We start from the raw sequence: 144,179 nt of genomic DNA, 5'->3' as shown, positions 1-144,179 counted from the left end.
TTCTCATGTTATATGGGTCATGGTTCTTGTGTGATATGGGTCGTGGTTTTCATGTGATATGGGTCATAGTTTACAGGTTACATGGGCCTTGGCCCTAAAATGAGAACCATGACCCATATAACATGGCAACCATGACACATATAACATGACAACCACGACCCATATAACATGACAACCACGACCCATATATGACAACCACGACCCATTTGGGATCCATATGACAACCACGACCCATATAACATGACAACCACAACCCATATAGCCTGCAATTCCTGCTCCTGCAGTCCATCAATAGTCATCTCATATTTGAAAAATGTCAGGCTAGCTTTGGTACAGATGGGCACGTTACATTTCTAACTTCGATGGACGGTAAGGATCTTATGTGCAAGTCACGTCATAGTCGTGCGGATGGGCACGTCACCAAGTTAATGTAATGAGGTAAGGGTCATGGTTGGATGTGGTAAGGGTGTAGTTGTCATGGGTCGTAATTGTCATGGGTCGTGGTTGTCATGAGGTAAGGGTCGTGGTTGTCATCCAATATGGGTCGTAGTCTTCATTTTATAGGCCTTGGACCTAAAATGAGAACCACGACCCATATAACATGACAACTACGACATATATAACATGACAACCACGACCCAGGTAACATGACAACCACCCATATCACATGGCAACCACGACCCATATAACATGACAACCACGACCCTTATAACATGACAACCACGACACATATAACATGACAACCACGACCCATTTGGGATCCATATGACAACCATGACCCATATAACATGACAACCACGACCCATATAGCCTACAATTCCTGCTCCTGCAGTCTATCAATTGTCATCTCATATTTGAAAAATGTTAGGCTAGCTTCGGTACAGACGGGCACGTTACATTTCTAACTTCGATGGACGGTAAGGATCTTATGTGTAAGTCACGCCATAGTCGTGCGGATGGGCACGTCACCAAGTTAGTGTAATGCGGTAAGGGTTGTGGTTATAATGTGGTAAGGGTCGTAGTTGTCATGGGTCGTAATTGTCATGGGTCGTGGTTGTCATAAGGTAAGGGTTGTGGTTGTCATCCGATATGGATCATAGTCTTCATTTTATAGGCCATGACCCTAAAATGAGAACCATAACACATATAACATGACAACCATGATACATATAACATGACAACCATGACCCAGCAACATGACAACCACGACCCATATCACATGGCAACCACGACCCATATAACATGACAACCACGACACATATAGCATGACAACCACGACCCTTATAACATGACAACCATGACACATATAACATGACAACTACGACTCATATAATATGACAACCATGACCCATTTGGGACCTATATAACAACCACGATCCATATAACATGACAACCATGACCATTCCCTTCAGAATCAGCGTAACCCTTCGGAATCAGCGCCACACTCACTCTTTTTTAGAAAATTGCATTGATGTCGCTACTTCCCCATAATCCCTTTAGAATCAGCGTGACCCTTCGGAACGTTTGACCAACCTATAAAAGTGGTACTTGGGTTTTAAATTACTTTCACAATCCAATCCGAACCAGAATCCTATTGTGACACATTAAGCATTCATGGACTTCTTTGTTCTTTCAATCAAAATAATGGAAGAGATATTCAAAGAAGCCATCGAGTCCTTCTCGCGTTCTTCCTTTATATGTGATCTATTCCCTTTCCTTAGGGATGTTGATTATCTTCCTGACGATCAACGACCTCCACAGGAAATTCTGAAGATACCTTCTCAGCAGAGTTTTTCAGCTCATTGGGTGCTACGAGGAGGATTTTTTACATCGTTTGATTCGTAATAAGCATAACCAAAGGCATAATCCACGAACAACAACCAAAAACTCCATCACATTTTCACTATGATCAAAACTTTACAAGTACAATGAGCATAAAGGGAAATACAATGAAGATGAACAAAAACTCTAAAATGATCTCGCCATGCGCCCAAGCCTCGGCGTTGCGGCGATCCAACGTCACCGCACGCAACGGTCGTGCATAAGCTTATAGAAAGCTTAGAGGGTGGTAAAAGTGTATACTCAAGGTGGTAATGCAGTTATGCAATATCAGAGTAATGTGGAACATGCCGATGAATGCCAAGAATACCATTAGCCGTACTAAGGCCATGCGGTGCAAAGAATGATGTCGGCCATCATGTAATCCGAAATGCAACTCAAGCATACAAATCCTCATCTAAATCCACATATCGATACAGCTCAAAATCTGGAATATCACCGGGGTTTAGTACACTCCAAGCCAGATTGCCGCCCCATCGCGCGCAATAAGGTGAGTAAAAAAGACCTCACTATCCGCCTGCCAATATCGGGCTCGGCTCGTCGATAGCGGACCCATTCCTCGAGCTGGTCAGACTCAACCTAGCTTTGCCCCCTCCTCTCGGGCGGGTAAGGCCGCACCCCCTTCCAACCCACTACGACACAGTGAAAAGTGCAACCGTCTGGTAATTGGCACTCGGCGCTCATGCACCCACTCGATCTAGATGTTGGAGCAACCTCTTGGTACCATAAGGGTTTAGGGACTTTCACCCAGGGATATCTATAGCACCCCATGTAGAACAGTATTTCCGGTATCCAATCCTGCCAACCACGATACGTCTGTGGAGGCTACGGCCCTGATGTCGCTAGGGCGTACAGTAACCATATCACACAATGCGAATGCATGATTCACACGATCCAGTCATACAGCAATCCTGCGCGTATCGTGCTCTCATGTAGGGCAACACCCCCTGTACGGGAGCCCCTAAACAATATGCCCGAAGGCATATGCTATGATCAGTCATTTCTCATATCAAGCATACGTATGATGCATATGATCATGAATCATGGAACTAAACATATTATATGGGATGGATAATGTTCATAATGAAGATGGGCTTAGACGGCCTACACATTACACGTATGGGCCCTAGGGGAAGTCATAATGCAAACATTTAACCAACACTATACTTGCAATGGGGACGTCAAACTGCCATTGCTCCCAAGGTATAGCCCGTCGTAAACATCATTACATAAATCATGTTGGGATTGCACATTGCAATGGACCTTAGGTGTATCCCATTGGGCCTTCAATACATCAAATGGGCCGTATCATATGGGCCTCATATTCATCAAGTGAGCCACATCAATGGGCAGCACCAATGGGCCTTATGTGCATTGCAATGAGCCATAACCCGTGGGCCTTAAAATGCATCAAATGGGCCTAATCTTATGGGCCTTATGTGTATCAAATGGGCCTCGCCAATTGGGCCCCATATGTACATCAAATGGGCCTCAACCCATAGGTCTCAATACATCTTAATGGGCCTTAACTCATGGGCTCCTAATACATCAAATGGGCCTCGACTCATGGGCCTTACATATAAATCAAAGTGGGCCTCAACCATGGGCCACAAGTAAACTGAGATGGGCCTCCCACCACCAGTATATTATATATAATATAATATAATATATATATATAGTACATACAATATTAATATAATATAATATTATATATATATACACACACACACACACACCCACACACGCACGCACAGGAACACACCCACCGTCCAGGATAGTGTGGTTAAAAATACAAACCTCACAGTGGGCTCCACCGTCCAGGCGGACAGTGGAAATAAAACCCATATGTCACTGTGGGCTCCATGTGGGGCCAACCATAATGTTTATACTCCATCCAACCGTTGATAAGGTCAAGTAGACCTAGATGAAGGGTGAAAATAAATTTCACCCTGATCCAAAACTTTCGTGGACCCAAAAAGGGTTTCAAGGGTAGAGTTCAATTCACACTGTTTCCTATGATGTGGGCCACCTGAGTCTTGGATGGACTTGAAATTTGGAGGGGGCCCACTGCTGGGAGTGGCCCACCATATGAATGGATTGGATGACAAATAAACATCAAGGTGGGGCCTATAAGAGTGGGCCACCCCAAATGCTTGTTAACAAGCTAAAATTTGTGTTTTCCCTTTTTGTCCAACGTCCTTGGCAGTCCACATGCATTGGGGTGGGCCCTGCTTAGGTGGGCCACCAAATGATGGATGGTGTGGGTACTACACATATAAGGTGGGCCCCATTTATAAATGGTTTGGATAAAATACCTACCTCATGGTGGGGTCCAACCTAAGAAGAGAAAAAAAAGAAAAAAAGAGGGAAAGAGAGAGTGGGGCACACGTGATGGGGGGACCCCAACACTATGGGCCCTCCCTTGCAACCAAAATACATCAAGTTGGGCATTACATGTGGGCCCATTAAATCGAAATCCAACGGTGGAGATCCATTCTCCACTAAAATAGACGGTCTAGATGACCCTAGGTATGCAAGGAAAATAAACATCATGATGGGGTCCATGGAGAATGGCCCCATCATGGAATGATCATGATGATCCAAGTGGGCCATCGGCCGCATCTTAGGGTCCAAAGTGAGATCCAAACCATTGATCGGTTGGCCTCACTTGGCCCATCTTAAAAATATTAAAAACTACCCTATCAAAGCACCCACCGCTTGATCTTCTTGCTCCCTTGGCTTCCTTAGCTCCTTGTGCTTCTCTTTGATGGAGGAAGATGAGAAATGGATGGCTAGGATGGGAGATCTAGGGATGGAAAGGTGGGCCTCACATATGCATTTTTCTCACCATGGGAGGGCTTGGACGTGAGGCTCTCTTGCTTGGGAATGAGTTTGAAAATGAATAAGAGAGAGAGAGACTTGAAAAGGGAGAGGGAGGGATGGGTGATGGATGTGTTGATGTGGTGAGTGATGGGTGTAAGATGCTTTTTGACTTTTGTGGCTAATGGTGTAAGAGAAGTATGGCTTATGTAAGAACTTTTTGACTTTAGGGATTGCTTGGGAAAGGGTGAAAGGTGATGTGTACTTGACATGATGGGATTGATGGGTTGATGTGACATCTTGTAGAGATTCTCTCGGGATTCGTACGCGCGGCGTTTTCCTCGCACCGAACACTGGCCCCACATCTCCCAACCAGGGTATCGCCTTGGCGCGCGAGTCGCTGCATCGGAACAGCGGCGACGAAGCAGTCGCTAAGGTATAAGTCCTGGGTTGAGTCGATTCAGGTTGACGGCATGAGAATTAAGGTCGCGCGCAAATACCGGTTAAGGGTCGAAGGTTGCCGGAATTCGACCGGAAAGACCGCGGAAGTCTATGGAACGGTAAGGTCTAGGAAATGGGGCTCATAACATCCAACGGTCTTAAAAGAAGGAGAATACCACTCCTACATTGCCAGCAAGGAAGCGAAGTTTTTATTTTTGGAATGGTATTGTAATCATGGTCGTGTTTGTCAGCAGGTTTATCTTCTCTTCTGGCAGCGACAGAAGTTAGAGTGCAGCTTTAGCTTCTCTTCTGGCAGCGACAGAAGTGAGACTATAGCTTCAACTTCTCTTCTGGCAGTGATTATGTTATATGGGTCGTTGTTTCCCCTGGAGTCGTGGTTGTTAAACAAGACATTCTCAACAGAGTTTTTCAGCTCGCTGGGTGCCGGTTGCAAAGAACTGTTATTCATATTGTATTATAATTATGGTCATGGAGAACAACGCTGTAACTCAATGACAGAAATGGTACGCCCCTGGTCATAAATGGAAAATCGCATGGGTCGTGGTTGTCATGGATCGTTGTTGTCATGTAATATGGGGTCGTGGTTCTCATGTGATATGGGTCGTGATTGTAACGGTTCGTGGTTTTCATGGGTCGTGGTTGTCATTATATATGGGTTATGGTTGTCATGTTAGATGGGTCGTAGTTCTCATATTAAATGGGCTGTGGATTGACACCTTTCCCTATAATGTGATACAAATGACTATTATATTTAAATGAAATTTATGATACATGGTGAAGATATGATTCCTTATCAGATGAATGGAATGGATCTCATATAAACATTGATCGTAGTTGTCAGTTGATATGGGTTAGTGGTTGTCATGTCATATGGGTCGTGGTTGTCGTGATGCATGGGTCGTGGTTGTCATTTTGCATGGGTCGTGGCTATCATGTTGGTAATGGATCGTTGTTGACAACCACAGCACTGAGTGAAAGCACGACCCATAGAACATGACAACTACGATCCATGTCTCACGAAAACCGTGACCTATTGTTATGTACACTATTTCCATCTATGTGTCATGGTTCAAATGCAAAAAGGTTCGTGATTATCATCCACGTTGCATCATGATTGATATGATACATGGGCCTTGACAACCACAACCCATTGTTAAGTTCACAATTTCCTCTGTGGGAGTTGTTCAAATACACAACGGATCATGGTTATCATCCACATTGGATCGTGGTTAACATGCACTAAGGTTCATGAATCAATAAGTATATTACAGTTCACATTACATTATCACAAACAATAAAATATTAAAAAAAATCAAAATAAGAAGTCATCATTAGCCTCAGGCTCAGCCTGGAAGGACGAAAGTGCATCGACACCGATTGTGACCTATTCATTTGCATCTCGAGCATCTGGGTGCTGCCCTATCTTCCCCCTGGGATGTAATTCAAACTTTTTTCAGTCTTCCAGCAAATCTACTCGTTTCGGGAGGCTTCATATTCTCACATAAAACCTTCAATTCGTCTACAATGTTCCATTGTATCTTGTTAAGCACTGGGTAAGCTGACTCTTGGTATATTTTACGATATGTTTTATTGAATTAGAATGGAGAGCAGTATTTGTACATATTAAGCTGATACTTATTACAAGCCGCTAACACATGAACATAAGGCAACAACATTTTTCCAAACTCACCGCACGTGCACTTCATTTCTTTTAGCTTCACTACATCGGTCATTCCCCATGCGGTCACTTGGAACTCATTTGCTGAAATCGCGATACACTGTCTTTCGCACTTCTGAGTGATAAAGTTCGGACAATCTTTTTTTAACCTAAGGAGTCAAAATTTCCTTGCAAGACAAGCTTCGTCTCGTCGGTGGAGGAAGAAGTTTTGATTTTACTCCTTATTGATTCAAAAAGTTTCGTGATGGGGTACTCTCGTGCATATACGAACAGCTCATTCATGCTTTCAATGATGTTGGTGGTTACGATGTTATATCGCATCCCAGGAAAGAAAATGGACGCCCATCTTTCTTTTTTTATACCATTAAGGAACGGATACACTATGGGATTTAACATTTGAATGCATCGCATCATCTCCCAAAACATGAATGTCTGGTATGTCTTAATAGTACCCTAAAAGTATTCCCTCATAGAATCATCCGAACATGCCTTCTTCATGTTTCCAAGTATATGATGAGCACAATATACATGGATCGCATGTGGGAACATGTTAGAGACTTCACTGACCAACCTTTGTGACGATCTGACACTATCACTAGTCTTGGAAGATTCCCGATTGACTTGGATAAAATCCTAAGGAACCACCTCCAACTACTATTGCCCTCAGATTCTCCAATCCCATAGGAGGATGTGATTATTTCCATCCAATGCAATAGCCATGAAAAGAACACCCTTGTACCTTCCTGTCAAATGTGTCGCATCAACACACAACACCCTCTGAACAATCAAATTTATGCTTCTAATGCACTGTCCAATCACAATAAAGCATTATTCAAAGCTATTTGTTTCATTGTTCGCATGTAACTCTGTCACAGTCCCTAAATTGACCTTTCTCAACTCATGACGATAGGTCGGAAGCTCATTATAAGAACCCTCGTAAGATCCTAAGATTTGTTCCATTGCAATCCCTTTACCCTTCCACGCTTTCTTGTATCTGATCTCAACCCTGTACATCTCACTCATACGATATTAAATTTCTTTTAGCGTGTAAGTCAGTCCCGAACTATACGACTGACGCCAAATTCACTACTTATCAAACTGGTGGCTTGGCGATGATCTCTTCCCTTCCTCCTCGAGGTTACTATATCAGGACCATCATCCGCGATCGTTGTCTCAAAGTGGCGTACCACCTCAAACGACATGATACATGTATGCTTTGAGTTGTAAGTCTTTATCTTGAACATCCATGTGTTGTCCAGCTTTGAAGCATGCATCCTCCAACTATAATTTTCTATAATGCATCCAATCGTATATATCAGCTTGTTAGACTTCAAGACCTTATACTGGAACTTGCAGCGCATCGTATATTTACATAGACAATATTATAATCGACCTTTGTCCTTGAACACTTGCCCGACAGATATTTCGTTTAGATCTTTTACAAATTTCGGATATCCTTGATGATCTGAATTGACAAAAGCTTCATCAAATGGAGTAAAAACACTATGCAATGATCTAGGAATATCTCCATGTTCATCATGCATCGGTATGGGTAAATTTAAGTTTATCGGCTACGGATTGACCTGTACGGATGGATCAACAGACGGATCATTGACGGATGGAGATTGGAGATCGCACTGGTCAACCGTTCCTTGAAATTGATCATTACTTGAAGGGCCGCCTATATCGCAATCATCGATTCCTCGGTCATGATATCTTCACTACTTGATGGGCCAGGTATATTGTAGTCATCATTCCCTAGATCATGACATGTATCGTTACTTGAAGGGTAGCATATATCGCAATCGTTGAGTCCTTGATCATAATATCTATCATTACTTGATGGGCCAGGTATATCACAGTCATCATTCCCTAGATCATTATATGTATCGTTACAAGAAGGGCCGCGTGTATCACAATCGTCGAGTCCTCGATCGTAATATCTATTATTACTTGAAGGGCCAAGTATATCGGAATCATCGACTATCTGATCATTGCTTGAAGGCTACAAATCAAAAGACGATATGTTCGAATGTAAAATATAATCTATGTTATTATCTTCAACGAGAGGACAACTCCTCACTTTCTCTAAATACAATGGTAATTGTGTTGGAGTCTGCCCACAAAATATTATATATGCTTCGAGATCTTCATCGTCTTTTATTATATGTGGGCGGAAGAATCCATGTAGTACATCACTATACATAACTTTAATTATCAAATCGAATTCATCCGATGCAGTCTTTGTAATCTAATTCATTTTATTTAGGAGCTGTCTATATGTAATATCATCACTCACAACAAATCCCTTTAAGTCTCCACTATCATCGGTGAACACTTCCTTGTCATATACACTCTCTCCATCATAATAGCATAGTATAGGCCTACGACCCATACTCTTCCAATATTGGTTAACTTGCGAAAAAAATTGAATGTACAACTTGTTAGGAATGCAGGATACTGGTTGTCATCTTAAATGGATCGTGGTTATCATTCACGTTAGTTCGTGGTTGTCATCCACATTAGGTCGTGGTTGAAGACCCTGACACACTATGGACGACAACCACGAACCACTCGAAGGGCCATGATTTTCAACCAAAATGGGTCATGGTTGTAATATAATAAGGATCATGACTTTCACTGCCCTGTGCAAGGCTCAACTTGTTTGGGTCATGGTTGTCATGTTATATGGGTCATGGTTTTTATGTAGAACAGGTCGTGGTTGTCAGCTGATATGGGTCGTGGTTATCACAGAATATAGATCGTGGTTGGTAACCACGTTCTACGACCCATATACAACAACGATCCATTGTTTATCAAAACCACGATCCAAGTGGAATACAACCACGATCCAATGTACATGTGAACCATGATCACACGACAAGATCGTGGTTGTCATATACACTGGGTGTTGGTTCCCAACCACGACCTATTGTGAATGACAACAATGACTCATTGTTCATCATATCCATGACCCATTTAGTAATAGCGTCACATTATTTTTCAGGAAATCGCATTCATTTTGCTATTTTCCCATAATCCCGAAAATGGTAGTCCTAACATCGAAAAACCAATAGTTGCATGACATCCTAATCACATTAACCACTCGTTCACCGGCCTATAAAAGTGGTACTTGGGTTTCAAATTACTTTCACAAGCCAATCCGAACCAGAATCCTTATTGCAACATCTTCAACATTCATGGATTTCTTTGCTCTTTCAATCAAAATAATGGAGAAGATATTCGCAGAAGGCATCAAGTCCTTCTCGCGTTCTTATAGCTCCCATCCAGTCACTCTTCTTCTTCCTTGTCCTGTTCTTCTTATAATTAAACGAAAGTTCACTTGTTGATTTTATAGTCATCTTGTGGAGTTCACGTATAATATAATTTTTGGATGCAATAGAATTCATATATGGTCGTGGTGAAGGTCATGATTGTTATGTGGTAAGGGTCGTGTTTGTAAGGGCCACGTTAAAGTCCTAACTCATTGGCCACGCTATGTTGCATCGTGGTTGACATGTTATATGGGTCGTAGTTCATAGTTATATAAGTGTCGCGATTGACAACCACAAATCACTCGAAGGTCGTGGTTTTCAACCAAAATGGGTTGTGGTTCACAGGGCAGTGAAAGGCATGATCCTTATAACATGACGACACGACCCATCTGGCATGACAACCATGACCCATAACATCTGCCAACCATGACTCATGTGCATGTTAAAAGCACGATCCTTATAAAATGACAACCAAGAACCAATGTGCATGGGAACCACGATCCTTCGTCTGAGTCATGGTTGTCACTGTCGGTGGTCGAGGTTTGATTTCTTGGAGGGTGGAAGGTTTTAAAATGTCAAGTCATGATTTTTTTACTATTAATGGTGGAGGTTTGATAGAGGTGTGCCCTACAGTAAGCTCCCTTCACGTGGCAAGAACCTTCTCGACTCTGATCTTCATTTACTTTATCAAAATGACTACAATAAAATAAAATATAGACCTCGTAGTTGAAGAGAATTTCAAACAAGGACAAACAATGTCCCTCTCTGGCAGTTGGTCTCTGGATATTCACTTTTCTATGAAAATGAAAGAAGAAGAAAAAAGTCTGTAAAAGGTGCATGTGAAAGGTAACATTCGGCCCTTCCCAAGCTCATATGTTCTTCCGTATTTTCTGGGGGAGAACGGATTGGATACTCCCCCTGTCACCAAACAATGGGCCCAACCATGACGTATGTGTTTCATTCATTCCGTTCATCTGTTTTTAAAGTGAAAGGCACGATCGTTCATCTGCTTTAACAGATCATTTTAATGCTTGATCCCAAAAATGAGAGGGATCATTTTAATGGTCTACGACACTCATTCAACACTGTTTCCTGCAATGTGGTCCACTTGTGATTGGGATATAGCTCATTTTTGGTCTCATACCATAAAATGATCTGGAAAAATATATGGACGACATGGATGAAACACATACATGGTAGTGGTTCCTAATAACCACCGAGAACCAGCCACTGGCTGGCGGCAAGGGGAGTAGCCGATCCGTTGCTTTCTCGGGGGTTGGAGCAACAGTGACTTCTACTTCACTCAAAGACCGTACAAGTCCTGAACCAAGGATAATGGCATTTTCATCTGAAACAATCTTCAAAAGTTGTCAGAAGGTCACTCTTAAGATATATGGAATGTCACACCCCCCGAGGTAATTTGCCCAAACTTTGCGGTCAGTACGGTCAATTTCCCAAGAAAAATCTCTCTTTTTTAGTATTTGTCGGGTCAGCCCTGGTTGATCGGTCTAGTAGTTACGATACATAGTAGGTGCACTACACATTCGTGCACACCCACCATAAATGTGGGCCCCACAATAATTTGTGAAATCCGCCCTGATCACAAGGTGCAACGGGTTTAGTTAGGGCTCATGTCCAGAGATCGGGCAGATTCAAAACTTGGGTGGGCCACACCTAATGAATTTCATCGTATTTATTGATCTTCACTGATCCAATGATTGGATCGATCCCGTTTTGAACATCAAGGGTGCGTGTTCAGGCCTACTTTCTCTATATTAATGAATCCATTATTGTTGTTAAAATCACTTTAATAATATTATTCATATTATTATGCTATTATCACTTGTTTTATATATTATCTTAGCGTATACATACTAGTAATGGTCTCCTGCACACAGTACCACAAGGAGGTTACATGCGAGCGTTCATATAAGCTATGATATGATGATAACGGTTGGGATTCAGCCGCATTGAGAGAGAGTCTAAAAAAAATTAACTCTCTCCTACACTAACGTCGAGGGAGGAAGATTAGCTGCTGCCAAGTTGAGTAGCGAGACTTGAAGTGATGTCACTAAGTTCTGTGGGCCCACCTTGATGTATTTGTTGTATCTACACCGTCCATCCATTGTTAAAGATCATTATAGGACATGAAAAAAAAGGATGAGCAGATCAAAAGCTAGGGTGGACCCCACCACAAAAAATAGTAAGGAGAGAGATGCCCAACATTGAAACCTTCCTATGGTTCACTTTGATGTTTATTTAAGATCTAACCTATTCATAAGTTAACATAGACATTAAAGAAGAGAAAACACTAATATCAGCTATCAAAAACATTTGTGGCCATTAAAAGTTTTTAATGGTGAGTGTCACTCTCTCATTGTTTCATGTGGTGAAGTCCACTTAAGCTTTGGATTTGATTCATTCTATGGCTCATGTCATAAAATGATCTCTACAAATGGATGGACGGTGTGGATACAACACATACATCATAGTGAGGCCCACATAATTATGTGACGTCACTTCGAGTCTCCCTACTCAACTAGTCAGTAGCGAGACTCCCATCTTTTCAAGCCGAATTTGGACACTGCGCCCTACCCCCGGACGGGCAGGGCTATGTGGGGTCGACAGTAATGTTTACATGCCATCCGCACCGTTCATAACATTATTTCTACTTAGATGAACTAAAAATAAAAATATTATCTTGATTCAATACTTCTATGACCCCTTGAATATTTAAATCGTGGACATTCAATACTCACGTTTTTGGCACACTTAAGTATTGGATCCAGCTCACTTTTTACCCCATGTCCTAACATAATCTAAAAAATGGATGAATGGGGTGGATTTCTCACAGACATCACGGTGGACCCCACCTAGATTCTAGCGCAGGAACTTCATGCGTAAGGCTTTGGCATGGAAACCGACAAACGGATTGGTCGGTGACCCTCTAGCCAATGGCTATTGGTGGGTGCTCCGTGAGCCCCGCCATGATATATGTGTTTCATCGATTCAGTCCACCCATTCTTTTATATCATTTTATGGTATGAGACTAAAAATGAGGTTGATCCAAATCTCGAGTGGACCGCAAAGTGTTGATTGAACGCCCACCATTAAAAACTTCTTGGGGCCACAAAAGTTTTGGATCAAGCTGATATATCTTTTTTCACTTCTTCCAAGTTTGTATGACCTAATCAATTGGTTAGATGTATAAAAAAAAAAAAAAAAAAACCATTACAGAGGCCCTAGGAGGTTTTTACTTTTTAATGGTGGACGTTCAATCAAATTTTTTTTCCATGGTGTGGTCCAGCTGAAATTTAGATTACCTCATTTTTGGTATCAAGACATAAAATTATCTTTCGAAATGGATGGACAGCGTGAATAAAACACATACATCATGGTGAGGTCCACATAGCACCCACCACTAGCCACCTGGCTAGTGGCAGCATAACTAGCCAAACACAATCCAGGAGTCTAGATTGGAAGTGCATTGCGTACTAAGTAACTCAGTACCCTAAGTGTACTAAGTCAAGCCTGCGGGGCCCACCATGATTTATTTATTTTATCCACTTCATCCATTTTGGCATATAATTTTATTGCATGAGCTCAAAAATGAAGCCTATAGAAATCTTAAGTGGTACATCATAGGAAACAGTATGAATTGAACATCTACCATTGAAAAATTCTGGGACGCCGAATAAGTTTTGGATCAAGTTGATATTTTAGTTTTCCCCTTTTCCATGTATTTGATCTTATGAATAGCTTGGATGACAAATAAGCATCACTGTGGGCCATAGGAAGATTTCAACGGTGGAAACCATTATTCCCACTGTTTCCTGTGGTATGGTCAGCTTTGGATATGCTTTAATTTTGGGCTCAACCACTGTAATGATCTAGAAAAATGGATTGACAGTGTGGATAAACTAAATACATTCATTGTGGGCCCAACTGAGCTTACGCAGTAAGATAAGAGCGCACTGAGTAACTCAGTAAATTTGATTTCGTCTGGATTAGACGTTGTACCACACATGAGGGAATTGGCTACTCCCCATCCACTAGCTATGTGGACCCACTATGAAGTATGTCTTTTATCCATACCGTTCATCCATTTTTATGTATCATTTTAGGACTTAATACCAAAAATGGGATGGATATCAATCTCGGCTGGACCACACAACAGGAAAATAATAGTGATTGGATATCCACCATTATAATCGTACTAAGGCCCACTATACTGTTTATTTGACATCCAATCTGTTGATTAGGTCATAAGACCTAGATGAAGGGAAAAAACAAAGATCAACTTGACCCAAAACTTTTATGGCCCCCAAAAAGTTTTTAATGGTCGACGTTCAATCAACATTGTTTCAATCTCTCCCTATTGTTTTCTATGGTGGGGTCTACTCCAGCTTTAGATCTGCTCATTCTTTTTTCTTATGTCCTAAAATGTTCTCTAAAAATGGATGAACGGTGTGGATACAACAAATACATCAAGGTGGGCCCACAGAACTTGGTGATGTCACTTCAAGTCTCTCTACTTAACTTGGCGATAGCTAATCTGCCTCACTCATTGTGAGTGTAGGAGAGTCAATTTTTTTTTTGAAGACTCTCTCTCTCTCTCTCTCTCTCTCTCTCGCAATGCGACTAAATCCCAACCGTTCTCATCATCTCATGGCTTATATGAAATCTCGCATATAACCGATCCTTGCAGTCCGATGCGCAGGAGACCACTACTCTAGTTATTTATTTACTTGTAAGACCTCCCTTTGATAACAGTCATAAATGATATTGTCATATTGAGCCATGTGTCCAAATCTTAAGCACATATACTACTGAGGGGTTTATGGTTGATTTTATAATTTGATGGTCAAACTAGGGAGACCAATCGTTATATCGATCAAAGGGACGTTGTTAGGTCAGATGTTGATAATGAATAGCTTGATTTGTCTTTAACAAGGTTAGTTGACCATCCAAGTATTGATGAACTGCATTTCGACTCGATTTATGGATGAAGATTACTCATATCGGTCTGATTTAGACTATAATGTAGGTGAACATTCAGTTAAGTTAGATTCATGTTTATACTAATCTAGGTCTTCATGGTAATACCCGAGTACTGAAAAGTATGGGGTGCTACAATTAATACTTCTCTTTTTGAAATCCCTAAAGGGCGATGCCTTCAATTGGTATACATCGCTCGATGGCCATCAAATTAGAACATGGGAACAACTTTACCAGGCTTTCATTGATCGATTTTCCTACAATTTGAATATGTCCCCAAGGAGAGGAGATTTGGCTACCTTGAGACAAAAAAATGACGAATCATTGTCTGCATATGTCGGACATTGGCAGGCCATGGCCACCAGGATAAGAAACCCCATTGACGATGAAGAGAAGATTTCTATGATTGTCCACTCGACAAATCCAAATATCTCCGAATACTTGATCTCATATCCATATGCAAAATTTTCCCAGCTTATTCGTGCTGGGGAATAAGTAGAAGCCGGGATAAGGGTCGGGACCATCTCACTGTGGCCTCGTCAAGCCACACCAATTAAACGAAACAAAATCGAAGGGAAACCCATTGAATATGAGAATGAGAACAATAATGTCCCCGTAGAACGCACAACAGAAGTAAACAATATCGTGGCATCTATCCAAGGCAATCAATATGCTCCCCAACAAGAGCATCAACAAAACTAGCAATGCCTTCCACGGCAACCCCAACAGGGATATCAGCCACGACCACCCCAACAACATTAGCAACAACTAAAGGGGAATGCACAATACTCATACCAAAATAAACAGGCGATGTTGGCCAGGAAGTTTAATCCACTAACACAAACATATAGCCAGATCATGGCAACGCTAGTGCAAAAAAAAAAAAAAAAAACCTTCTCATGCCACTCTAACCCAGGCCTCCGCCAAATTCCCTACCACTCAACTACAATGAGAATGAGTATTGTGCATATCATCAATCTCGAGGCCACCCTACAGACTGTTGCTTCGCTTTGAAACATGCGGTCCAAGATCTGATTGACAGTCAAAAGATTATGATCACCCCTCAAACCAGTGCCATGGCTCAGGCTAACATTCTCCAAAATCCCCTGCCACCGCATCAAACAGGGCCTAACTCGTTGGGCACCTCTACCATCAAAAACATCGAGGAATGACATCCTTCAGACTCCTCTCCTCATCAGTCTATCCATGTGATCGCATCTGACCCGGTGAGTTGGCCATGAGGTTACGAACGAGCACCCTCACTCGGACCTCAGGTATTCTTGGAAGCAGCACCGGCAACAGAGCCTCTCATTCTCCAAGGGGCACCCCTAGCACCAAATTCTACATTTCAACAAAGAGAAAATTCCACCAGGTCAAACTCTGAACCTCTCATCCTACAAGGGGGACTTCCAAACCTTGCTCCGCTGGTCCTGTAGGGGGCACCTCCTATCTAGTCACAATCTCCTAGCCCTTTCTTCTTACCCCATCAATTGGCACATGCTGGAAGAATTTCTCTCTCACAAAACACACCCCAAGATTGGTAGGTGAGCCCTACCACTAAGCAACCAACCCCCCAAGGAAGCTTAGTTCCTACAGGTCAAACGGTTGTGCTCCAAGGAAGGCCCCCATATCCACCACAGAATACGCCAAAACTATAACGCCACCGCTATTTCAAACTCCTCAAGATCAGGTAATCTTGGAAGGAAAGATGGTCCCTTCTTATGATGAAAAAGCAGTCCCATGGCTTTATCCCGAGTTTGCCAAAGTCGGTAACATGAATCTCAATGGGAGGTGTTCCGGAAAGACAATCGAAACAGAAACGAAGCCCAAGGAGCTTTGATAGGAGCCTCTAATAAGATTGAAACCGCCTATGATGTAGTAGCTCAACTTAAATCCATTCTCGCACAAATCTCCATTTGGGAATTATTATGCACATCAAGGTCACACCGAGAAATATTTGCAAAGACCTTAAATGATGCACACATCTCTTCGGATGTACCACCTAAAATGATCGCACACATGATAGGGCAACTCCTGCCTCCATAGGCAATCACATTTACTAATAATGAGCTACCACCAGAAGGCTGCAAGCATGTGCACTCACTCAACATAGTTGTCCGATATAGGGATCTTAAGGTCCCTCTAGTCCTCATTGATAATGGATCGAGCCTAAACGTCTTCCCCATGAGGACTGCTGGATGCGGATGATTTTTAGGCCCTAACCTAACATGGGGTGATGAATCTGGTGCTGGTCGAGGTGGATTTCAAATAAACATCATGTTTGGGCTGACTAGCAACTGGAGTATTAAATAATCCCACAGGGTATAAAGAAACTTATAGGCCTTGGAGTTACTAAATATGATCACTCGGATTGCTTAGCCTACCAAGAGGCAATGACTTTGTACTTGACAAACACTCTCAGCCCGTTGTAATGTATGTGTTTTATCCACGAAGTCCATCCCGCTCCTTTTAAGGGCATGAGCTCATAAATGAGGTTGATGCAAATCTCAAGTGGACCACACCAAAAGATATACTAGTGATTGAATGGTCACCATTAAAAGCTTCTTATGGCTCTTATAATATTTATTTGCCATTGGACAAGTTGATTAGATCATATAGATCTGGATAGATGAAGGGAAAACACATATTAACTTGTTCCAAAACTTCTACCATCAAGGGTAACATGTTTCTAGATAGAGTAGGTTTGGGCTACCTTAGGGAGGTATAATCCTCTCAGGTTGTATTTTCTTTCGTTTGCTGATAGGATAGGTGGGCCTTCTCCTTTTGTTGAGGGCCTAGCCCAAATTAGTTCTAGCTCTATATAGCCTTGGGCTTTTGTTGTTTTGCAATACAAGCTCTCCTTTTTGGAAAAAAAAAAAAACTAACTTATCACCCTAGCACCTTAGATTTGGTGGTAAATAGGTGTATTTCAAATCCAAACAATTACTTTTTGCATTTGGCCTTGAATTTGGAGGTAAATGAAATCGAGGCATTTCAAATCAACTATTTTAGTGTCTTTAAAAATGCTACGACTATGATGTAATTTTTTTTTAAAAAATGCATTTTTTGCCTCCTTTTTAAGGACAAGAGAGTGTAACAAAAGTGTCTCTTGGCTATTAATTCATTAGACACACGGCACGTTGATGATACCCAAAATAATCCAATTATCGTTTGCAATACTAAAATCACATCAATAGATTAATTTGAAGTATCTAAACATTGGACGTATAAATGGATGGTTAAAAAATGTCAATAAATCGCCTGTTGTAATCCTAGCATTTGTGATGGTAGACACCACACCCAATGCCGACAAGCCAATTGGACCCAGTCAATTCACCCTGTCAACCCAAACCGTGTCAACCTAGTAGCCCAGTCGACTCAAATATCTATCCAATTAAACTAGTAAAACCAGCCCCCATTTCAACCTAAAATCAAACCCAAAATAAGCCCAAAACCTAGCCCATTAACCATTAGGACCACCACAAAGAAACCTTGGGAGGACCATGGGACTGCAGATCATTTCGGAGGAGAGGGTGTAAATCATGTGGGGTTACTCCGAACCCAATTATAAGTGTGTGGAAAGAGAAAATGACTTTATTGTTCTCCCCTTTTTGCCCAAATTACAATCTTACCAACCAATATTCCAACCATTGAGATCATGCCATGTGGCAATCTCAAATCTCATATATTTACCCCCTTTTAACCCTTCATATTAATTATTGAAAAATCGGTCCCAAGGACTATAAATAGCCATCTCATCTTCTCTTCAAAGACACTTGGAAAATTCTATATATTTTGAGCCCTTCAAAATCGTCTCCTCCCATCTTATCCCTCCACCAAGGAGAAGAAAGAGTAGAAGGAGAGGAATACATCCCAAGTCAGTCTATTATAATATAACATTAAAGATTTCGATTCAAGCCACTCGAACCCAACCCTGGCGATAAAATCACTCACCTTTCTGTCCAAGTCTCGACCAGCTTCATCCAAACCATATTAACATTAGGCAATATCCACTCCCATCTGAACTCCCATACTTATCACATCTATCGGTATAGCATTTGCACCTAGTTAATTCCAGCGTATGTCACGTGGCTTGTTGAGTTATCAGATCCTGCCCATCAAAATCTTGGATTGATCAATTATTTTACCGCTTCCACAAATAGGTAAGTCATGATAGATTTACCTAACTCGAGCTACTACTACAATGTTAAACACTCATATATCTCAATGTTAAAAACTCATATATCTCATTGTCACCTAGTCAATTTAATTAAGTGTATGTTATGTGGCTTGCCGAGTTATCAAATCCTGCTCATTAAAAGCTCGGGTTGACCAATAATTTACCACTTCAACAAGTAGGTAAGTCGAAGCAAATTTATCTTACCCAAGCTACCATTAGATGGCGAGAGTGCATTAACACAACATTACATACACTTTTGCATCACCTATATACAAGAACTAATCTAAATTCCTAATACCTGGTATAATCCCGTGAAATAGAGACTGCAAATTTGTGTGGGTAGAGTGAGTGCCTAACACATTCCCTCTCTGTAACTGTGGTCCCTTACTCCAAATTTTCGGCCGCAGATTAATGAGTTATTTTATGATTTTAAAAAAACTGTTGGATTCTCTTTTCTAATGTTTCTAACCGGTCTAAACGGCTGTGGAAGCGTGATAATCGGCTAATGGCGACTCCAATCAAGTATAATATTCTCCACATCTTCAACAGATCATATACACTCCTAAAAAGGCACACATGAGCACGATCTGCCCGCAACCCAATGTCCACAGTGGCCCACCTATGGCTCGATTTTTATTTATTTTTTTGCTTCGTTTTTTTTTTTTTTTTTGGCGAAAGTATATGTTTTATTCAGTTTATTACAATCATTTTATCAAATATGATACACACTATTTTGAAATATAAAAGCTGATTTAGTTAATCAATTCTAAGTCCTGAAGGTGCTAAAGAATTTCCAAGCTCTCCAATGGACGGATGGACGCATGCATAATAAAGGTGGGCCGGTGAGTTATTCAATATGCAGTCCGCTTCCTGTTACACGTATGCAGATTTAACGCCAAAGCATTTTACATAGGAAGTACGCTGGAATGTTATGTGGGGCCCAAAGTGATGTTCTTGATAAATCCACCCCGTCTATCCATTTTTCGAGCACATTTAAGCATAACCAATGAAAACCGAGGCTAATTCAAAACTCAAGTAGGCAACATGAGAGGAAACAGTGAGGATTCAGTGACCACCGTTGAAACGTTCGGATAGCCACAAAAGTTCTGTATCAGGCTAAGTTTATAGTGTTTTAACTTCATCCCAGTGGGAATATCCTTAGAAACGGTTTGGATGGCGTATAAACATCAAGGTGGAACCTAGGAAGGTTTCAACGGTAGGCATTCTTTCCCTAATTTTCCCTCTCATGTGGCCCACATGAGTTTTGGATCTGCACTAAATTTTATTGAATGTCCTAAAATGAACTCACAAAAACGGATGGATGGGGTGGATATCACACAAACCTCACAGTGGGCCCCACTTGTATCCCAGCGCAGAAACTTCCTGCAAAAGGCTTTCGAAAGGAAATCCGCTTCGGAGTCTATTTCAGAGGTATATAAAGGCCACTTGCATGAAGTCGTGCAGAGAGAGAGAGAGAGAGAGAGAGAGAGAGAGAGAGAGAGAGAGAGATTTCAACTTTTAATTTTAATTTATTTATTTTTTGTGAGAAAATGCTCTCGCATATTATCCCTATTGACATAGAAGCATAATCTAATTTCGTTAGAATTAATACTTGTTCAGAATCCCACATTGTTTTATCTTCTACCAATCAAGAAAATTACATTATCCGTGGAGATCAAGAAACTCTAATTTGATCAACTCACCATGTATTAGCATCACAATGCGGCTGCTACATGTTAGAGTTTATTTTTGAATTTTGTTGTAGGTGAGGTTACTTTGGATGTGGGTCGTTCATCATGCAGGGCCCAACTTTGAAGTTGGTCGTCCATCTTGCAGGGCCCAACTTTGAAGTGGGTCGTCCATCAAACAGGATGCGCCTTGGATGTGGATCGTTCATCATTAGTGGCCGACGTTAGGTGTGAATTGTACTCATGTCTGGCCCACCTTAAATGGGTCATCTATCATGTGGGACCCACCATCAATGTTATTGTCCATCATGTGGGGCCTGCCTTTAATATCGACTGCTCATTATGTGGAGCCCACCTTGGATGTGGACCTCCATCATGTGGGCCCCGCCTTTGTTGTGAATCATCTATCGTTTGGGGCCCACCTTGGATGTGGGCCATTCATCATCAGTACCTTTGATGTGAACTGTCCATTATGTGGGGTCCAAACTTGATGTGGGTCACTCATCATGTGCGGGCCCCCTTCAATGTCCACCACCCATCACATGGAGCCCACCTTCCATCTGAGTCATCTATCATGCAAGCCCACCTTGGATGTGGGTCATTCATCATTAGAGGTAACCTTTGATGTGGACTACCAATTATGTGGGGCCTACCTTGATGTGTGTCATCCATCATGTGGGGCCACCTTCAATATCCACTGCCCCTCATGTGGATCCCACCTTTGAACGTGGGCTCACCTTGATGTGGGACCCACCTTAATGTCAACCGTCTATCGTGTGGGGTCCCACCTTTGATGCGGACCATCCATCATGTGGGGCCTTCTTTGATATGGACCATCTAAGAGAGAGAGAGAGAGAGAGAGAGGCAAAAAAGAAAAACTTGTGGGGATAAGTAACTTTCATCATATATGTTACTTTTACAATGGTGTTTACCAAACTAAAGTTAAAAAGTAACTTATTAACTTACCTAAGTTAAATTACTTGTCGTGTAGTATACAAACAGGCCCTTAGTGTTTGCTCACACACGGTTGCTTTGATGTGTTTTACTCCCGTCTTCTATCAAGTCTCACATTGGAAATTAGAGGAGAATGTCTACTTTGTTACTTATCTTCATAAAGAGAGCGAAGTCCTATTGCATGTTAAACAGACCATCTCCAATAACTTCTGTTAGAGGATTGGCTAACATTTCTTTATTTCTTTGGTAGTTGACCAACTACAATGTCTTCATGCCTCATGACATCTTTCACATGGTTGATACTTAACTCGATATGCTTCCATCCAGCATATTATATGTGGCTTTTCATAGCCTTCCGGAGACTGTAAACTTCTACCCTTTTGAGCACCCTTCTCACATTGGTGAATAAAACAAAATGCAAATGCTTACATTTTCGAAGACCGATGGATTTTTGGAAGAACATTGTTGCAGTTCCAATGGCTAAAATTGAGATAAAAGCAGTGGAAATGCCGTCTTTCATCCATCTTTCTCCATCCTTTCTTAAAAGTTGACAGCCATCCTCGAGATAAAGAATGAACTCCCACTTTATGTGGTTGATGCAGGAAGGATGGCCTAGCTTAGTGAAGAAATAAAGAGAGAGAGAGAGAGATTGTCGTAGAATTTCTGTATTTCAATGTGTGTATAAACTATACAAAGAGAGCTTATTTATATGTGAATGAGGCCAAACAATTATAGAAAGACAATAAATACAAAGAATAATATCGTAATATGCTAGAGAATATTATTGTAATATTCTGGCACATGTATGGTAATATGATCACATAAATATTCTAATATCCCTCCTTAAACTTGAGATGATGAAGTCAACTTGAGTTTGAAAACAAGATCACGTAGTCGACCAGGTGGATGAGACTTTGTGAAAATATCGGCAAGTTGATCCTCGAAGGAGATGGATCGAAGATGTAGTGTACCCTGCTGGAGGTGGTGCCGAATGAAGTGGCAGTCAATCTCGATATGCTTGGTCCGCTCATGAAAAACATCATTGTGAGCAATCTGAATGGCGCCCCGATTATCACAATAAAGAGGGGAACTAGTCGGCTGAGAAACACCCATGTTTGTCAAAAGCCATCGTAGCCACAAAAGTTCAACTGTAGTATCAGCAAGTGCACGGTACTCAGCCTCAGTACTGGATCGGGCAACAACAGTCTGTTTCTTGTTGCGCTAAGAAATGAGAGAAGTACCAAGTAAAAAATAATAACCTATAGTGGAGCGACGATCGGTAGGATCACTGGCTCAGTCAGCATCAGAATAAGAGTGGAGCTCCAGAGATGAGTGCGATGAAAAGTGAAGACCATGAAACAAAGTCCCCTTGACATAGCGTAAGATACGAAGAACGGCAGCATAGTGAGTAGAGCGTGGTGCACTCATAAACTGACTAACTAAGTAAACAGCATAGGAAATGTCTGGGCGAGTAACTGTGAGATAGATGAGACTACTGACCAATTGTTTATACAGAGTAGCATCTGGAAGAGATTCACCGTCAGTAGCAAGAAGCTTAACATTATATTCAAGAGGAGAAGTGCACGTTTTGCTGTCACTCAAGCCTGCTTTGGAAAGCAAGTCAGAAGCATACTTAGCCTGAGATAGATAATAACCATCTGAACCTAAAGTCACCTCAAGACCAAGGAAGTAGTTAAGCTGCCCTAAGTCCTTCATCTCAAAATTCTGACTCAGAAAACGCTGAAGATCTCGAATACTAGAGAGATCATCCCCTGTAATGATCATGTCATCAACATAAAGAAGGATAAGAATAGTACCAACACCAGTAGTCCGAAGAAACAGTGCAGAGTCATATGCACTAGGGACAAAGCCCTGTTGAGCAACAACAGAACTAAATTTGGCAAACCAGGCTCGAGGGGCCTATTTGAGACCATAAAGAGCACGACGAAGACGACAGACTTTGTGAGGAGGATGGTCATAGCCAGGTGGTGGATGCATATAAACTTCCTCAGCAAAATCACCATTCAAGAAGGCATTTTTGACATCCATCTGAAAAAGTTACCAATGACGTACAACAGCTATTGCAAGCAAAGATCTAACAGAGGTAAGTCGAGTAATAGGAGTAAAGGTCTCCTCATAGTCAATACTATACTCCAAGAGAAACCCTTCACAACAAGGTGAGCTTTGTATTGTTCCACTAATCTATCTGCGCGAGTCTTTATTTTATAAACTCACTTACAACCAACTGTAGACTTTCTGGAAGGCAAATCTACTAGGTTCCAAGTATGAGTTTTGGTAAGAGCATTTAGTTCATCAGACATAGCTTTCTACCAAAGAGGGTCAGTACTAGCCTCACGATAAGTGTGAGGTTCGTGAAGAGTAGTAAAGGCATAAAAACAATGATAGTCTTAAAGATGAGAAGAAGGGGCTCTTACTTTAGTGGAGTGACGAAGTGCAGGTACCTGGACAGGCTCAGGGGCAGTTGATGTAGCAGGAGGATCAGTAGATGTATCAGTTGGATCAGGAGTAGCCGTAGAAGGAACGTCTGAGGAGCTTAGCATTTCTACAGAGGAGTTATGTATTAGAGCAATAGATGAATTAGTAAAAATAGGAGCATAACTGGAAGATGAGTGTGGAAAAGGAGAAAGACCAGTAAACATCTTATGCTCTCAAAACTCCACATGACGAGAAATACGAAGATGTTTCGCTATGGGATCATAGCAACGATAACCTTTCTGAGTGAGACCATAACCAAGAAGGCAACAGAGTCTGGATCGTAGTTCAAGTTTGGTGCATTCATGTGTAGGAAGAGTGACAAAACAGACACAACCAAAAACTCGAAGCAAGGAATAGTTAGGGACTATACCATGAAGAAGTTCAAAAGGAGTTTTATTGTGGATGGTAGGTGAGGGAACATGATTGATAGTGTAGACAGCAGTGAGAGCAACTTCACCCCAAAAGCGTTCTGGAAGAGAAGCAGAAATGAGAAGTGCTCTTACCGTATCTAGAATATGACGATATTTACATTCTGCTCGACCATTTTGTTGAGAGGTGTAGGGACAAGAATGATGAGAGACTGTTCCATTTTGTTGTAAAAGGGTAAGAAAAGATTTATCTTTGTATTCCATAGCATTATCTGAACGAAAAATTTTAAGGGTACAAGATAATTGAGTGTGTACCATTTTGTGAAAATTATGGTAAACATTTGTGAGTTCAGACTGATGCCATAAAAGATAAATCCAAATATAACGACTGTAATCATCTACAAAGATAACAAAATACCGAGATCCTTCCTCAGTCGGAATCGGGGCAGGACCCTAAATATCAGAATGGATTAAATCAAAAGGTACAGAAGAAAAAGATTCACTTTTATTGAAGGATAAATGTGTCTGTTTTCTAAGAAGACATGAAACGCAATCAAATGACTGAAAATTAACCGATCCTAAATGACCCTGAGAGGCCAAGAACTGGACATGTGAAAGCGAGGCATGACCCAATCGGGAGTGCCATAAACTAGAAGTGACAGTGACAGCAGCCATGGAAGTGATTGTTGAAGAAGGAAGCTACAGGTATGAGAGCTCGAAAAGACGTCCAACTTTACAGCCTGTCCTAAGTAGTTGACCCGTCTGTGAATCCTGTACATCAACACCCTTGTTAGAAAATTTCAGTTTAAGACCTAACTCACATAGTTGTCCAACGAAAAGAATGTTTAACGATAACTGAGGAACAAGGTAAGTATTACCAATAGATAAATTAGAGGTAGAAATAAACCCTATATGACTAACAGACATATGGGAACCATCGGCAGTGTATATGACACGATTGGGAGAGAGAGTAGTTTTATGGGAGAAGATGGTGGAATCAGATGTCATGTGATTACAACAAGCAGAGTCTATAAACCACTGGGATTTACCTGGGGTGACGGACATGGCAGTTGAGGATTGGGACAAAACCTGGTGAATTAAGTCCTTCATGTCAGCTGCAGTAAGAGAAGTGGACTGAGGTGGAGTCTCAAGTATAGGAGGATCAGATGAAGCGACCGCAGCTGTCTATTGGGAAGCTCTTTTCTGCTTAGAATACTGGAACTTGTGGCATTCATCGATGGTATGACCAGTTCGTTTACACCACTTGCAAAAACCAGGCTTAGAGATGGATTGAGAGGAAGAACATCCAGCAGAAGACTAAGAAGCACCATGAGAAGCGGTGGCCATAACCATGTCAGAAGATTGCATCTTCATAGTGGAACATCGAGTTTCTTCAGAGATGAGTTCACCAACTGCAGCATCTAATGTTGAAAGTGGTTGACGGTGAAGAAGAGAAGCTCGAGTAGATTCAAAATCATCTTGAAGAGCCATCATAAAGTGCATAAACTTCCGTCGATCAAGCCAAGTGGCAAACGTTTGAATGTCTTTGGAACATTCCAACTTAGGGTCTACGGCAGATAATTGTTCCCAAAGATGATTAGTTTGAGAATAAAAATCAGCAATAGACTGACCTCGGTCTTGACACATCTGATAGAGTTTAGCTTCCAGTTGAAACTCCAATGAAGCATCATAGGTACAGTTGTATCTTTTTGCCAGAAAGTCCTAAGCAACTTTAGCATTCCCAAGTCATGGAAGAAAACTATTGATGGATGGAACGGAAGTGTTGATGAACCAAGACAGAATTTTGTAGTGAATACTTTCCCACTCTTCCTGACGAGATGCAAAGGCATCATCTTTCTCACCATCTCTCGGCGTAGGTTGAGGAACTGCTCTAGTCATATAACGCCATAATCGATGTCCTTTTAAAAAGACTTTCATATTCTGAGCCCACAAACTATAATTGGATCCATCCAATATAAGATCAATAGGACGGACAATTGAATCAAGACTCGAGGCAGATGGAGACATATTGAAGGTGGCGTAAGCTAGCAGATGAAGGAGGAGGAGATAAGCGGAGATCTTTTACGGGAGGAAAGTTCCGTACCTTGCGAATCTATTTCTGGACGTAAAGTTCCAGATCAGACTGCAAAAAAGGCGAAAAGAACTCTAAACAACCGTTACCTTCACAAAGAGAGAGCACCGAAAATTCGCTGAAGAAAAAAAAATTTATAGGCCACAAGAATGTGGCTTCGATACCATGAAGAAATAAAGAGAGAGAGAGATTGTTGTAGAAATTTTGTATTTCTATGTGTGTATAAACTATACAAAGATGACCTATTTATATGTGAATGAGGCCAAACAATTATAAAAGGACAATAAATACAAAGAATAATATCGTAATATTCCAAAGAATATTATTGTAATATTCTGGCACATGTATGGTAACAAGATCACACGATATTCTAACAAGGACATATTTCATTTCCTCTTCCTTTCTTTAAAAAATTTAAGTACTAATCATTAACGATAAGAATTGGGCTTTTGGCATGGCTTTATCATTATGCAGATGTTCTAAGCTTATTTAGATGGATATATGACCAAACTGAAGAGTATGTCAATAGTCAGCTGAAAAATAAACATGGTGGCACTTTCATCCAAGGGAATAATGGTAACATAGGTCCATTTTTATTACTAAATGTGATTTTTTACTTTTGATTGATGACGGATGGGGACAAAGGATTGATGACACACCCAAGTCACATGCAATTCATTAGTCTCAACTAAATCTAAACCAAATGTGTTAGTTGGAGTTGCCGAGTTAAAACACAATGATGCGGGCATTTGTTTTTTTGTTGATGTAGTTCTTTAGTACATTTTTTTTTACACCCACACCACAGTGTGCACTCGCATATGGCCAGGTGCATCCTTCATCCACCATAGATAGAAAATGGATTTGAGTATCAGTAGTCCACCTGCACATCTGACAGCTATACCGATAACTTCTCCTGCGCATCTTCTGTAATTATTCAAGGGCGAACTACCACTAGATGACTCTACAACATAAAAACAAAGAATCAGTCAATTGAAGAAGGATGAAAACTAAATGCAAGGAAAACATAAAATTCCCTTGATGTAAACTGAATTAATGCTCCAAATAGCTTTCCCACAAACAAATTTTCAGAAAAGACATCATCCAAACATGCTATGAAATAAATTTTCAGACAAAAAATGCAACTAACACAGTTGAATAGTGTTTTCAGGTGTTATCGAATCTCACCCTGAGGTTTAAATTGCTGCTCATTTTGAAATCAATAGAATTTGAATCATTAATTTAAAAACACTGAGCATCTGATTAGGGTTGTCAATGGGCCAGACCCAGGGCTAGCTTCAGCCTGGACTCTAAACTGGTAGGGCCGAGCTGTCAGGATGGTCCTATTCAAAATTTGTTTTTTGTTTGGCTTGGGCCTGGCTCATTGACAGAGTACCAAAAGCTCAAGCTTATAATGAGATCAACATATTAGCATTCGATACTAAATTTGGGATAGCAGTTGGCATATATCAATGGAAATGGTTTTCTTGACTCGGGAGAAACACAATCCATAATATATAGAAATAGAAGCCAAGCAATCACCAAACGTGTAGGAGTAGTATTATGACCATTTCTAAGTGTCCAGTTCCTGCATGATGATATATCAACAATGGAACAACTTAGTGAGTCAGTTCAATATTAGATACATATGAGAGAACTTACATATGTAGATATCAAATAAGCGAACAGTTAGAGCAACAACATTATGCCCTTGATCATGGGCTGAAATATATGACTAATCCTTATATTAAAATGATAAGAACTAGCACCATGAAAAGCTAACATCTCAATGGGGCTAAAGGACTTGTACATGCATACCTGTGCATTAGAACAAGTCACTTATTATGAATGAAGTCCATGGCTTTGTAAATATCCACAAATGAAGGAGCAAAGAGGTAGGCTTGTGTAGAAATGACTAGGTTGTCAATCACATAAGCCTACAAACACAACAAATAGCTTAGGGTAATGCTTGCAGAAACTTCTCTTCATATGATACATTCATTCATATAGCTTAGGGTGATACTTGCAGAAACTTCACTTCAAGAAAAACAGTACTACCAGCATCTAATAATGCAAAAAGAATGAATGTCGAATATTGAACAAAAATTATTAGGCCAGCTAAAAAATAAGGCCGATTAAAACGAAAGAGCCCACACCAACCCTGGCCATTAGAAGCTTTCCAGATTGCATGTGGAGTCCACAAGTTTTGTTATATTTTAGAGGATGCACCAACAAGATGAATGGACACCCCAAACATCAGGCCATTTCAAAGCTAAGGTGGGCCACACCATGTGATTTTTTGTTTTGTTTTGAGCATGATTTTTCACAGTATGGTCCACTTGACTTTTGGATCAACCTATTTTTGAGAGCCAAGGAGAACATGAAGGGGCACACATGATGCATTGATGGATGTCATGCACACATCAGAATGGAGCTCCACACATTGCATAGTAGGTTAAGTTTAACCTACAGTGCTTTGTAGTAAATTGGCCTCATGACAAAATCATACAGACTGGTCTGAACTTAAAAAATCCATGTGAGAATGTGAGTTGTTCAATTCAAGGCACATAAATCAAAACTTAATAGTAGATACTTCCATTATTATAACAAAGTATTTTCAATATGAAATAATTTTGTATATGCAAGTGAAAGATCAGGAACATACGCAATAAGTTCTCTAGTCATCACTTGTGTAAGGTCCAGCCCTTCAAGTGTCTTGGGATCATTTTCTACATAATTTTGGACATAGATGAAAAACTTATGAGTACGACGCTTTTCAAATAAGCCCATCAATGGAGATTTTAGGGCCTCCATGTCTGTTGCTGGAACCTTGTGAACCTGTTGCAACGATCAGTAAGTGTAGGCATAAGAACTGCTAAAAGCCGAAGTGATGGCAGAACAGATCATCAACACATTGAAGTTTAATGAACAGAAATGGGGTTACCTTTCCTTTATTAAAGACATAGCCCCAGTCCACAGCTTTGAAGCTTAGGTACTTTGTAACATCCATATGAATAAGAACCCGAACTAGAGTACCATTCACCATCATGAATTGGATCAACAAATATTACTCAGACAATCTTCATCATATAGAAAATCAATATTCAAGCACTTTCAACCCAAGGTGACCAACTGGAATCCTCTATGCTTGACCCAACCTGAATTCTAACCCAAGGTACCCAACCGGAATCCTCTATGCTTGACACAACCCAATCGAACACAACCCTACCCAACCCAAATACATGTGATCATTCCCAACCCTACTTAGCCCGACCCAAATTTGCTCAACCTGAACCCAACCAAAATTCAAATCAGGTTGGCATTTTCCAGCCTGAGGAACTTGACAGACCCAAACTTAGGTTGGGTCTTTGGATTTGGGTCAAGAAAGAGCCTTCGTAGCAATGTAATAGTTAGATTTAATTTAAACAATGGAAGCTTAGAAAACATGTGAAACGTTACATATGTTCAATGATTAGAGTTGTTAAAGTTGATTTAGTAATTAAATTCAAACCACAGTAACTATACTATGGATTCTGAATCCAGGGTGCCGAACACAACATGAGGATTTCAAATCCAGGGTGCCTAACACAACAGGAGGATTTCAAATCCAGGGTAGAATTTTTAATCATACATGAAACTTTATGAATTAAATCAAAGCTATGTAGATGTAGTAAACTCAAAAGTATAACAGCTTTAGAAAATGGAAAAATAAACCATAATGCATTAGATCACTACAATTTAGAATGAGGGGATGAAGACTTACCGAGAGGCGAGAATCATTCCACACCAACTGAGGATTCATGTATTCAAAACTAGCAGCTTGGTTCATATGACGACTTCCGTACACAAGCCTTGCTCTAAGAGCTCTCTCAATAAGACTCCGGTACCTGCATTACTAACATCAGCTACCTGAGAGACTCTAAGGAAAAAAAATTATACAATGCAATCAATTAAATGAGTTCTGTGAAGGAATACTTGTAATATTACACTAGGAACTATGCCGTATGTCAAACTTAGGCTTAAGAGATTTTTCTGCATCAATTGACAATAATTCATATGCATGCTATATTGATGAACAAACAAGGCAAAACTGCATAAAAAGTTCTTTTTTATTTTTTATTATTTTTATTTTTTTAATAATTCGAATTTTAAGGATGAAAAGGAAAACAAGGGAAACAACCAGGAATTTATTGGTCATAGAAAATTTAAAGCAGAGGACAAACATACACAAGGAGAAAGGCATAGATTAATCCAGCAATCAACTAATATATAACTACAATTACACTAGAATAGGTGAGGGAATATTGTGCCTATGTAAGCACCATCCATATCTGAACAAAATATCAAGAACAAACAGAAGTAGAGCAGATATTTTGAACTTCAAGTTTTCATTGCCCAGCTTGTAGTCTGTCCAATCTTGACATCGTTCCCAGTCTGCCATATACCTAGAGATATCCTAAATCAATTAATTAGCTCATTGAAACACAAAGTACCGCTAGAACGAACAAATCTGTGCACAAAGATGTATGCATGGAATCATGTCAGGTTGGTCAATTTACCATGTTCTGCAATAAAATCCATATCCTAAACCAGGTAGGTCATTTGGTACCAAGAAAAATGATACTTTAGTAAAAAAATGTAATTAGGAACTAGGATTCGTGCACCTAGAGAAAAGGTGCACGAATACACCTGACATATTCTCCTTCCGATAGCATAATACCCAATTCGTTCAATACGCGCCGGCACATTTGGCCAAAGTACAATGGCCTAATATATATATATATATATATATATATATATATATATACATACATACATATAAACAGAAATCATTTTATTTTTTAAGGACAAATCTTGCCCTCTCTCGGGAAATTCAACAAACATTTAATGTACAAACAAGAACCAAAAAAAAAAGACTGCTTTACCTAATGGCCTGATAAAAAACACAATCATAAAACAATCAAATGCCAAATCCTAATACAACAACAAATAAATATTTTACACTCTTAACATCATTTTCCAACAAGAATGGAGAATAATTGAACAAGAGAATCAGTAATCAGATTACCTATAATCCGGTTACAACTTAAGGAGTTTACATGCATCCAAATGACCCCTTACAGATGAACGTTTTACAAAAGGATGAGAAACCCCAGGACGATCGTCCGCACCCCCACTCGATTCCGGCGTCTCTAAACCCACCACGCCGCGCCAGTCGAGAAATTGAGAGAGAGCGGAGAGAGATGGGGGTAGCACAGCAATGAACGGAGAGAGAAAGAGAGCACTCGTGAGAGATTGGGGCTTTTAGGGGGAGAGAGAGAGAGAGCACGCCTGAGGGTAAGACGCAATCCGCATCTTAAGACGCAATCCGCGTCTGGTCGAGTAGCGAGACTAGCGACTGAAGGGACCTCACCAAGTCTTGTGGTCCCCACCATTAGTTGGATCATGCCCTAAAATGATCTCTCTAAATGGATGGACGGAGTGGATACAACACATACATCATAGTGGGCCCAAAAAACTTGGTGACGTCACTTCAGTAGCAATTCCCGCTACGCAACCTGTTGGCAGCTAATCTGCTCCTCAAAACTTTTAGAGACGGACGGTCCTGCTAGGGGATCCGTGGGGCCACTGTGATGGATGTAGTTTATCCACACCGTTCATTCATTTTTACAGCTAGGTTTAGTGTAAGAAACAAAAAAATGAGGCAGATTGAAGGCCCATGCGAACCACACCACCCCTAAAAATATTTCAATGGTGAGCACTTAATTTCCAATGATTCATATGGTGTGGTCCACTTGAGCCTTCAATCACCTCCCTCTTTTAGGTTCCTGCCTTAAAATAAGCTGTCAAAATATATGTACTGCTTAGATAAAACACATACATTATAATGGGTCCTATAGAGGCCCTCGTGCAATCGCAATCTCTAATTGAAAGGCAGTGGCCGTAGCTTTAGAATAATTTAAAGCACAAAGTAAAGCTAATCTATCACAAGTTATTATTATTATTATTATTATTATTTTCAATCAACATTGTAACATGTTCGAATTTAAGCCATACTATAATCCCACAATGTAGATCCAAAAAAATACCAAATAATCAGGATCTATGGAAGGTAGAGCTTTCATCTAAGCATATGGGTAGTTCTCAATTCAAAGGGGTTCACTTGGTTTGTGAGGGTTTGCATAGATCAGGGTTAGGACTTTTGGTTTTGGGAATTAGATTTTTGAAATTAGGGTTTAGAATTAGAGTTATGGGAAATTAGGGTTATGAGGGTTAGGTTTTTAGGGAATTAGGTTATTAGGAATTAGGATATTGAGAATTAGGGTTTGAGACAGGTTTTAGGAAACTAGGGTTGAAAATTGGAGTTTTAGGGATTAGGGTTAAGGGTGTAAGGGGATGGAGGAAGGAAGAAAAGGAATAGAGGTAGGCTTGTTTGTAGATGGAGAAAGAAAGAAAAAGAAAAAATTAGAAAAGATGATAAGTATTGTTTCATAATGTCAGTCATGCTAACCACTTTAAGGTGGACAGATCAACACATGTATTGATTCCAAACCTATCCCATTTTCACTTCTTTTTCTAGCTTTTGGATTTTATATCGACGACCTTTTTCATATTATTTACAGTCTTTTCCTTATTTTTCAATGAAATCTCATTGAAATATATGGCCTTTTTTTCGATCTAGCTATTTTCTAAATGGTTTTTTCCTTCTTTTCCATTATTTTTAAGGTGGATAAGGATTTTCAGAGTTTTTGTTTCCTAACACTTTTCAGTACTAGACATGTTGAAATCAGAAATTCTAGCATTCCTCATAGAATATGAGTCAAGTGTGAATGGTGAACTAGATTCGATTGATGTTTAAACTTTCTTTTAATTAAATAATTGGGAGACCTTAGCCAATAGTTTATTCAGTTGATTAAACTCTAAATTTTCAAAAACTCAATTTTATATCTTATCGTAGTACTCAAATCATGCTCAATTACACAAATTTTTACTTTCCAAACTAGTTTTAAAATTGAAATTTTGAAAATTTTCAGAGATAATTGCATGAAAACTTGGAAAACACGGACTAGTCAGATTGGTCTACCTAATCTCACACCACCGAACCTAAATTCTACATATCCTCAATGTAAAAGATTTCTACAATCAATTCATCACGAGATAACGAAAATAAAATAGGAGTGATAAGAAGATAATACATGAAGAAGGAGAATAGAAGCAGTTCCAAAGTTTTCACATGTAAAGAGAGTTAGCACGGAAACTATACAAAATTAAATAACTACCCAAATCTTAAATCCTAGGAAAGAAATAAACCTAACTGCACCTCCATCAGACTAGGAGGTCAATCCTGGTACACATGATTAATTAGAGGGATGGACGTATTTTCTGAATCAAACTTCTTAATGAATGGCTTTAGATGATGTCCGTTTACTTTAAAAACATGACCATTAATTGGATTCTCAATCTCAACAGCCCCATGAGGATAAACCGTTTTGACAACAAAGGGACCGGTCCAACGAGATCTTAGTTTTTTCAAAAATAAATGGTGCCTATAATTGTACAAAAGAACTTTTTGATGTGGCACGAATATTTTTCGAAGAATGTTTTGGTCATAGAACTTCTTAATCCTGTCCTTGTAAATTCTACAACTCTCATATGCATCATTCCGGATCTCTTCAAGTTCATTGATTTGCAATTTGGGAAGTAAGCCGGCATTGTCCAAGTTAAAATTTTTTATTGCCCAATAGGCTTTACGCTACAGTTCCATAGGCAAGTGGCAAGCCTTCCCATAGATGTGTCTAAAGGGAGACATTCTTATAGGGGTCTTATATGAAGTACGGTGTGCCCATAAAGCATCAGTCAATCGAATTTACCAATCTTTATGATCAAGGATAACCGTCTTTTTCAGAATTTGTTTGATTTCTCTGTTGGAGATTTCATCATTATAATCTCCCACAACATAGTACTAATCGTGAGAAATTGCATGACAATGGACATCTCGCGCCTTTGGTACAAGATCCTTTAATTGTTCATTAGCCCATGGTATCAACGGTCCTACAAATGATGATGTAGATTCTCTTCTTTTGTAGAACATTTCTTGAATCTTAAATATGACCGTATTTATCAATATAGTCACGGGGTATTCTCGTACTTCTTTAAATAGAACATTAACGCAATCAGATATATTTGTAATGACCAAGTTGAATCTTTTTCATGGAAAGTGAGAAGATGTCTATCTTTTGTACCTATTTCTCTCAAGCATGCATGTACTGGAGGGTTAGCCAATTCAATATCATGCATTAACTTTTTGAATGCAACATTCCTGCAGGTCTTTACAACCTGCTAAGGTTTTCAACGACTTGTCTTTAAATGTATCCACTAAGTTTCTATATATATGGTAAGTGCAGTAGCCATGGATTGCATTTTAGAAGACTTGGGGAACTTATTGTATCAAACCTTTATGTCGGTCAAATATAATCACAAGACCCAGAAGAACCCCTAACGTATAGTTGAGGTGGGTAAGGAATCAATTCCAATTAATGTTGATCTCTGATTCTCCAATGCCAAAAGCGACTAGAAAAATATGATTGTCGTCATCCAAGGCCGTAACAATGAATAAAATACCAATGTATTTACCTTTTAGGTGCTTCCCGTCGATGGCCAAAACCCTTCACAGAGAATTTTAAAAACTTTTAATGTATTGTCTGAGCACAATAAAACATCTTTCAAACCTGCTTGTCTGTGGATTAACAAGCACGGCGGTCACCGTCCCTAGGTTCGCCCTCCTCAACTCATGCAAATACATCGGGAGTTCATTGTAAGAGTCTTCATAAGACCCCATTACACAATTGATTACGATCACCTTAGCACGTCATACCTTCTTATAACTGATAAGAATATTATATTTCTCTTGCATGGCGAAGATAATGTCACTCGACCTTAATCATAGGCGCTGCTCAATACGACTAATAACCAGCTCACTGGATAACTTACTGCTTGCTTGTCGGTGATCGCTCTTCATCCGTAACATGTCATATATGTGTATGGACGTGTAAATCCTTATCTTAAATATCCCTGCATCATTCACCCTAGATGCATGAACCCTCTATTCAAATTTATCTTCGAAACACACCATGGTGAATCTCTTGAATGACGAGTACAAGACCCTGTATTGGAAGTTTTTGTGAATTGCAAATTGACTCAAAACATACTAGCACTAGATCTTGTCCTTAAATGTTTAGCCAACGGCTATATCAATTGGCCTTCTTTAAGGGGGGTAGATTGTAACGACCCTAGTTCTGATAGATAGTGATATGTGTTTGTACACACAAACAACCTTTATAAGAAAATAATGGATGCTTAAAATCACCATAAATTATGTTGGCATTGTCCCTAATCATATTTAGGACACTTAAAATCAAAGGGAATTGATTTTAAGACAATTTTATATTAAGACAACAAGATCCGGTCATCAAATTATCAATCGATCAAGGGGTTTGAGATTGGTTGTTAGAATTAGACCTCACATCATTCGATAAAGGGTCTAACCATTAAAACAACAATTAGGTTCATCTAGATTGTTTAAAGGACCCCTGTACCATAGAGGATCAATTCTAAAATAATCTAGTCATTTAAACTAGTGATTGCCATTTAATCAAGTTATAGGGTTGCCAAATCTACTCTAAATTAGACTATGAACCTTGATGACAGTTAACTATCAAATTCAATGAAATCTAGCCGTTAGATCGATGAGAATCTACAATTTGAAGGCCAAAATTCAAACTTATGGCCCACCTAAACTATGGATCTACCTTAGAATTGGGCAGATGCCCTATTAGTAAAAAATCTGTTTTGAAACAATCTAATTGTAAGTTATGTAAATTGAGTGGCAATCTAAGGGTCTACCCATGCATTTACATCAAGGCCAATCTGACCGTAGATCTAGGAGTCTAACGTTACAATTATACCTCGAAATCCTGAAGAACCTATTGATCATTGATTTTGATGTTGTTATGTATGAACGATTTAGAATCCAACCAAACGCCGCCAAAACACTCTAATTCAATAATGGACTCGGAGATGATTTTAGGAAAATTTAAAATATACTATAATAGGACTACTAGCACCCTTAATGTACCAATTAGAACCAATCCAACCGTTGAATTGACGATAATGGCCAATTAACGGCCGACATTGCAGTTAATATGGTCCATCAAAGCTAGGATCTGCCTCATCATCAATCCCCTGTCCTATCACAATCTTACAAAAGGGTCTGATGGACCGGATTCATCAAAGCCCTCACAGGGGCCCCACATTAGTGGGGCGTGTGCATTGAGGACACGTGCACTCATAGAACACGGGATTTGCCAGCTCGGTCAAACTGGGTTTGACCCGAGCTCTCCCGAAAAAGAGAAAAACTCCTCTCTTTCTCCTGCACTTCCCGCGCGACTGAAGTTTAAACGGGTGACTACCGTTTAGGTTCGATCGTGGCCCACCATCATGACCATTGTACCGATCTGAACCGTCTATCACGATCACGGCACCGATATGACCAAGATCCCGTGAGTCCCACACGTATTGTCAGCCCACATGCGTCGAAAACGGCCACGAAAACTCTCTTGTGCTCGTGAGTGAACTTGAAACGGAAAGATCCCATTCTCCATCGCACAGTTGGATCAATCCGTGTAGAGGGTTCCTTTCATCTTAGCCGTCCAGACCGAGGCACTGCTCGTACAGATTAGGGTTGAGTGTGGAAACAAGCCGCATATATAAATTGGATGCTTACGATTCCTTTCTCCGAGGGCGTTCGAAAATAGAAAACCCTAGAGAAGATCTTAACCACCCATTTGAATCGCATTTCACGACAAAGATTGAGAGAGAGAGAGAGAACTTTTCAACTGCTACCTTCGTCCTTGTGGTTGTGGATGACAACGTTTAAGCTTCAAACCCACCGTGAAAATGTTGCTGGAGCTTCGTTCTCTCGCTTCTACAAGCATCACGTGAAAGACCCTGATGCTCTAGCATCATCATTTCGAAGCAAGAGGCCTTCGTCAAAAGACTGCCATTAGAGCCTGTCATTTTCTCTGCTGCATCAGTCGGGTGGACAACGAGCTGTAGTACTGCGTCTGAATCAAGTCCAAACTCATTTTCCCATCATCTTAAAAGGAGGGAAAGAGGGAAAGAAGAAGAGGCAAAGAAGTAAAAGAAAGAGGAAGAAGCAGATGGAAGAAGAAGAAAGAGAGAGTAGGCGAGTTGTTGCCGCACCAACTCGCTATCGAGTCTGGACTGAGTTCAGTCCTTGGATCGAGGTTCGGGTTGGCCGGGTACGGGTCTGGCTTGTGTTCAGGCCTTGCTAAAGACCAGAGAAAAGAGAGAGGGAGTGGAGTGGCTGTTGCACCGATGCCAAATCAGCTTGACTCGCCAAAGTTGTTGTCAAGTCAAGCCCATGACTCGTTGGTTCGAGTCACTGCCAAGTTGGGGCTTGAATCCAGGCTTGGGTCTGGTTTTTGTGATGCAAAAATCCCTGTAGAGAAAAGAAAGAGAAAGAAGCAAAGAAAAGAGATAGAGAGGGAGAGGGAGGGAGTCAAGCTGAGTTGACTCAGTGAGTCGACCCACCGTTTCAACGTCGAATCGGGCCTAGCATGGGTCGAGTCTAGTTCAGTTTAACATGTGTCATTGCAGCAAGAGCATGGAAGTAAGTCATGGCAGAAGCGATACCAACGCCCCTTGGGTTTTGCCAAACTCACCAAATCAAACCGAAGAGAATTCGAGTCATTTGGGTAAGCCATCTTATATCATTTTAAGCATGGAATTAATTTATTGGTCTAAGTTTCTATGTTTATGTTGAATGTGAGAGTCAAAATCCCTAAGAGTCAAACCTAGGACAAACGTAGAAGGAATATCCTAATTCCACTTGATTGAAGCATTAAGATTGATCTTAACTAATTGTAGGGTGTAATGTCGTGGTCTAACCACACAATTCTTGTAATTTATGATAGGATTCAGCACCAAAACGAGAATGAGGAAATCTAACAACAACGAAAGAGGGATTCGACCCTAAGGTGAGGAATATCCCCCATAGCTTCTTTCATTCATTCATTTTCATGTTAGCGTAGCTCATTTATTTTATCTATTGCGTAATATAATACTCAATGCGATTGATCTTGTTGACTTTGGTCCTTTATAGGTGATTGATGCATTGGATTTAAATTTAAACATTCGAAAGTGTGATGAAATTTAATTACCTCTATTCTAGGTTAAGATGAACACTTTACATGTGTAAGTGTCATTGAGATCATACATGACGCATTTTACCACTTGCGATTACTTAATGGTAACTTTGGAAGTCCTTGAACTAGTAGTCACTTTATCTAATAAATTAAATGGAACATCTATTGTGGAATTACCATTTGTGCCTATGTGGCTTTTGGGGATAATCCCATTTTTATCACATCCTTAGGACTGATTATTTTCCCTTATGTAGCTTTGACGAACCATTTATGTATGATCTTACGATGGTAAGTTCCATTTTTTGGACAATGATTGGCCACTAGTTGGAGAGATTCCTTTTGAAACATCATACTTGTTAGATTCCACTAAGTTGTTAGCCTACTGGATGTCAAGCTCTTATAGTGGCCTTAAGTTTACATAAATTAGCTGGTTGCAACTGGAATAATAATGGCTGGGTTAATCATACATTTCATGGCATGCGGACTTTACCGGGTAGTTGATAAAAGACGTGGGGTTTTCTTAGGTCACTACGGGCTGTACTATAGAGTATTTTACCTAGTGATCCTAAGTTTTCGTTATGTACATTCGACTACCTTGGGCTGTCCTTTTCGCACGGACTTTTCCGGGTGTCTAGTTTTCCTTGGACGTACATGGTGTACTCTTCCAAGAAGCTAGGCCACCTTGGGTGTCCTTTTCGCATGGTCTTTTCCGGGTGGCTAGTCCTCCCTAGAGCATACCTTTGAGTACTTTTTCAAGGCTAGTTCTCCTTGGGTAACTTTTTGCCAGCTGGATGTCATCCCCAAGTCTGTGAGCATGTGCATGCATCCATGCATTTAATCTAGATTATCTTTGTGGAATTTATCTGATAAATGCGTATTTGATGAACCTTATCTGATTTATATGATAATCATTGTGAAATATTTATCATACACTGTTCCTGATAACTATGCTTAATTATCTTGATGATACGATAAATCTTGGGGGTTATACCTCACTGCGATAGCCATTGACGCTATCAAACCATAATTAGTGTACAGGAAACACAGAGACATGCATGTTGGTGTTTATGTGGAATAAAAGGAACCAGATGATCTTGCGACTCTCTATTCTAGATTTCAATTGAAATTAAGTTGTAATGTCATGTATTATTTGAACATAAGACATTGGTTTGTATAAGTTCTTGGGTAGCCATTTGATTATTTAGTTAAGTATATTTGGACTCCCTCTTATACTTGATTTGCTCATATTTTGCTAGTTTATTAACTCTGATAAGAAAAAAATGTACGTGAAACTTGGGATGTTTTAAAGGTTAACACTTGGGTTTTTGAAAAACAAGTAGTGTACTCAGGTTTCGGGACCCGAGATGTTACATCTGATAAGTCTGCATTGGTGAATGTAGTACCCTCAAAAGGCACGTTAACTTGACCAGTGATAAAGTTTGGTGATCAAGTCAACTCAGGCAATGGAATGTCGCTTACACATACAGATGTGGTGTTGGATGTGAAGACAAATCTACTCTTCTAGGTAAAGGTGATGCCACGTATTCACTTTTGAGGTTAAGATCACCTACCCAGCTCACTTAACTAGTCATGAAGTTTAATGTTTGAAGTGGCTCGAGCAGTACAATGTTGCTTAGAGGCACTTGTAAAGGTGATGTCATATATTCAAATTTCATGCCATGTTCCTCACCCACATTTCCAACTACAAGGATATCGTGTTCAACACCACTATAACCCACAGGGTCTTCGTTTATTGTCTCATTAATGTGTTGCATTGTCTTGATGATTAAAGGGATGTATTTATCTGAATGCTCTAAATGTTCTGCCAAGAATACTCTCACATCTTCATCGTCTTCAATATCAGTTGGAGGGATTGATTGGTTTGAGCAAAGGTACGATACTTTCATCCTAATATCATAATCCTTTGGTGTACTCTTAATAATCATGTACATTTTAGATAGAAGCTCCTCATATTTAGTCTCGACACCCACATCAATCATTTTTGACTTTTCACCTTGTATGTGTATCCATTGTTTTCACATAGTAACTCCCCACCATAAGAGCATACAATAATTGTAACATCTCATTTTTTTAAAACGGTAGGTATTCCAAACCCCATTGTTCCCTTTGGTGTGTCCCACTATAACTTTAGATTGCCTTCATTTTTGAACCCATGCCCTAGCATGACTAGGCAAAATAAATGAACGAAATGGATTCTCTCCAACGCTACTATACGTCCTATTGTATAAAAATAAATAAATAAATAAAATATATTATGAGAGACGTGTGTTAACCAATCTTCCCAAGTTTTTCTCTCCTCTTTCGTTTTCTCCGCTCACAACAAAAGGCTCCTAAACCCATCTATTACCTCCAAACCACTGGGAAAGTAGGCACGGGGTCCTGATCTAAACCGTTTGTTCGGTGGATCTTGTCATTTTAACCCATATTTTTTATATAAAAAAAAATAAGAAGAAGAAATGAAAAACACATACACATAATTTAAAACATGTGTCATTACCAAACCAATATCCCAAACCTCTCTCCCACTTCTCATATTTTTCCGGTCGACAACAGAACGAATCCGTACCTAAAGCCATCTGAACCATTCATCTTATGAAAAGGAAAATAAAAAAATAATGTTGTTAATAATGATATTAATCAACGACGTGCGTTGTGCACACACGTCGCCTCAACCACAAAGCCACGAACCTCCGAAACCACTAATAAATCTCCATTAAATCCTTAATCCCTCGCCTCCTAAACTTCCGACATAAAACTCCATTATCCTGAAGAAGTGAAATCATTAGAAAACTATCGATCAACAAGTCACCATTAGAGAAGGTGTCATCTTCCTCGATAAGACCATCAACTGTTGAGTTATGTGATGGCCATCTCTTGACACAGGTCACGCATCAGGTAGGTGATCTAACCCATACCCCACACCGAGATTTATACGTAAATATCATAGGCATGGAATCCTTTTGTGTTGATGTGTTGAATAATGTACACATTATATTGATGACTACTTGTGCATAAAAATCTAGAATATATTATGTTTGTTCTTCACTCCTATTATATGCCTTTTTGAATTACCATCAAATATTTATTAATTTTATTTATAAATTCATGAATTCTTTTTGTGTTATTAAATAAGGTACACATCGAATTAATGATTACTTATACGCAAATATATTGTCTATTTTTCCCTTATAGTGTATGCCTTCTTTAAATTACCATCAATGGGTTATTATTTTATTCAAAATTTCATGATATTATTGTTATAGTTGGTTCTTCATAAAAAAATCTAAATTGTTATATATATGGTGTGTCAATTTTTTAGAGAATACATTGTTGATATAATATAGCTGTAATTAGTTATATTTGGTATACATAAATTGTGAAATTATAGTGTATAGCTAAAATATCGCTATACGGGTGCTCTGTCCAGGGTCATTCCCGAAAGATCGGCACGGGTGCTCTGCCCGAGGTCACTCCTGAAAGATCGGCATAGGAGCTCTGTTCTGGGTAATTCCTTAAAAGATACACACACGCGTGCTTTGCCCGGGATCACAACTGAAAGATCGGCACAAGTGTTCTGTTTTTTTTAATTTTAAAATCTTTTTGCTAATAATTATTGTCTCCTTAAATGTTGTTTTTCAATTATTTATTATTATGAAGCTGTGTTATGGTACTAACGTACAAATATCGGTTGAGATGGAAATAATCCTATTGAGTTGTCGCACTTAGGGTGTTTAAACTATTTCAGGTACAAGATATAAATATTTTGAGGAGGCATGTTATTATTGATGAGCCAAAAACATACTCAATTTTAGTGATTGCTTTTGTTTTAGTTTTAATATAGACTTAATGGATTATGTATTTCATTTTACTCAGTTTTGTTTTTTTGAAAGAATGATACATTAAAGTCGAGTTAATTTTGTTTAGTGGAGCGTACAGCCGAGCTTCTGGAGTTTTTGTTACTTTCATTACCTTATATTTTCCTTTTTTACGCATTGTACTCAAAGTTTTTGATCATAGTGGATTTTGTGATGCTATTCTTGTGATTATTGTTCGTGGATTTTGCTTATGGTTATGCTTATACTGAATCAAAATCATGTTTGAAATCCTCCTTATATGATCCCAGGATCAGAACCTGGTGTATGAATACTAGGAGCCGAGAATGGGGTACTACGGAGGTCGCGCCGGATTCGGCGATCGGGAATTTTGTGAACCCGGTTTCCGAGTTTGGGGCGTGACAATGGATTTAATTTTGTTTAGTTATTTTGATATTTATTTGTGCTTAGTTGATGTAAATGATGTCATGAGAAATCTTAGTATATTAGGAATGAAAATAGTTATATAGACTTAAATAAAAGTGAAACGTGCACCTCACGGGCTTGGAATTTGGGTCCGGGTTATTCTGCTCGGATAACTGAATTTCAGGGCATGACAGAATGGTATCAGAGCCAAGTTTTAGATTTTATCTGAGGATTTAGGATAATGATTAAATTAGTGACCCTAACTTAGGACCCATTGGTTTTGGAATGATTTAAATTAGAAATATGAACTTAGATTCCCTTTCATCTATGTTGAAAGGGAATTAAAAAGATTTCATGTGTTCTCTCTCTCTCTCTCTTTCTCTTTCTCTTTCTTGGACATTGGGAGATTGGGCGTATGAGTGGAGAGGTGAACGCACACCCCTTTTATAAAAGGAGTGGGCGTGTGAGAGGGGTGTGTTTCACATCCCACTTGGATTGGGTTTCTCCAATTTTACTCATTTCATTATCTTTCTTTAAATCAAATTCATCCAATATGTCGGGGTCATCGAATAGGGCCAGGGTATATGATTTTCTTGGTGATTTGAAATTGAGATTAGCCTATCTTGAAAATTCTCCTAACGGGTGCCAAAATGAACTTGATCTCAATTAATGGTCCACACTTACTGATCAGGGCCCAATTTTGGAAAAAATGTGTACTTAAGATAGAGAAACGGTTAAAAAAAAATTTGGTGGTTGATCAATGGTGAAAAAAGCCTAAATCTAAAATTTCACCTTTTTTACTAAAATGAATTGTAGTTAAGGTGGTCATCATACAACGGTGTCGGCTCATATATCGAGGTCTAAATTTTGTATGATATTGTAATCATATGAAGCCAAATTGTAGTCCGAATTTAAGTTGTAATTGACGGTGTAATATGGGTCAATCGGAAGCTCTAGATTTAGGAAGAGTTGGTAAGCCTAAAACGGCTTACTTCATGCCTAAAGAAAAGCTTACCAAGTGGGGTCCTCATATTTTACACTGGGTCCATATGATGGGCAATCCAAGTCGTTCATATGGAGGCTGAAATTCAACGTGTATGGTTAATTTATGATAAATAAGCTTAATATAAAATTTCATATGAAACAGATTATGAGACCTATGTGATCTAGAATTTAGGGGTATATTTTAATGGCATTGAGTATTTACGATTTTGTCATCTTTTATCTCTCCAACCTCCACCATCTGTAACGTCAGACTAAACCATCCATATGCATTGAAATTTGACAAACATTCTTTATTTTTCATTCTCTTTCCATTGCCCCATTTTGGGTCTTGATCGCTTATAGATTACTAAAATGCATTTTTAATAGGTCATACTACCCCAGATCTAAATCAATGCTTTCATATATCTAACAGAGAAGTCAGCTAGTAGTAGTGTCATATACCTTACGATCTTCGAATTGAGCAGTTCAGTCTGATATTTAGGTGGCCCGTTTGGTGGATCCAAATATAATGGACGGTCAGATGACATGTTAAAAATAGGAAAACTTGATGGTTAGTACTCTGATCATATATGTAGGTGGTTGTATGGTCAGTTTTGTAAACAGATGAACACAAGTAGGTTTTTGGAGTGATCAAGAGGTAAAACATATATACCATTAGATTCAAGTGACTTGTTCACATGTGTAAGTTCATCAAATTATAATCCTAGTGGTGGTTTAAGCATATTCATATGTGGTGAACAAGATGAACAGATCAGCATCTCGATTAGATGTGTGTACAAGCAGATGTAAAGATCGGGTAGTTAGTTTACTATGATCAGGTGGTCCAAACTCAAAGTGGACGGTCAGATATATTTACCTAGCAGTGAATAGTTGACTGAATGGTTGGTTATGATGGACAAGTGGGGATACTTGGACATATGATGATATTATTTTAAAATCAACAGTCGGATGACTTGATCTATGGATGAAGATTATTCCTAGCGATCATTTAGATGTAAGGTTAGGATTGGCTAAATCGGTATGGTATACATGTATATGCTAAGTTAAATTTCATGATAACAATCGAGAACTTTCAATACTCAGATATTGAAAAGTTCGGGGTATTACAATCTTACTCGGGGTGCAAAAATTTTAAATGTTAATAAAGTAATAATTGGATACTTTAAAATCGTATTTTTTTTCATTTAGATCACATCCAGTTACCTCCACGAAGGTACACATTCACATGAATAAAATCATCCGTGCTTATTATTTCATCAAGACATAAAATCCAGCTAACAGTTTAATGCCTTCTCAAATGAGAGCTTATTACATTATTCAAATTGTGCAGCGAAAAATAAACAAAACTAAACACAAAGCTCTCCCCTCCTTTATATAGAAAAATCTTCCTTAGGGAAATCGTCATCCGTATCTTCAATCTTTACATCACTAGCATCATTTGTATGGTTGGAGAGGGTTAATGCCCTACTCATAGTGATGGTTCATTTAAGATTAACAATAATTCAAGTAATTCATAAGAATAATGTGAGGGTTCTGATACGTCTTGTATTTCACCATTACAAGTCGTATTGGTATGAACCAATATATATATATATATATATATATATATATATATATATATATATATATATATATATATATATATATATATATAAATGCATGCCTAGTAAAGTGTGTGCGGTCCATCATACGTAATGATCATAACAATGTGGAATATAATTTATAGAAAACCCGGCTCGCCCAACATTCTCATATTATGGAGATTCGTCGGCATGTCTAACGCTACCGTGGATTTATGCAAACACCTCGAGGTGATACAACACATGAATCAGATGAATTACGGACACAATTTGTTCATAGAGTGACTATTTGTGACATCCAATCTTATAAGTGATGTAACACGCATTGTGGATTACTTACATCGATTTATGCACCACTTCTTAAAATCCATGGAATTACAAGTCAATCAAGAGACCTCTAACGCATCACTTGCATCAATGAGAAAATAAATTGAACCATAAGAGTTTTGAAATTTCAAGACACATGCCAAAGCCAAAAAATGAGGTAGCACAAGACTAACTTAATAAAGGAGAAGAGTACCAATAAGCTAACTCAATAAAAGAGAAGAATAATAATAAGCTAACTCAATTAAAGAGAAGAGTAGCAAATATGCTAACTTAACAAAATAAGGGGAGATGAGCAAAAGGCCAGCTCAATATAGAGTGAAAACATGCATCGCTCTCAAAATTGGCGAAGAGCAAGGCTTGTATCCATCACCCCACATAAATTCATAAACATGACACATAATTAAAATCATATCTTAACTATAATTCTCAAAAGGATAAATAATTGATAATGGTAAATTAATCAATTGCATAGAAAATCACAGTAATATGAAAGTATGCAAAAATAAGATAAATCATATCAACTCAAATTAGTGTAAGATTTAAATATATCTCGATGTAGAAAAGCTTCTACATGAATCATGACATTGCTTGAGTAAGAGAGAGACACTACACGTGTGAAGAAGGAAGAGAATGGATGGGCATCTAGGCTTCTCTCTCTCTCTCTTCCTTGGGTGTTGGAAGATTGGGCATGTGAGTGGAGAGGGGAACGGGGTGTGTTTCACATCCCACTTGGATTGAATTTCTCTAATTTGATATTTTCTAGCGATCTTTCTTTAAATCTAATTCATTTAATGTATTGGGGTCGTTGAATAGAGTCAGGATATATGATTTTCTTGGTGATCCGAAATTTAGATTTACCTATCTTTAAAATTCTCCTAACAGGTGCCAGAACGAACTTGATCTTAATTAACGATCCACACTTAATGATCAGGGCCCAATTTTGAGAGAAATGTTGGTAGCGATGAGGAGCAAGAAAGTTACGATTGACGGTCCATAATGCGGCAGAAGGTGTAAGGATAATCACAATGTTTTCCTCAAACCCTCATGATATGTAAAAGTTATTTATTTCTAAGTAACCAGCTAACACAAACACAAAGTCAGGAAATAAATCAAGACCGTAATTTATGATTGACTGGTAAAGGAGGGATGTCCACTCGCTTTATGTAACACCCCGTACTTTCCAGTACTCGAGTGTTACAAGTACAAATTTGACCCAGCACGTGTGTGTGAGAGTACAAGTAACTTATACGATATATGTACTCTCATATAAACAAAACTTGAAAAATTTTAGAAGTTGTTATGACATGCCCTATTTTTATAAACCCAACCTAGGTGAAAACCTACAATTGCCAATAGGTGATCCATCACTTAGGCATACCACTGAGCCATCGGAGTTTAAAAATCATTTAAATCGTGTTGGTTTAAATAAAACATCAGCCAACACGTTCTAGTGACCTACTTAAGCCCAAAACCAAGCCCGAAATCAAGACCAATCAGAGTGCAATATGTAACAAAAATACCATGTCCTTCACAGCAAAGCCTCCACACGAGTGAGAGAGGTTGCCTGCTGAAGTAAGGAATCCAAGTGGGGACTAGTGGAAACCAGCTTGCCGCCGGCCACATGGCATTGCTCATCTTTAGGCTAGCTTCCCTCAAGCATATGGAGCCCCCATTTTCCAAACTCTAAGTGTGCATTTGAGTGTATTTACTCCGATGTCCATCTCCATACCCAAATTTACCCTTTTTACTAACTAATCAAACTTATGAGATAACGCCATTTGGCAATCTCCAATCCTAACCCTTCAACCACCTTTTGCCCCTAGATTTTGTAAGAATTACAAGAAAACCGGGGTTAGAAGCTATAAATAGCCCCCACCCCTTCCCATTTAAAAGGCATCAAGTAAAACTAACAAATTAAGAGAACACTCTCATCTAAAAGTCCAAAGAAAACTTATCTACCTAACCATCATTCCACCAAGAAGAGTGAGAGAGAGAGAGAGAGAGAGAGAGAGAGAGAGTCAACCCTGATCAACCCTGATCTAGCCTATCTACTTAGCCAGAATCTGGATCTCTTGAGCCACCCAAGTCTTAATCCGAGTCACTCGATCTAGCCTTTGCGACAATATTCATCCATCCAGTTGTTCAAGTTTCAATCAGTTGCATCCAATTAAGAACATTAGCATTGCATAACACCCATTCCTTTCTCAACTCCCTTGCTCTTCAAATACATCAGCATTATATTAAATTCCATTGTTTTCTCATATCTAACTGATGAGTGTATGCTCTGTGGCTTGCTGAGATAATCAGAGTTGGCCCACAAAAATGTAGCTAGTTACTCATCGATTTGTCATATACATCGGCATTATATTTGTATCTAACTGATGGGCATATGCTCTATGGCTTTCCAATATAATCAAAGCCAACACACAAGAAACTTAGCCAGTTAGCTATCGTTTTGTCATAAACATCAGCATTACATTATATTCCATCATTTTCTAGTATCTAGCTAGCGGGTATATACTTTATGGCTTGCTGATATAATCAGAACCAGAAACTTAACCAGTTAGCCGTCGATTTATCATAAGCATCGAGTATCCCATACATCACACTTCTACCTACCTTGCACATTGCATTCAATCATTTGGAGCGCGTTCTTGGCGGCTTGCCGACGTAATTGGATCCTATCCATTAAAAATTCATATCTCAACTAACATTATCATTGTATTACATTATATCTTTTCTGCATAAAAACTAATCTTATTTCTAAAAAATACCATAAAGACGAACAAGATATAAGTCCAATACAGCACAACATCTCATTATTAAGAGGGAAGCAGATTGGCTGGTGTACCACACACTAGTTATATAGCTGGCATGGGTACGTGCTGTGTCGTGCGAAGACAAGCGTTGGCGGTCCTGAGCTCAAGTTGTATGAACGGTTCAAAGGAGATCAAAGTTAAATGACCCCAAAATGATGTATTTATTATATCCACACCGTTCATCTATTTTTCAAGATCATTTTATAGCACAAGACAAAAAATGAATCATATTCAAAACTTAACTGGACCACACCACAAATAACAGAAGGATAACAATTTTTGTCATTAAAACATTTGCAGGGCACACCATAACGTTTATTTTCCATCAAATCTATTCATAAGGTCATAAAAGACCTAGATTAAGAGGGAAAACAAAACTTCTATGACCCCCAAAAGGTTTTCAATGATAGACGTTCAATACTCCACTGCTTTTTGTAGTGTGGTCCACTTGATCTTTAGATCTGTCTTATTTTTTGAATCAAGCCTTGGGACGAGCTCTCCAAATGAATGGACGGTTTTGATATAACAGATACCTCGTGATGGGACCCACAGAACTTACTGATGTCAATACACCAGCTATATAGCTTTGTGTGTCACACCAGCTACTCTGTTTCCTATTAAGAGGAACGCAGCTTCGGCAGATCCGTAATTGTGGGGCCCACCGTAATATATGTTCCTTAAATCCACACCATCCATCCATTTTGAAAGATCGTTGCAGGGCTTTATCACAAACATGAAGCATATCTAAATATCAAGTTGACCACACCACTGGAAACAGGAGTGATGGACTCTTAAAAGCTACTCATTGGCCAAAAAGTATTGGATCAAGTTGATATTTTTGTAATCTCTACATCAAAGCCTTTTTGGGGAAAAAAAAATAGCACTGTAGACGAGCCCGTACAATGCCCTTTTTTTTCGCCGCCGGAAAGTTATTTCACCAAAGCCAATTTTTAAGGTACGGACATTGGTTTTTTGACGAAAATACTCCTGCCTGTTAGGGTAAGCAGTTGAAAAAAGTAGGAGTATTTTCATCTTTCTAGGTCCGTCAATACGAATAGTAGTCTACTTTGGTAATTAAGGTTTTTTTAAGGTTAAATCAAATAATGTGGGAAGTCCGCTGAGTCTATACTAAAAACGTACCCGCCTTTTTGGCCTTATCAACATGTTGGATGGACAATTGAAAGTGGATTGGATGGTGTACCACACACCTGGTGTAGATACGTGTCGTGCGAAGACGAGCGCCAACGCTCCTCAAGCTACGAGTTGTACAAACGGTTTAAAGGAGATCAAAGTTACATGGCCCACAATGATGTATTTCATATATCCACACTGTTCATCCATTTTTTGAGATCATTTTAGAGCATTAGAAAAAAAAAAATAAAAATGAATCATTTCCAATTCTCAAATGGACCACACCAAAAATAGCAGCGAGGATAATGATTTTCACCGTTAAAAAATTTGAAGGGCCCAACATAACGTTTATTTTCCATTTAATCTGTTAATAAAATCTGTTAAGAAGGTCAAAAATACATGGATGATGAGGAAAAAGAAATTTCATATTGATCCGAAAATTTCATATTGATCCGAAACTTCTGTTACCCCAAAAGGGTTCAATGGTAGACTTCAATCCCCCACTGGTGTGGTCCAATTGACCTTTAGATCGGTCTTTTTTTTTTTTGGTTCGCTGGCCAAATGGATGGACGGTTTGGATATAACACGTACCTCATGATGGGACCCACAGAACTTGCTGACGTCAATACATCAGTTATATAGCTGATGTGTGGTACACCAGCCAATCCGCTTCCTGGAAAATAAACATTCCGGTGGCTTCAAGAAGTTGTTAATGGTGAGCGTTCGATCACCATTTTTGTGGTTTACGTGAGATTTGGATCTGCTGAACTTTTCGGATCATGCCTTAATAAATGAGATGGAAAAATGGATGGACGGAGTGGATAAAAGACACACACATCAAGTGGGTCCCACACAGAGAGGGTTCCACCGATGTCCGAAGAATTCGGATGGTTGGCTCCTGGCTCACTGGAAGGAAAAACAGAAGAGGTGCTAGGAAGAAGGGTGACAATAGTGTAGGAGACTGGAGTTGAGGTATGAGGCTGGCGGTATCTTCCGGCAAAATGCTAAACAGGTAATCCTTTTATCTTTTATAACTGATGATGATAACTCCCCTGCTTAGCTTAATGTAATCCTCTTTATTCCTCCAACAATAAATTGATGACCCACAAAACAGTTTGGGAGGTTTTATTGGTGGGGCGTCCCTTCCCAATCGTTCAATGTGGCATGCCCCACTTGGTTTTCCAATCCCTCGTGGCCTAACATCCAATGGCTCGCCTCATGTGTGGTGGTGCATCTGATGCACACATCCCTCATGGTCATCTCTGTTACGAGAAAGTCGATACTCTATGTGGGGCCCACCGTGGTGTATGAATGGGGCGCGGCTTCGTTGGGCCCCCATCCACCGAGTTGGGTGGATCCCCGACTGTGGGACCCACCGTGATGTATGTGCCTTACATCCACACCGTCCATCCGTATTGACAGCTCATTTTAGGTTTAAAAACTGATGCAGATCCAAATCTCAGGTGGACGACACTATAGGAAACGGTGGTGATTGAATACCCACCGTTAAAAACTTCCTGGGGGTGCCGAAATGTTTATTTTCCATCCAACCTTTTGATAAGGTCACAAAGAACTGGATGAAGGGTCCACACAAATATCAGCTTGATCCGAAACTTTGTGTCTCATGAGAAGTTTTTAATGGTCAATCACCATTGCTTCCTGTGGTGTGATCCACCTGAGATTTGGATCTACTTCACTTATGGACCATGCCCTAAAATGAGCTGTAAAAATGGATGGACAGTGTGGATTTAAGGAATATACTTCACAGTGGGCCCACAATCAGGAATCCACCAAAGTTGTGCTGGCGAGCATGGCATCAGACCTGTTTATCATGCCAAGCCAACCATGAAGAAGGATACCATGTGAATTTGGAAGTCTTTTTAATAGTTATTCATTATTTTTTATTGGTGTGGAGGTAGTGACAAAAGACTTGGGGGCCATTTGGATCATAAGTTACTTTAGATAATCTACTTATATCACAAGTAGCTTACGTTGGTTTGTTCTTATTCAATAGATAATATGTTTGGTAAACAAGATGCTTATCAACCAAAAAGTAATAAAGCATGTTTGGTATCCAAAGTGTATTTATCCCTCAAGTCTGTCTGGTCTTCACATCCACCGTCCATCATGTCGGATCAACCTTTGATGTGGGTTGTCCATCATGTAGGGCTAACCTTGGATGTCGGTCATTCATCATTTGAGGCTGACCTTTAATGTGCACCATCCATTATCTAGGGCCCACCTTTTATATTGGTTATCCATTATGTGGGGCCCATCATCAATGTCATTGTCCATCATGTGAGGCCCACCTTTAATACCCATCGCCCATCATATAGAGCCCACCAATGGCCCAGATGGATGTTGGGCATGTCATGTTGAAGCTTAACAAGGGTTTTAAAGCCAAAAAAAAAAGTTACAGAACAAGGAAATCAGGGCCCACTTAAATGCCCTGTAAAGAAGAATTGATTCCACATTCTTGGCCAATCCAATCTGCCAGGCTTTGGCCAAAACAACAACTCTGCTTGTTTCAACTATCAGTCAACACAAGTTGAATATCAATTTGTGGAAATTGATCCTTGCTGCCACTGATTTCCGAGGGACTTCTATTCTCTCTCTCTCTCTCTCTCTCTCTCTCTCTCTCTCTCTCTCTCTCTCTCTCTCTCTGCCATGATCAGGTTTCAAGCTTTCTTGGTGGTATAAACTGGGCATTGCTTGTTGCTCACATATGTCATCTCCATTGTAATGTTCAAGTCAGCTATCATATACAGATATTGCAATATCTGATCCATATCCAACCCGTTTACAGCCCTAATTAGGAAACAATGCAGCATCTAACCTAATCCAAACTAAGATTTATGTAATCTATCCTAATGGTGCATAAGATGGATGAGTAATGACATTAGGCGACAGTGACAGGTTCAATGCCCTCGTGCTGGCAGCAAAGCAAGCATCCTGGAAAGTGGTCCACTGCAGGCCCTATCAAGGTATTCAACAACAGTAATGTTATTTTGGGCGGTATGGCCATAATGGTCATTATCACCCTGAAACGGTTAAATATTTTTTAGAGGAAAAGGCTTCGGCTTTAAATAATAATAAAAAAAGAGTTTCGGCCCTGCATTGAACAGTTATGGGATGAAATGGTTAACTATAATCCTCAGAAGGCTTTCAGTTTTAGTCCATAACTTCAACTCGACTGCATATCCAGCTTGTAAGATAATGTGTTTCAAGAGAAAACTAAGTGGTTTCTGGTATTCCTTTGCAGAGTCTCATTGACACATGCACTGAGACTGCAGGAGAACTGCTTCGATCGAATTTCGGCAAAGAAGTTGTATATGAGGTGATTCATTTGTTTTCCGGTGCGTGGTTGATGCATTTCCTATACTCATGATTCTACTTTTGTCCCTGAATTTTGGCGTATTGTGGTTTTACAATTGTTTTTAATTTCTCTCAATTTTGCTTTTGCTTTTTGTATTATCTTTGAATTTTCTCCATTCATTTTTTAATTTATCTACAGCTATTGAAAGAAGCATCTGGTTAACCAGGGTACTGCAACTGATGTATCTTTGTTAATCACAATCATTGCATTTTACTCATGCAATTTGTCAGCACACCCTCATGCTTCCTTAACTTTCCAAGTTGCCTTTTAGTCAGTTTATTTATTAATTCTATAAATTAAAAACAGTGCCATGAAACCACTACCTATCACTGATTTTTGGATTTATTAAATGGGCAGAACTAAGCACAAGTTACTTATAATTAATTATAAACTAAACTTATCTTAAACAAGTCACTTACCTACTAGAAAAAGTAACTTATTTGGTGGTATCCAAATGGGCCCTTAATGACTTAACATAAGTTAAAAAGTAACTTATTTGGTGGTCTCCAAAACAGGCCCTCAGGGGGCGTTTGGATAGCAAGTTACTTTAGATAAGTACTTATGCCGTAAGTAGCTTATTTTGGGTTTCTACTTACTCAACAAAGAAGTATGTTTACCAAACATCATATTTATCAGCTAAAAATTAGAAAAGCATGTTTGGTTTTCAATATAAGTAATTATTTCTCAAGTTTGCTTGATTCCCCTCACATCCACTGTCCATCATGTGGGGCCAACCTTTGATGTGGATTGTTGATTGTGTGTGCCCCACCTTTAGAGTGGGTCGCCATCATACTAGCCCACTTTAGATGTAGGCTATTTATCATTATGGGCCAACCTTTGATGTAGACCATCCATTATGCGGCCCCACATTAAAATGGGACCATCCATCATGTGGGGCCCACCGTTAATGTGGACTGTCCATTGTGTGAGCCCCACCTTCGATGTCAACAGTCCATGTGGGGCCTCCTTTGGTATGGACGGCGAGGGAGAGACTCCTTTGACATCGAAAGTGAGAGAGGGCCTCCTTTGATAGCACTGTGGTAGAGAGAGAGAAGTAGGAAAGTAGTAAGTTAAAAAGCTAAGAAAAACTTATATATAAGTAACTTTTAGTAATAAGTTACTTTTGTAATGATATTTATCAAACTAACTTAAGTGCAAAAAGTAACTTAATGACTTAAAATAAGTTTCTTTGAAAAAAACAGAGCAGGAGTTCTTACGGAGCTTTTTTGAATGAGTGAAAGTATGGATAACCTTAAATAGGTGGAACATGTGAAAATGATGACTCACACCATTTCTAAAATGGTGAATTATTGCAGGGGACTAGTTCAAAGAGTGGCTCTTGGAAAAGATTGCTTTGCCTCTTTTTTCTTTTTCTCTTTTTTTGGGTAAGTGCTCCTACTAATGTGTTGTTACTATATTAACAAAAAAAAATATTTAAAGAAAAGAAGAGAAAAAATATGAAGATTAGAATGTTGGAGATGCCTTATGCATTGAAAGCCGTTGTCCAGAAATCCAATTTTTGCAATGTTGATAGCTCTTCCTTATACTCTTCAATGTACTAGTCATGGAGTTAAGCTTTACTAGTTTCCAGCATCTTACCCATTGTCATATACAATAACACATTATAACTTCTTCTTTTTTTCTTTGGGGGGGGGAGGGGGGAGAGTTTACGCACACACGTTTCTAGTGGTGTGGTCCATTTGAGGTTTGGATATACTTCATTTTTGGCATAAAGCCCTAAAATTATGTGTTAAAAGAGATGGACGGAATGGATATAATGCATGAATGACACTGGGGCCCATGGAGTTTACTCAGTATGCTTACCGTTCTGAGTTACTCAGTACGCAATCCGCTTCCGTTTTAAAGTGGCTTCAAGAAGGTTGCTCAGAACCCTCCCTCCCTCCCTCCCTCATGAAGGTGTCATTTGATAAACTAGGTCTGAAATTAATTTAAGTGTTGAAAATTAAAAGTGCTGAATTTTAGTACTTACAAGTACTGAAAAATCTATTTTGTAATTTGTCTGAAAAATGGTCTTAATATTTGACAATAAGCATATTTTTTTCTCACAAAAACAAGTTTGGTAAACATAGAACAAATGTCTAAAATTTGGCAATTTGTCATAGTTGCCCCTATTTTTTCAATTTCTATTTTCTGTAAAGTGAGAGATGAAATTTGTTGTTGTCATACTTCAAGATTTGGCCCACTTATATCCAATGCAATAAAATTTTAATACTTTCCCCAACAAAATAAAAGCCGAGTTGATGAATAATCTAGATCTTTCATGTTTGCCACATGCAGTGACATGAATTGATACTGATTGGATGATTTTAATCCATCCGAATTGTCCCATTGAAATTGCACCCTGACCAATTTAGTTTTAGCCATCCATTTGACACCCACAAATTAAATCATTAGATCTCTATATGATCTTGATTTTATTTTTTATTTTCCTTAGCAAAACAAGGGTTAGGTGTATCCCTGCTCTTTATTATACGTGCAGTGGTGGTACTGTCCACCTAAAAAGAAAATTTATTCCAGATTTTTTTTTTTTAAATTCCTTTTTCGTTTTATTTTTTTTAACAAACACTCAAAACACAACCCACATGGACACTTGAAGCTTGGACTATAGTGTTCTAGCTCCTAGATCATGGTCTAAACATATATCTTGAATTCTACCCTTTGATTTTTGCTAGTGAAAAATTCAATTATATCGTTGTTGCATTTGAAAAGAGATGCTGAGGTTGGCATGAGAGAGAGTAAAGAGGTAAATCAACATCTCAAGTTTGTGTGAGATTTGGGTCATGTTCCACTTTAGGCTCAACACAAGAATTTTTATTTTTATTGTTTATCTTAGTTGAGCCAGATTTGAATTCCCATTGGTGCAAAGAAAATTGCAGACCGACAGCTCCCACCCTTCCATTCATGGTGGCCGGTCTCTATGTGCATTTGGGAACTATGGCCCATCATGGATGGCTTGGCTTGTCTGGTTCTATTGGTTAGCATGGTCAGTGAGCCAGGCTCTATGGTTCTAAATACCAGCCCAAAATCCTCCAGGCTAACCTAGGCCCAACCCATGTCCCAAAAAATATCCAACCTGTACAACAGTTTAAGTGCCCAAGACTAGCCTGGCCCAGCCCATGACCACTTGCACATCCCTAATGTGTAAAATTAAAACGGATACATTAATTAAACTAAAATTAGAATTCGAGTTATTTTAACATCGTTCAGGAACAAAAAATTCAAGTTATTTTAATCCCAGTTTAATGAAAAAATTGCAATTCCAATAAAGTCAATTATACTTCGAATATGTAATACATGTCTCAAAATGTCAAAATCTCATTTCGAGATATTCATGCGAGCACCTCCAGTCCCACTCAGGCTTCTATTTCACAAATTCATTTTTAATTAACTATTGCCATGAGCTCCCTATAATAATAATAATAAGCAAGTTTATATCTTTCACCATCGTGTCACATATCCACTCAAATGTTCTCAAAATAGAAAATACCAATAAAGAAAGGTTTACTCTATGGGAACCAGATTACTTGGAAGCATCTTCACTTTTTAGCACTTTCAATTAATTTGATCCAGTTAATGAAAAAAAATTTAGGAATACAGATTTCATCCAGATTGATGTTACCATGAGGTCCAATGACCATTCCTACTTTTATGCTTGGACTCTAGAACTAATAACCTCCCCCGTGGGAGTCACCAACATAGTAATTACAAATGCTATCAAAATCCTTGTATGTTATATAGTAAGATCTTTTCTGTTTCTAGAAATATAAATCAGAAATAAAAATAAAAAAATCATCTATCTATTTCCCATCAATATGCACCAAGAAAAGAACTTGTATACAGTACATACATCGCAATGGTTTTAAAGGATTGCTCACCTTTCAATAAAAGTGCCATTTGACTATTAACCAATGGCGATAACTATAAATTCTTTGTTTTGGTTTTTGAATATCAAAATCCCTGAATTAACACTTTCCACAAGGATCAAAATAACTTGATTTCTTTGTTTGATACGATTTGAATAGTAAGTCGTGATACAATTTGAATAGTAAATTGACGACTGTGACAACATTGGTAGCTATTGCTTTCAAATACAACATTGGTAGCTATTGCTGTCAAACACCAACATACTTGATTTCTTTGTTTGATACAATTCAAATAGTAAAATGTGATACAATTTGAATAGTAAATTGACGACGGTGACAACATTGGTAGCTATTGCTGTCAAATACCAACATCTCAATGCTGTCTAAAATGCCCGTCAAGCAACAAAGAATGTTGGGTAAAAAAAGGGCAACTACGAGGATGGGGTTAGGATACATGATGGACAAATTAACATTGCACGGCCATATGCGGCATTGCACTGTGCCACCTTCACTCTCCCAAAGAGAGTTGATGACACACTTTCCTTCCTGCCTCTAGCTCCCAACAGACTGTTTTGTTGATGCTCATCTTAATCTTTGTGTTGCTACAAAAGAGGAGCTTTAAACAGGGTATCTGACTGGGTTTCCTTCCAAGCTTTAAATGCAAAAGACTACAAGGCTGTTTAATAATTCCTTGATATAAAAGGGCACTTCGGAGTCGATCACCAGTCCAAAATAAATCCCGTTTGCATCCTTTCAACATTCATCTTCTGGGGGCAAAAAGATATAAAGATAAAATCGTGGAGGGGTGGGCTATAAGACATCAACAAAAATATTTACATGTATAATTCTAAAATTCAGTTTGCATCATTAAAACCTTCAAAGGGCTGCATAGAGAGAGAGAGAGAGCGAGAGAGAGAGAGAGAGAATCAGTGAACTGCATAATTGCATTCCTGTCGAATCATTGTTATCATCATCTAAGCCTCATCTAAGATAATAAATGAACATATCTCATTTACAATAAGAAAATGGAGAACGGAGGAAACTTGGAATTTCCAGAGACTAACAGTTACATCATCAGTCACAATGCTCCATTTATCAATTTCCAGATTTCTTAATATTCTATTTTATTCATCCAAACTGGAAGTTTGGTAAGTTGCAAAAACAGAAGATAAATCCTGTGAGCAAGATAACATAATAAGAATACATGGATAATGATGCTTAAATGTTGTCTGTTTATTTAAATTGGGATCCTTAAGATTTAGAAACCCCAAAATAAAAGTGTTCTTCTAAATATCCCACCTAACTTAACCTATACTTGCTTATTGAAAGATTAAAAAATGGAATAGGTGATGGTCGAAACTCATAAGGAACTACTCTCGCCTCACTAAGGAGGTGTTCGGCAACTCTTAGTCTTATTATACAAGCTTATTTGCTTATTTCTTTTATATATATATATATATATATATATATCGAAATTAGATTGTTTGGTAATGGTCTAGTTAACGTCTACTATTTTACAGACGAGGTTTTACCTCTCAACTCAAGCCCACTTATCCATTAAGAGCTAATTGTGCTAAAGTAGGTTGACATGTTCCGTCAAAATTGCCACATTTTTGGGATGATTTTGGGACAAGCTTGTTCCAAAGCTATTTCAGTAATTCCGGTCTTACCCCTTTGGGACATGATTTAAAAATGACAACCACCACCCTTTGAATGCTTTATTTAACATGCTAACTTTACCAAACGAACTTATTGTAAAACAAGCGCCTAGAACAAAAAGTCCTAATTCTCTAGCTATTATTAGAGTAGCTCTTATTGGAGTAGTTAAGCGTTGCCAAATGCCCCTAATGCTAAGCTGCCTTGAGAGAAGCCCTCGAAGACGGATAGAGAGTTTGGTGAACAGTAAAAACCTAAAAAGAGACAGATAAAGAGAAAAACTCTCAAAAGAGTGTACTAAATGCTGAAAACCCCTCAAGCAACCTCCACTACAAGAAAACAGGCCTTTAGCCACAGTTTTAGCTCTGGGTCAAAAACTTGAGGTTAAATATGCTATTTAGCCTCATTTGCTAAGGAACCAAGGCTAAAAGTCAGCCATTTTGCCTCGGTTGGTAAGGACCGAGACTAAATCTAAATTTTAGCCACGGTTGCCTCCAATTGAAGCTAAATCTACTTTTTAGCCATAGTTGCATAGAAACTGATGCTAAAAGTCAACTTTTTAGCCTCAGTTGCCAAGGAACTGAGGTTAAAAGTTAGCTTTTAGCTACGGTTTACTAAGGAACTAGGGCTAAAAGTCAACTTTTAGCCTCAGTTGCTAAGAAACCAAGGCTAAAAGTAAGTTTTTAGCCACGATCGCCAAGGAATTGACGCTAAAAACCTAAAAAGAGACAGATAAAGAGAAAACTCTCAAAAGAGTGTACTAAATGCTGAAAACCCCTCAAGCAACCTCCACTACAAGAAAACAGGCCTTTAGCCACAGTTTTAGCTCTGGTTCAAAAACTTGAGGTTAAATATGCTATTTAGCCTCATTTGCTAAGGAACCAAGGCTAAAAGTCAGCCATTTTGCCTCGGTTGGTAAGGACCGAGACTAAATCTAAATTTTAGCCACGGTTGCCTCCAATTGAAGCTAAATCTACTTTTTAGCCATAGTTGCATAGAAACTGATGCTAAAAGTCAACTTTTTAGCCTCAGTTGCCAAGGAACTGAGGTTAAAAGTTAGCTTTTAGCTACGGTTTACTAAGGAACTAGGGCTAAAAGTCAACTTTTTAGCTACTGATTGCTAAGAAACCAAGGCTAAAAGTTTGTTTTCAGCGGTTGCCAAGGAATTGAGGCTAAAAGTTCACTATTTCACCTCGGTTGCCAAGGAACCAAGGCTAATAGTCGGCTTTTGATCTCAATTGCCAAAGAACCGAGACTAAAAGTGAACTTCTAGCATTGGTTGCCAAGTATGTGATGGCAAAAATTCATCTTTTTAGCCTTGGTTTCTAAGTAACTGAGGCTAAAAGTTTATGAGGCTATAAGTTATCTTTTAGCCACTGTTGCTAAGGAACTGACGATAAAAGTCCACTTGTAGCTCGGTTGGCTAGAAGTTTCCTTGCAACGTCAGTTGCCAGGGAACTGAGCTTAGAAGTCTAACTTTTAGCCACAATTGCCAAGGAACTGTGACTATAAATCCACTTTTATCGTTATCGCACCCCTGCGAGACGAAACCCTCGTGATAACCCCCGGAAGATACTAAAAAATCCAAAATTCAGATATCGGCCGATATATCGTCGATATCGCATGATATATCGGCGATATCGCGCGAAAGAAAAAAGAAGAAGAAGAAGAAGAAGAGAAATCGGAGAGTAATTGTAGGCTGCAGCGAAGATCGGTGATCAAAGGTAAGCCATTCGACAGGTAAGCACGCTTTCCCTCTTTTTCTCGCAATTTTCTTCAATTTCCCTCTTTCTTCGCTGATTGGAGAGTGTCTATGGGAATTCTTTCGAGATTCCGGTGAGAAATCATGCCGGATTGAGGAAACCTCGCTGCGAACGTCGATCTAGAACGCATGCTATCATGAAGGAGAGGGAATGTGAAGGAGGGGCGCGAATGGGTTAAAAAGAAATTCGGATGCGTACTGAGTTACTCAGTACACTCTCATCGTACTGAGTAAACTCTGTTGGGCCCACTGTGAATTCATGTGGTTTATCCACACCGTCCATACGTTTTTCCAGATCATTTTAGGGGTTGAGCCCAAAACTGAAGTATATCAAAAGCTCAAGTAGACCATACCAAAGGAAACAGTGGAAGTATTGATTTCCACCGTTGAAACATTTCTAAGGCCCTGGTGATGTTTATTTGTCATCCAAACTGTTCATAAGATCACGCAGACATGGATGAATGGAAAACACAAATATCATCTTGATCTAAAACTTCTGTGGGCCCCGAGAACTTTTCAACGGTAGACTTCAATTCACACTATTTCAGGTGGTGTGGTCCACTTAAACTTTGGATATGATTAAATTTTGGTTTAAAGCCCTAAAACTATATGATAAAGCTGATGTACGGAGTTGATATAGTGCATGAATGACGGTGGCCCCCACGAAGTTTACTCAGTACGCTGAGTTACTCAGTATGCAATCCGCTTGCGTGGTGCGTTACTCAGTACGCTCTTATGGTACTCATTAAACTCACTTGGGCCCACCTTTAATGTATGTGGTCCATCCACGCCGTCCATACGTTTCTACTGATAATTTAAGTTATTGAGCCCAAAATTAAATCATATCCACAACTCAAGTGGACCACATTATAGGAAACAGTGTTGAATGAGCGTTGACCATTAAAAACGTTTTGGGAGCTAGAAAAGCTTTGGATCAACATGATATTTATTTCTTCCCTTCATCTGGGTATTTAGGACCCAATCAACAGATTGGATGTCAAATAAAAAGTACAGTGGGCCTTAGGAGGATTTTAATGGTGGATATCCAATCATTATTGTTTTCCTGTTGTGTGGTCCACCCACGATTTATATCCCTATAATTTTTTGTATCAATCCTAAAATGATCTGTAAAAATGGATGAACGAAATGGATGAAACAAATACATTATGGTGGGGCCCACAAAGCACCGACCACTAGCATTAAAGCAACTGACATTTAATGCTTTGTGCATTTTAATGCAACCAAACTTATTATTTGGTGTTGTCCACTTGAGCGTTGGATCTGCCTCATTTTTGTGCTCATGCCTTAAAATAATATGAGAAAAGGGATTGACGGCTTGGATGTACAGATACATCACGTTGGGCCTGCCCATAGAACTGTCCGTTCGAAGCCATCGGGGCGGGGGTAGTTCGCAATCTTCGTCCAATTTTATAGGACGCCCCGGTTCAAGTGGGGTCCACTGCCTATCACCTTCTAAGCACACACCCAATCTTATCACCGCTAGAATATCAAAGAAACGAAGGGAAGGGAACCCAGCCCTGGAGAGGACCCCACCACAAAAAACAGTGGGGAGAGGGACGCCCACCGTTGAAACCTTCCTAAGGTCCACTATGATGTTTATCTGAGATCCAACCCGTTCATAAGCAACGACGGACATTAAAGAAGGGAAAAAACAAAATTCAACTTGATGGAAAACTTTCGTGGCCTATAGAAAATTTTAGCAGTGGGTGTCTCTCTCCACTATTTTCTGTTGTGGGGTCACTCCAGTTTTGGATCTGTCTAATTCTTTGGCTCATGCCCTAAATTGATATCTCCGAATGGTTGTGTTTTCATACATGACTATGATATATTTATAAATATTATGCATCCAATTTAAATATAGTTGCATTAGTTCAGTTAAACATCGCATAGCTTAAGACCCTATACAAAGGAAACTTATTATGTGCATTTTTTTTTTTTGAGATGTTATGATTTAAAAGTGTGTATTAAGGGCTTTTTTAACAATCTTCAAAGTTTCATTAAAAATTTCAACCATTTCCTCAATGTTCCCCATGTTTCCCAAAAAGTGTGATAAATTATGCGATACAAATGATATATCCCATGTGATAACCGATACGTATCTGTATCTCAAGGGTGTGATACATGGTGCGATACCGATATTTTGAACACAGTTTGCAACCAAATGGGGCTAAATGTGTCTTTTATCCTCGGTTGCTAAGAAACCAAGGCTAGAAGTTTATTTTAAACTCAGTTGATAAGAAACCGAGGCTAGAAGTCCACTATTTTGCCATAGTTACTAACAAGTCATGGTCAAAAGTCGGCTTTTAGCCATGGTTGCTAAGGAACCGAGGATAAAAGTCATCTAATTGCATAGGCCCTACACCAAAATCACTAATTAGGAATGGCCATGTCTTTGGTTTAGGAACGGCTTTAGGCCATTCCTAATGGGAACAGTTTTAAACCGTTCTTAATGTCAGATATAGTGCAGCACGAACAGACGGCGCCCACTTACCCTCTCTCTATCTCTCAGCCTTCTCGTTACCCTCTCTCTCTCTCTCTCTCTCTCTCTCTCTCTCTCTCTCTCTCTCTCTCTCTCTCTCTCGTTTTTATTCTCATTTCTTCCAAAGCTCTTCACGTTTCATAATCCCCCTCTTTTTCTCTCAAATCTCAAAAAATCAAAGCCTAGATTTGGGACACCGCCGGTCAAGAAAGGTGAGAGCCCCTTCCCAAGATTTCCAAATTCTCTCAGATCTCAATTTGTGAATGTTAGGGTTTCCAGATTGGAACTCTGCCCTACAACCACCGTCTGCTACAACTCCAGCAGCTACCCACCACCACCGACCTGGATCAACACTCCAACTACCCTACCACAACCCCGATTCCCTCGCTCCCTCCCTCTCTCTCGCTCTCTCTCATGTTGGGCGGTCTTTTTCCTGCCGAAAACAATTTCAGCGACCATCATCCATCTTGCACTAGGTGAGTACCACATCCAACGAGTTCTGATCCTTTTAGTCACTGTAAACAGAGATCTGAGCTGATCTACCTCTTTATTTTTAAATGTGAGTACAATATCTGTTTCCCTCTCTCTTAGATTTTGTTTTACCCTTCCTATTTTTGTGCCCCTTTTCAGATTTGGACCATAATATCATCATTTTAGGGCACTGAACTTGAGCTAGTAGAGTAGATGATAAACCAGGCTGACTCGGTATGTACTGAGTTGAGCTTCTGACTAGCTCCTCTGAACCTCAGAGCCATGAGCAATGTGCCAATGGGAATGATCTGGTGCAAAATGTCCGCATGAAACGAAGGTATGAGGCATTTTAACTTTTGTTGGACCTTTAATCAGATGGTTTTCAGGTGTTGGTGCCGCCACCTGACAACTGATTGAGTGTGAGCAGTTGCAACTTTCTTGTTCTCACACCCTTATCTCAGTAATGGTACTAAAAAAATCTGTGCCATTATGAGGCAGGCCCGAGCACGTATGTGCCCTGGCCAGGGCTTGGCCCACACATCAAGTGGGTAACATTTGACAGCTAAAAGAATGAATGAAGTCCCACCCTCAATGCACATGCGGCCAACATTAGTATACCCAACTGATTATCAGACCAAGGTATACTCAAGGCCTAACCAATGGCCCAGATGGATGTTGGGCATGTCATGTTGAAGCTTAACAAGGGTTTTAAAGCCAAAAAAAAAAGTTACAGAACAAGGAAATCAGGGCCCACTTAAATGCCCTGTAAAGAAGAATTGATTCCACATTCTTGGCCAATCCAATCTGCCAGGCTTTGGCCAAAACAACAACTCTGCTTGTTTCAACTATCAGTCAACACAAGTTGAATATCAATTTGTGAATGAAGTCCCACCCTCAATGCACATGCGGCCAACATTAGTATACCCAACTGATTATCAGACCAAGGTATACTCAAGGCCTAACCAATGGCCCAGATGGATGTTGGGCATGTCATGTTGAAGCTTAACAAGGGTTTTAAAGCCAAAAAAAAAAGTTACAGAACAAGGAAATCAGGGCCCACTTAAATGCCCTGTAAAGAAGAATTGATTCCACATTCTTGGCCAATCCAATCTGCCAGGCTTTGGCCAAAACAACAATTCCGCTTGTTTCAACTATCAGTCAACACAAGTTGAATATCAATTTGTGGAAATTGATCCTTGCTGCCACTGATTTCCGAGGGACTTCTATTCTCTCTCTCTCTCTCTCTCTCTCTTTTCTCTGCCATGATCAGGTTTCAAGCTTTCTTGGTGGTATAAACTGGGCATTGCTTGTTGCTCACATATGTCATCTCCATTGTAATGTTCAAGTCAGCTATCATATACAGATATTGCAATATCTGATCCATATCCAACCCGTTTACAGCCCTAATTAGGAAACAATGCAGCATCTAACCTAATCCAAACTAAGATTTATGTAATCTATCCTAATGGTGCATAAGATGGATGAGTAATGACATTAGGCGACAGTGACAGGTTCAATACCCTCATGCTGGCAGCAAGTCAAGCATCCTGGAAAGTGGTCCATTGCAGGCCCTATCAAGGTATTCAACAACAGTAATGTTTAAAAAAAATTTAGAGGAAAAAGCTTCGGACCTCCATTAGCTTTAAATAATAATAAAAAAAGAGTTTCGGCCCTGCATTGAACAGTTATGGGATGAAATGGTTAACTATTTTCCTCAGAAGGCTTTCAGTTTTAGTCCATAACTTCAACTCGACTGCATATCCAGCTTGTATGTGTTTCTTTTGATAATGTGTTTCAAGAGAAAACTAAGTGGTTTCTGGTATTCCTTTGCAGAGTCTCATTGACACATGCACTGAGACTGCGGGAGAACTGCTTCGATCGAATTTTGGCAAAGAAGTTGTATATGAGGTGATTCATTTGTTTTCCAGTACATGGTTGATGCATTTCCTATACTCATGATTCTACTTTTGTCCTTGAAATTTTGCCTATTGTGGTGTTACATTTGTATTTAATTTCTCACAATTTTGCTTATGATTGAACTTTTATCCTTGAATTTTCACCATTCAATTTATAATTTCTCTCCAGCTAGTGAAAGAAGCATCTGGTTAACCAGGGTACTGCAACTGATGTGTCTTTGTTAATCACAGTCATTGCATTTTACTTATGCAATTTGTCGGCACACCCTGATGCTTCCTTAACTTGCCAAGTTGCCTTTTAGTCAGTTTATTTATTAATTCTATAAATTAAAAACAGTGCCATGAAACCACTACCTATCACTGATTTTTGGATTTATTAAATGGGCAGAACTAAGCACAAGTTACTTATAACTAATCATAAACCAAACTTATCTGAAATAAGTCACTTATCTACTATTATAACTAGAAAATGTAACTTATTTGGTGGTATTCAAACGGGCCCTTCGGAGGCATTTGGCTAGCAAGTTACTTTAGATAAGTACTTATGCCGTAAGTAGCTTATTTTGGGTTTCTACTTACTCAACAAAGAAGTATGTTTACCAAACATCATATTTATCAGCTAAAAATTAGAAAAGCATGTTTGGTTTCCCTCAAGTTTGCTTGATCCCCCTCACATTTGCTTGATTCCCCTCACATCCACTGTCCATCATGTGGGGCCAACCTTTGATGTGGATTGTTGATTGTGTGTGCCCCACCTTTAGAGTGGGTCGCCATCATACTAGCCCACTTTAGATGTAGGCTATTTATCATTATGGGCCAACCTTTGATGTAGACCATCCATTATGCGGCCCCACATTAAAATGGGACCATCCATCATGTGGGGCCCACCGTTAATGTGGACTGTCCATTGTGTGAGCCCCACCTTCGATGTCAACCGTCCATGTGGGGCCTCCTTTGGTATGGACGGCGAGGGAGCGACTCCTTTGACATCGAAAGTGAGAGAGGGCCTCCTTTGATAGCACTGTGGTAGAGAGAGAGTAGGAAAGTAGTAAGTTAAAAAGCTAAGAAAAAACTTATATAAATAACTTTTAGTAATAAGTTACTTTTGTAATGATATTTATCAAACTAACTTAAGTGCAAAAAGTAACTTAATGACTTAAAATAAGTTTCTTTGAAAAAAACAGAGCAGGAGTTCTTACGGAGCTTTTTTGAATGAGTGAAAGTATGGATAACCTTAAATAGGTGGAACATGTGAAAATGATGACTCACACCATTTCTAAAATGGTGAATTATTGCAGGGGACTAGTTCAAAGAGTGGCTCTTGGAAAAGATTGCTTTGCCTCTTTTTTCTTTTTCTCTTTTTTTGGGTAAGTGCTCCTACTAATGTGTTGTTACTATATTAACAAAAAAAAATATTTAAAGAAAAGAAGAGAAAAAATATGAAGATTAGAATGTTGGAGATGCCTTATGCATTGAAAGCCGTTGTCCAGAAATCCAATTTTTGCAATGTTGATAGCTCTTCCTTATACTCTTCAATGTACTAGTCATGGAGTTAAGCTTTACTAGTTTCCAGCATCTTACCCATTGTCATATACAATAACACATTATAACTTCTTCTTTTTTTCTTTGGGGGGGGGAGGGGGGAGAGTTTACGCACACACGTTTCTAGTGGTGTGGTCCATTTGAGGTTTGGATATACTTCATTTTTGGCATAAAGCCCTAAAATTATGTGTTAAAAGAGATGGACGGAATGGATATAATGCATGAATGACACTGGGGCCCATGGAGTTTACTCAGTATGCTTACCGTTCTGAGTTACTCAGTACGCAATCCGCTTCCGTTTTAAAGTGGCTTCAAGAAGGTTGCTCAGAACCCTCCCTCCCTCCCTCCCTCATGAAGGTGTCATTTGATAAACTAGGTCTGAAATTAATTTAAGTGTTGAAAATTAAAAGTGCTGAATTTTAGTACTTACAAGTACTGAAAAATCTATTTTGTAATTTGTCTGAAAAATGGTCTTAATATTTGACAATAAGCATATTTTTTTCTCACAAAAACAAGTTTGGTAAACATAGAACAAATGTCTAAAATTTGGCAATTTGTCATAGTTGCCCCTATTGTCTCAATTTCTATCTTTTAAAGAGTATAAGATGAAACATGTTATTGCCATGCCACTAAATTTAACACATATGCCCAATCCAATAAAATTTTAATACTTTCCCCACCAAATAAAGCCAAGTAGATGAATGGTCTAGATCTTTTATGTTTGCCACATGCAGTAACATGAATTGATACTGATTGGATGATTTTAATCCATCCGAATTGTCCCATTGAAATTGCACCCTGACCAATTTAGTTTTAGCCATCCATTTGACACCCACAAATTAAATCATTAGATCTCTATATGATCTTGATTTTATTTTTTATTTTCCTTAGCAAAACAAGGGTTAGGTGTATCCCTGCTCTTTATTATACGTGCAGTGGTGGTACTGTCCACCTAAAAAGAAAATTTATTCCAGCTTTTTTTTTTTTAAATTCCTTTTTCGTTTTATTTTTTTTAACAAACACTCAAAACACAACCCACATGGACACTTGAAGCTTGGACTATAGTGTTCTAGCTACTAGATCATGGTCTAAACATATATCTTGCGTTATACCCTTTGATTTTTGCTAGTGAAAAATTCAATTATATTGTTGTTGCATTTGAAAAGAGATGCTGAGGTTGGCATGAGAGAGAGTAAAGAGGTAAATCAACATCTCAAGTTTGTGTGAGATTTGGGTCATGTTCCACTTTAGGCTCAACACAAGAATTTTTATTTTTATTGTTTATCTTAGTTGAGCCAGATTTGAATTCCCATTGGTGCAAAGAAAATTGCAGACCGACAGCTCCCACCCTTCCATTCATGGTGGTCGGTCTCTATGTTCATATGGCAAATATGGCCCATCATGGATGGCTTGGCTTGTCTGGTTCTATTGGTTAGCATGGTCAGTGAGCCAGGCTCTATGGTTCTAAATACCAGCCCAAAATCCTCCAGGCTAACCTAGGCCCAACCCATGTCCCAAAAAATATCCAACCTGTACAACAGTTTAAGTGCCCAAGACTAGCCCGGCCCGGCCCATGACCACTTGCACATGCCTAATGTGTAAAATTAAAACGGATACATTAATTAAACTAAAATTAGAATTCAAGTTATTTTAACATCGTTCAGAAAAAAAAAAAAAAATCAAGTTATTTTAATCCGAGTTAAATGAAAAAATTGCAATTCCAATAAAGTCAATTATACTTCGAATATGTAATACATGTCTCAAAATGTCAAAATCTCATTTCGAGATATTCATGCGAGCACCTCCAGTCCCACTCAGGCTTCTATTTCACAAATTCATTTTTAATTAACTATTGCCATGAGCTCCCTATAATAATAATAATAATAATAAGCAAGTTTATATCTTTCACCATCATGTCACATATCCTTCACCATCATGTCACAAACCACACTCAAATATTCTCAAAATAGAAAATACCAATAAAGAAAGGTTTACTCTATGGGAACCAGATTACTTGGAAGCATCTTCACTTTTTAGCACTTTCAATTAATTTGATCCAGTTAATGAAAAAAAATTTAGGAATACAGATTTCATCCAGATTGATGTTACCATGAGGTCCAATGACCATTCCTACTTTTATGATTGGACTCTAGAACTAATAACCTCCCCCGTGGGAGTCACCAACATAGTAATTACAAATGCTATCAAAATCCTTGTATGTTATATAGTATGATCTTTTCTGTTTCTCAGAAATAAAAATAAAAAAATCATCTATCTATTTCCCATCAATATGCACCAAGAAAAGAACTTGTATACAGTACATACATCGCAATGGTTTTAAAGGATTGCTCACCTTTCAATAAAAGTGCCATTTGACTATTAACCAATGGTGATAACTATGATTTCTTTGAACTTCTAGCATCAGTTGCCAAGTAACAGTGGCAGAATTTCACCTTTTTAGCCTTGGTTGCTAACTAAGGCTAAAAATCTGTGAGGCTATAAGTTATCTTTTAGCCACTGTTGCTAAGGAACTGACGATAAAAGTCCACTTGTAGCTCGGTTGGCTAGAAGTTTCCTTGCAACGTCAGTTGCCAGGGAACTGAGCTTAGAAGTCTAACTTTTAGCCACAATTGCCAAGGAACTGTGACTATAAATCCACTTTTAGCCTGGGTTGCCAAGAAACCAAGGCTAGAAGTTTATTTTAAACTCGGTTGCTAAGAAACTGAGGCATCCTCTTTTAACCATTGTTACTAAGGAACCGAAGCTAGAAGTTTTCTTTTAGCCTCGATTGCTAAGTATCCCTGGCTAGAAGTCAGCTTTTAGCCATGGTTGCTAAGGAACCGAGGATAGAAATCAGCATTTAGCCACAGCTGCTAAGGAACTGAGGCTAGAAGTCTAGTTTTAGCCTCGGTTGCTAAGGAACTATGGCTAGAAGTCTGCTTTTAGCCTCGACTGCTAAAGAACCAATGCTAGAAGTCCACTTTAAACCACTTTTACTAAGGAATTGAGGGTAAAAGTTAGCTTTTATTCTCGGTTATCAGATCTCTTACCCAATAATACAAATGATCGGCCATTGTGGATGCAAGGTTTGATTTCGTGCTTATCATACAGTGGCCGCATAGAATGTTATTAGGATCATTCAATTTATACAAGTGGGGCCATGGTTCAGTAATCAAAACTGCTAACATTATTGGGTCCAGCTGGATGGCTGATGATGAAAGAATCTTTACCCTTCAATAGGTGGCTAAATAAGTTGATGGTCAAGAAAGAAAATACAGCATTGGTTCCCGTTCTTCCAAAATAGCCAAAATTTTATAGAGCTAGGATCTTTTAATCTAGTCCATTTTTTTTGGTGCAAGAACTGAAATGGTGTATGTGGTCCATCATATTAATGGTCTCAATCACCAAGCGGTGCACCCCTGTTGGATAAATGGAAAATATCTCATCATTTTGATAGTGGATATTCAATCACCACTTTTTCCTGTGGTGTGGTCCACCTAACATCTAAATCTACTTCATTTTTGGATCATGCCCAAAAACGAGCTGTGAAAATAGATGAACAGCGTAGATGCAAGGCACCTGCATCACGGTGGACCCGACTGTCAGGGATCCACTGACCACGCCCAGCTCTCCTGACTCTATCGTATGATATCCTGATAATAGAAGATAATAGAAGAGGAGAGGCTGCCAAACGCAGCCACATTCATTTCCCTTACTTTCTTCTTCTGCTCATCTTTCTCCAACCCCTTGAAATCAGAGAGAGAGAGAGTATTCAAACCATCACCTACTCTCTGGTTGCCATACATTTTCTGCAAAAATCCCTCCCTCCATGAGGGATCCCCCGATCATAAGATCCTCCTTTTTCCCTCTTTTTCTCTAATTTTTTTCCATTTTCTTTTTTGCTCAATTTTTTGTGCTTGATCTATTTTGATCTGAATCCAGCTTGTCTCTCAATTCCGAGAGATTTCGTTGAATTTTGATCCAATTCCTGCTGATGGATCTATTTTGCTCTCAGATCCGATTGTCTGAAGCTTTGCTTTTCAATTTTTTGTTTTGATGATGATCTTTACATGTTGTCTTCCTTTGGATTTGTGCTTGTGATGGGAATTCTGTGATAATGTAGTGGCAGATGTTGTTGGTCTGATCGGTTTTGATCTGAATCCAGCTTGTCTCTTGGTTTCGAGAGATTTTATTGGATTTTGCTCCAATTCTTGCCGAGGGTTCTGTTTTGCTTTCAGCAGGATTTGCAAAGGCAATGAATGCTTGACAATTATTTGTTGAAAGGAAAAGAAAAGAAAAGAAAAGGAGCAGACGAGTGCAAAAGTGTGTAACAAAGATAAACCTAATAATTGTTTGTGGCTTCTTGTGTGGGGTACTATCTGTAGCTTCTGCAATTTCTGAACCTACACATTTTAAGTTCTCCAAGAGCTTCCACTAAATAAGTTCTGTATTTATTAGATACAGAGGCACATTAAATTTCCGAGAAATTGGCACCTGATCTTAGGCAATTTTCTTCTTGAATTTTTGAGAATGGTCCCCCTACAACAACTCCCACGCCATCGAACTAATAGATAGATCCAAGTATTCTAACCAATGGCATTCTTTGCTAGATGCATGACTATTATGTTGGTCCTATAGTGATTATGCATTGTAAAATCATGTTTCTTTCATAAGTCCTGCATGTAACTTCTAATTAAAAAGTAGTGTTTTTCTCTGTTGATATATATATATATATATATATATATATCTCACATGAATTGAGAGCAGGAAAACTCTACCCCTTAGTCGGGTTATCTTGAAATGTGCAACAAGCGAGATCATTAAGCCTCAAGCAACTCTGAGCGGATGAGTTTACAACCTCCAGATCAAAAATTTTAGATATATATCTTGTGCAGGTCTACAATGTGTGCATAGTCAGTGGGAAAACTCCACATTACTGTGTTGACTCATTGGTAAAATGCAGGATAGAAGAGTCCAAATCAAGAATGACGAACACTAGTCTACTCATGGACTATTGTTGAAAGCAGTGCCTGCAGAGTCCAAAGGATGTTGGCTTGTGAGACATAATTTCAAAAAGTACATCCAGGTGCATTTTTTAGAATGTCTAGCATAATGAAGTATGATCTGCTATATTTAGAACACTAGACTTCACTACTTACCAATGCACCGTGTTCCTCCTGAACATGCAATAAGTATCGACGTGCTTCTTCTTTATTTTCTGTAATTTTTTCATCATATTTTCTTTCCATTTCCCCGATAAGTTTGTCAGCCTATTGGTTCAAATAATATAGAAAAAATGAATGATAATCCAAAGTACATGAAGATCAACTGAGCAGTTTAAAAATGGAGCAGACCTTTTCTTTCTCAGTATTAACAATCTCCGAGAAATTGGCACCTGATCATTTTGCCGATTTCTCGGAAAAAATGGCACCTGATCATTTTGCCGAGAAATTTCCTTTAAATGCTTCATCAACTCCATCTGCATTCCTTCTAGCATCAAATCTTATTGTTTTCTTGCTTCTATTAGTGTGTTTTCAGCCAAGGCAAGTGATGGCTGAATCTGAAGACAGATCTAATAGTTGAGCAAAATTCAGTGAATACTAGTAACTAAAAGAAGACGAAGAAGAATCAATTAGTTAATAAGTTTTTTTTTTTAACCTCTGCTCTTTTCTCCTCTAACAGCTTCTGCTTCTCCTCAAATTGTATATGAAGATGCTCCTTCTTATCTAAAATTTCATGCAGATGGATGACTTGGTTCACTAGAGAATCACATATGTTGGTCTCGTGTTGCAATCACTTTTTCAAGAGCTTCAATCTCCTCTGCTTTCCCTTCTAGTGTTGAAATTTCAGATTCTAATGTTGAAATTTTCAGCAACAAATCTTGCTGTGAAGTTCAACAATATGGGTTTAGAACATGAATATAACATTCCATTGTTCATAATCAGTAACAACAAACAGCAAGTCAGCAACAAACCATTTGATTAGCAATTAGGCTTGAGGCGTCTGACATAAGTTGAACATTCTCCTTGGACTTAGTAACCGACATCTCTAACTCGAACTTTTTCTCTGTACTGTAACTTTCTCCTCCAACCGACATCTCCTCCCAACACCTTTCTCATACTAGGCATCAAAATCAGCCCAACTTTATAGCCCAGAGCAAACTAAACAGACAGCAATAGCCTGTCCACTTACAGTCTTAACCTGCCCATACATCCCACCCCATGATTGTATAAATTCAGCCTAGCTATTACCTAAATCCAATCCATAATCTCTGACATGACCTTAATCTCTCGTAGAAGACTCACAGCCTCTACAAATTTTGAATCTTTAATATAGATTGGGCCTGAGAATTTGACCAAGGCACCACCATTATGATTACGAACAGCACCCTATGCCTGCTGGGCTACAGTTGCCAAACTAGTAAACATCAAAGTTTATTTTGATGTAGCCAGCAGGGGAGCCTTTCACCAAATTATTGCTTTATTGGGTTTCTCCCAGTGTCAAAGAAATTCCTCCCATTTGGAGGCCATTATCACAGTTGGAATTTTCCTTAACCTATTGTGCTTTGACCCATGACTTTAGGAATCTGAAAATCTGGTTCATAATAGCCCCAACTGATGCCTTCTTGCCTTCGAATGTTCTATTTTTTTTTTCTAACCAGATGTCCAAAGATTCACATGGCCCACCTTCTTCCCAAGCATTCCATCAACATCACCCCAAGCAGCCAACATCCCGCAGCAAGACAGAGCACAGTAGCCATCCATATTTCTCTAGTAACCTCACAGCCAATCAGCAGATGATTCAAAAATTCCTATTCCTTACAGCACATCAGAAATCTATTTGGTTTGGGTATCACCACTTCACACTCTTAAGATTATCTATTGTTTTTTCCTTCTTTTTTCAAACTAGCAGCCCAGACAAAAGACATGACTTTTTGAGGGACCCCAACATTCCAGATGTAAGAGAACGTACACGATTTTTTTTCTCTCCTACAAATAGGCAAAGTAACTTATTTTTAAATAATCATTATGAAATAGAAGATTGGAACTCTATATGCATTATAGACTTGCATCAAAGTGATTCACATCCCTACGTCAGGACCTGATGGGTGAGATAACTTGTACACTTTTTTGTTAGATCTCTCAACAGTAGAGACAGAATAGCCATGATTTGCTGTGGCGCCTCCAAGAATTCAGGTTTTTGGCCGGGCAACTGAAGCAAGATTGTTATGGAAACGGTACAGGCTATTTGTTGGGCGATTTGGGGTGAAAGGAACAATCGTCGATTTCGTAATTCCTCCTGTTCTGTCGAGACTATTATGGAAACGGTCAAGGTGTTGGTGTCCGATTAGAAACAGGCTCTTTGTTGCCATTAATTGGCTGTTGTTGTCGCTGGTCCTTTGTATTTTTTCTGCTTCTTACAGCTTTCTAATAGAATTCTCATCACTCTTCAAAAAACACAGTTTCCTTTATCCATAAACTCATCATCATTCCAAAGGATAGAGAGAACACAAGCATAAAAAATCCCAAGTATGATATTAATCGTCTCAATGCTTGGAATCAACCAAATGGGGGAAACGGGAAACCTTGAATTACAGAGTAGAAATGGATAGGGAAACAGTTCCTTTGATAAAGTTGTAACTACCTTCCAACAGCTCAAAGTATTAAAATTCCACTTATTTGAAGGCTGCTTCGATTATTAAATATTTGAAGTGTTTCCAACCTCTGCATTTATAAAGATGGCATGCTTATTATGAAAAATATATAAAGCCTGATCCTACCTTGAGTGTCCCATATATATATATATATATATATATATATATATATATATATAGAGAGAGAGAGAGAGAGAGAGAGAGAGAGAGAGAGAGAGAGGTGTTTCGGAAGGAAGGAATTGATATTTTGAAATCTGATGGTCCAGGGCCCTTTTTTTTTTGGCAAGTTACCATGCAATGGATTTTAGGTAATTATTTCCCAACACAATTGCACATGCCCATGCACAGTTAGACCTCAGTCTAGCCCTCTACCACTCATGGAATGAGCATAGCCCAAAAGTCGCATTGATTTGATGATCATAACCATGTTGTTGGTGGGCGCAAAATGGAATATTTGACAATGAAATGTCTAGGGCCCAAGTTTACGCAACAAAATCAGATTGCTAGGATTGTCCAATTAGTGCAATTTTTGGCTAATGCTCCATCGACAATGGACACTTAAATTTGGATACTTTGGATTGATGTGTGCAGGGCCTTTTTCTTTCTTTCTTTCTTTCTTTCCTTTTTTTTTTTTTAATTTTTTTTTATATTTTTAATCCTTTTTGCCAAGTTAACAAGCAATGGATTTTAGGTGAATATTTCCCAACACAATTGCACATGCCCATGCACAGTTAGACCTCAGTCTAGCCCTCTACCACTTAGTCATGGAATGAACATAGCCTAACAGTCGCATTGATTTGATGATCGTAACCATATAGTTGGTGGTCGCAAAATGGACCGTTTGACAATGAAATGTGTAGGGCCCAAGTTTAAGTGATAAAATCAGATTGCTAGGATTGTCCAATTAGTGCAAATTTTGGGCTAATGCTCCATCCACAATGGGCACTTCAATTTAGATAGTTTGGATTGATGTGTGCATCAGTTACATTGTGCTCATTCACGCAATTTCCCCTCTGACCAGCCGTTGAACAAGGATAAACAGAATCAACAACCAAATATGATGTTCACTGACAAACATTGTGCTCTGCCCAATGTGGTTTCTCACTATAGTGAGAAATTTCATAAAATGTCTCAAAACAAAGATACTTTCAGTTTTAGCATGTTTTTGCAAACATGGTATAAATGGTTCTTCACAGAGAAAATATACATTGCAAGATGGGTCAATGTACTAACTTTATTATCATTTTTCATTTGTATATTGCAATGGTAGTTCTATACATGGGCACAAGTTTGGCACGCACCTCAACATTAGTGATGATTTGTTGTTGTTGTCACATGGAAAATGAATAATTTTACGCAATCTTTTCAGGGCCATTAAACTTTTACTGATAGAAACAGTAGTCTTATAGATTTGTTTGAATCACTGGAGTCTCAATCTGCAGGAATTGTTAGATTTGGGTGAAACTCACATCCAGGGTCTTTCCCAAGAGCGCATCTCTTCACTTCCAATCTCAAAACACAAGCGCCGCTTATTCTAAAGAAATAAGTCTTGAGGCTCATGTGAAAACTGTTGCTTCGTGTGCTCTCTCTCTCTCTCTCTCTCTATCTCTCTCTCTCTCCCATATTAATTGAATCCGTACACGTTTTTATGAAATGGTGAATGCTATCACTGTACGTATTCACAGTTTCATTTTGGGTTAATGAAAGTAGAGACACTCTCACTACAGGTACTTTGGTTGTATTGTTAGTATTTTTGCAGCATTTCACATGGGAAGTAATAACAACAATAATAATAATAACTTTGGGCCTTTATGGAATTGGAGAATAATTCTGACCTTCCTACTTTCCAGCTTTCTGATCTTTAAGGATTTAAATCCATAAGGCATCTGAAAGGTTGGAGGCTGGGGTTCTCCAAAATGCCCCAGGACAAAGTGGAAACGTGTTAAAAAGGTCACCTTATTAAGATCAGCTATCTTTTTTTATGCCAGTTTTATGGAATCTCTATGTTTATTATTTTTATCACAACACTTTTTGGAGGGGCATGCTAAAGAGGTGCACTCTTTTTGTTGGGACACAAATGGAGATTATTTGGCATCCATCAGACACAACTTTGTGAGGGTCTAACCTTGCTCAACCAGTTAAAATTGATAGCATGCTGACACACTACGCATATGTCAAAGTGACACATGTACTGATACCTCCGTTTGTAGAAGTCGGCAATCAATCGCTCCACAAGTCTGGTCACGAATCACCAACTCTTGTCAGTTACTAACCTTGACTTGCCATTGCCTGGAAACCACTTGCCATGGATTATGTTTTTTTTTTTCCCGAAAAGATAGCAGCATGCATAACTTCTTGTTGGATCTTGTATATGATGAGACTTATTCCACCAATATCCTGGAGCTCTGAAACACTTTGTTTCTTCAAGATCAAAATCCTGGATTTGAAAATTTAAAAAACTAGATTTTGCAGATTTATCCCTTACACTGCTTACTGATAAATTTGTTTCCATCAACATTTGATATCTCACTCAAATCCAATTTTCTAAGATGAGATTTTTTATATATTGGGACACGATGGAAGAATGGTAATCATTGATCTGAAGTGTATCACTTGGATGGGTGAAGATAAAACTTTGGAAGATATAATGCAAATTATGGGTTGGTGGACTTTCGTCTCCTCCATGATAATTGTAAAAGGAATGGAATATAACATCCATTTTCCTATAGCTAGTGGTAAAGATTGTGTGTTTTGGTGACTTAAGGACCGTAGATGCTATCCTAACAGAGATTTTTTACAACTCTGAAGACTAAATCAACAGTGCCCGGAATAAACCGAGGTGGTGTTGACCTTCTGCTCAAGAGCTCAATTCGAGTCGACCTTCAAATGAGAAGAGGGCCAAAAGGACTCGTGCTCTAATTAGGGGTACACTTTCGTGAGGATGTAGACCATTCAATCAGCGGACTACATTGTAGAAGTTGACAATTGAGCCATCCAACACCTCTTTGGATGGTTTGAGATCAATATTCAAAAAAAAATTATATAGATTGAATGGTTAGATCAGTTTATTGCATGTAATCGAATGTTTTGTAAACTTCATCCAGCATTTGGAAAAGTTGAGAAGGATTGCATTAATTCAGGTATCATGTCATCCAATCCCAGTAGGAGGTGGGCTTTTTGGTTGATTTCGAATCTGTGGGCCCGACATTGATGCATGTGTTTTATCCATGCCATCCATCCAAATGCACCCTTGACACATGACAATCATATTGCATATGCATACAAGTGACTGGCATTAGTTGTGAAATCCGGTCGATTGATTATAATTCCGTGGTCCACCAAATGCACGTTTCACTTAATAGGGTGCTTTTCCCAAAGCAAGATTCGATCCCAAATGTGCAATTGGTTTGTGAAAATACCATGTTATTTCCAGACATAATTATTGTGTAATAATGGTTTTAATTCCACCTAATGCAATTGAACACAAGTAATCCCATGTTCCAAACCAGCCCTAAATGTTTTGCTCATATCCTACCACCTATATTTGGTCACGTTTCAGCAATTTGTACCACTTAAGCCATTGAGAAATTTTCTATATATCATGTGGACCACAATAATATAGGATCTCGATATATAGAAAATTTTCCAATGACCTAAGTTGTACAAATCGCTGAAACGTGACCAAATATATCATGGTGGGGCCACAGATCTATGACGCTGGACTTGGATTGGCTAGTGGCCTGTACTTTTTGGGCCCGCCATGCCGTTCAACCAGTTTTTCAGATTATTTTAAAATATGAGCCTCAAAATGAGGTAGATCCAACTATCAAGTGGACCGCATTACAGGAAATAGTTTTAATTGAATGCCCACCATTGAAAACTTCACGGGGCCACAAAAGTTTTGGATCATGACATTTGTTTTTTCCTTTCATCCAGGTCCGTATCCAGGTCCGTATGACCTACTAAACAGTTTGGATGTCATTTTAGTAGAATATTTTGAATGGTGGACTTTTAATAGTATTATTTTCCTGTGGTGTGGTCCACTTGAAATTTAGATCTCTTTCAATTTTGGGATCAAGCTCTAAAACGATCTGAAAAAATAGATGGACAGTGGATAAAATGCACGCACATCATCGTAGGGCCCACAGAGCACCGTGGCTAGTAGTGGCGGAAGTGGATTGCGTATTGAGTAACTCAGTACCATAGGCGTACTGAGTAAACTCTGTGGGCCCTACCATGATGTGTGTGCATTTTATCCACACCGTCCATCCATTTTACCAGATAATTTTAGAGCTTGAGCCCAAAAATGAAGATATCTAAAGTTCAAGAGGACGACACCAGAGGAAACAGCGTGAATTGAACGTCTACCGTTGAGAATTCTTAGGGGCTACAGAAGTTTTGGATCAAGCTTGTATTTTTTTTTTCCCTTCATCCATATCTGTGTGATCGTATGAACGGGTTGGATTATATATAAACGGTGCTCTTTGGGCCCGCCATGATGTGTTTCATCCATGCCGTTCATCCAGTTTTTCATATCATTTCATTTTTTTGAAAAAAATGAGGTAGATCTGACTTTCAAGTGGACCACATTATAGGTAATAGTGTTGATTGAACGCTCACCATTGAAAACTTGGCCGGAGCCACAAAAGTGTTGGATCATTATATTTGTTTTTCCCTTCACCTAATAAACAGGTTGGATGTCAAATAAACATTAAAATGGGTTATATGAGGTTTTTAATGGTGGGCTTTTAATACTACTGTTTTCCTGTAGTGTGGTCCACTTGAGATTTAGATCTGTCTCAATTTTGGGATAAGCCCTAAAATGATATGGAAAAATGGATAGACGGCGTGATTAAAACACACATAATGGTAGGGCCCACAAGCTTGGGTAATGGGGTGGGGCGGGGAAATAGGATTGCGTACTGAGTTACTTAGTAGACTTTTATCGTACTGAGTAAACTCAGTTGGGCCTACCATGAATGTATGTGGGTTATCCACGCCGTCCATCTGTTTTTCGAGATCATTTTAGTGGTTGAGTCTAAAATAGAAGTATTCCTAAAGCTCAAGTGGACCACACTATAAGAAACAATGCGAATAATGACTTCCACCATTGAAACCTTTCTAGGGCCCACAGTGATTTTTATTTGTCATCCAACCTGTTCATAAGATTACGCAGACATGGATGAAGGTAAAAAACAAATATCAGCTTGATCCAAAACTTCTGTGGGCCCCAAGAAATTTTCAACGGTAGAATTTCAATTCACACTATTTCCCGTGGTGAGGTCCACTTGAGATTTGGATATATCTCATTTTTGGGATCAAGCCATAAAATTATTTGTTAAAATGGATGGATGGAGTAGATAAAATATACAAATCACGGTGGACCCCACAAAGTTTACTCAGTACGCTTGCCGTACTGAGTTGCTCAGTACGCAATCCGCTTCCCCATCGATGGGGTAAATGCTTTCCACCGTTGAAACATTTCTCCACTGATTTCTAACAAGTAGAAAGATAAGAAGAAAACTACCAAAAAAAATCAACTACGGGAAATGCCCGGTCTACAAGAGTGATTAATTTGCAAGATTGTAGCAATATCATGAACTTGTGGATACGTGTGACAAAAGGAGCAAAGGCAACATGAAATAAGCAAAAAATTATCGCTTGCAGCAACAGCGGAATGCAGGCCTGTGAGAAATGGTTTCAGTGACTAACGCTCCTATCTACTTCAATAACGCTGTCATTTGTTTGTTGCATGGTTACTTAGACAATACCCTAACACACTTATCACTCTGTGGCAAATGTGTCACATTGGCACATGTATGCAGCTTTATATGTGGGGCAGCTGAACACATAGTGTTGAACGTGTGAGGCATTTAGAAAATGAGATGTGGGATATGTGACTGTGACACTTTGTAAAAAGTGTGCTCATTTTTTCTAATTTTTTCCTTGATTTCTTGAAAATGGGGTTTTTAATAAGGGGAAAGAAAATGAAAAAAAGAAAATTTTCATGAATGAGAGGAAAATTAAACCAGCATTTTCAGAAAAATTAAAAAACAACCAAAATGCCATTTTCATTTGAATAGTCTTTTTTAAATTTAGGTGGATTCGTGGAAAGCGCCGAAAAGGAAACATTATTTATTGGAAAACTTTATTTCGATGAGATTATAGAAAAGGAAACTTTCTTTTCCATATTTGTTTTTAAATAAGATTTCTTCGAAAATTTGGGATCGGTTTCCAAATTTATTGTTGGTAAAATGAAAAAGAAAAATTCTATAGAAATTTTTCTTGATGGTCATTGGTATGTGCCAGATTAACACATGACATGTATGGGATGCTTGAAGATGGACGATGGCACATGTGGGTGCTAAAGCTTAATGGTGTCATATGACACATGAGGGTGCTTGAGGTTGTATGGTAACACATGCGACACAAGCAACACATTAGCACATTTGACGCATGTACTTGAAGTTAGATGGTGGCACAGGTGCATCTAGGCACATTGGCACATGTGAGTATCACATGGAAGCGCAAGTGAAAGAAAAATGGTGGCACATGTAACATAGGGACACATATATTAGACAACAAGAGATGAAAAATTGAAAGTTGGCACATGCACCACATGTGAGGCACTTTATACGTAGAGGGCCCAAGTGAATATGGATGATGGCACATGGCATCACATGTGCTCCACCACAGACGATACACGATAGACAATTGAAAGTTTGCACATTAAGCACATTTGAGGTGCTCTGTACACGGTAGGCCCAAGTGAACATGGATGTTGACCCATCTAGCACATTAGTGTATGTGGGATAGTGGCACATGTGTGGCACAATAAAAGATGTATAGTAGAACAGGAACCTTCAAACATGTAACATATATGAGGGGGTTGGAAATAGGCAATTAAATATATATGTTTAATTCTTGATAAATTCATTTTCCTTATAAATTAGCAAATTTTCCAACAAAAAGATAAAAGTAAAAAAAAAAAAAAAAAATCATGTTTTCCATTAATTCATTAAAAAAGAAGTCTTTATTTAAAAAAGAAAAAAGAAAAATGAGAAGGGGTGTTTCTCATTAATTCCTGAAATAAATAAATAAATAATTTCACAAGCAATAAAAAATAGTGTTTGCTTTCTTTCCTTTTCTATAAATTAAAACAGGTTGTAAAAGGAAAATATATTATATTAAGCCTTTCAAACATAGAGATGAGGTAGCTGCAATTAATTAGTTTTAAAGTATTTGGCATTATAGTCAAAACTTATATCATGGGATAGATTCTAAACGGAGGCCAACTCTAGTGACCCATCACACCTAATAGACCCACTATATGAAGGATAGATAACAATAGACACGACTTGGGTGGATGGTCGGCAATGTGGCCCACCGTGATGTATGTGCCTTGCATCCATGTCGTCCATTCGTGTACAGTAAGCATTACTCTTATCGGTTGTCAGACTTCTCTGGCACAAGGAAAGGTGATAGTTGTCTAATTCCACTAGTTGTCCAACCTGTCACCCCAATTTTGGAATCCTATTTTCTACAATGGCCATAGAAATTCTCATTTGGTAATAATTACATTATCTACGGAATCCATGCATCCAAATATGCCCTAAAAGTGATAATTTCCTTTTGGACATCCAAACACAATCTCCATGTCAAACCCAATATCAATACACATGCCTAATTTATTTTTTCTCTATCCTTTTTTTTTTTTTTTTTTTTAAAAGCAAGCATTATTCATTGTTCTCTGTGACTGTTCTTCAACTACTGTCCGTCCAATCTTGAGTTTTATAAGGGAGGCCTGCTACAAAGCTATTTCTGGGAGTTTGTATTTTAGCCTTTCATTATCTATACTTGATGGCATCGTTCTGGTCTTCTCTAATTTCATTTGTGAGTTTCAGTGTTCTACTCAACAATTTCCTGAGACGTAATCCCAATGAGTTCCCTAAGGATTCGTTAGAACCTGATCCAACAGGTATTCGTAGTAAAAAGGAAAAAAAAAAAAAAAAAGAGGAGGTTCTCATGAATTGTTAATGTAACTGCTTCATTTGCCCACTCTTATCTGATATGATATTTCTATGAAGCATGAGTTAAGGAGATCAGATAGTTTCTGGTTGCCTGGTTGGAATTTGTATAGATGTTAAGCAGATCAGATAGTTTCTGGTTGGATTTTGTATAGATTTCCTCAACTCTATATTACTGTTGGACACTTTCCATGATTTACCCATTTATGTTCGTACAATGGTTCAGGCTCACGCATTATGCATTGTTATATGATTTTTTAAAAAGAATTTTAGCACTTAAGGGACATGATCCAATGCAAAAGTCGACAAAAAAAATAAAATAAAAATGAACGGAATGAAGGAAAGGTGTGATTTAAGAAGTTTTGAAGGCAAATGAGTTTATTTGAAATGTAATTTAATTTGTTGTACTTGACGATTAAAAAAAATCTATTCTTTCTGGCAGGTTGTTTCTGCCTTTGCATTCAAGGGTATTGATTGCACTTCTCTTTGCATTCTCCTAAAGACGTTTTATGATAATATCTTCTTCTTCAATTCCCTTGCAATTTTTTTATAACCATTCTGATAGCTCCACCTCCCGAAGTCCAGGCTTCACTGAAGAAATGAAGCAGAAATCAAAAGTCTTCAAAGAGTCCTCAAGAACCTTCTTGTGAAGTCACACCTCCTCCGGACCTTCTTCCTAAGCTCCTTCCACACCCACTACTCCACCTGTCTTTCCTCTTTCTCTGGCACTATCAACCCCGTGTTTTACTGTTCATCATTGCCTGCTTAAAAGATTTTGCAGCTTCTAATGAAGATGATGACGACGAGGTGTAGGACTGTTTTGATGGAACGGCTTTCTTCGAATCCGCCACCATTGTTGAACCAAAGTCTCTATATCTGTGAGTCTTTCTGGCCTCACCTTCCCTGTTTTTTTCGTTTAGGTCCATAGTGCGCTCTCTAAACACTGAGCTTGATGCCTCCAAAGCTCTCTCCATTCAGCACCTGAACCGCCTTGTCTATCTCATATTCCCAGCTCATTCGCACGAAAGCAAAACCTCAGAGTTTGTTTGAATTTCTTTCTCTTGGAATCACAACCTCCATAACCATTCCCGCATGACCAAACACTCTCTCCAAATTTATTGGCTGCCAGTCTGCCAGGAAATTATCAACGAAGAGTGTCGGGTATTCCAACAAACTCTGTGGAGCCCCTCCTATTTTTCTGCCATTGCGACTTCCCTTTTCCAGCTATCTCCCATTCTCCCTGTTATCGTTCTTCCATTCCTGCCTCATCTGTCTCGCGGATCTCCAGCAATCTTTGTTTCCCCTTCCCCTTCGATAAACCATCTCCCTGGATTTTCTCATTCCACATCATTCCTCGTAGCAAATCCGAAGTTATATATATACATACTTAGAGTTGTTATTCTTAACTTCCACTACCATTAAGAAAAACATTGGAGCCCACCAGAGGGAGTAGTGACTGCCATTGATGATTGAAAGTACACTGGGAGACCAATTCAAGTAGTCCTTGAGGTCTCCAAGCTTTCCTTGCTTTAAGCTTTAGGACAATCAAGCGAGCCTCTTATAGAGATGGGTTGAAACTATCAAAAAACCAGTGTGTATTTGGGCATGCCTTAGACTTCTTCAAACAACCTTTAGAGAGCATGTGTCTAAATAGAAGTTTCCATGGCTCCTCCCCTTGAACGCTCCTAAGCACACACTTACCTGCCAAGAATTGGTATTGCAAATTCATAAGCATTCGGGAATTCAATTCCACCATTTTCCTCGATATGAAGGCAAGCATCACAAGCAACACTGGAGAAATAACAAGCCCTTACCTTAGACCATTGACCTGGCTCATCAAGTATTGTTTAATCTTTGAGTTTCTGCCTTAGACGATGCCATGAAAGAAGAGAGAGAAATATGAACCAAGTGTAGAAATCGTGTACTAACCACGAATTTTCCATCTAAGGAAGAGGTCTACTATCCCACTCGAGAGCTTTGGCTTGCATTGAAAAGAAGATCCTGTCAGATCTGGTGAGGGGAAGCATGAAGTTGGGATACCCACAGGGGTGAAAAGTTAGTAAGGTCACACCACTTCCACTGAGATTTGCGAGCCCAACGGGGTTTTGGATTCATAAGAAAGATAGACTCCAGAAGTCTTAACTCCAATTAATTTTCAAGCCTGCGGCCTTGCAGTAAACATCAAGGCAGTCAAGGGCAGTGTCAATGTGATTCTTCTCCTCCCCAGCATGAGAATGTTATCATCTTCAAAGGACTATTAAGAAAATGTTCCTTGGTGCTGAGGATAGAAGTACCTTGAAGAGAAGGCTGACGAGGAGTAAGAACGACATCTTATCTCCCCAGTGGACATATCTTTGACTAACAGAGGCCGTGGAGTGTCTAAAGCCCCTTCCTTTGTCTGCCAATTGACGTTTGTCCCTTCCTTTGTTTGACCAATTGACGTTTGCTTGGAACTTGAAATGACAGAGGCAGGCCCCTCTTGATTCTTCTAAGCATGTGGAGGTCAAGCTCTTCTTATTGTGAACCGATTTCCATTCAACACCACGAAAAGTAGGTCTTTTAGGGTAGATTAGTGGGAACCTCTAAGTTTGTCAAGATGAGACTTCCCATGCCACCTTTGTAGCCACGGCCCTTTTATTTGGCCAAGAGCTTCAGGCAGAACTGACACCCTATGATTCTTGTCATGGCGATGATAACAAGAGTTAGGTAGTGTTAGATATGAAATATGCTGCAATATTAGGTAGGAGCGAACATTTCGAAGGTCACAATTTTGAAGCAACCGACAGAGAATTTCTATATGGTGAGGATGACGAGGACAATTGCGACGTAGAAGAACATAAGCCTTATATTGGTGCTAATGATGAGGAGTTTGATGATCAGGAGACTCACACTCTCGCAGTAATTAGATACGCATTTTCCAAGGCTAAAAAAAAATGATAATTGGCGCAGGAACACGATCTTTTACATTTATACCAAGTGTGGAGAAAAGAATTGTAAAGTGATCGTGGATAGTGGCAGTTGTGCCAACATGGTCTCTATTAGCACCGTGAGTTGACTGGGCTTGAAAGTAGAGTCTCACCCTCAGCCCTACAGAGTATCGTGGGTTGATGACTCCTCCATTCCGGTCTCATAGCGATGTTGTATCCCCATCCAGTTTGGGTCGTATAAGGATTCGTTGTGGTGTGATGTAGTTCCCATGGATGTCAACCACATCATCTTGGGTAAGCCCTGGTTATTTGATTTGGACGTTACAATATTCAGTTGCTCAAATATTTATGCATCCATGTTTGAGGGCAAGAAAATTAGATTGAGTCCTCTTCCACCCAAGAGCATACTGGGAAAGACGGAGATAACCAATAAGGGTGATCCTGGAATTTCGAGGAAGCCCAAACCTAAGTCTCTTCATATCATTAATGCAAAAGAACTTGAAAGAGAGACTAGGGAGGATTCAGAGGTGTATGGCCTCGTAACTAGAGAGGCTACCCCCTAAGTTGGTGTAGAGTTGCCTAGTGAGGTGATTTCAGTAATGGATTAGTTCAGTGATGTCTTTCTTGACGACCTCCCGGATAAGCTTACACTTATGAGGGACATCCAATATGCCATTAATCTAATGATGCAGGACATGAAATTAAATATGGAGTGCAAGAGATCAGGCTTGTGATTATACCAATATTCAACAATCACAAAATTCCATATCCTACATACTATCAAACATTCAAAAAGGGGAATCTATGAGGGTCCAAGCCTACACAACTTTAGGGCTGGATCAAATAAAACTATAAGCCAAACAAGCCCAAAGGAGTATAAGAATCATCCATTCTTGCAAACGATTGTTTCCAACTCAAGGGATTCGCTAAGTTTCAATTTGGGGGAAAATCTAGGGTTTGAAAATTAGGGATAATTGAGATTTGGGACTCTTTAGGGTTATGAGGGTTTTTAAGACAAAAAGGAAGGAAATAGAGGAGAAAAGACAACCTGAGATGGGCTGCGCACGTTGGACAGCCGAAGGGCTTGGATGCACGTACATGACAAGTCATCCGCACGTGTGTGGGACCCACAAAGTCGAAAACCACCTACTAGGCTGGGATCAGCCAGGGATGGGCTGCTTCCATGCCAAATTTCACGTCGATCAGATGCAAGGTTTGTGCGTAGTACTCCGCCGAAGTTTCGGCCCCTCAGATGGGCCAGAATCTGAAAATTTGTTTGTGCACTGCTGTAGGAGAAAACTTGTATACGAAAGTGGGTGAATCTGAAGGTGGAAGGGGTGTAGAGGGTGATGGATGTGGTGTGTAAGAAGGTGGAGATGATTTGGAGCGGATGTGGCTTCGCATCACGGTAGTTAGCCCTTCGAGAAAGGGAGGGCTTCGCACCCAATTCGATTCTTCAACCCAAAGAGAGAAAGGAAGAAACGCAGGAATTTTTATTCATAAAATATCATTGCAATACCTACATGGGATTGCTATATTTATAAGAAAACCCTAAACCCAAAAAAGACAAAATTACCCTTGCGCCATGTGCGCGCACTAATACCAAAGCTAAAGCAAATAAAATAACTAATCTAAGCAATCAAAGCCGTTCATGATGTTTCTAATAACAAAAATAGTCAAAACTCAAAATCCTACATCATCTAAAGTAGTGGGGCATGATCATGAGTCCAGTCCAATGCTCCATAACGCACCCTCCAAAGATGTCGTCTTCGATCCAAATTGAAAGTGGGGCCCGGCTCCTCCTCGAATACGTGCGTAGAGGGGGCGTGTGCATGATGTCCCCATCAGCCAAACTCGTAAAGCGCTCCGTAATTTTCCCTCGTTACAGAATGAACCCCATAGAGCATGCGGAACTCAAGAAGAAAGTCGATTAGCTTCTTAGGAAGAGTTCATTCAGGATAACATAAGTCCATTTGTGATAGTATTTGGGTACAAGCTTAGAACACCTATAGATCTCATATTCATGTCCGTTTCACATAGGCCATCTAAGTCCACAAAAACATTTGCACGGCATATTTATGACTTGCATAGTGAGATCAAGAAGCACATTAATGCTAGTAATCAATATTACAAAATCTTTGCAGATTCACATCGTAGGTTTAAAGAGTTTCAAGTTGGTGACTATATCATGTTCCACATTAGGGCCGAACGATTCCCACATGGAACTGTGAGGAAATTGCATGCTCGATGTGCAGGTCCATATAAATTTTGACAAGAATGAGCCCTAATGCGTATGTAGTGGATTTTCCATCTGATATGGGCATTAGTGCAACATTCAAAATGGACGACCTTATGCCTTGTGGCAGACCCACACATTCATCTTCTAGTCATCCTGCAAACATTTCTCTTATTTCAGATGAGGGTGTTCCTGACACCGTCCCCACCCATGGCCTCTACCAAACTTTACTTCCCATTCATTGTCTTCTCTTCCATCACTACCTGATTCGAAAGAAGGGATCGAGGATGTTTTGGACCACCAAGCGGTCTTTACCCGCCATGGAGGATATCAGAAATACCTAGTGAAGTGGAAGAGTAGGCTGGAGTCGGACAACACCTGGGTTACGGAGACAGTTCCGACGCATTGATCCTAACCTCCTCGAGTGTTATCACAATTTATTTCACCAATGGCAAATTCTTTTAAGCTAGGGAGAATTGATGGGGACATAGAGGATCTACTCGGGTGTACTAGAGATGAAGGCAACCACAAACATTAACGCAGCTTTCTTTGAGAATGGGAAACGAGTTCCAGATGGGGGCCACCGAACCATTTTAAAGACCCCACAGGCATTGGACGTGCATCTGAAAGACCCTACTTTGGGATGATGTATGTTGGTTGCTTAGGAGACCATTTTAGTCATATGATTTTTATTTCGTGTCGATCTGACCGTTGGATCTTTGTCGATTAGACTATCAGGCCACCAGATCTTCCAGATATGTGCCCCTCGGACTTTGATCTTGCTTTTTTTATGTTTTATTTTTAGGATTTATTTGATAGTTGAGATTGATAATAAGTATTTTAGTTTTCTTATTTTGGATGATTGATCATTTCACATTAGTGAGTGGCATAATTGTATTTTTCCAAATTTTTAACAATTAAAAGCACTGGGAGGGAGGAAGTCCAACCCTAGTGGTGTTATTGAGAAGAAAGAAAAAAGAAAAAAAGAATCTTTCTTGTGTAAAGGAATTTTCCTCCTCCTGTTTTAGGGTTTGTGAAAAAACCCTCTCTTCCAATTGAATTGTAGAATGGTAGAGTAGAAGCTTGTTTGGTGATGGATTCTTCAAAGTACATCATTCTTCTTTCTCTTCTTCAAAAGGTATTCTTCTTCTTCTCTTGTCTTCCGCTTTCCCCTTCCATCACCACCTTCTAAACCCATCAAAACCCCACTCAATTCTCCCTCATTTTCTTCTCCTTTACCTAGACACGTGTGGGCCCCCGTTTGGGATTTTCCCTCTTTGAATTTCCTCCAATACTTACTAATCCCTAGATCCTTTGAATTCCTAAAAAACTCATTCCTAAATCTCCATCCATGAATACAAAACCCTAATGGAAATATGATTTTTTTGTAAAACTTTCCCCAAACCAGAATTTTGCTTGCATTTTTGTCTATCCACGTGATTGTTGCATTACCCACGCTAGATTGGAAGTCCCTACTTCAAAGCGGGCCACTCTTTAATTATTTTATATTTTCGTGCACCGCGTATGTATTAATTTAGGGCTTTCGTGTTATAAATCAGAATTTTCGAATCTATTAAGTGGTTACGTTTGATCTTACATGTTGATTACTGAAATTAATGTGTAAATTGATCTCTCATCTTGTATCTTAGGGTAGTTTCAATAGTCTAATTTCCTGTTAAACTACTGATAAATATGAGTTTTCAGCCATTGCCTGAAGGTCTTGATCACTGCACTGTACTACACTGACCAGACTAGGTCACAGAAGATGGTTCTCTTCCGACCTAAGCATTTAAAGCTTGGCCTAGAAAACTATTAAAACGTGGGAGGTTGGTTAGGCACAAGGTATTTGAAAACAGTAATAGTGGCCATAATGACCACCACCGTTACCTTTACAATAATGGCTATAACAGCCATTACAGTGTTTTTTTCATTGGGAAAAAAATAAAATCGGAAGGACTTGTATTGACCTCGAAATGGACCATCACAAGGCCATTATGGCCTTCACGGGAGCATAACGGGCCGTTACGGGTCATTATTTCTATAATGGCCGTTAAGACCCCATAACGTGTAACGGTTACTACTGTCACCTTCATGTAACAGCCGTTGCAGACTTACAGTACACCATGCCTGCACTACACAACCCCCATGCAAGCCTCCCCATGTGCCAATGTGGCTGACGTGCAAACGCCTGGGTTGTCCATCGTAACTCTATAGATGCCCTGGCTAAAAAATTAGGCCAGTCCACACCACTACTTTTATTAACCCAAAATTATTAATTTTATATTAAATACAATATAAAACTGTGAATACGTACAGCAATAGCATTCACCATTTCATAAAAACGTGTACAGATTCACTGATGCTATCATGTTAGATATACTTAGTGCATGCAATCAAATAACCCATATGATCTGGCCCCTAGCGTGCCCCAGCGACTAGTCTAAGACACTTGGTCCATGTGAAGCTTCCCAATAAAACACCCAGAGAGCCTTCTTCACTTATGAATGAATTCTGAAGTTGGAGTTTCCATCAGTAGTCTTCCTACCACCTAATTCCCACTTGGACTCGATTGTGTAATACAGTTTTTCTAATATTGTACGAATTTTATTTTTTTTTTTAATGTACTCAACCTTCAATAAGACAATTAAAGATGTATAGGGTGGTGATCCAAACGAATGGAACATAAGCTGTCCATACTAGATTCGTAAGTTATTTTGGCTTCCAAACCTTACAAGTAATAAATTACAATGTTTTCTAAGAATTTGACCACTTGTTTCACGGTCAATATAACTATTTAAATGGCTCAAAATATTGTCCCATTATAACTTAGTTTACGCCAGATTGTCTCAGTTTTAATGGTATTATTGAAACAAGCCATGGAATTGATTAAAACGCGATAACCAGCCAAAACACAGGGAATTCTACTCGTACACAAGCCACAAACTCCAGCACCGCATTTTAAATTTTGGTGCCACGTGGGGTGCCTAAATGATGAGGTTACCACATGTTGCAGCTGTGGTACGTTGACTCGTGGAACATTTGAACATAGGTGGTCGTTGCACATGTAGCACAGTGGATGAGTATAGTATTTTAAGATGTATGATGGCACAATGACGCATGTGACCGCCTGATAATGGAATTTTGCACATGTGGGACACTTACAAGTGGTTGGCGGAACATGTTGTGTACGTTGCACATTGGTGCATGTGAAACGCTTTATTATGGACAATCGCCATATGGCAGTTGTGGCAAATGCACACAACATTGGGCCATTTGAAAATGAAGGCAGCACGTGGTGCGCATGTCAAGTTAACACATGGTACATGCAAGATGAGCAGTGGCAAATGTGTCACATTGGCACATGTATGCAGCTTTCCTGTGGAAGCTGCCTATGTATGCAAGAGGCCCTGGGAGAACTGTCAGATATCAGTGACACTAGGGCCCTAAAGAGGCAGCTAGTGGTCTTGGAGGGGGTACTAGTAGTTGTTGGGACCCTGGAGGGCTGTTAGTGGTCGTTGGGGCCCTGGATGGGCTGTTGGTGGAGAAAGAAAGAGAAAGGGAAGCAAAGAAGAAGACGAAGGAAAGAAAAAAGGGGAGAGAGGACGGGAACTTAGATCTAGTCTATTCCATGCTCTAATACCATATTTAAATCCACAGAAATAAAGAAGAAAGAAGAGATGAGAAAGAGAGATAAGAATGAAGAAAAGAGAGAGGTTTGTGAGAGAGAGCACCTCCACACTCTTTAAAACTCTTACTTGTATTAGCTTAACCCTAAACACAATGCAATGCACCAAAGGAATACATAAGTGATACAATACCCACATCCTTTACAAACCACATGCCTCTGGATGAGTGAAGTCTCAAGAATAGAAATATGGCTATTATGTGCTATTTTTTTTCTCATGAATATGCCAAAGCCTTACACTATTGTACATTGAATGAAGATTTTTCAACTCATGTGCTATGTACTGTAACATTTAGTTTCATTAATGAACGAAAAAGTCTTAAACACTAGCACGTCCAAACTTAATCCTTAGTCATTAGGTTTACTTTGGAACCAAGGTTCATAGGGTGCTTTGATGAACATTGGGGATGAACCCCATCGGAAGAGATTGTCTTCCCTTATTGCTGGCAAATTGGTCAGATGACTCAGAACTTATTCTAAGCAATGAGACAACACTTGGACTAAGTTATGGACCTTTTATTTGGATGTTGCTGGTTTCAGACTTTCTTCCAAACTCAGACTTGTAAAGGAAAGGCTGAAGTTGTGGAAGAATAATGAGCTACACAAAAGGGAAACAGAAATGGAGGATAGCCTGTCAAAGTTGCAAAGGATAGATGCAGAAACAGAAGAAGGGTTGATGTCTCCTGATTTGTTGATTAAAAGAATCCATATCATTCAAATTATCTTTGCTAGGGTCCTAGAAAATGAAATATCTTGGAAACAAAAATCTAGAGCTAAATGGATTATGGAGGGTGACAAAAATACTAGATATTTCCACAGCATAGCCAGTATGCATGCTAGAATCAATAAAATCAGCAGTATCGTGGTGAACGACGTTTGTATCGAAGATAAGGATCAGATAGCAGAAGAAGCCATTGTGTATTTCATATCGTTACTCTCAGCAGAAGAATGGGACAGACCGGGGCTGGATATTCTTCAAGTGGACAGCGTTGAGACAGCAGACATCGAACCTCTGGAATCTCCTTTTTCTGAGGAAGAAGTGAGGACAGCCGTTAATTCGCTGCGTGGAGATAAGTCTCCTAGACCTGATGGCTTCCCCATTATGTTCTTTCAATATTTTTGGGAGGTTATTCAATCAGATGTTATGGCCTTTTTTCATGAATCCCATGCTAGAGGTAGATTATCCTCAGGTCTAGGGGCCTCATTCATATCCCTCATCCCAAAAGTTTCAGGAGTGACTTCTTTTAAAGATTTCAGACCGATCAGCCTTATAGGGGGGCCTTATAAAATCCTGGCTAAAGTTTTAGCTTCTCGTCTGAAAAAGCTTATAGGGAAGATCATTTCGGTGAATCAAAGTGCATTTATCCCAGGAAGACAAATCATTAACAGTGCGCTCATAGCAAATGAATGCCTTCACTCTTCTTACAGATCAGGTTCGATGACAATCTTTTGTAAGTTAGATATTGAGAAGGCCTACGATCATGTGGATTGGGGCTTTTTGCAATATATGTTGAGGCATATGGGTTTTGGCTTAAAGTGGAGAGGTTGGATGAGGGAATGTATTGGTTCGGCGCATTTCTCTGTCCTCCACAATGGCTCTCCTAAGGCTTTCTTCAAAAGTTCGAGAGGTCTGTGACAAGGTGATCCTCTATCTCCCTTTCTCTTTGTAATAGTTGGGGAGGCTTTATCAAGAATGTTACATAAGGGTCAAGAAGAGGGCATTCTTCTCGGAATTAATATGCCAGGTATGTCTTCTCTGGTCTCGCATATCCAATTTGTGGACGATACTTTGATTTTTTCCGAAGCCTCTGAAGCAAAGATAGAAAATTTACGCACGACCAATTTCCCAATGTTTCACCATGTTTCCAACAACAACAATACTTACGAATTTTGGATGAAGAAGAAATTAAGAATTTTGCGAAGCTCTTCGGTTGCTCCTCAGCTTCTTTCCCAACAACTTTTGTAGGTCTCCCCCTTTGTTTAGGCCCGCCCCCAAAGGACTTATGGAATAAAATTATTGTCAGGTTTGAGAAGTACCTCGTAAGATGGAAATGTCGATACCTATCCTTGGGAGGTCGTCTTACTCTTATTAAGGCAGCCCCCTCTAATTTGCCTCTATACTTTATGTCCTTATATAGATGCCCACCCTTGGTGTTGGTAGGAATCAAAAAGCTAAGACGTGACTTTCTATTGTTTGGAAGTGAGGATAAGAAGAAATTTCATCTTGTTAATTGGAAAGAGGTTTGCAAGCATCATCAAGAAGGCGGAGCAGGGGTAAAAGATCTAAAAAAACATGAATAGGGCTCTCTTGGGCAAATGGATATGGAGATTAGGGACAAAAGGAAAGAGCCTCTGGAATATCCTAATCAAAAGCAAATATGGTACGACAGAGGATGGTTGGTGGACAAAAAATTCTTCTCTCTACAAGGCTTCACATCAATGGAGGGGCATTCTTCGTATGAAAAGGGAAGTTCTCAAAGGTATTGGTTTTGAGCTAGGTAAGGGAGATAAAATTCGGTTTTGGGAAGATTTATGGGTGGGGGATGTGCCCCTGAAAATGGGCTTTCCGAATATCTTCCTTCTAGCTTCAAACAAAGCTGTTGTAGTTGCTGATTGCTATGAGGCCACTGCTGGAAAGTTAGTCTGGAATGTGGAGTGTAGAAGACATCTCCAAGATTGGGAGATTAGTGAATATGTGGAGCTGCTTCTTTGCATTCAGAGATCAATGCCAAATCCCTTATGTGTTGACAACCTTACTTGGAGACTGGATAAGTCCAGTAAATTTTCAGTCAAATCAATATACAATCTGCTCCATAATAAGTCAGTTGTAAAGGAAGATAAAAAGATAAACTACATTTGGAAATATTTGGTCCCCCCAAAGATTTCCTCTTTTGGCTGGTTGGTAGGTAAAAAGAAAATCCTGACTATTGATAACTTGAGAAAAAAGGGGATGCTTTCAGTCATCTTCTCGTTCTTTGTCCCTTCATTGGTAAGATATGGTCTGAATTTTTTTCCTGCTTCAACATCAGTTGGTTTAAAGCTGGTTCGGTAGATACCCTTTTCTCAGCCTGGCACGGGGTCTGCTTTCATAAGATTAGAACAAGAAGTTGGAGAATGGCTATTCTGGCAATCTGGTGGGCTGTGTGGGAAGAAAGAAATGGGAGATGTTTCAGGGATATTTCAAATTCTGCAGAGGTAGTTGCGTCTAAGGCAAAGTGTCTTCTTACAGAATGGGCTGTTAATGCAACATCATTAAAGGATTATGATTTTTGTTTTCTAAGAGGTTAGCCGAGTTTGCTTTCTCAACAGAATCCTCCTCCTCTTACGTATTTTGTTTCTTCTTTTAATATACAATCCGTTATCTTTCAAAAAAAAAAAAAACCACCTAACTCACACTTGGACTCGATTGTGCGATACAGTTTTTCTAATACTGTATTTATGTATTTATTTTTTAATGTACTCAACCTTCAATAAGGTAATTAAAGATGCAGAGGGTGGTGGTCCAAACGAATGGAACATAAGCTGTCCATACTTAATTGGTAAGTTTTTTTGTCTTCCAAACCTTGTAAGTAATAAATTACAATTTTTTCTAAGAATTTGACCAATTGTTTCAGGGTCAATATAACTATTTAAATGGCTCAAAGTATTGTCCCATTATAACTTAGTTTACGCCAGATTGTCTCAGTTTTAATGCTCATTGAAACAAGCCATGGAATTGATTAAAACATGATAACCAGCCAAAACACAGGGAATTCTACTCGTACACAAGCCACAAACTCCAGCACCGCATTTTAAATTTTGGTGCCACGTGGGGTGCCTAAATGATGAGGTTACCACATGTTGCAGCTGTGGTACGTTGACTCGTGGAACATTTGAACATAGGTGGTCGTTGCACATGTAGCACAGTGGATGAGTATGGTATTTTAAGATGTATGATGGCACAATGACGCATGTGAATGCCTGATGATGGAATTTTGCAAATGTGGGACACTTACAAGTGGTTGGTGGAACATGTTGTGTACGTTGCACATTGGTGCATGTGAAACGCTTTATTATGGACAATCGCCATATGGCAGTTGTGGCAAATGCAGGCAACATTGGGCCATTTGAAAATGAAGGCAGCACGTGGTGCGCATGTCAAATACACATGGGACATGCAAGATGAGTTGTGGCACATGTGTCACATTGGCACATGTCTGAACACAGTGTTGCACATGTGGGCATTTAGAAAATGAGATGTGGGATATGTGACTGTGACACTTTGTAAAAAGTGTGCTCATTTTTTCTAATTTTTTCCTTGATTTCTTGAAAATGGGGTTTTTAATAAGGGGAAAGAAAATGAAAAAAAGAAAATTTTCATGAATGAGAGGAAAATTAAACCAGCATTTTCAGAAAAATTAAAAAACAACCAAAATGCCATTTTCATTTGAATAGTCTTTTTTAAATTTAGGTGGATTCGTGGAAAGCGCCGAAAAGGAAACATTATTTATTGGAAAACTTTATTTCGATGAGATTATAGAAAAGGAAACTTTCTTTTCCATATTTGTTTTTAAATAAGATTTCTTCGAAAATTTGGGATCGGTTTCCAAATTTATTATTGGTAAAATGAAAAAGAAAAATTCTATAGAAATTTTTCTTGATGGTCATTGGTATGTGCCAGATTAACACATGACATGTATGGAATGCTTGAAGATGGACGATGGCACATGTGGGTGCTAAAGCTTAATGGTGTCATATGACACATGAGGGTGCTTGAGGTTGTATGGTAACACATGCGACACAAGCAACACATTAGCACATTTGACGCATGTACATGAAGTTAGATAGTGGCACAAGTGCATCTAGGAACATTGGCACATGTGAGTGTCACATGGAAGCGCAAGTGAAAGATAAATAGTGGCACATGTACCATAGGAACACATATATTAGACAACAAGAGATGAAAAATTGAAAGTTGGCACATGCACCACATGTGAGGCACTTTATACGTAGAGGGCCCAAGTGAATATGGATGATGGCACATGGCATCACATGTGCTCCACCACAGACGATACACGATAGACAATTGAAAGTTTGCACATTAAGCACATTTGAGGTGCTCTGTACACGGTAGGCCCAAGTGAACATGGATGTTGACCCATCTAGCACATTAGTGTATGTGGGATAGTGGCACATGTGTGGCACAATAAAAGATGTATAGTAGAACAGGAACCTTCAAACATGTAACATATATGAGGGGGTTGGAAATAGGCAATTAAATATATATGTTTAATTCTTGATAAATTCATTTTCCTTATAAATTAGCAAATTTTCCAACAAAAAGATAAAAGTAAAAAAAAAAAAAAAAAATCATGTTTTCCATTAATTCATTAAAAAAGAAGTCTTTATTTAAAAAAGAAAAAAGAAAAATGAGAAGGGGTGTTTCTCATTAATTCCTGAAATAAATAAATAAATAATTTCACAAGCAATAAAAAATATTGTTTGCTTTCTTTCCTTTTCTATAAATTAAAACAGGTTGTAAAAGGAAAATATATTATATTAAGCCTTTCAAACATAGAGATGAGGTAGCTGCAATTAATTAGTTTTAAAGTATTTGGCATTATAGTCAAAACTTATATCATGGGATAGATTCTAAACGGAGGCCAACTCTAGTGACCCATCACACCTAATAGACCCACTATATGAAGGATAGATAACAATAGACACGACTTGGGTGGATGGTCGGCAATGTGGCCCACCGTGATGGAAATTGTTTTTCATAGGGCTGTTTGGATTCGTGTACAGTAAGCATTACTCTTATCGGTTGTCAGACTTCTCTGGCACAAGGAAAGGTGATAGTTGTCTAATTCCACTAGTTGTCCAACCTGTCACCCCAATTTTGGAATCCTATTTTCTACAATGGCCATAGAAATTCTCATTTGGTAATAATTACATTATCTACGGAATCCATGCATCCAAATATGCCCTAAAAGTGATAATTTCCTTTTGGACATCCAAACACAACCTCCACGTCAATACACATGCCTATTTTATTTTTTCTCTATCCTTTTTTTTTTTTTTTTTTTTCAAAGTTTATATAAATCAAGGAGCAAGCATTATTCATTGATCTCTAAGACTGTTCTTCAAATACTATCCATCCAATCTTGAGTTTTATAAGGGAGGCCTGCTACAAAGCTATTTCTGGGAGTTTGTATTTTAGCCTTTCATTATCTATACTTGATGGCATCGTTCTGGTCTTCTCTAATTTCATTTGTGAGTTTCAGTGTTCTACTCAACAATTTCCTGAGACGTAATCCCAATGAGTTCCCTAAGGATTCGTTAGAACCTGATCCAACAGGTATTCGTAGTAAAAAGGAAAAAAAAAAAAAAAAAGAGGAGGTTCTCAGGAGATATAGAAATATGCAACATTTTTTTTTTGGCACTTTTAATCTGTTCTGTGAATTGTTAATGAAACTGCTTCATTTGCCCACTCTATCTGATCTGATATTTCTATGAAGCATGAGTTAAGGAGATCAGATAGTTTCTGGTTGCCTGGTTGGAATTTGTATAGATGTTAAGCAGATCAGATAGTTTCTGGTTGGATTTTGTATAGATTTCCTCAACTCTATATTACTGTTGGACACTTTCCATGATTTACCCATTTCTGTTCGTACAATGGTTCAGGCTCATGAATTATGTATTGTTATGTGATTATTTTAAAAAGAATTTTAGCACTCAAGGGACAACATCCAATGCAAAAGTTGCCAAAAAAATGAAAGGAAAATAAAATAAAAAAAGGTGTGATTTAAGAAGTTTTGAAGGCAAATAAGTTTAACCACTGGGCTAATCTTTATTATTCTCTCTATGTCTATATTCCGGGGCATGCCATCTCTCGAGTTTAGGTGGATTTCCTTCTCCATTCTTACGAGGGATTGAATATCTTTAATTTGAAATGTAATCTAATTTGTTGTACTTGACGATTAAAAAAAAAAAAAAAATCTATTCTTTCTGGCAGGTTGTTTCTGCCTTTGCATTCAAGGGTATTGATTGCACTTCTCTTTGCATTCTCCTAAAGACGTTTTATGATAATATCTTCTTCTTCAATTCCCTTGCAATTTTTTTATATCCATTCTGATAGCTCCACCTACCGAAGTCCAGGCTTCACTGAAGAAATGAAGCAGAAATCAAAAGTCTTCAAAGAGTCCTCAAGAACCTTCTTGTGAAGTCACACCTCCTCTGGACCTTCTTCCTAAGCTCCTTCCACACCCACTACGTCACCTGTCTTTCCTCTTTCTCTGGCACTATCAACCCCGTGTTTTACTGTTCATCATTGCCTGCTTAAAAGATTTTGCGGTTTCTAATGAAGATGACCATGACGAGGTGTAGGACTGTTTTGATGGAACGGCTTTCTTCGAATCCGCCACCATTGTTGAACCAAAGTCTCTATATCTGTGAGTCTTTCTGGCCTCACCTTCCCTGTTTTTTTCGTTTAGGTCCATAGTGCGCTCTCTAAACACTGAGCTTGATGCCTCCAAAGCTCTCTCCATTCAGCACCTGAACCGCCTCGTCTATCTCATATTCCCAGCTCATTCGCACGAAAGCAAAACCTCAGAGTTTGTTTGAATTTCTTTCTCTTGGAATCACAACCTCCATAACCATTCCCGCATGACCAAACACTCTCTCCAAATTTATTGGCTGCCAGTCTGCCAGGAAATTATCAACGAAGAGTGTCGGGTATTCCAACAAATTCTGTGGAGCCCCCCTTCTATTTTTCTGTTGTTGCAACTTCCCTTTTCCAGCTATCTCCCATTCTCCCTGTTATCGTTCTTCCATTCCAGCTATCTCCCATTCTCCCTGTTATCGTTCTTCCATTCCTGCCTCATCTGTCTCGCGGATCTCCAGCAATCTTTGTTTCCCCTTCCCCTTCGATAAACCATCTCCCTGGATTTTCTCATTCCACATCATTCCTCGTAGCAAATCCGAAGTTATATATATACATACTTAGAGTTGTTATTCTTAACTTCCACTACCATTAAGAAAAACATTGGAGCCCACCAGAGGGAGTAGTGACTGCCATTGATGATTGAAAGTACACTGGGAGACCAATTCAAGTAGTCCTTGAGGTCTCCAAGCTTTCCTTGCTTTAAGCTTTAGGACAATCAAGCGAGCCTCTTATAGAGATGGGTTGAAACTATCAAAAAACCAGTGTGTATTTGGGCATGCCTTAGACTTCTTCAAACAACCTTTAGAGAGCATGTGTCTAAATAGAAGTTTCCATGACTACTCCCCTTGAATGCTCCTAAGCACACACTTACCCACCAAGAATTGGTATTGCAAATTCATAAGCATTCGGGAATTCAATTCCACCATTTTCCTCGATATGAAGGCAAGCATCACAAGCAACGCTAGAGAAATAACAATCCCTTACCTTAGACCATTGACCCGGCTCATCAAGTCTTGTTTAATCTCCGAGTTTCTGCCTTAGATGGTGCCATGAAAGAGGAGAGAAATATGAACCGAGTGTAGAAATCTTGTACTAACCACGAATTTTCCATCTAAGGAAGAGATCTACTATCCCACTCGAGAGCTTTGGCTTGCATTGAAAAGAATTCCTGTCAAATCTGGTGAGGGGAAGCATGAAGTTGGGATACCCACAGGGGTGAAAAGTCAGTAAGGTCACACCACTTCCACTGAGATTTGCGAGCCCAACGGGGTTTTGGATTCATAAGACAGACTCCAGAAGTCTTAACTCCAATTAATTTTCAAGCCTGCGGCCTTGCAGTAAACATCAAGGCAGTCAAGGGCAGTGTCAATGTGATTCTCCTTCTCCCAGCATGAGAATGTTATCATCTTCAAAGGACTATTAAGAAAATGTTCCTTGGTGCTGAGGATAGAAGTACCTTGAAGAGAACGCTGACGAGGAGTAAGAACGACATCTTATCTCCCCAGTGGACATATCTTTGACTAACAGAGGCCGTGGAGTGTCTAAAGCCCCTTCCTTTGTCTGCCAATTGACGTTTGTCCCTTCCTTTGTTTGACCAATTGACGTTTGCTTGGAACTTGAAATGACAGAGGCAGGCCCCTCTTGATTCTTCTAAGCATGTGGAGGTCAAGCTCTTCTTATTGTGAACCGATTTCCATTCAACACCACGAAAAGTAGGTCTTTTAGGGTAGATTAGTGGGAACCTCTAAGTTTGTCAAGATGAGACTTCCCATGCCACCTTTGTAGCCACGGCCCTTTTATTTGGCCAAGAGCTTCAGGCAGAACTGACACCCTATGATTCTTGTCATGGCGATGATAACAAGAGTTAGGTAGTGTTATATATGAAATATGCTACAATATTAGGTAGGAGCGAACATTTCGAAGGTCACAATTTTGAAGCAACCGATGGAGAATGTCCATATGGTGAGGGATGGCGAGGACAATTGTGACATAGAGGAACATAAGCCTTATATTGATGCTAGCGATGCGAAGTTTGATGATCAGGAGACCCACACTCTCGCATTAGTTAGATGCCAATTTTTCGAGGCTTAAAAAAAAATGATGATTGGTGCAAGAACACGATCTTTTACACTTATACCAAATGTAAATAAAAGAATTGTAAAATGATCGTGGATAGTGGCAGTTGTGCCAATGTGGTATTAACCAACACCGTGAGTCGATTGGGCTTGAAAGTCGAGTCTCAACCTCAGCCCTGCAGAGTATCGTGGGTTGATGAGTCCTCCATTTTGGTCTCACAGCGATGTTGTATCCCCATCCAGTTTGGGTCGTATAAGGATTCGTTGTGGTGTAATGTGGTTCCCATTGATGTCAACCACATCATCTTTGGTAGGCCCTCGTTATTTGACATAACCGTTACAATATTCGGTCCCTCGAATATTTGTACATTCATGTTTGAGGGCAAGAAAATTAAATTGAGTCATCTTCCACCCAAGAGCATACCGAGAAAGAATGAGACTACCAAGAAGGGTGATCCTATAACTACGAGGAAGTCCAAACTTAAGTCTCTCCATATCATCAATGCAAAAGAATTTGAAAGAGAGACTAAGGAGGATTCGAAGGAGTATGCCCTCGTGACTAGAAAGGCTACTCCCTAGGTTGGTGTAGAGTTGCCTAGTGAGGTGATTTTGGTGATGGATGATTTCAATGATGTCTTTCCTGACGACCTCCCAGATGAACTTCCACCTATGAGGGTATTCCAGTATGCCATTGATATAATGATGCAGGACATGAAATTAAATATGGAGTGCAAGAGATCAAGCTTGTGATTATATCAATATTAAACAGTCACAAAATTCTGCATCCTGCATACTATCAAACATTTAAAAAGGGGAATCTATGGGGGTCCAAGCCTACACAACTTTAGGATTGGATTTAATAAAATTATAAGCCAAACAAGCCCAAAGGAGTGTAAGAATCATCCATTCTTGCAAAGGATTGTTCCCAACTCAAGAGATTCACTAAGTTTCAATTTAGAGGAAAATCTAGGGTTTGAAAATTGGGGATAATTGATATTTGGGACTCTTTAGGGTTACGGATTTAGATTAAGGGGTTTTTTTAGTCAAAAGAGAAGGAAATAAAGGAAAAAAGAGAACCTGGAGTGAGCCATGCGTACTGGACAGCAGATGGGCCTGGACGCACGTGTGTGATAGGTCGTCCGCATGTGTGTGGGACCCACAAAGTCAAAAACAGTCTTCTAGGCTAGAATCAGTCAGGGATGGGCTGCTCCCATACCAAATTTCAAGTTTGATCCGACGCAGAGTTTGTGCGTAGTGCTCCGCCGAAGTTTCAGCCTCTTAGATGGGTCAGAATCTGAAAATCTATTTGTGCACTGCTGTAGGAGAAAACTTGGATGCGAGAATGGGTGAATCTGAAGGTGGAAGAGGTGTAGAGGGTGATGGATGTGGTGCGTGAGAAGATGGATGATTTAGAGCGGATGTGGCTTTGCACCACGGTAGTTAGCCCTTCGAGGAAGGAAGGGCTTCGCAGCCAATTCAATTCTTCAACCCAAAGAGAGAGAGAGAGAAAGAGAGGAAGAAACGCAGGAATTTTTGTTCATAAACTATCATTGAGAATGCCTACATGAGACTGCTTTATTTATGAGAAAACCTTAAGCCCAAAAAAGACAAAATTACCCTTGCACCATGCGCGCGCTCTAATACCGAATCTAAAGCAAATAAAATAACTAACCTAAGCAATCAAAGCCGTTCATGATGTTTCTAATAACAAAAATAGTTAAAACTCAAAATCTTAGATCATCTAAAGTAGTGGACCACGATCATGAGATCCGATGGTAGAATTTATGTAATGATCGGGTCCACTCCAATGCTCCATAACACAACCCCTAATTATGAGGCCCTCCAAAGATGTCGTCGTCGATCCAAATCGAAAGTGGGGCCCGCCTCCTCGAATACGTGCGTAGAGGGAACGTGTGCATGATGTCCCCATCAACTGTCCCCGGCTGCGAAGGTTTCGCTACTGGCGAAACAAATAGAGCATGCGGAACTCAAGAAGAAAGTCGATTAGCTTCTTAGGAAGAGTTCATTCAGGATAACATAAGTCCATTTGTGATAGTATTTGGGTACAAGCTTAGAACACCTATAGATCTCATATTCATGTCCGTTTCACATAGGCCATCTAAGTCCACAAAAACATTTGCACGGCATATTTATGACTTGCATAGTGAGATCAAGAAGCACATTAATGCTAGTAATCAATATTACAAAATCTTTGCAGATTCACATCGTAGGTTTAAAGAGTTTCAAGTTGGTGACTATATCATGTTCCACATTAGGGCCGAACGATTCCCACATGGAACTGTGAGGAAATTGCATGCTCGATGTGCAGGTCCATATAAATTTTGACAAGAATGAGCCCTAATGCGTATGTAGTGGATTTTCCATCTGATATGGGCATTAGTGCAACATTCAAAATGGACGACCTTATGCCTTGTGGCAGACCCACACATTCATCTTCTAGTCATCCTGCAAACATTTCTCCTATTTCAGATGACGGTATTCCTGACCCTGTCCCCAGCCCATGGCATCTACCAGACTTTACTTCCCATTCATTGTCTTCTCTTCCATCACTACCTGATTCGAAAGAAGGGATCGAGGATGTTTTGGACCACCAAGCGGTCTTTACCCGCCATGGAGGATATTAGAAATACCTCATGAAGTGGAAGAATAGGCCGGAGTCGGACAATACCTAGGTTACAGAGGCAAAGTTTTGACGCATTGATCCCAACCTCCTCGAGTGTTATCACAGTTTATTTCGCCAATGGCAAATTCTTCTCAGCTGGGGAAAATTGATGGGGACATCAGAGGACCTACTCGGGTGTATTATAAACAAAGGCAACCACCCACATTAGCGCGGCTTTCTTTGTAAATGGAAGATGAGTTCCAGATGGGAGCCACCGAACCATTTTAAAGACCCCACAGGCATTGGATGTGCATCTGGAAGACCCCCACTTTGGAATGATGTATGTTGGTTGCTTAGGAGACCATTTTCGTTATATGATATTTCGTGTCGATTTGATCGTTGGATCTTGTCGATCAAACCATCAGGCCACCAGATCTTTCAGATATGTGCCCCTCGGACTTTGATCTTGCTTTCTTTATGTTTTTTTTTTTTTTTTTGTTATTTTTAGGATTTATTTGATAGTTGAGATTGATAATAAGTATTTTAGTTTTCTTATTTTGGATGATTGATCATTTCACATTAGTGAGTGGCATAATTGTATTTTTCCAAATTTTTAACAATTAAAAGCACTGGGAGGGAGGAAGTCCAACCCTAGTGGTGTTATTGAGAAGAAAGAAAAAAGAAAAAAAGAATCTTTCTTGTGTAAAGGAATTTTCCTCCTCCTGTTTTAGGGTTTGTGAAAAAACCCTCTCTTCCAATTGAATTGTAGAATGGTAGAGTAGAAGCTTGTTTGGTGATGGATTCTTCAAAGTACATCATTCTTCTTTCTCTTCTTCAAAAGGTATTCTTCTTCTTCTCTTGTCTTCCGCTTTCCCCTTCCATCACCACCTTCTAAACCCATCAAAACCCCACTCAATTCTCCCTCATTTTCTTCTCCTTTACCTAGACACGTGTGGGCCCCCGTTTGGGATTTTCCCTCTTTGAATTTCCTCCAATACTTACTAATCCCTAGATCCTTTGAATTCCTAAAAAACTCATTCCTAAATCTCCATCCATGAATACAAAACCCTAATGGAAATATGATTTTTTTGTAAAACTTTCCCCAAACCAGAATTTTGCTTGCATTTTTGTCTATCCACGTGATTGTTGCATTACCCACGCTAGATTGGAAGTCCCTACTTCAAAGCGGGCCACTCTTTAATTATTTTATATTTTCGTGCACCGCGTATGTATTAATTTAGGGCTTTCGTGTTATAAATCAGAATTTTCGAATCTATTAAGTGGTTACGTTTGATCTTACATGTTGATTACTGAAATTAATGTGTAAATTGATCTCTCATCTTGTATCTTAGGGTAGTTTCAATAGTCTAATTTCCTGTTAAACTACTGATAAATATGAGTTTTCAGCCATTGCCTGAAGGTCTTGATCACTGCACTGTACTACACTGACCAGACTAGGTCACAGAAGATGATTCTCTTCCGACCTCGGCATTTAAAGCTTGGCCTAGAAAGCTATTAAAACGTGGGAGGTTGGTTAGTTGCACATGCACAAGGTATTTGATAACGATAACAGTGGCCATAATGACCACCACCGTTACCTTTACAATATGGGCTATAACAGCCATTACAGTGTTTTTTTCAGTGGAAAAAAAATCGGAAAGACTTGTATTGACCTCGAAATGGACCATCACAAGGCCATTATGGCCTTCACGGGAGCATAACGGGCCGTTACGGGTCATTATTTCTATAATGGCCGTTAAGACCCCATAACGTGTAACGGTTACTACTGTCACCTTCATGTAACAGCCGTTGCAGACTTACAGTACACCATGCCTGCACTACACAACCCCCATGCAAGCCTCCCCATGTGCCAATGTGGCTGACGTGCAAACGCCTGGGTTGTCCATCGTAACTCTATAGATGCCCTGGCTAAAAAATTAGGCCAGTCCACACCACTACTTTTATTAACCCAAAATTATTAATTTTATATTAAATACAATATAAAACTGTGAATACGTACAGTGATAGCATTCACCATTTCATAAAAACGTGTACGGATTCACTGATGCTATCATGTTAGATATACTTAGTGCATGCAATCAAATAACCCATATGATCTGGCCCCTAGCGTGCCCCAGCGACTAGTCTAAGACACTTGGTCCATGTGAAGCTTCCCAATAAAACACCCAGAGAGCCTTCTTCACTTATGAATGAATTCTGAAGTTGGAGTTTCCATCAGTAGTCTTCCTACCACCTAATTCCCACTTGGACTCGATTGTGTAATACAGTTTTTCTAATATTGTACGAATTTTATTTTTTTTTTTAATGTACTCAACCTTCAATAAGACAATTAAAGATGTATAGGGTGGTGATCCAAACGAATGGAACATAAGCTGTCCATACTAGATTCGTAAGTTATTTTGGCTTCCAAACCTTACAAGTAATAAATTACAATGTTTTCTAAGAATTTGACCACTTGTTTCACGGTCAATATAACTATTTAAATGGCTCAAAATATTGTCCCATTATAACTTAGTTTACGCCAGATTGTCTCAGTTTTAATGGTATTATTGAAACAAGCCATGGAATTGATTAAAACGCGATAACCGGCCAAAACACAGGGAATTCTACTCATATACAAGCCATGGACTCCAGCACCGCATTTTAAATTTTGGTGCCACGTGGGGTGCTTAAATGATGAGGTTACCACATGTTGCAGCTGTGGTACATTGACTCGTGGGACATTTGAAGAAAGGTGTTCGTTTCACATGTTGCACATGTGGCACAGTGGATGAGTATAGTATTTTAAGATGTATGATGGCACAATGACGCATGTGACCGCCTGATAATGGAATTTTGCACATGTGGGACACTTACAAGTGGTTGGCGGAACATGTTGTGTACGTTGCACATTGGTGCATGTGAAACGCTTTATTATGGACAATCGCCATATGGCAGTTGTGGCAAATGCACACAACATTGGGCCATTTGAAAATGAAGGCAGCACGTGGTGCGCATGTCAAGTTAACACATGGTACATGCAAGATGAGCAGTGGCAAATGTGTCACATTGGCACATGTATGCAGCTTTATATGTGGGGCAGCTGAACACATAGTGTTGCACATGTGGGCATTTAGAAAATGAGATGTGGGATATGTGACTGTGACACTTTGTAAAAAGCGTGCTCATTTCTTCTAATTTTTTCCTTGATTTCTTGAAAATGGGCTTTTTAATAAGGGGTAAGAAAATGAAAAAAGGAAAATTTTGGTGAATGAGAGGAAAATTAAACCAGCATTTTCAGAAAAATTAAAAAACAACCAAAATGCCATTTTCATTTGAATAGTCTTTTTTAAATTTAGGTGGATTCGTGGAAAGCGCCGAAAAGGAAACATTATTTATTGGAAAACTTTATTTCGATGAGATTATAGAAAAGGAAACTTTCTTTTCCATATTTGTTTTTAAATAAGATTTCTTCGAAAATTTGGGATCGGTTTCCAAATTTATTGTTGGTAAAATGAAAAAGAAAAATTCTATAGAAATTTTTCTTGATGGTCATTGGTATGTGCCAGATTAACACATGACATGTATGGGATGCTTGAAGATGGACGATGGCACATGTGGGTGCTAAAGCTTAATGGTGTCATATGACACATGAGGGTGCTTGAGGTTGTATGGTAACACATGCGACACAAGCAACACATTAGCACATTTGACGCATGTACTTGAAGTTAGATGGTGGCACAGGTGCATCTAGGCACATTGGCACATGTGAGTATCACATGGAAGCGCAAGTGAAAGAAAAATGGTGGCACATGTAACATAGGGACACATATATTAGACAACAAGAGATGAAAAATTGAAAGTTGGCACATGCACCACATGTGAGGCACTTTATACGTAGAGGGCCCAAGTGAATATGGATGATGGCACATGGCATCACATGTGCTCCACCACAGACGATACACGATAGACAATTGAAAGTTTGCACATTAAGCACATTTGAGGTGCTCTGTACACGGTAGGCCCAAGTGAACATGGATGTTGACCCATCTAGCACATTAGTGTATGTGGGATAGTGGCACATGTGTGGCACAATAAAAGATGTATAGTAGAACAGGAACCTTCAAACATGTAACATATATGAGGGGGTTGGAAATAGGCAATTAAATATATATGTTTAATTCTTGATAAATTCATTTTCCTTATAAATTTGCAAATTTTCCAACAAAAAGATAAAAGTAAAAAAAATCGTGTTTTCCATTTATTCATATAAAAAAGAAGTCTTTATTTAAAAAAGAAAAAAGAAAAATGAGAAGGGGTGTTTCTCATTAATTCCTGAAATAAATAAATAAATAATTTCACAAGCAATAAAAAATAGTGTTTGCTTTCTTTCCTTTCCTATAAATTAAAACAGGTTGTAAAAGGAAAATATATTATATTAAGCCTTTCAAACATAGAGATGAGGTAGCTGCAATTAATTAGTTTTAAAGTATTTGGCATTATAGTCAAAACTTATATCATGGGATAGATTCTAAACGGAGGCCAACTCTAGTGACCCATCACACCTAATAGACCCACTATATGAAGGATAGATAACAATAGACACGACTTGGGTGGATGGTCGGCAATGTGGCCCACCGTGATGTATGTGCCTTACATCCATGCCGTCCATCCATTTCGACACTTAAGTTTAGAGGAAATCCCAAAAATTAAGCAGATCCAAAGATTGGTGGACCACGCCACAGGAAACAGTGGTGATTGACCATTAAAAACTTAAATGGGCCACACAAGTTTTGAATCAAGCTGATATTTGTGTGGTCCCCTTCATTCACGTCCTGTGAATTTATCAACAGCTTGGATGGCAAAGAAATATTCTAGTGGTCGCCAGGAAATTTTTAATGGTGGGTATTCAATCACCACTGTTTCCTGTGGTGTGGTCCACCAATCTTTGGATCTACATTTTCTCGATTGTCCCTGAACTATCAAAATGGATGGACGGCGTGGATGTAAGGTAAGTACATCACGGTGGGCCCAAACAGTCAAAGATGCACCCACCTTGGGGGATCCGAAGCCGTGTATTTGATAAAATTTGACAAGTACCAACAGCCCAAATTTCAGTCAGAAGATAGCCGGATCAGTCCTCTGTAGCAGATTTAATGCTTGATGTGAAAGAATTCAGCATTTTTCAAGGTAAAGATGCAATTTTGACAATGATTATTATATAAAGATATGATCTTTATGATTAACATTCAATAATCCAAGTTTTCTCTGACAAAGATGAGATCTTTACAAGCAAATTGATGAAAATCTCGTATAAAGATGCAATCTTTGCAAGAAAAGAGCGTAATTTTCAAGAGTAATCATTAAAAAATTTAATAGCAAGCACACCTTTCAAACCAGATCTGGATCTGGAGGCTCTTGTAGATACCGTCGCCGCCGTCCCCTTGCAGGAACGCCTCCCTCTCTTCCTCTCTCTCTTCTGAGATCTGTCATTGGGAACTGGGGGCTCTCGAGGATAGACACTGCTCCACCTCACGTCGGTCTTAGGTGAGGGATTCTAGGGCTTCAGTTTCCACCACGGGGGAGGATCCTGACCTTTGGATGAAAGTTGAAATTGGGAGGTGGGTGGGGTTTTATTTCGAGACCTCTACCAAAGTGGGATCGAATTAGGTGATACCCGGACTCATGCTACACGGTGCGTCACTTGCAGTGGGGCCCACCTTGATGCAGTTATTATAAATCCACGCCGTACATCAGATACTTTTAGGGCTTTATCCAAAAATTAAATAGATCCAATTATCATGTCGACCATAGCATGGGAAACAGTTTTGATGGATCATCGTTGGGCGACAAAACTTTTAGATAAAGCTAAATTTAGCTCTTTTCCTTCATCCAGGCGTATGTGACCTTATAAACAGATTAGATGGAAAATAAACAGAAATAGAAATATTAAAGTGCTCCCTAACAAGTTTTTAAAAGTAGGAAGTTTAATCACCACTGTCTCCTATGGTAGGTCCATGTTATGGTTGGATCTACTTCGTTTTTAGTATAATGCTCTACAATGATCTGGATAAACGGATGGACGGCGTGGATATAGAATACATACATCAAAGTGGACCCACAGTAAGGGCCGCACCGTCTTGGGTGAGGTTGGTTCCCACCTTATCCTGAACGGACGCGGATTCCCTGCCTTAGCCATTGGTAGGAAGTTCATGCACTGGGAACCTACGTGGGCCCACTCTGATGGTTTTGAGAAAACAATCCTGTTCATCCGTTTTTTGAGATCGTTTTAGGACTTCAGACGAGAATTGAGAATACACAAGATTCAAGTGGGCCGCAATAAAGGAAAAGTTGGCAAGGAAAGATCCCACCGTTGAAACTTCCCTTCGATATTAATGTTTACATTCCATCCGTTCATAACGTCATTCCTGCTCGGATGAACTTAAAACACAAGAAATCTCAATTAGCTCTCATCGTACTGAGTAAACTTATTTGGCTCACGAATATTTCAACAGTGAAGGTTCAATTTTAGAATTTTTGGCACACTTGAGTATTAGATCCGGCTCGTTTTTATCTGCATTATTAATATCAGCTTACAAAACGGATGAACGGGGTGGATTTCTCCCCAATATCAATGTGGTCCCATCACGAGGTATGAGCTATATCCAAACCGTCCGTCCACTTGGTTAGCTCGTCATAATGCTTGAGTTAAAAAATACAACAGATCCAAAAATAAAGTGGACCGTACTGTATAAATCAGTGGGGAGTTGAACGTCTGTCATTGAAATCCTTTTGGGATCATATAAATTTTGGATCAATATATATATATATATATATATTTTTTCTCTCCACACATGCTTGCGTAACCTTATAAATATATTGGATGGAAATTAAACGTTATGTTGGGCCTACTAATGTTTTAACAGTGAGAATCATTGTCCCACTGCTATATTTTTAGTGTGGTACATTTGAGCCTAGGAAATTACTCATTTTTGAGATAAAGAACTAAAATGAACTCTCCAGATGGATGAACGGTGTAGATATGATCTTTTTTGAACCTTTAGTACAAATAGGAGTTCGAAGAGCGTAAGCGCTTGTATTCGCATGAGACGTACCTATACCAGCTGGGTCGGTGGTCTGTGGTACAACAGCCAATCCGCTTCGGAAGTGACAAAGCTTTTCTTACGACTTGCTGCAACGGGAAGCTAGGTTGGGCCACCGCGATGTTTGTGAAAAATCCACCCCGTTCATCCGTTTTGCCAGATCATACTAAGGCAAGAACGCAAAAATGAGACCGATCCAGAAACTCGAGTGGTCCGTTTTACCGTTGAAATCTCCCTGAGTCCATCGTGATGTTTATACGCCATCCAAGCTGTTCATAAGGTGGGATGAACATAGTAGCTTTATCCATAACTTCTATGGGACCGCGAATGTTTCCTTTAATGTGGCCCGCTTGAGTTTTGGATCAATCTCATTTATGTGGCAAAGCGGATGGACGGCATAAATTTCTCACCAATATAATGGTGGCCCCACTTGATTTCCGGACAAAGGAAGTTCATTCCTCACGCTGGCTAATGCAATCCTAACACGTAGGTTAGGCTGGCTTGACTTATAAATGTAAGTGTGGACCCGAAGTATGTTTTAATAATCTTATCTGTCTATCTTGTGAATTTCCTTTTATTTTCCTTAGGTCCAAATAAATTAATGCCTTAAAACATCTAAAAATTAAGTTCTGGGAGCCACATAACATTTTTAATATCTTTTCAACTCATAGGCCCATTTCTCTTACTTGATGCATCTGTTGAATGGATCAGATTTCATTTAAAAACTACGGCAGGTCCCTGAATCAATGCAAATATTTTCGTTAGTGGACATCACACCCCAACATTTACCTATGATTCGGGACAACATTCAATTTTGGATCAAATTTAGTTTCGAAAGAAATGCAAATAAGTAGGTGGCAAACGCGATTGAAGAATTGGATTTTATGTAAATATCATGGTGGTAGATTTTATGTAAATATCAGGGTGAGACTTATACATAAATTAATATAGTGATTTGTAGTTTCAAACCATATGTATGAAATTTATTTCAAAATATCATACAAGCTTGCAACTAGAACTGGGCATCAAACCGAGTCGGATCGGATTGGGTCCAACTCGAACTCGACCTCAATAAATGAGACGTGCCCGACCTCAGTAGGGAGGTTATGCCCGACCTCGACCGAACTTGACCTCAACAAATAGGACGTGTTCGACCTAGGGAGGGAGGCTATGTCCGACCTCGGCAAGTAGGCCACACCCCACATCAGCACGACAAGGACTCGACTAGCACGATCGACCAAAGCCCATGACCAATGTTAGGCCAATCTCGAACAAACAACGCCTGCCCGTGATTTATGAAGATCTCGGAAACCATTCCCAACACGGATCTCTTCGCCGACGATCTAGAATATTCGTCCGCACAGATCCATAATCCTTCTAGGATTCTATCCACGCCAAATATAGTGACGAGCCCCCTCTATGCCATCGCCTCTTCCTACCTATATAAGGGAAGGTCCTCAAAGGAAGAGGTACACACAATCTCTAGACCTAACTCCTGTGTATCCAACTAAACCTAGTTTCCTGACTTCGCCATCGGAGAGTCCCTGACATATGAGTTAAGGTCTTCTTTATCCACTCTTCGTGTAGGTTTAGGAGCCAGGAGAAGGGGCGACCGGATTTTTGCATCAATAGTTTGGCACCATCTGTGGGAACGATGTCTGAAGCCATTCTTATATAAACATTCAACCTTAGCAATGGCGAAAGGGAAAAAGAAAGCCCCCACTTCCTCGACCGGGCCCGATCTTGCACCACTAGAGCAACTTGGTGGCCACCACGACATATCTTCCCAACTCCAAGCAGACTCCACACTCGCAAGACCCACGCAACGCTCCCAGAATCGAGGGGGACATCTAATGACCTTTGAGCAATAGGTCGAGATGTTAAACAGCAACATGAACTCAATGAGACAAATACTGGAGGAATTACTATCTCGCGCCGCCCAGACCACTGGACAAGCTCCAAACCCAACGCCCGACCTGCCAGAGGCACCCGCTGCCTCCCAAAAAAGCAAACAGATCGGGACTTCAAAACCAGTGCACTCTCACATCTCAAGCATTGTCGTGTTAGCAACGACTGATCTACGTCATGAACTGGATGAAAAAGAGATGCGACATCCGGAAACAGCGGCCAAAGCAATGGCCAAAAGTGAAGTCTCTTGGGAAGCAGAGCTTAAAGACTTGCGAGGTCAGATCGACGATATCCGTCGAACTACCAGCGACTCCGTCCTCGATTGAAGCAATATCAGATGAAGCCAAGCCACCATTCACGACCAACATCATGCATGTGCAGTTACCGCCCGAATTTCGTATGCCCCATATCACCCCATACTCAGGAACCACTGACCCGTTTGAGCACCTGGATTCCTTCAAAGCATGGATGGAACTCCTGACTGGAACGGCCCTAAAGTGGTTCCGACAGTTAAATCCGCAGTCGATTAGTTCTTTCCCAGAACTCAAGAAAGCATTCATCACGAACTTTGTTGGGGGTAAAGAGAGCCTTAAACCGGCCTCCCATCTCCTAAACATCGTCCAAGGAGATAACGAATTACATCAAGCATTTCAACTTAGAAACCGTACAAGTACAGGGACACTCGGAGGAGATCGCCCTAGCCGTGCTCATGGGAGGTCACAGAGAGGGTAGGTTCCTCTTCTCACTCGACAAGAACCCCCCGAACAAAATGGTCGATCTGCTGAATAGGGCTCAGAAATACTCTCACGCCGAGAAAAACGCAAACCTTCAGAAAGCTATTCGGAATAAAGGAGGCTCGGCTAGGGAAAAACGATTAAAGGAAGAGTCGGCTACAACAAATGATAGTAAGAGAAGAAGGAATGACAAGCTTCCTAGGGGCCAACGACTGAGCAAACACCCCGAGAGCAGGTTCAGTTCTTATACCACTCTTAACATAACGCCTAAACAGATCTTTATGGAAGTTCGGGACAAGTGAATTTTGAGGTGGCTGAACAAGATGAGGGCCGACGCCGACCAGCGAGATAAAAGGAAGTATTATGCTTTCCATCGTGACCATAGTCACTCAACGAGCGACTTCTTTGACCTAAAGGATGAGATCAAGGCCCTCATCCACAATGGGCACTTGGGACATCACCAAGAGAGAAGAACAAGTGAAATTCGAGAATGAGCAACAAATCAACAACGAGCCCAAAGTGAAATCTGCCCTATCTTCGGCGGACCGGCCGGCAGGGGCGATTCCAACAGAGCTCAAAATATCAATTAGAATTCTCCAGAACACCAAGTACATATTGCCAACAGGCCGCCAAAGGAACAAAAGATCACCCCCTGCGATCTGACCTTCACTGAGGAGGACGCAAGATCTATCCATCACCCCCATGACGACGCACTAGTGGTGACTATGACCATAACCAATCATAGAGTATTTTGAATTCTGGTAGATACTGGCAGCTCGGCAGACATTCTCTTCACTGAAGTGTTCGACAAGATGTCGGTCGGGAGAGACCGACTCTGACCTGTCAAGACTCCTCTACTCGGGTTTATTACTACTACTACTATTATTATCATTATTTTATATATCATTATCGTCATTGTTATCTTTATCATTATTATTATTATTATTACATATACATTGTCATTTGTTTATTTATCTATCTTTATTTATTTATTTATTTATTACATATGTGTGTAGGTTGTGGGACCACTCGAGGTGTGTTATTTAGCTACGTGTGTTACCACATACATGTAGGCTAATTTAGACCCACGTGGTGACACCCGAGTACTGACAGTACGGGGTGTTACATGCTATATATCAGATGCTTGTGAACAAGATGTTTGCCAAGCAGATCGGGTGCTCCATGGAAGTCTGTGTCGATGATATGCTGGTCAAAAGCATCAAAGCCACAAACCACCTATCCAACTTGGAGGAAATGTTTACGATTTTAAGGAAATACCAGATGAAACTTAACCCAAGCAAATGGGCCTTCGATGTTGTCTTAGGAAAATTTCTCGGATTCTTAGTAAGCCATAGAGGGATAAAAGCAAACTCCGATAAGATCCGAGTTCTCCTCGAAATGAACTCACCAAAGACGATGAAGGAAATCCGGTGCCTCATAGGAAGAGTGATCGTGCTCAACCGATTTTTTTCTCGAGCGATGGACAAATGTTTGCCATTTTTCAAGAAATTTAAAGGAAGCCAAAAAGTAATGTGGACAGAGGAATGTGAGCTCACCATCCAGGAACTCAAGCAGTACATGGGGTCCCCACCCTTACTCTCGAAGCCCGAACAAGGGGAACCGCTCCTATTATACCTCGCAGTATCATCAGCTATAGTTAATTGGGTCTTTATCAGAGAACAAGGTGGAAAGAAACTACATATATACTACGTTAGCAAGGCCCTGCTCCCAGCAGAGACCAGATATCCGAACATCGAGAAGCTCGCTCTGGCCCTAATCATTTCAGCGCGATGCCTCTGACCTTACTTCCAGGCCTACCCTATTGTGGTCCCGACAGACCTACCACTTCAGCAAGTGCTCCAGAAGCCCGAGGTATCAGGGAGGCTCACAAAGTCGGCATTCGAGCTCAGCGAGTTTGACATCAACTACTGTCCCTGCATCATTATAAAGGGACAGACAGTAGCAGACTTCCTCGTCGAGCTCACACCCAGAGACAACTCATTGGAGGCACCACCCAAGAACTAAGTCGATCGACCTGGGAAGCAAATAACCAGCTAGAGCAGCTAACATGGACATTGCCTATAAACGACTCATCCAACTTTAAAGGCAGCGGGGCAGGCGTAGTCTTAGAAGCACCAGACTAAAGATGTGCACAATATGCCATGAGATTCGAATTCCAAGCATCGAACAATGTAGCAGAATATGAGGCCCTCCTAGCTAGACTAAGGCTAGCATCAACAATGGGAGCCCATCACTTAGAAGTTCGCAGCGATTCACAACTTGTTGTCGGCCAAATAACCAACGAATATCAAGCGAAAGGGGTGAGGATGAAAGCTTACCTACAAAAAGCTCGAGAACTAATCAGCAAATTCCCAAAATGCAACACCAACTCGATCCCCAGATCAGAAAACTCCAAAGCGGATATGCTGGCCAAGCTAGCCACAACAGCTGAGGATGACATCTCGAGGCCGATTCCAATCGAGTTTCTAACAGAACCAAGTATTAACGAAGTCGACCCTGTCATAGTACTTCCTGTAGACCCGGGTCCTACCTAGATGGACTCGATAATCGATTACCTCAAGAAAGGTAAACTACCCAAAGACTGGTAGGAAGCACGCAGACTCCGATCCAGAGTAGCCCACTACACCATGCTCGGGGACATCCTGTACAAAAAAGGGTTCTCCCTTCCTTACCTCGGGTGCCTACGACCCGATGAAGCTAAGTACATCTTGAGAGAAACTCCCAAAGGCATCTGTGGCAATCATTCCGGTGGTCGAGCCCTCACCCACAAGGTCATCCGACAGGGGTATTTCTGGCTGACTATTCAAGCGAACACCCGACAACATGTTTGGAAATGCGACAAATGCCAACAGTTTACGGCAATACCCTGACAGGCCCCTGAGCAACTGACCCCTACGACCGGACCATGGCCATTCACCTAATGGAGGGATCGACATCATCGGCCCCTTCCAACCGGTAAAGGGCAGACCAAGTTCCCAATTGTCGCGGTCGACTATTTCACTAAATGGGCCGAGGCCGAGCTGAGCACCTAGCCAAGATCACTAAGCAGAAGATTACAAACTTTGTCTGGAAGAACATCATATGCAGGTACAGGATCCCCCGCACAATCATTTCGGACAACAGGAAACAATTCGACAATAAACAGTTTCGCAGCATGTGCGAGAACCTCGAAATCCAAAACATCTACTCATCACCTCAACACCTGCAGGCCAACGGACAAGTCGAAGCAATAAACAAGATTATCAAAAATCACCTCCGGACAAAGCTTGAAAAAGCCAAATGGTCATGGACCGAAGAGCTCCCTCACATCCTCTGGGCATACCGAACTACAGTTCGAACAACTACAAGAGACCCCTTTTTCCCTCGCCTTTGGTGCCGAAGCAGTTGTCCCAGTGGAGGTCGGCCTCCCATCCCCGCGAACCCAATGCTATGATAAAGACCAAAACGCGGAACTGATGATGCTCGACCTAGATCTGCTCGAAGAAAAGAGAGAACAAGCCCGACTTGTTCTACAATTCCAAAGTGAGAACCAGAAGGTTCCAAATCGAAGACTTGGTTCTCCGCAAGACGTTCCAAAACACTAACGAGCCATGCTCTGGGACTCTGGGCCTAAATTGGGAAGGACCCTACACGACAACTCCCACAAGTTGACCAGGAACGTATCGACTCATGGACATGGAGGGGCGAGCTCTACCTCATCCATGGAATGCCGAGCATTTGAAAGTCTATCACCCCTAAGTCTATCAAGCACAGTCTCAAGTCCTGCCTTTTATTTACGATGTTTACCATCTACTTACCTTTTTGTCTACATTGTTTACATTCTACTTACCCTTTAAGGGATTACAGTAATAATCTCCGGGAGTTTGTCCCGCCTACATCTTAGAATCCCGGCTCTCGATCTATGAAATCTACCGAGGGTTCCCCCCTATAGGTGGAGGAAGACCCTCACCAATGTTACTCTAAAACGACTACGGCTTTTGGCTGAAGCAACTAGAATTTTTGGGACAAAATTTAGCTACAACATCCGAATCTTAAAATAGAGATCGGGCACAAAACGAGCAACACACCACAATGGAATAAAGTAATCTTTTCATCAAAACCAAAAAAGAGATTACAAAAAAAATCATTAAATCCTTCTCTCAAGGAGATTACAAAAAGATAAATAAAGCTCTCAAGGAGCATCTACAGGAGCCTCGATAGAACCAGGGGCCTCGACAGGAGCGTGAGTCAAATGTACGAAAAATTCCTTCCATCCAGAGGGTTCTGTAACATTCCGAATTTTCACAGCCAAAGTTTGTAATCATGCCCAAGAAAACTGGGTTTTAATAATGTATGAATTGGATGCTTTAGAAATCGCACAATTTTTTTTTTTCATTTAGGTCACATTCAGATACATTCATGAAGGTAACATTCACCAGAATAAAATCGATTGTATTAATTATTTCATCATAGTAAAAGAATAATCAAATGTCCACTCAATGGGAGCTTATTACAATATCAGAGTTCGTAGTGGAAGTATAAATTCAAATCATAAACTATCTTCTTGTTCTTTCAATATAATCTTTCATAGGGAGATGGTTCTCTATGTCTTTAATCTGTACGTTACCTGCATAATCTGTACGATTAGAGAGGGTCAACACCCTACTCATAGTGATGGTTATCCTTAAAGATTAACAATAATTCAAGAGATTCATAAAAGTAATGTAAGGGTTCTATACATCTCGTACTCCACTAATACATAAGATATCAGTATGCGCAAACAACCTACATGAGATGCATGCCTAGCAAAGTGTGTGCGGCTCATCATATATAGTGATCATTACAATGTGGAATATAATTTATAGAAAACCTTACTCAACCCACATCCCAAAACTATGGATATTCGCCGGCATGTTCAACGCTAACGTAGATTTATCTGAACATCTCAAGGCGACACAACAACGCGATTGGGGAATTTACGTAACACGATAAGTTCATAGAGCAACTATTTATAACATCCAATCCCGATAAGTGATGTAACATGCATGGGGATTTACTTACATCAATTGTGCACCACGCCAACCAACCCACGAAATTACGTGCCGACTAAGAAGGCCGCTACCCATAATGCATTACGTCCATGATACATATTTGAATCACTAGTTATGATACCTTTAACACATCACTTGCATAAAAGGGAAACGTAATCTGAATTATGGGAGTTTCAGAATTCCAAGGCACTTAATAAAAGAAGAGTAGCATGGCTCACTCAACAAATAGACGAGTGACAATGGCCAACTCAAATATAAGGAGAGTGGTAATAACCAACTCAATAAAGAGGAGAGTGGCAAGGGCCAACTCAATAAATTGATAAAGGCAAGGGCAAGGCTTGTATCCATGGCCCCACATAAATTCATAAAGATCACTTGTAAGCAACATTATACTATAATCTCAAAGGGAAAATAATTGATGATAAAACATATAATTGCAGGAAGAATTCAAAGTAACACGAGGCATGTTAAAGGCAAGATGAAACAACAGGATAACTTGTAAGGATAAGGTAAATATAATAACTTAAATTAAGATAAGCCTAAAGGATAAAACTCTCACCTTAAGTTGCTATCCTATTTGTCTAATCATGAGTGTTGGATGCCAGGAGCACCTTATAGCCCAACCTTATCCTAATTGGGATATTTTGCACATTATTAGACTAAGTTCCAGCTTAAGTTAATGATAACCCTAGTTAGTTCAAAAAAAAAAAAAAAAGAGTTTGGCTTAGGTTATTGATAGACCTGATTAACTCAATTAGAATTTCTAATTGAGGTGTAACCCATATTACACTCGAATCAAATCTATTTGCCATGGCAGGAAACTTCCTCTACCCTATCTTAAAAAAATAAAAATATATATAAATCTGAAAATTCAAAGGAGAGATTGGCTTGAACTTGTCATGAGATTAATTTCTCCTTCTTCCTTCTTTGCTGCTGGGATGGCCGGAATCGCTCCGGTCAGACCCGTGTTCTGCTGGACCTCAGCAGTGTTGGACGGATTTTCTCCTCTGCTCCCTGTTATCCTCCTTTTTTCTTCCTTCCCTCTCTTTCCTTATCCTTTCCTTCTTATTTGCTATTGCTACCGGGAAAAGCTTCTTTATATAGCAACGGAGAGGCTTTCTAGACTCTCCTTGCGAAGGAGAGATGGCGTGCGTAAGCCATCTGTTGTGTGTTACGCAGCGTAAAAGACTCATCGCGCTGCGATCCTCTTTTCTGTGCAGAGTTGATCGAAGACCGTGTGCAGACCCCTGCCCTCCTTTCGATCACTTCTGCGAGTGTGAGAGTGGTCGGATCTTGTGTTCCCAGAGTCGGGATGGTTCAGATCAAAGCTAAGATCCGGTTCTTGATCACCTAGCGGGCTGTAGTCTCGACCTGTGTCCGTTTCTTCCACTGTTCGCATCTGTTGCGGACGCTGCGGCTCTGCGACAGTTGGTGGGGCCCACGATCAGAAATGACTTGGAAATCCACTCCTTCCATTGGGTTTACCCTGACATATTGATCTTGTACGATTTACTTGACTTTGGTCGGAGGTGTCGTCCTCTATGGACGGCTTGGATCATCCCATTGGATGATCAAGGTGGCCCACAACACATCCCAGCGGATGTCGTCCGGAGAAATGAGGGAGGAGAGAGAGACTCCCTCTCAATTTCAAATTCTCAGTCAAACCATGTTTGACCCGACTTTACGTTCAGTGCACCTCCAGTGCACCACTTGAGATGTACACACACAACACTAGTGTAGGGCCACAATGATGTTTACTCGAGAAATCTACACCGCCCATTCATTTTTCCATCAATTTAAGGGGTTAAGCCCAAAATGGAAGCATTCCCAAAGATCAGGTGGGCCCCAAATCAATGGGTATTGGTTGATCTATCCATCCATTGGATTATTTTTACAATGATCTAAGGGTTGAAATCTGACGTGTATGGCTAATTTGTGATATACATGCATGGTGTAAAATTTCACATCAATGGATTGTGAGAACCATGTGATTTAGAATCACAAGGTCTATGTTAATGGCATTATCGTAATTATTGTTAATCTAAGAGTTTTGTGAAATCTAATGGTTCTACATGGTTATGGCCATGTTTCTAAGTGATTCTTATTAAAGAACGTATGTCTAAATCCTTATGGATGAAGGATCATACATTAATTTAGTTCAAGGGAATGTACATGTACTAATCCATGTGATTAACGGTCGGATGACTTGATTTATAGATGGCAGCTATTCTCAAGGGTTAGATTCGCTAATTTACTTAAGAGAAGTACATAAGTCAAGTCTCATGCCTCGACAGGAGCGTGAGTCGTTGGGAGATTGGCTGCGAGGTCATCCACGACACCCTCGCCTGAGCCATCCAAATCTAAGTTTGGATATTTCTCCTCAACGATCTCCTCGTACCGAGCGAAATCGGTATTATAATAATCCTCGAGCTTCTCTCTGTGTACTCCTCGGAAACCTTAAGAGCCTCCAGCGCAACCAACTTCAGCTCGAGGACCGAAGCCTCGACCTCAGCCAATCGGGCTGAGACCTCTGACGCCTTGGACAAGGCCTCCACTAGCTCTGCCTCTAACCTCCTCGTCTCTGCCTCCAAGGTAGCTTCCTTTGACACACCCGTCGCTAGGGCCTCATTGAGCCGAGCTTCCGCTTCGTCAAGACAGGCCTCAGCCGCACGCAAGGCCTCCTGAAGATTCGCCGACCGAGCCTTGGCAGCATCCCGAGCATCGGTTGCGATTTGATGCTTGGAGGTCGCCTTCGCGAGATTAGCCTCAAGCTTCTCAAAGCCAAGGCCGACCTCTTTGAAGATAAGTCGAGCTGAGAGGAGAGTAGGAGTCACCTGAAACAAACAAGAAAAGTTAGAGGCTGACCAGGAATCTCCTTAGATCATGGGGTGTAAGGGTAAACGAAGACCACACCGTAGAGCCATGACATAGACGGCCAACTCGCCTGCACGAGGTTGGCCAAGGTACTTCCCCCAACTTTGGGGCCCGAAGACTCATAGACTCGAGAATTTGATAATCTACCCTAATTCTGAGGAGATTGGCCTTCGACATAACAGAGTTGAAGGTGCGAATCTCCTCGGCCGCAGCCGTTAGACCACCTGTCCCCGGTCGAGCTCCTTCATCACTTAGCCCTTGGAACCCGACCTCCGCGTCCCCCTATTCGAAGAGGACGAAATGACTCTGTTCGGACGAATGTCCTCGAGGGAATAATACGAACAGTTGTGAAAAGCCCCCGAAACCGACCTAACCATAGACCAATCTGAAATCCCGACTGAACTATAAAAATAAGAGGGCAAAGATCGCCAAAAAGGGAAAATACAAGTTGGAAAAGGAAAACTTGGTCGGGAAAAGAAGAAAATCGCCAGAAAGAAGAGAAAATGACGGACTTCCGACTTACTGGAAATCTCCTAGTCTGATGACCTAGGACAGCAGCAGAAGCAAGAAGAGAAAAATAACTGGGCTAAGGTATCCCCCTCCCCTATTTATAGATTGCTCACGATACATCCGAGCACGCGGAGGCGTAATGTCACACGCCAATGCCCTAATAGCGAGACGCGTGACATATGGCTACCTCGAGCCCCACTCTAAGGATAGCTAGCACTCGCTAGGTATTAGCAAGCCAAACGCCGCCATCAATATTCACCATCATGAGGCCTCTGCCTCGAGCTCTGTGATCGCCGACCTCCCATCACTCCCATCATCGATAACGTCGCGCAGTCGCTTCATCACTTCATCTCCCCCGGCCTCTCGACCTACCACTTACAGACTTCAACAAGTCTTGGTTTAACCTAATATCGGGCCGACCTGGCCAAAAGCATTCACTACTTATCCAACCCACTACGCATACTGGTAATGACAGTTGCATCTACCAAACATGCCTCACGGGAAAATTGGTGAATGATTAGAAATATTGTAAAAGAGACATTCTCATTCACAGTATGGGTAGGACCGTTCAATCTCGAGGGCGAGATTTTTCTTTAAGGGGGGTAGATTGTAACACCCCGTATTTTTGTGTGCTCGGGTGTTACTATTATAAACTAGATTAGCAAGTTTGTGTGATAATACAAATAACTTACGTGGTTCACCTTCATAAGATATTATCGTTGAATTTTAATAATTAAAATATCAAATTTCAAATTCAACCATTAATTTAAATTAATCGAATACCACACGTTAAGACTCATGTATTGTGGGCCACTAACAAATTAAAATAATATAATCATTCTGATCGAAGCCCCCGACAGGATGCTGATGGAATGAATAAATAGTGCTGACAGGGATACTACTCACATAGACATCTTAGATAATAATAATAATGATACCAAAAATATTAATATTAATGATAATAATAATAATGATACCAAAAATATTGAAAAAGGAAAAATAAATATTATAAATATGCATTAGGCCATAAAATCCTTAATCCAGCCATTGATTTCTAGTTGAATGACCCCGTGGACCCTTATCACCGTTGATGATCAATTTCAGAATGATCCGACCATCGGACCAGCAGAAATCTATAATTAGAGTTAAGAATTTATTTATTATGACCCACCTGATTTTTGGATAAGCCTGAACTTTCACCTGAGGCCATGATTTGGACCTCCAAAAGGAATGAAAAAAGAGGAATGCTACTACGATGCATGCATTTTGTGGAGTTCGGTGCATTTGTGCACATTTCTCATTTCTGGACCATTGATTTGGTCAATCATAATGTAGGTGTCCCAAAAATCAAGGAGATTATAATGTCATAGCCATCTGATCAATTGTCTGTAGATGGGTCTAGAGGGTCAAAATGAATGCAAAAAGAAAAAAGAGGAATGCTACTACGATGCATGCATTTTGTGTGCAGCCCTCAAAACCATCCAAAACCCTATGGTTCCATGTATGGGAATACATGTGTGTAAGCACAAGAACCCGTCTAAACAGACGTCGTGCGTAGGCGTGATCTGTGACCCACCATCTGAGATGACAAATGATCCGAACCGTCCCATCATTGGACTTCTACCGATGGAATGGATCGAGCAATTCAAGCAGGATCCTTGGGGCTCTCTCTCCACCGCTTAGGTTACACGGTATTTTGGTGGATCATCCAGGATGTCGAAGCTAGGGCTTCATAGAGCCTCTTTCATATTCATTCTCGAGATCCCGCACGAGATCTCATCATTTGCGAGAAAATCAGCTGCACCAAAAAACTCGGAACCCATCGAGTTTTTATAGGTGTCCACTCAAAAGGTGGGTCACACAAAGATCCTTAGACCCATCTAGACCATCCATGTGCTTCAGCATGAAGGATGGCCCACTATATCAAAATCCACCATGATCGGTGGATCATCTTCCTCAAATGACGGGAAGGACCCATCTTCTCTAAGTGGGCCCAACCTTCTGATATGAGCCATTCATCTGGTAACCCAAAACATCAGATAGCCATCAATGATGTGGGATCATGACCATGCAAGCCTGATTCAAGTATAACAATGCTAAATGGCACGAATTAAACAGCAAAAGACTCTAACTAATCCTTGATTAGTTACACTTTCGAACCATCTAGAATAGGTTACTAGAGCCTATTAAAGGAAATATTTTAGGGAAATCCTTTCTAAAAAGGAAAAGAGCATCGTTCTCCCTTGCTGCGCTGAGTTAGTTGACTCGGTTCGAGTCGTAGTTGAGCACGAGCTGAGTCCATGTCCTCTGGGTCGAGCAACAAGAGATAAGGAGGGAGACAAGGAAGATGGATAGGGAAAGAATATGAGGAAAGATGGATGCTAGACTCCTAATCGGCTGTTACCTCGACTCGTTGAGTCACAAAGCTGAGCGATTTATGTCTGAGTCGTGACTCTGTTGTCATCCAGAGTAGGAGAAGAGGAACTTAAGAAGGAAAGCAAAAGAAGAAGATAGAGAGGAGAGAAGAGGGTGTGAGCTTGAGTTGGAGGTTGCCACACTGGGTTCAATGAGACCTTGACTCGTTGACTCGTTCAACCGAGTTACTGGGACAATCTAGCTTGCTACTAAGTTAAGCACAACTCAGGTTTTAGCTGAGTAGGGAAGAGGAAGAAAGGAAGGAGGAGGAGGTAGAAGAAGAAAGAGAGAGAGAGGAAGTCGAGTCCAACCGAGTGCAACCGAGTCCCTTGACTCATTGACCATGATTTAAAGTGTTCATAGTTGGCCTGGGTGTCCAGCAAGAGAGAAGAAGGAAAAATAGAGAAAATAAGTTGGAGAGCAAGGAGAAGAGTAGAGGAAGAGAAGAGAAGGAAAGAGAAAGATGAAGAAGATAAGGAGAGGAGAGATTGCATTCGGTCAGGATGTGGGACTCGATCGGCTTCAGCCGAATTGACTCAGCAACCATCGAGTTCAGCACCCATTTGGTTGGATTCTGGATCGAGTTTGATCCAATTGCTGGTTGCAATATTAGGGAGCTTTGTTTGTGCTCGGTTTAATCCAAGTTGAGTTCAACTCACTCTACCGAGTTAAATCAACAAGATAAGGGCGAGTTTAACATATGTGGAAACCGAGTTCGGGTTTGAACATAGTCAGCTATTTTACAAAGTGGGCTTAGAGGATGAATCGCGTGGATCTTGGCTTAGCATCGCTTCGAGTCAAGCGGAGCCGAGTTAACACAGTTGAACAAGGTGAGTTAATCTCAAGAATTTTAAAGTTTCAGTTCTAATTATATCTGTGTTATTTGATTTCTATTGATATACCTATATCTCATGTTTAGATTGACCCTTTAAGTTGTAGCAAGTTAAGCTTGGGTTCTTGACCTAGCCGTGTCCCAGTTTACTCGATGACTAGGTAAGATGACTCTTTAATGCATTCTATTAGTGGGTAATTGAAATCGATTTAGAGTATTAATTACTTAATTTGATCAAACATAGGATTTCCTAACCTTTTTCTCAATTAGGTCCATATTATTGAGTGCAATTAGGACCGACTTTGAAAGCAAGTCGAACGACCTAGTTAGTTAAGGTAAATCAACTTCTAAACTTTATTTTGCATTTTATCGAGTTAGAAGATGGTCCATCTCTGAGGTGAGGATTACCTTCAAGCTTTTCTACATCATTATAATTATCTTAGTTCATTTATTTAGTCAATTGCTTAATTTAATCTTCACTCAAAATGATAATTAATGCTAGTTTGTGCTTAAGTGGATTCATCATACATGATTAGTTGTTGTATTTATTTGAACACGCTATGAATCGTAAATGTCTCTATCCTAGTTTAAATGAAACATCTTATATGGATAAGTGCCATTGACTTTGTACGTGCCTTGTTTTACCATTTGCGATTACTTTATGGCATATTTAGAGGTCCTCAAATAAGTGGCCATTTGTGTAATGAATTAAATGAAATTATGATGGACTGACCATCTTATGGATCATTTATTGCCTAAGTGGTTTTTGAGATAATCTTCTTTTATTACATCCTTGGGATGGATTATTTGCCCTTTTCGGCTTGTATTTGCCCTTTGTGACTTTGATTTGGTTATCTGCCCTTGCATCTTTGATAGACTATTTGCCCTTTGGGGCTTTGTTTAGATATTTGCCTTTGCGCCTTTGATGAATTATTATTAAATAACCCTTTGATGGTAAGTTCCACTTGTCGAACTACGATTGAGCACTAGTTGAAGAAGTTACCCTTAAAATATGATATTTGATAGTCTCATGAGCCAGTGATGGTGGAATGGGACACTATGCCTGATCTGTCAGCCTATGCTGGGTGACAAACCCCCCATAGTGACCTTTGAGCGGAATAATAATGGTTGGGCTAATGATGCATTTTCATGGCATGCGGTCTTTTCCGGGTGGTTAGTTCTCCTTGGGCGTACCTTTGTGTACTTTTCAGGTGACTAGTCCTCCTTGGGCGATCTATATACTATTATGGTCTTTTCCAGGTGAATAGTTCTCCCTGGGCCTACCTTTGTGTATTTTTTCGGGTGACTAGTCCTCCTTGGGCGATCCATATATTATGCTCTTTCCCAGGTGGTTAGTTCTCCTTGAACGTACCTTTATGTACTTTTTTGGGTGACTAGAACTCCTTGGGCGATCTATATATATCATACTCTTTTCCCGGTGGCTGGTTCTCCTTAGGCGTACCTTTGAATACTTTTCCGGGTGGCTAGTTCTCCTTAGGGGATTTTTACCAGCTAAATGTGCATCCCCAAGTCTGTGAGCATGTGCATGCATCTATGCATTTAAACATGATCATCTTTGTGAAATTTATTTAATAAATGTGTATCTGATGAAACTTATCTGATTTTCATGATAATCATTGTGTTATATTGTTTATACACTATTTTTGTTAACTATGCTTAATTTTCTTGATGATACGATAAATCTTGAGGAATATACTTCACTGCGATAGCCATTGACGCGATCAAACAATACTCAGTGTGCAGGAGACGCAGATGACGCGCATGCTAGCGTTCATATAAAATAAGAGGAGCCAGATGATCTTGCCACTCTCTATTCCTGAGTTCATTTGTATTAAATTTGTTCTGTAATGTTTCGTAAAACATTAAGACATTGCTTTGTATAAGTTTTGGGTAACCACTTGAAGTATTGGTTATGTATAGTTGGACTTCCTCTTATACTTGAATTGTTTCCATCCCGCTATATTACTAACTCTGATTAAAAAAAAAAAATGTACGTGGAATTTGAGTTACAGTTAAAGGTTAATACACGGGTTTTCCGAAAATGAGTAGTGTACTCGGGTTTCGGGAATTGGGGTGTTACAATCGCATTGTAGGCAGTAGATTTAATGTAAATATTGTTGTAGGGAAAACATGTCGATCTACTGTCCGCAGGCCAGGTCAGGAATCCTAATAAACTACAAGTATGACCTAATGGCCGAGCCCCCACCTACAGACCAACTAGAGGAAGACCAGCCTCAACTCGAGGTCGAGCTCGGACAACCCAAGGTCGAGCTCGGCCTCGGTTGAATGACTGAGCTCGACCTCAATAAACAAGACGTGCCCGACCTCAGCAGGGAGGTTATGCCCGACCTTGACTGAACTCGACCTCAACAAATAGGACGTGTCCGACCTAGGGAGGGAGGCTATGTCCGACCTCGGCAAGTAGGCCACACCCCACATCAGCACGACAAGGACTCGACTAGCACGATCGACCAAAGCCCATGACCAATGTTAGGCCAATCTCGAACAAACAACGCCTGCCCGTGATTTATGCCGAGGATCATAGGATCCAATTCTAACGTGGATCTCTCCACTGACAGTTTAGAAGAATCTACGTATGCAGCTCCAAAACCCTACTAGGATTCTATCCGCGCCAAAATAGGGACGAACCCCCTCTACGCCACCGCCTCTTCCTACCTATATAAGGGAAGGTCCTCAAAGGAAGAGGTATGCACAATCTCTAGCCCTAACCCCTGTATATCCAACTAAACCCAGTTTCCTAACTTCACCGTCGGAGAGTCCTTGGCATACGAGTCAGGGTCTTCTTTGTTCACTCTTCGTGTAGGTTCAAAAGCCAGGAGAAGGGGCGACCAAATTTCTGCATCAACAAATATCATGGTGGGACTTATATATAAATTTATATAGTGATTTGTAGTTTCAAACCATATGTATTGAATTTTTTTCGAAATATTACACAAGCGTGCAACTAAATTTAGTTGACTCATAGCTAACTTCAACACACACCTAGAGTTGATTAGGTACTACATTGGCCTCACCCAAGACAATACAACTCTTACAGTAGAGACTGCTAGCCTACAATTCTTCGAGATCATTTTAGGACACAAACCCATTAATGAATCATGTCCAGTTCTGAGGTGGACCATAACATTGGAAACAATGTTTATTCACCATTAAAGGCTCACAGAGGTTTTTTTTTTTTTTTTTACTAAAGTTAGTTTACTAAACATGGTTATAAAAGTAACTTATGTGTTGAAAGCTATTTATCTGCATAAATATTTTTATTTTAGCTTTTCAAATTTTTACTTTTCTACCCCTCTCTTTCCATGTCAAAGGAAGCCCCACGTGATGGACTGTCCACATCTAAGGTGGGTCCCATATGATGGACCACCTATATTAACATGTGCCTACATAATGGACGATCCACTTATTAGGTGGCCTTTTGTATATGTTGAATGTGAAACATTCGTAAGCTCTTTTATTAGTCCATTATTTTCGCACAAGTACCTACCTGATGAGTGGACCAGCTTATGCTCAAGCCACGTCATCAGTGGAGCCACCTAATGAATGTACCTAAAAAAATTCAATTTTTTACATCTCATCATACAGAAATGTGCGAGTGCACATGGAGCATAGGGTGCTCGTGAATCTCATCGTGCATATTTCTCTTTGTTTTATTCTTCTTTTTCGATGAAATTAACATTGCCAGACCATGGGCAAAGTATGAGATGCTACAAATGATCCTAGCTATTCAATCTATAGACATAGAAAATTAAATAATAATCAACAATTTATGTTCAATTCCATTTCTTAATAACATAATCTTACAATGGAAAAGGGACATTACATGGCGTATTCAGGGTAGGCCATGTCGCTAATGCAGTAGCTCTTTCACCAATTCATAAGGCCCTGTTGGAGGATTACAAATTCACTTCAGTAGTATGCTGTCTGCCTGTTTGGAAACCATGATGGGCAGTGGATATTGAAGGTGGACTCCACATGATGGACAATAACTTTGATGGTGGCCCCACGTGATGGATAACCAACATCGAAGGTAAGCGCTACATAATGGACGGTGCATGTTAAATGTCAGCTCCTAATGATGAATGTCCCGTATCCAAGGTGGGCCTCGTGTGATGGATGGCCCACATCAAAGGCTGGCCCACATGATAGACGGTGGATGTGAGGGAGACCAAAAAGACATGAGAGAAATATTCATGATGTTGGAAACCAAAAATGCTTTTCTATTTTTATTTTTTAAAATTTTTTTATAATAAGTATGTCGTTTATCAAACATATTAACCTACTAAATAAGTAGAAACCAAGATAAGCTGCTTGTAGCATAACTCATTTTAAGTTACTTACGTAGAAACTAAGATAAGCTAGTGGCATAAGTAGCTTACTTAACTTTAAGATCCAAATGCCCCCTCCACCTCATTTTAAAGATGTGTTCTAACATGAACTCGTAAAACTAGTGAACCGAGTGGATTTGTCACAAATATTGGTGGTGACCCCCACAGATTCCGCCTACAGGGCCATTGGGTAGGTGGGAGTCAATAGAAACTTGCGTCCCTTGGGGTATCTTCAAAATTGGAAGGCCTGGTCCCGACAAATTTCCAAAAATCAATGGCTAAGGAAATGACACATGTTCAGAGAAAGCGAGTCAAAAGATCAAATGGTCTAAACACTCCAATCTAATAGTTTCCTTTTTGGGCATTCTCGTCCATGGTGTGGCTCATCCAATGAACAATTTGGATCATTGGAAAATGAAAATCCAGAATCAACAGCAACAATTGCATTGAATTTGGAAACATGCAAACCAATCCATTATAATATATCTATTTAAATAATACTTTGGTGGGCAATTTAGGGGGTGTTTGGACGTTAAGTTACTTCCAATAAGCTACCAATGCCTTGATTTTTACTTATTAAACCAATTAATTAACTTTAAATAAAAAGGCTATTTATAATTGATCACAAACCAAACTTATCTCAAATAAGTTTTTTATCTACTATTGTAAGTAGAAAAAGTAACTTATTTGATGGTATCCAAAGGGGCAAATCCATTTAACTTATTAATGACATGGCTTAATGAAAAGTTAGTTTAAATATGTACAAGGATGTAAATAATATATTAATGAGAGAATATCATGTAAAAATCCTTCTTTATCTCTTTTTTATCTTTTAGGAAGATGAAAATTTGAAGCTGAAAATTTTCATATACTATTGCAAAAGGTACTTCCTAAAAACATGTTACTAATCCCAATATAGCCCGAATACATCATACATAAATAGATATTCCAACAATCCAATCAAGAAATGGACCACCCAAAAGTTATGGCACCCTTCAAGATGGGACATAAATGTGCAAAGGTGTTAAGTAATCAGACCACTGATCTGATGGGTCAACATGTAGATGAGAGGGCCATAGTCAAACAATTGTAGTGATTTTAGTTCAATTGAGTTTTTTTTTTTTTATCCATTTGAATGTGGAACATGGTTTTCATTATGTTGCCAAAAATCATGCTGGTCCTCTCGACGTCTGGGCCATATGGCCTCATGTGAAATCCAAGCTGTCCATTTAGGTTGGAATTCCAGGTAGAACCCTGTTGCCAAAAAACAAGCTGGTGCTCTTAACGTCCGGGCCATGTCATACAAAAAATGGACTTCTACAAGAACATGTTATAGCCATCCATGCACCACGACCCATTAGATGTGGGGACTACCTGACTTGAACACTATAGACACAATTAAAAATCAGTCCCTCCAACCTGACCACACAACAGGAAACAGAGGGAATAATGATGTATACCGGTGAAAACTTCCAAGGGCCCACCGTGATGTTTATTTGTCATCCAACCTGTTCACAAGATCACACAGACGTAGATAAGGGGAAAACACAAATATCATCTTGACCCAAAACTTCTGTGGCCCCCAAGAAGTTTTCAACGGTATATGTTCAATTCACACTGTTACCTGTGGGGTGGTCCACTAGAGCTTTGGATATGCTTCGATTTTGGGCTTACGCCCTAAAATTATCTGTTAAAATGAATGGATGGTGTGGATAAACGATGAATCATAATGGGGCCCACAGTTTACTCAGTACTCTTAGCATACTGAGTTAGTACGCTGAGTACCGAGTTACTCAGTACGCTGAGTACCGAGTTAATTAGTACGCAATCCGCTTCCCTGATCAGCAGCTCTGGGCACCTTTTGGGCCCTACCATTACAAACATTTGGCCTATATAATATGCAAACCATTCACCAACCAAGGCTTTGCAGGTTTATACAATTTATCAAATTGCAGAATTTACCAGATTGTAGCTAAAGGAGATACAAATAGCAAAAGAATATTTTTTCCATCTTCCTCCAAAGAAAATATAGTTTAAATAAGTAAAAAAATTAATTAATACTGATTTTCGAAGAAAATTATATCTGTTCAGATTTATCCTCCAAAGGTTTGACTCCAATTGAGCTCTTCAGCTGAAGGTTGAAACCACCTAGGTTCAATCCAGGTGCTATAGATATATTCTTCACACTTGTAAAAATTTCTACCAGGATAGCATCTACAGTCCTTAAGTGAGTAGAAAACACAATCTTCACCCCTGACTATAGGAAAATGGATCTTATTTTCCATCCCTTTCACCAATGCTGTGGAGGAGAGAGAAGTCCACAGACCTACAAATAGCATTTGATCTTCCAAGGTTTCCATCATCACCCATTCCATCTCTGAAGGTTCTAGTCTAAAAACATGAATTGGAGTCCCAAAAAAACCAATGACCACCATTAATAGCTCCCCTCTCGATTCTACCAAATAATATTCCCACTTACATTTGGGAATTGATTGACAGTTGCAGAATTTCATTGGCTTGGGCTTCGCAAGAATAGTCCAAGTGATTAGATTTGGATCAAAGACCCCCAGTACCCCATTATGTCCCAAGACAGGGAAAACCTGGCAAATTACTAGGCAAATATCGTGAACGGCAAATTACTAGGCAAATGGTCCTCGATCCAAGACATGTCCCCACGACGACAAATGTATATAGTAACAGAACCACCAAGAGTATTAACAGCAAAAATTGTGGAATCTGAAGAAGTTGGTGTGGATGAGAAGGTGATGCAATTGAATATGTTAGGATATTCCAAATCTGGATGTTCAATCTTCGCTTTGACAAAGGGATTGAAAAGGAACACAGAGCGGTTGCCTCTATACAATACCCTACCATCCTCGCAGAAACAAATTGTTGAACTAGAGAGCTCTGGGATATTGATGAAATCTCTCTCATTGTACAAAGGATCCCAGAAGTTACACATGCCATTGTCTTTCCCAAAATACATGAGCCATGGTGAGTGATTTCTAAGAAATGGCAAGCCATAGCTAGTGAGCAATGAGGGATGCCATTTTGTGATTAGGCTCGGTGGAGCAATTGATCGCCAACTTCTACAGGTGGAGGTCAAATGAACAAAATCCGCTTGAAAAAGATGCAGTGCGATCAACTCTAGAATATCTATTGGAAGGTCAGACCAAGGTCTATATTCAACAATTTGTCTTTTTGAATGGAGTTATTTCGACGATGTCCTCCATATCACCTGGGTTGGTATTTTCTTGTTGCATCTCTTCCAAGCCCTTTGGCATCCTTTCTTTTTGAAATTGTTCAGCTTCTTTCTTCTCATCCTTCTGCGTTCCTTCTTGCTGGATCTCTTCATATGGCATCAACTATACATGGGACACCATATCAAATAAATTATGAAATTACGCCTTAAGCAAATGAGAAAAAACCACTCTTCTCAATAAATCTGAGCAATGACCATTTCAGCTTCAGCTTCAGGAAAAATAGTTCCATGGAGTTAATCAAGCCAACACAGGGAGGAATTATATGACATGTGACCAAAATCGCAGCACAGTATGTACAGTTTTAACTTCTAACAAGTGAAACACATCATCTGGTAGGACAAACCATTGGGATGTTGCATTCCACTATGGATAGACCATGCCCCAAAAATCTCCCAGATTTGATGATCAAGCAGCTTGTCTTGGTTTTAACTGTCTACTTATTGGTTACAAATTAAAAGGATAAGATCATCATGTGGAGGAAATTTTAGGAAAGTCCATCTAGGGTGCGACGCAACAGTCCAGTGGTCTTGAGTACCAAACCACAGGCTCATTTTGTCAGAATTGAACACCAATCATTAGGTAAAAGTTGGAACTTTAGCTGTATAAGAGTTAAAATTCAGATTATGGAAGGTTTTTTTTCTTTTCTTTTCTTTCTTTCATTATCTCAGCTTTTACTGTTAATCTTGCTGGAACTCTTCCCCTGATTGTAGCAAAGGTGTTAGAATGCAGCTTAAGTGTATGTCAGCGAAGCGTCTTATGTGAAATTGACAAACAAGACTGATGACATAGAGTGGGAGCTCATTCTTTATCTCGAGGACCCGTTTCATCTTTCAAGGATGGATACTATGGATGAAAGAATGCAGTTCCACTGCTTCAGTATCAATTTTAGCCATTGGAATTGCAGTCATGTCCTTCCAAAAATCCATGTGTTTTATTCACCAATGTGAGAAGGGTCTTAATAGGATGCTCACAAGGATAGAAGTTTATGCCCTCCGGAAGGCTATGAAAGATCACATATAATATGATAGATGAAAGCATATTGAGGTAAGCATCCCCATATGAAAGATGCCACTAGTCATGAAGAGACCGTAGCTGGTAGCTACCAAAGAAAGAAAGAAATTTTAGCCAATCCTCTAACGTAAGTTCTTGGAGATCTATTTAACATGCAATGGGACTATGCTCTATAAGTAACCAAGAGTACGTTCTCCTCTCATTTTGATCCAATCACCCCACATCCCACATGCACATGCTCCACACGTGTGCACAAGGCCCACTTTGCTTTTCTAACCTATCTCTAGTTTCCTTTTCTTTCATATCTTTGTATTAGAAATTTATTTTTCTCTCATATGTCTATGTTAGGAAATAAGTAATCTTAGATTTTTCTCACTTAAGTGCTTTCTTATTTTAGAAATATTATCTTAGGAAATAAGCTTATTTTGATTTTCTTGTTTAAAGATTTTTTCCTATTTTGGAGATCTTGGATAGCTAAGAATCCTATTTTTAGACTCCATAGATTAATGTTAAAGATTGTAAGCGGTCTTTATAAGGACTTAGACCTACGGAATAAAATAAAGTTAAACGGTATTCACTTTGACCAAATTTTCTTGTTTCTCTATGGTAGTTGTTTGAATAAAGGGGGGAGGGGTGGTTGAAGGACTGTTGAGCTTGATCTTAGTCTTACAATCAACCCGGTACGTTGAATCTTATTGCAATTAGTTTCTTCCTTAATCTAGTTGCATTAAATCGGTATTGGAGCAAGTTTTGCTCCTGGGATTTTTCTCTTTCACTTTTCTCTCCTTTTTCTCTTCTTTTCACAATTTTTGTCCCAATATTCATCCCAAATGTACGTCAATTCCCTAAACCAACCTATTAATTCAGCCCTTTTACTACAGACCATATATACTCTCCATCTCTTTAAAAGGAAAAGTGGATGAGGACATTTTTGGTCATTTCAACCTTCAGAAGGCATGTTCCTGTAATTTCAAAACTTCTAGGCACTTTTTGCTAAAACTATTCTGCAGTAAAAATCCCTATTTGAAGTCCTTACTAAAATCTCTAATACAAAAGTACTGTTAGCTAAAACAAGGTGAACTCATTTTTAAGTGGCAACCAAACAGGGCCTTCATTTTGATGTTGCAAATAATCACACAACACTCTTCCAAGTACATCTCCACTTCATCTACCTATCCATAACCTATTGGAGAAATCTCACCAATCTTCCCATCCTCAATTAGGAATTTAGGATCACACAATACTTTGGAAGTACACATCCATGTTGTCTCCCGATCTATAGTTCTCTAATTGAAGCATCTCAATACTACCTATATGGACAAAATAAATTGCTTTTATTTTATTTTATTTTATTTTTAAAAAAAAAAAAAACTGAGGTTGTAATTTTAGGTTGAAGAACAATTGGAACACGTTATTGATGTTTTATAATAAAGCAAATGCTGCTGTATCTGATGAGTGTAGTTGTGTTATTGATTTGACCGCAAGGACAGAATGACTGCCTGCTTATGAATTTATGCCAACGATACTGTTTCTTGGATGGATATGAGTCAACTTGAAAATGGAACTATAATGTTTTGCCACTGTTACTAATATAGGAGTCTTTTTTTCAATTTAAATTTATATCTTATATGGATTGAAGCTCATATGGACTGAAGGGATATGACTTCTAATATTTGCTTGTTCTAAATTCAGATTGATACAGACAACAGTTCATTATTGCATGAGTGACTGAGAGTATTAAAATTTGATGTGGGATGTTAGAATCCCATGAATGGTAGAACATTTTATTAACATTTACTCATTTTTAGATTGTTAACATAATTAGTTTCTTACTTAATCTAGTTGCATTATATTTCCAAGTGAACCTTGATAGAAGATAGAAGTAAACGGATGGAAGCAGCTAGTTGTGAGCAAACACTAAGGGGGCGGATCATAAGTCACTTAAGATAAGCTACTTATGCCTCAAATAACTTATCTTGATTTCTACTTATTAATCTGAAGTGATTAAGTAACTTAGTAAAAAAATTACTCATAATTAATTTTAAACCAAACTTACTTATCTCAAATAAACTACTTATCTAATGCTGTACGTAGAAAAATTAATAAAATTAAACCTAGCCTACAATAGATTTCAAAAATAAACTCCAACATGTAGCTGCAGCATTGTGATGCTTTAATAAGTTGCCAGCTGATAAAGTTAGGGTTTCTTGTGTTGAGATGTGGAGCCACACCTGGAAGGTCACTCGATCGGTCGAGTGGCCCACTCGACCAGTCGTGGATTGGCTCGACTCAAAGTTCAGTGAGCAAAATTGATTTTTGGTCCGAGGTGCTCGACCGGCCGAGGTTACGCAGACTCGTTTCTAGATCTTGCACGGACTGCGGATTTTTTAGTTGGTTTTCGCAAGGGTGCGAAAGGGAAGTCACCTAAACTATAAATAGGTATCCTTAGGGCTTTTTTAGGGTATGGAAAATAATTCTAAGGTGTTTATCACTTTGGATTTACCTCATTTTTAGTCTCATTCCACAAAATGATCACGTAAAATAGATGGGCAGTGTGGATATAACACATGCATCATGATAGGCCTACCAAACTATGCCATGTCAACACCTATCTGCCAATCCATGCCATTAAAGGTGATTTGGAGGTATCACCATGATTTTACGATTGCCGGTATCCGACCAAACGCAAGAATTAATGACGTGAGTTTTACATCACATTGCTTTGGCAAAAAAAGGAAACGGATTGGCTACTCCCCAGCCACTCGCCAATGGTTGGTGGTCGGTGCTCTGTGGGCCCCACAATGGTACATGTGTTTCATCCATGCAGTTCATCTATTTTTCTAGATCATTTTATTATATGAGACCAAAAATTAGGTATATCCCAATCTCAAGTAGACCACATTACAGGAAACAATGTTGAATAAACGTCGACCATTAAAAACATTTTGGTGGCCATAAAAGTTTTGAATCAAGCTGATCTTTATTTTTTTTTTCCCCTCATCTGCGTTTGTATGACCTAATCAACATATTGGATGTCGAATAAACATTACAGTGGGCCTTAAGAGGATTTTAATGGTGGATATCCAATCACTATTGTTTTCCCATGGTGTGGTCCACCTGAGATTTATATCCCTCACATTTTTTGGATCAAGCCCTAAACTGATCTGTAAAAATGGATGAAACACATAAGCCCTGCCCTCACGACCTCTAGTCGCCCTCAGGACCACCTTGTACAAGAAGATCAGTCCCCTAACATGTTGCAGCAACTCCGCAGCAGATGGGTCCTTACTCTTGCCGGGTGGTAGACTCTCGAGAGTTTCTAACTCCCGGTCAAGGGTTCGAGTACCCATAGGTAGTGAAATTCCACCAGCGTGAGTGTGTGGGGGTGTGAGTAAAAAAAAAAAACCTCTGTGGGGTCCACCTTGATTTGCATATTTTTATCTACTCCGTCCATCCATTTATAATTTTAGGGCTTGAGCCTAAAAATGAAGTATACATGTGTATCCAAATCTCAAGTGGACCTCACCTCAGTTTCGGGCTGAAGAAAATGGCCCGTCCCAACCCGAACTTGGTTCCGGGTCGGGCCGAATCGAGTGAGTTAACCGGGCTAGCCCGGTTTGTGTACAACCCTAGTACTGAGTAACTCAGAATGCAATCCGATTTCGAAATAGGAAAACTCATCAGATAAGATGTGTAGGGATTTGATTGAATAACAGACCGTTGTGATTCAGGTTCATTTTAGGACATGCAATGGAAAATAATGCTGATCCAAAACTCATGTGGGCCACATGAGAGAGAAAAGTGGGGAAAAAAATGCCTACCGTTGAAACTTTCCTGGGTTCCACCTCGATGTCTATATGTCATCCAATCCGTTTATAAGGTTATTCCCACTGGGATGGAGTGAAAATACAAAAGATCTTAGACTGATACGGAACTTTTATGGCCATCTGAACGTTTCAATTTCTCACAAACATCGCCGTGGGCCCCACACCTATTGCGTGTGCGAAAGGCTTTCGCAGAAATCCGCGTCCAACTCGCAGAGTGAAGAGAGAGAGAGAGTAGGAGGAGAGGAAGAACAGGTATGATTTTTTATTTTTTTCGAATTTAACTTTTTCTCTCTTTTATATATATATATATATATATATATATATATATATATATATATATATATATATATATATATATATGGAAAAAGGTACTATGCGCTCGACCTCACGATAAGCTCCCGTGATGCATGTCGACCATCAATTGATGCGTACTGTCTATTGTGTGGGCCCACCTTTCATGTGAGTCGTCCATCATGCAGGCCCACCTTGGATGTGGGCCATTCATCATTAGGGGTAACCTTTGATGTGGACTATCCATTATGTGGGGCCTACCTTGATGTGGTTCACCCAGCATGCAGGGCTACCTTCAATATCCACTGCCCTCATGTGGATTCCACCTTTGATTTGGACCATCCATCGTGTGGACAATCCATTATGTGGGCTCGCCTTGATGTGGGGCCCACCTTAATGTCAATCGTCTATCGTGTGGGCCCCACCTTTGATGTGGACCATACATCATGTGGGGCCTTCTTTTTTGGACCATCTATCACGTGGGAAGAGAGAGAGAGAGTGGTTGAAAAACAAAAAAGAAAAACTTATGTGGACAAATAACTTTCATCACTTATGTTACTTTTACATTGGTGTCTACTAAAATAAAGTTAAAAAGTAACCTTTTAAGTTACATAAGTTAAATTGCTTGTTGCGTAGTATACAAATGGGCCCTTAGTGTTTGCTCACACACGGTTGCTTTGATATGTTTTACTTCTATCTTCTATCGAGTCTCACATGGAAATTAGAGGAGAACGTCCTCTTAGTTACTTATCTACATAAAGAGTGAAGTCATATTGCATGTTAAACAGACCCATCTCCAATAATTTCTGTTAGAGGATTGGCTAACATTTTTTTCTTTCTTTGGTAGTCGACCAACTACAATGTCTTCATGCCTCATGACATCTTTCACATGGTGATACTTAACTCAATATGCTTCCATCCAACATATTATATGTGGCTTTTCATAGCCTTCCGGAGACCGTAAACTTCTACCCTTTTGAGCACCCTTCTCACATTGGTGAATAAAACAGAATGCACATGCTTACCTTTCCGAAGACCCATGGATTTTTGGAAGAACATTGTTGCAATTCCAATGGCTAAAATTGAGCTAGAAGCAGTAGAAATGCATTCTTTCAGCCATCTTTCTCCATCCTTTCTTGAAAGATGAAAGCCATCCTCGAGATAAAGAATGAACTCCCACTTTATGTGGCTATAAGCCTTTTTTGTCAATCTTGCACAAGATGTTTGGCTCAACACTTTCTCCCCATAATGTATGCATTGACCTGAAAAGGTGAGATACCACAGGTTTGCTAAATTATAAATAAATAAATAAAATACCATGCTACAGTCCCACAATATAGATCCAATAAAATACCAAATAATAAGAATCTATGAAAGGTAGAACTTTCATATAAGCATATGGGTAATTCTCAATTCAAAGAGGTTCACTTGGTTTGTGAGGGTTTGCATAGGTTAGGGTTAAGACTTTTGGTTTTGGGAATCAAAATTTTGAAAATTGGATTTAGAATTAGAGTTATGGGAAATTAGGGTTTTAAGGGTTATGTTTTTAGGGAATCAGGTTTGTAGGAATTAGGATTTTGAGAATTAGGGTTTGAGACTTAGTGTAACACCCCGACCTTTTCAATACTCGAGTAATGAAAGTCGTCGAGTGTTACCATGAAATTAACTTAGAATGTACATGTGTACGATACCAATTTAGCACATCCTAACCTTACATCTATTCTCTAACCTGAATATAACCGCTGAGAATAATCTTCATCTATAGATCAAGTCATCCAAAAGTTGATTTTTAAGACAAGATCATCATGTCCAAGTATTTTCACTCGTCCATCATAACCAACCGTTCAGTCAACTATTCATTGCTAAGTAAATATATTTGATTATCCACTTTGAGTTTGGACCACCTGATCATGGTAAACTAACTACCTGATCTCTACATTCCCACATACATGTATTGAATCAAGATTTTGATCTATTCATCTTGTTCACCACCTATGAATATGCTTAACCCATCGTCAAAACTATAATATAAGGAAATTACACATGTGAACATGTCGCTTAAATCTAACGGTATACATGTTCTATCTTTTAATCACCCCAAAAACCCATTTTGTGTTCATCCGTTTACGAAACTGACCGTACATCCACCTGTATACATGGTCAGAGTACTAACAATCAAATTTTTACTATTTTTAACATGTCATCTTCCTTCAAAAACTTTAATTACAAAAGCTGCTTTTTGTTATCTAACCAAAGATGATCTCACTTGGATTTCTCCTCAACCAAAAAGTTATTAAAGGTAGCATTAAGATCATAGGAGATATGTAGGTCAGGTTAATTCTTAGAAGGAAAAATAGTCTTGGTTAGTTCCATATAAATGCACACATATATACAAAAACTAGACTATAAAATCTAATGACAGGTCAGTTTCTATGAATTGAGGAGCGTACTTGATAACCAAAGGCTAGACTTGTGGAGTCCCAACAATGTTTGTTTGTTTGTTTTTTTTTTAAAAAATTTTATTTTATCAGTGAGTTTCAATAGATTTCTAGCAACAATATGTGTCCAACATCCATATTGATTGTCATAGACGTTGTGTTAGACTGTAATGCCCAAGTATGCCTGGTTTGGTGTTGTATTCCTGCATTGTCTTTGTATTAATGCTGATTACCTTTTGAGTAAAAAATGTGTCCAACAGAGTTGATCTTGAGGATAGCAGTCACATGCAAGAAATAAGAGAAAACAAGAGAAATAGGAGGAGGAAAGATTGAAAGAACTGAAAGAAGAGATGGAGTGGTAGAAAGTGCAGAGATTGAAGGGAAGAGAAGAAGAGAAGGAAAGAAGAAAGGAGAAGGAGAAAAAAGTGTTAGGGCAACAAGTTGTTGTGTTAGCCAAAAAGACTAAATACACACGCATATATTAACTTGAGAATAACATATGATGCTCGAAAGGAGTACATGTATAGCAACACATGATTACATGTATTTCCTAGACTGACCTAAAGCTGGAGCGTGGATATATCGATCATGTCCAGCTTGGAACACATATGAAGAAGATGCTGATGATCATCTTGGGCCACAACTCCCCTTTAACCACATGTGGAATACACGATCTTCAATTGGGGCTTGTCTGTAGATTGAGCTTCCATCATCCGTTGAATCTTTTCATCAAATAGAAGGCCAGCTAAACTCGACAACCATTAAGTATTAAACCTCCATCTACATGTAAAATCCTCTCAAAAGCACATGTAACAGGCATGTGTTTATTTCTTACAAAGTTTTCCAGCTGAAACTCCTGTGTTTTCCACCATTTTCACAGCTTGGGTTTTCCACCTAAGTGAAACATTAGCACAAAAAAATTTACTGTGTAGGATGAAGCTGTTTATCTTCCAGCGTTAGTTTCAAAGAAAAGCTTTGATACTCTAGAAAAGTATGATATAGGAACACATGCACTAGGTTAATTTGAAATGTCCATATTTTGATCCACAATTTAAATATACCATCAGCCAAAAATTATATTGACGTGTTTCTGTAAATAACAGATTTGAGAATATTAGTTTACCACTTAACTGAATAATAGCCAACAATTCTAATTTAGAAAAGACATTACCATAAATCAGACATGAGTATTGTTCGTGGTTCCAAAAAAAAATTTATATGATTTAGGTTGAATGAATGTGTGATTCGATACAATTTATGTGAGTGTCAGTGTATTAACCATAACAGTGTGCTAGAGTAAAAAGCAACTCTCTTTGAATCCATTACTTTTGCAGCACTCTACTTCAATGGAAAGAAGAAAAAAGAGAAGAGGGATGAAAAAAAGAGAAAGAAAGAAAAGAGAGAGTAAGAATGGAAGAGAAGAACCACACCATCCAGTTGCAGATCCATCCCTCGAACCCAATCTGCCCTGTCCGGTATGCAGATCCGCTACTTTGAACAAGAAGTCGACTCAGTCGAATTTTCCAAATTGACTTAACTGAGTTCTGTACAAGATTTGGATCCACTGCATTTTTTAGGATTATGCCTTTAAATGGCCTAGCAAAATGGATGGACAGAGTAGATGCAAGACACATGCATCAAGGTGGGCCCAACAATAAGGGATCCACTGAAGCCCCATCCCTAATGAAGAATGGCCCACATCCAAGTTGGGCCCAACAATAAAGGATCCATTGAAGCCACGTCCCCACTGAAGAATGGCCCACATCCAAGGTGGGCCCCACATGATTGACTGCCCACTTCAAGTTGATCCTGCATGATGGACGGTCCACATCAAAGGTGCACCCTGACATTACATCCAATGTCCAACAGGAAGGACGTCCCACATCCAAGGTGGGCCATGCATGATTGATAGCCCACATTGCAGGTGGACCTCGCAAGTTGGATGGTCCACATTGAAGATAGGCCGCAAAAAATGAATGTTTCACATTGAAGATGGCCAATGTGGGCCTAACATAATGAACAGTCCACGTCAAAGATTAGTGTCATGTGATGAACGATGGATAGTAAATGGAAGGTTGATACCAAGTTGAGAAAAAGTACAAAAACAATGCTCCACATTTAAATGAAAAAAAAAAAACCCCCCCCTTCATTGAACTAAAAGCACTACAATTGTTCGACCATAGCCAATCTTCCCATTGACCCACTAGATCATTGGTCCCAATCACTGACACTTTTGCACATTGTGTCCTGTCCTTGAAGGGTAACATAACTTTTGAGTGGCCCATGTCACACCCTTAGTTCAGTTACCCAAGTAGCGCTACTCAAGATCTTAATCCCAAGCACGTGATTTAATTTATTTATTTTTCATTACATTACCTTTTCTCATTTGAATTTAATTAAACATTCACACCCTACATAACTAAAAATCATTGCTAAACTTAAAATTTAATCGAAATAAATAATCATGCCATAATATTCAAGCTTTGGTGCCTTGACACTAGACGGTAGAGGCTTTATGATGTTTTGGGGTAGCTGTTTAAATTTCGGCGTCCACCAGTTAGTTTCAAGTATTGGTGTAGCATTAAGCAAGGTGTCCATCTCCCTAATCATATCATCATCTAAATCAGGAGAGTGAGCCAAGCATGTCTCTAGCGTGTCAGAGTATAGGTTCAAGTGTGACTTATCTTTCATGAATGAATCAATCACATTTACTTTATGGGTATCATCAACATCCTTGGGTTGTTTGCACATATTGAAAATATTCAGCTCTAATATCATGTTTCTGAAAGATAATTTCATGATTCCATTCTTACAATTAATTATGACATTTGATGTTGCTAGGAATGGCCGACCAAGGATGACATGAATTTAAGTGCTCACATCAATGACAGGTTGAGTATCCAAAACAATAAAAATCTTCTGGATAGTAGAATTTATTGACTTGGACTAGCACATCCTCTATCATTCCTCTCGGTATATGAAACGAACGATCAGCAAGTTGAAGTGTGGTTCTAGTGGGTTTTAATTCACTAAGGCTAAGTTGTTCGTAGACCGAGTATGGAATCAGATTCACACTCGCTCCCAAGTCAAGTAGTGCATAATCAATCCGGTGATTTCCAATCACACAAGAGATGGTTGGGCTACCGGGGTCTTTATATTTCTAGGGCACATATTTTTTTTTAGGATGACACTTACTTTTTCTGTTAGAAAATTTTTCTTTTGAATATTTTTCCATCTCTTAGACATACAGAGATCTTTCAAAAACCTAGCATATGATGGGATTTGTTTTATGGCATCTAATAGAAGAATATTGATTTTCACCTGTTTAACCACTCTAATATATCTTGAGTGTTAGGCAGAGGTTCTGTTGAAATCAATCTTTGAGAGAACGGAGCAACCGGCTTACACTGTTCTTCCGTTTCTTTCTCATGTGAAGCATTAATAAGCCCATCATCCTTCTCAGATTCCTCTAAATTTTCAGGCTTCTTAGCCCTAATCGGTATGCTTTTATCAATTGTTTTCGCACTTCTAATAGTGGTGATGGATTTAGCTTATTCCATATGCTGCTTTGAAGATCTCAGGTCACTTATCTCGCATTGT

At 39.5% G+C, this 144,179-nt stretch overlaps 1 protein-coding gene and 2 long non-coding RNA genes across 6 annotated transcripts; all 3 read right to left on the bottom strand.

Annotated features, from left to right (window-relative positions):
• Positions 1–22,852: 22,852 nt before the first annotated feature.
• On the bottom strand, positions 22,853–23,889 carry LOC131227522 (uncharacterized mitochondrial protein AtMg00810-like). Its single transcript, XM_058223306.1, has one exon. The coding sequence runs from the start codon at positions 23,677–23,679 to the stop codon at positions 23,188–23,190; it is 492 nt and encodes a 163-aa protein (XP_058079289.1). The 5' UTR covers positions 23,680–23,889; the 3' UTR covers positions 22,853–23,187.
• A 3,772-nt stretch (positions 23,890–27,661) lies between these two features.
• LOC131226780 (uncharacterized) lies at positions 27,662–109,656 on the bottom strand. 4 transcript variants are annotated; one of them, XR_009162016.1, is made up of 4 exons: positions 31,916–32,085; positions 30,611–31,292; positions 28,666–28,784; positions 27,662–27,811 (listed from the first exon to the last, which is right to left on the bottom strand). It is a non-coding gene; the product is annotated as an uncharacterized LOC131226780 (long non-coding RNA). The 4 variants fall into 4 exon arrangements; XR_009162015.1 differs by lacking the exons at positions 27,662–27,811; positions 31,916–32,085 and adding an exon at positions 109,341–109,656 and having other exon boundaries at positions 28,515–28,784; positions 30,611–30,734; XR_009162013.1 differs by lacking the exon at positions 27,662–27,811 and having other exon boundaries at positions 28,515–28,784.
• LOC131226781 (uncharacterized) lies at positions 57,671–73,415 on the bottom strand. Its single transcript, XR_009162017.1, has 2 exons — positions 72,734–73,415; positions 57,671–58,222 (listed from the first exon to the last, which is right to left on the bottom strand). It is a non-coding gene; the product is annotated as an uncharacterized LOC131226781 (long non-coding RNA).
• Positions 109,657–144,179: the final 34,523 nt, after the last annotated feature.

The sequence above is a fragment of the Magnolia sinica genome, chromosome 15, assembly GCF_029962835.1.
Source record: "Magnolia sinica isolate HGM2019 chromosome 15, MsV1, whole genome shotgun sequence".
Lineage (NCBI taxonomy): Eukaryota > Viridiplantae > Streptophyta > Magnoliopsida > Magnoliales > Magnoliaceae > Magnolia > Magnolia sinica.
This window is presented reverse-complemented; position numbering and strand designations above follow the sequence as displayed.

Excerpts from the sequence above, each read along its gene's own strand:
- LOC131227522 (XM_058223306.1), bottom strand. The coding sequence starts at position 23,679 with ATGATCATTACAGGGGATGATCTCTCTAGTATTCGAGATCTTCAGCGT.